Source organism: Coregonus lavaretus (genome assembly GCF_964263955.1).
Source record: "Coregonus lavaretus genome assembly, chromosome: 7".
NCBI classification, from domain to species: domain Eukaryota; kingdom Metazoa; phylum Chordata; class Actinopteri; order Salmoniformes; family Salmonidae; genus Coregonus; species Coregonus lavaretus.
This window is the reverse complement of record NC_139994.1, coordinates 49,402,631-49,505,130: the sequence shown is the minus strand read 5'-3', so window position 1 is coordinate 49,505,130 and position 102,500 is coordinate 49,402,631. Positions and strand designations below refer to the sequence as shown.

General features: G+C 45.0%; 7 protein-coding genes and 1 pseudogene across 11 annotated transcripts in view; 4 read left to right on the top strand and 4 right to left on the bottom strand.

The window, feature by feature from the left end:
* The window catches only part of mmp14a (matrix metallopeptidase 14a (membrane-inserted)), a 24,690-nt gene extending 21,825 nt beyond the window's left edge, over window positions 1–2,865 (top strand). The window contains exons 9-11 of the mRNA XM_084166028.1: window positions 145–295; window positions 428–543; window positions 1,024–2,865. Of these exons, the coding sequence (XP_084022154.1) occupies window positions 145–295; window positions 428–543; window positions 1,024–1,346 (590 nt within the window). The 3' untranslated portion in view covers window positions 1,347–2,865. The remainder of the gene's footprint in view (window positions 1–144; window positions 296–427; window positions 544–1,023) is intronic.
* Window positions 2,866–15,221: 12,356 nt separating this feature from the next.
* On the bottom strand, window positions 15,222–17,935 carry LOC311132548 (large ribosomal subunit protein mL52-like; annotated as a pseudogene). The gene is made up of 4 exons (XR_014615364.1): window positions 17,862–17,935; window positions 15,777–15,852; window positions 15,560–15,625; window positions 15,222–15,377 (listed from the first exon to the last, which is right to left on the bottom strand). The product of XR_014615364.1 is annotated as a large ribosomal subunit protein mL52-like (transcript).
* Window positions 17,936–19,055: 1,120 nt separating this feature from the next.
* Window positions 19,056–29,421, top strand: LOC311132728 (LIM domain-containing protein ajuba-like). Its single transcript, XM_084166024.1, has 8 exons — window positions 19,056–21,843; window positions 23,814–23,915; window positions 24,668–24,735; window positions 24,918–24,980; window positions 25,132–25,262; window positions 25,466–25,517; window positions 26,835–26,903; window positions 27,204–29,421. Exons 1-8 carry the CDS (start codon window positions 20,286–20,288, stop codon window positions 27,330–27,332), a joined length of 2,172 nt encoding a protein of 723 aa, XP_084022150.1. The 5' UTR covers window positions 19,056–20,285; the 3' UTR covers window positions 27,333–29,421.
* Window positions 29,422–34,087: 4,666 nt separating this feature from the next.
* LOC311132722 (uncharacterized protein) lies at window positions 34,088–60,092 on the bottom strand. Of its 3 annotated transcripts, none has more exons than XM_084166009.1 (17): window positions 59,932–60,092; window positions 58,378–58,443; window positions 57,994–58,105; window positions 57,094–57,167; window positions 54,436–56,925; window positions 53,839–53,906; window positions 49,280–49,397; window positions 44,799–44,844; window positions 43,896–44,044; window positions 43,416–43,565; window positions 37,602–37,785; window positions 37,315–37,460; window positions 36,968–37,075; window positions 36,642–36,749; window positions 36,016–36,367; window positions 35,772–35,860; window positions 34,088–35,689 (listed from the first exon to the last, which is right to left on the bottom strand). In XM_084166009.1, the coding sequence occupies exons 1-17, from the start codon at window positions 60,064–60,066 to the stop codon at window positions 35,354–35,356; spliced, it is 4,731 nt and encodes a 1,576-aa protein (XP_084022135.1). In that variant the 5' UTR covers window positions 60,067–60,092; the 3' UTR covers window positions 34,088–35,353. The 3 variants fall into 3 exon arrangements, with proteins under 3 accessions (XP_084022135.1, XP_084022137.1, XP_084022136.1); XM_084166011.1 differs by having other exon boundaries at window positions 43,896–44,041; XM_084166010.1 differs by having other exon boundaries at window positions 53,839–53,903.
* A 338-nt stretch (window positions 60,093–60,430) lies between these two features.
* efs (embryonal Fyn-associated substrate) lies at window positions 60,431–71,891 on the bottom strand. 2 transcript variants are annotated; one of them, XM_084166020.1, is made up of 8 exons: window positions 71,807–71,891; window positions 70,823–71,194; window positions 68,171–69,601; window positions 66,834–66,953; window positions 65,096–66,088; window positions 64,835–64,909; window positions 63,190–63,447; window positions 60,431–62,830 (listed from the first exon to the last, which is right to left on the bottom strand). In XM_084166020.1, exons 2-8 carry the CDS (start codon window positions 70,832–70,834, stop codon window positions 62,648–62,650), a joined length of 3,072 nt encoding a protein of 1,023 aa, XP_084022146.1. In that variant the 5' UTR covers window positions 70,835–71,194; window positions 71,807–71,891; the 3' UTR covers window positions 60,431–62,647. The 2 variants fall into 2 exon arrangements, with proteins under 2 accessions (XP_084022146.1, XP_084022147.1); XM_084166021.1 differs by lacking the exon at window positions 71,807–71,891 and adding an exon at window positions 71,313–71,615.
* Window positions 71,892–76,663: 4,772 nt separating this feature from the next.
* On the top strand, window positions 76,664–80,095 carry LOC311132738 (dehydrogenase/reductase SDR family member 4-like). Its single transcript, XM_084166036.1, has 9 exons — window positions 76,664–76,757; window positions 77,302–77,444; window positions 77,708–77,885; window positions 78,060–78,161; window positions 78,546–78,616; window positions 78,692–78,743; window positions 78,847–78,981; window positions 79,154–79,209; window positions 79,552–80,095. The coding sequence occupies exons 2-9, from the start codon at window positions 77,305–77,307 to the stop codon at window positions 79,664–79,666; spliced, it is 849 nt and encodes a 282-aa protein (XP_084022162.1). The 5' UTR covers window positions 76,664–76,757; window positions 77,302–77,304; the 3' UTR covers window positions 79,667–80,095.
* A 253-nt stretch (window positions 80,096–80,348) lies between these two features.
* On the bottom strand, window positions 80,349–85,351 carry tinf2 (TERF1 (TRF1)-interacting nuclear factor 2). The gene is made up of 9 exons (XM_084166027.1): window positions 85,079–85,351; window positions 84,298–84,500; window positions 83,945–84,043; window positions 83,675–83,770; window positions 83,233–83,467; window positions 82,250–83,111; window positions 81,873–81,940; window positions 81,629–81,714; window positions 80,349–81,314 (listed from the first exon to the last, which is right to left on the bottom strand). Exons 1-9 carry the CDS (start codon window positions 85,104–85,106, stop codon window positions 81,195–81,197), a joined length of 1,797 nt encoding a protein of 598 aa, XP_084022153.1. The 5' UTR covers window positions 85,107–85,351; the 3' UTR covers window positions 80,349–81,194.
* Window positions 85,352–86,489: 1,138 nt separating this feature from the next.
* LOC311132741 (lipid transferase CIDEB-like) lies at window positions 86,490–95,547 on the top strand. The gene is made up of 5 exons (XM_084166039.1): window positions 86,490–86,626; window positions 90,049–90,172; window positions 90,421–90,579; window positions 94,688–94,878; window positions 94,976–95,547. Exons 1-5 carry the CDS (start codon window positions 86,601–86,603, stop codon window positions 95,115–95,117), a joined length of 642 nt encoding a protein of 213 aa, XP_084022165.1. The 5' UTR covers window positions 86,490–86,600; the 3' UTR covers window positions 95,118–95,547.
* The last annotated feature ends 6,953 nt before the right edge of the window (window positions 95,548–102,500 follow it).

The window sequence follows — 102,500 nt, the reverse complement described above, 5'->3', positions numbered from 1 at the left end:
ATTTTGCATTATCATTGATAAGCTCTTTTTAGTTACTGGTAGTCGTTCATTGTTTTGTTTGTATATCCTTTTCAGATCTGTGCGCTTATAGATGTTGTCTCCCCTCCTCCTCCTCCTCCTTCCCTCCCCTCTTCCTCCCTCCAGGTGACAAGTACTGGGTGTTCACAGAGTCCAGTATGGAGCAGGGTTATCCTAAGAGTCTGAAGGAGCTGGGCACAGGGCTGCCCAAAGACAAGCTGGACGCTGCCCTCTTCTACACTCCCACCGGACAGACATACTACTTCAGAGGGACCAAGTGAGTTGTCTTTCATCCTTCATTCCGTTCTTCATTTCTTTACTTTTTCTGTGTACCTTTCTATCCTTCCCTCTCTTCTGGTTGTTTTCCCTCTGTCGTCCCTCTCCATAACTGCCTCTCTCTGTCTGTCAGGTATTACCGTTTCAATGAAGAGTCCCAGACTGTGGACAGAGACTACCCCAAACCCATCAACACATGGCAGGGTGTCCCCGACAACATTAAGGCTGCCATCATGAGCGAAGAAGGATGTAAGTGTGTCAAAACGTGCATGTTAAAGTAGATGTTCGTTAGAGTGCCATTGAGCATTATATAAATTGAAAAGGATAAATATTACAGTGCTTTTGTGATGTTAGAGGAGGCTATCATAGACCACTGCAATTTCTGAAGGTAATGTATCATAATTAAGCAATAAGGCCCGAGGGGGTGTGGTATATGGCCAATATACCACGGCTAAGTTCTTATGCACGACGCAACGCGGAGTGTCTGGACGCAGCCCGTGATATATTGGCCATATATCACAAGCCTCCGAGGTGCCTTATTGCTATTATAAACTGGTTACCAACGTAATTACAGCAGTTAAAATAAATGTTTTGTCATACCCATGGTATACGGTCTGATATACCACGGCTGTCAGCCAATCAGCATTCAGGGCTCGAACCACCCAGTTTATAATGACAGTTATATCTGATCTTTCATCCTCCCTCTCTCTTTTCTAACCTTCTCTCCAGCCTACACCTACTTCTACAAAGCCAACAAGTACTGGAAGTTCAACAACCAGCACATGAGGGTGGAGTCGGGCTACCCCAAGTCGGTGCTCAGCGAATGGATGGGCTGCGCGGGGGAGGAGCCTAAGAAGCGGGACGGCGAGGAGGAAGTGATCATCATCGAGGTGGAGGAGGCAGAAGGCGGGGCCACGGCTGCGGCCGTGGTGATCCCTCTCCTCCTATTGGTCTGCGTGGTCCTCACTCTGGGAGCCCTGCTGTTCTTCAGGAAGTACGGGACGCCACGACGTCTCCTCTACTGCCAGAGATCTCTACTGGACAAGGTCTAGAGACGAACTGAACGAATGAAGGATGGGCGCAGAGGGACAGAGAGAGAGAAAAAGAGAGACTGAATGAATTGAAAGATTGAAAGAAAAAGGGGTTTGGGAGGGTAAGGGTAAGGGTGAGGGTGAGGGTAAGGGTAAGGGTAAGGGTGAGGGTGAGGGTAAGGGTGAGTAAAGTAGGATGAAAGGAGTTGGGGTTTTAAAAGAGAAGGGGTAATGGAAGGGTTGATGGACATGGGGTTTGGTTGGTTGGTTTGTATACGCCCCAGAAGACGAGGGAGAGGGACAGGGAGGAGAGAGAGTCAATCAGGAAAGACAAATGTATGTTATCTATTTACATGTACAGCTTTGCAAGTTTAAAATTAGGAACAGGCCCCTACACAAATCACAGAGGAGGGAAATGATGAGATGACGATGATGATGATCAACATTCCATGTAGTTGCCACCCCATCTGCAATAAATCTACTATCATGTCTCCATGTGTCCCTCCCTCCATTCTATCCCTTCTCATTCTTCCTCTCCTACAATCTCCCTCCCATCTACTTGACGACTCCAGCTGAACTGCTGTCTGAATTACATTTTAAACCTTTATACAGGTACTTTGTTGTTTCATTTTTGGTTTCGCTCTAATTATGAAATCCAGGCCCGAACACCAACAAACAATCACTCTCTTCCTTTCTCCTATCACTGAGAGAAGATACTTTCCAGTCTCTCACTGTGCTCAAGCTAGCACCATGGTCTTAAAGTTGTGGTTCTATTGCGAGGAGCATGCTATGGGCACTACCCTCGCTCTAAAGAGGGGATAAAGGGGTAGTTGTGAGTCATAGTGAGAAAGGCTAAGGTCTTGTCATAGAGGGTCCAAGACAGTCTGTTTGTATCCTAAAAGGAGCATCCCCACCCAGTTCACAAATCTGAAATCGCACAGGCCCTTGGTACGGAGCCTGGTCTCAGTAAGCAGTCAAAATTGGATGGAATTAAAGTAGCCATTTTGGCTCAACAATAAAGCCAGTTTCAATATTACTCCATGGAAAAGCAGTGAAGCTTCATTTCATGTTACCCATTCCAAATACTAATGTATTATCGTATTTGTTATGTTTTTGTTACTATCATTGTTATAAATGTTGTTGTTATTATTATGACTATGGTTATTATTATTCTTGTTGTTCTCCAGGTGTAGTCGTACAGTAAATTGTGTTTGTTGTTTTTGTACATTGTCATTTCGAGTCCTGCTGGACAGAGACAATAACGTGACAATGATCATCAAAATGGCTCCCAAATTTCACATTAGAGTGGTGGACTTGGGCGAGTTTGAAAGTGTTTCCTTTTTTGAAACACTTATTCTCCCATTGCTTGGTTGGCATATAAGAACAATCAAACAAAACTATTTATAAGCAATTCTGATGATGCTTAATGTTTTTTAGTATTACACAAATTGAAAAATGAAGTAGAATTGTTTTAGTAATAACAATGATAATGGTAATGATATTTATAATGATAATGATATCAATAAAAAAGAGAATTAGATTGTTTTGCCTGTTTCACCTTTTTGCATTTCATGAGTTAAAATGAAATAACAAATATTTTCTAAAATATGTCATACCTTACTTTTTGGTAGTGATTTTCTGTTATCGTAACACACACACATACTGTACAAACACACGCACACACAAACACACACACTGGGGAAGAGAATAGCCTTCAGACTGACTAACAAATAGCAGCCTGGCCTCACCACTATTCAAACAGGACTAGGAATGCTGAGCAAACCACAGAATGAAGAGCTGCTTCTCTGGTTCTGTGCATTCCATCTTGTTGTTAACCAGCTATCGTTTACAGCTCACCAGGGGTCATAGGTGGAGTGGAGGAGAGGAGAGCCTAGTTGAAGCTAGGAGGTTGTGTTGGACATGGCCAGAGAGCCATGAGCCCAGGGAAATGAGAAATGGAAAAAGTGATGGAATGATCACATTTTTCTGAGTGCAATGTTCCAACTGAGTTATGTTAACTACATCTGGAATTCTTAAAACATCGGAGCCTCCAGCCCCAACCCAGCGGGAGAGAGAGAGAGAGAGAGAGAGAGAGAGAGAGAGAGAGAGAGAAAGAGTATGAGCTCAATTAAGAGTGATGTCCAGTAAAGCTGAAATTATTTTATAGGTTTTAGAAAAATATTCCTAAGAAACAGCCTTAACTTACTGCCATCCCTCCTCTCTCTCCCCCCTATTCCTCCCCCGCTACCTCCCTCTCTCTCACCCGCTGTTCTAACAGAAACCACTGCTCCACTCACCACAAGAATCTCTGCTCTGTTTTCCTTCTCCTCACATCTCCTCTCATCTCTTCTCCTCACATCATATCTCCTCTCCTCACATCTCCTCTCCTCGCAGCTCCTCACATCTCCTCTCCTCACATTTTCTCTCATCTCTTCCTCTCGTCACATCCTCTCCTCACATCTCCTCTCCTCACATCCCCTCTCCTCACATCCCCTCTCCTCACATCTCCTCTCATCATATCTCCTCTTCTCACATCTCCTCTTCTCACATCTCCTCTTCTCACATCTCCTCTTCTCACATCTCCTCTCCTCACATCAGTGGCAGTCAGTGCCGTTTATTGGCTGCTACTTCGTCGGGAGAGGTTGTGTTTTTCTCTAGCAGGAGGTAAGCTTGGCTTCTCATATGGTGTTGAGTATAGCTTAAACCATGTATTTAGATCGTAGGTAGGTAGTTTATTTGGGTGGTTGTTGTAGGTTTCCGTGGGCAATTATTGTAGGTAAGTATTGTTTACGTATTGTTTAAGTATTGTTACGGCGGAGCACGAGGCTAGCTAGCTAGCGGGTAGCTACTGGTAACGTTTATTGGTTATTATCTGTTTAGTGCAATGGTGGAGAGTGGTTTCCAATGTTAATGTGCTAGCTAATGTACTAGCTAGCTAGCCAACGTTAAATTTTTTTGCTGCGTTATGAAAGGAACCTGACACGGACATGAATGATCTGTTTTGTGTGTTAACACACTCTTGGTATGCTAGCTAGCTAGCGGGTAGCTACTGGTAACGGTGGAGAGTGGTTTCCAATGTTAATGTGCTAGCTAACCAACGCTTAATTTTTTTTGCTGCGTTACGAAAGAAACTAGTATTGTTACGGTGGTTTGTTGTGACCAAGTGTTGGCGCTAAACTGTGTGTTTTTGGATGCAAGTGTTGGTGCTAAACTGTGTGTTTTTGGATGCTAGCATGCTAGTTAGCTATGGTGTCATAGTTAGCTAGCTGAATAAAGTGGGTTGAGTCTATTCCTTTAAACATTGAACCGCTGTGGTTCACAACAATTCTGATTTCTAAAGGTGGAAGTTGGTAGAGTTTTTGTTCGGGTGGTTCAGTGAAACAATTATAGTTGTTAGAAGTAGAAGTTTTTGGTGAGGGAGGCCCTGCTCTCTACTGTCCCAGATGTTTAGTTCATTTCATTCCGATCTCCTCTGCATTATTGTAGCCATTTGCTACAGCCTGTCAACTATGCCTCTGCCTATCCCTGTTCTCTCCTCTCTGCACAGGCTACACAAACGCCCCACACCGTGTGGCTGCTGCCTCTCTAACCTGGTGGTCCCTGCACGCACCCCACACCTGGAGTTCCAGGTCTCAGGCAGCCTCTGGAACTGCCGTTCTGCTGCCAACAAAGCTGACTTCATCCCAGCCTATGCTAATCTCCAGTCCCTCGACTTCCTGGCGCTGACGGAAACATGGATTACCACTGAAAACACTGCTACTCCTACTGCTCTCTCCTCATCTGACCATGTGTTCTCGCATACCCCGAGAGCATCTGGTCAGAGGGGTGGTGGCACAGGAATCCTCATCTCTCCCAAGTGGACATTCTCAATTTTTCCCCTAACCCATCTGTCTATCTCCTCATTTGAATTCCATGCTGTCACAGTCACTAGCCCATTTAAGCTTAATATCCTTGTCATCTATCGCCCTCCAGGTTCCCTTGGAGAGTTCATCAATGAGCTTGACGCCTTGATAAGTTCCTTTCCTGAGGATGGCTCACCCCTCACAGTTTTGGGGGATTTCAACCTCCCTATGTCCACATTTGACTCATTTCTCTCTGCCTCCTTCTTTCCACTTCTCTCCTCTTTTGACCTCACCCTCTCACCGTCCCCCCCTACTCACAAGGCAGGCAATACGCTTGACCTCATCTTTACTAGATGCTGCTCTTCTACTAATCTCACTGCAACTCCCCTCCATGTCTCCGACCACTACTTTGTTTCCTTTTCTCTCTCGCTCTCCTCCCACACTACTCACTCTGCCCCTACACAGATGGTAATGCGCCGCCGCAACCTTCGCTCTCTCTCTCCCACTACTCTCTCCTCTTCCATCCTATCATCTCTTCCCTCTGCTCAATCCTTCTCCCTCCAATCTCCTGATTCTGCCTCCTCAACCCTCCTCTCCTCCCTTTCTGCATCCTTTGACTCTCTGTGTCCCCTATCCTCCCGGCCGGCTCGGTCCTCCCCTCCAGCTCCGTGGCTTGATGAGTCATTGCGAGCTCACAGAACAGAGCTCCGGGCAGCGGAGCGGAAATGGAAGAAAACTAAACTCCCTGCCGACCTGGCATCTTTTCACTCCCTCCTCTCTACATTTTCTTCATCTGTTTCTGCTGCTAAGGCCACTTTCTACCACTCTAAATTCCAAGCATCCGCCTCTAACCCTAGGAAGCTCTTTGCCACATTTTCCTCCCTCCTGAATCCTCCCCCCCCCGCCCCCCCCTCCTCTCTCTCTGTGGATGACTTCGTCAACCACTTTGAAAAGAAGGTTGACGACATTCGATCCTCGTTTGTTAAGTCTAATGACACTGCTGGTCCTACTCACACTGCCCTACCCTATGCTTTGACTTCTTTCTCCCCTCTCTCTCCAGATAAAATCCTGCGACTTGTGACTGCAGGCCGCCCAACAACCTGCCCGCTTGACCCCATCCCCTCCTCTCTTCTCCAGACCATCTCCGGTGACCTTCTCCCCTACCTCACCTCGCTGATCAACTCATCCTTGACCGCTGGCCATGTCCCTTCCGTCTTCAAGAGAGCGAGAGTTGCTCCCCTTCTCAAGAAACCAACACTCGATCCCACTGATGTCAACAACTACAGACCAGTATCCCTTCTTTCTTTTCTTTCCAAAACTATTGAGCGTGCCGTCTTTAGCCAACTCTCTTGCTATCTCTCTCAGAATGACCTTCTTGATCCAAACCAGTCAGGTTTCAGGACTGGTCATTCAACTGAGACTGCTCTTCTCTGTGTCACGGAGGCTCTCCGCACTGCTAAAGCTAACTCTCTCTCCTCTGCTCTTGTCCTTCTAGACCTGTCTGCTGCCTTTGATACTGTGAACCATCAGATCCTCCTCTCCACCCTCTCCGAGCTGGGCATCTCCGGCGCGGCTCACTCCTGGATTGCGTCCTACCTGACCGGTCGCTCCTACCAAGTGGCGTGGCGAGAAGCTGTCTCCGCACCACGTGCTCTCACCACTGGTGTCCCCCAGGGCTCAGTTCTAGGCCCTCTCCTTTTCTCCCTATACACCAAGTCACTTGGCTCTGTCATATCCTCACATGGCCTCTCCTATCATTGCTACGCTGACGATACACAACTAATCTTCTCCTTTCCCCCTTCTGATAACCAGGTGGCGAATCGCATCTCTGCATGTCTGGCAGACATATCAGTATGGATGACGGATCACCACCTCAAGCTGAACCCTGGCAAGACGGAGCTGCTCTTCCTCCCGGGGAAGGACTGCCCGTTCCATGATCTCGCCATCACGGTTGACAACTCCGCTGTGTCCTCCTCCCAGAGTGCGAAGAGCCTAGGCGTGACCCTGGACAACACCCTGTCGTTCTCCGCCAACATCAAGGCGGTGACCCGCTCCTGCAGGTTCATGCTCTACAACATTCGGAGAGTACGACCCTGCCTTACACAGGAAGCGGCACAGGTCCTAATCCAGGCACTTGTCATCTCCCGTCTGGACTACTGCAACTCGCTGTTGGCTGGCCTCCCTGCCTGTGCCATTAAACCCCTACAACTCATCCAGAATGCCGCAGCCCGTCTGGTGTTCAACCTTCCCAAGTTCTCTCACGTCACCCCCCTCCTCCGCACACTCCACTGGCTTCCAGTTGAAGCTCGCATCCGCTACAAGACCATGGTGCTTGCCTATGGAGCAGTGAGGGGAACGGCACCTCTGTACCTTCGGGCTCTGATCAGTCCCTACACCCAAACGAGGGCATTGCGTTCATCCACCTCTGGCCTGCTGGCTCCCCTTCCTCTGCGGAAGCATAGTTCCCGCTCAGCCCAGTCAAAACTGTTCGCTGCTCTGGCACCCCAATGGTGGAACAAGCTCCCTCACGACGCCAGGACAGCGGAGTCACTCACCACCTTCCGGAAACATTTGAAACCCCACCTCTTTAAGGAATACCTGGGATAGGATAAAGTAATCCTTCTACCCCCCCCCCCCCCCCCCAAAATTGTAAAGTGGTTATCCCACTGGCTATAGGGTGAACGCACCAATTGGTGAGTCGCTCTGGATAAGAGCGTCTGCTAAATGACGTAAATGTGCCCTTGAGCAAGGCACTTAACCCTAATTGCTCCTGTAAGTCGCTCTGGATAAGAGCGTCTGCTAAATGACTAAAATGTAATGTAAATGTAAGATGAGGGAGAATTGTTTTGTTTTTTATGAGCATTGCATTATTTGTACTACAGCATTTTGGATGACTGTCATTCATATTCTATTCACGCTACTACATGATACTCAAATTTTCCCTGTACCCATGATGAGGTTGCTACGACCTAGCCTATGAATGAAAGTTTACAACGTAGGTGCACAGATCAAGATAATTTTTAGTAATCAAGGTGACAGACAGTGACACATTCAATACCAATTTGCACACTTTTGCCTGCTCCTAGCTGATATAGAGTGTAATCATTAGTCCAACAGTTGCAAATTCGAGTTTCTATTGGACAAATGCAGGTATGTTTATCCCCGTTTCGTTCTGTTTGCTTCCGTTTAAGAAATATTTTTCTACAGAATCGGTGGAATGGATACACCCCTGATCACACGAAAACAGTTCACTTTTATAGCAGCCACATAAAAACAGCATGATCACTTTGCTCGTTGTATATATAATTCCTTCTCACCATTGTCTACACGCTCTACTCCTCTCACTGTTTCCCTTCACTTGTGGACTTCAGTGCACAACACATCAGCTGTCTGTGACCAGGTGAAAAAACCTTTCCAAGCCAAACTTTAATATCATGACCGCTAACCACTACACACAGCCTACATCGTTGTCACCTCATAGTCAACTAGAACTACTAGAACGAACGTGTGAGTAAGCCCGCTCCAATCATGCAGTACAGTGTACAGTCAGAAAGCAGTTTAGGAGTTACACCGGCGGGCCCCGGTGGCAATAAATTCATAAAACCAAAAGCCTACCTTGACTTGGATGCGTTCCAGTGTTGGATAGCCATAGAGCCCCACAGTGGAGGTGTCATAATACCCATAAAACCTAGCGGTCAAACATGGAAATGGTTCCAATTGTTTTTTTACACCATTAATTTTTCCCATAGGGGATTTTAGAAACACTTAAAATAAGGGCTGTGTTTCGTGTAGGCTTACCTTGGTTTACGTTTTATCAATATATTCGGCTCTATTTACTCTCATATTCAAAAATGCTAATTAGCATCAAAGAAGACATCATGCAAGACTACAAATCCCTGCAAGCTCCTGCACGTCATCTCTAGCTGAAACCTTTGCTAAACAGGTATTGTGTCAATTTAAAACTTGCACAATTTAAAGAAATGTTGCCAATTTATTAATTACTACATTTAGCCAACATTAGATAGTTAATCCAGAGATTCTTACCTTTGCCTCAATTCAGCAGTCTCTTCCAGATCACCATGGTATTTGTAGTTCTTTATGAAAAAAAAAGAAAACTTGAGCATGCATAACTATTCACCCTCCCAAAGTCAATACTTTGTAGAGCCACCTTTTGCAGCAATTACAGCTGCAAGTCTCTTGGGGTATGTCTCTATAAGCTTGGCACATCTAGCCACTGGGATTTTTGCCCATTCTTCAAGGCAAAACTGCTCCAGCTCCTTCAAGTTGGATGGGTTCCACTGGTGTACAGCAATCTTTAAGTCATACCACAGATTCTCAATTGGATTGAGGTCTGGGCTTTGACTAGGCCATTCCAAGACATTTAAATGTTTCCCCTTAAACCACTCGAGTGTTACTTTAGCAGTATGCTTAGGGTCATTGTCCTGCTGGAAGGTGAACCTCCGTCCCAGTCTCAAATCTCTGGAAGACTGAAACAGGTTTCCCTCAAGAATTTCCCTGTATTTAGCGCCATCCATCATTCCTTCAATTCTGACCAGTTTCCCAGTCGCTGCCGATGAAAAACATCCCCACAGCATGATGCTGCCACCACCATGCTTCACTGTGGGGATGGTGTTCCACTTCACCAATTTTGACTATTTTGTGTATGTCCATTACATGAAATCCAAATAAAAATCTATTTAAACTACAGGTTGTAATGCAACAAAATAGGAAAAATGCCAAGGGGGATGAATACTTTTGCAAGGCACTGTACATTGATAAAAGTCACCTTGTCCTAGAGAGATTTACACGGTTATGAAAACATCACGCCAGGGTAAGCCTACACGAAACACAGCTGTTATTTTAAGTGCTTCTAAAATCCCCTTTGGAAAAAATTAATGACGGAAAACGATTGGAAACATTTCCCTGTTTGACTGCTAGGTTTTATGGGTATTATGACTCATAGTGTGGTACTCTATAGCCAGCTAGCTAACATAGCATCCCTCTCTGTTTGAGCCGGGTGTTTGAGTAGGCTAAACTAGCTTGCTGCATTCACATTTACATTTTAGTCATTTAGCAGACGCTCTTATCCAGAGCGACTTACAGTTAGTGAGTGCATACATAAAAAATTTTTTTCATACTGTCATTCCCCGTGGGAATCGAACCCACAACCCTGGCATTGCAAACGCCATGCTCTACCAACTGAGCTACATCCCTGCCGGCCATTCCCTCCCCTACCCTGGACGACGCTGGGCCAATTGTGCGCCACCCCATGGGTCTCCCGGTTGCGGCCGGCTACGACAGAGCCTGGATTCGAACCAGGATCTCTAGTGGCACAGCTGCCTTAGACTACTGTGCCATTCGCTACCTAAGTGAAAGTTACAGTTAAAAAACATACAACCAAATATAGCTAGCTCTCTCTTTCTTGCTTCTCCTTCATTTTAGAAGAAATTAATTAGTTTAAAACTGTTCAACTATTGTATTTCTCTCTCTTTGAGTCAACTACTCACCACATTTTATGCACTGCAGTGCTAGCTAGCTGTAGCTTATGCTTTCAGTACTAGACTCATTCTCTGATCCTTTGATTGGGTGGACAACATGTCAATTCATGCTGCAAGAGCTCTGATAGGTTGGAGGACGTCCTCCAGAAGATGTCATAATTCCTCTGTAAGTCTATGGAAGGGGGTGAGAACCATGAGCCTCCCAGGTTTTGTATTGAAGTCAATGTACCCAAAGGAGGACAGAAGCTAGCTGTCCTCCGGCTACACCATGGTGCTACCCAACAGAGTGCTGCTGAGGCTACTGTAGACCTATTTAGTATAGTTTTATCTAAAAATGATACATTTTTAAATGTTTCACTATCCAACTGAGAGGAGATGTGAGGCAGTGGAGGCTCCTTAGAGGAGGAAGGGGAGGATGGTCCTCCCCTTCCTCCTCTAAGGAGCCTCCACTGCCTCACATCTCCTCTCACCTCCTCTCCTTACATCTCCTCTCACCTCCTCTTTCCTCCTCTCCTCTCCTCACATCTCCTCTCACCTCCTCTCCTCACATCTCCTCTTCTCACATCTCCTCTCCTCACATCCCCTCTCCTCTACTCCCATCCCCCCTTCTCCTCTCCTCCCATTCCGCTCCCCTCCTCCCATTCCCCCATCCCCTCTCCTCTCCTCTCCTCCCCTCCCCTCCCATACATCTCCTCTCCTCACCTCTCCTCTCACCTCCTCTTACCTCCTCTCCTCTCCTCACGTCTCCTCTCACCTCCTCTCCTCACATCTCCTCTTCTCACATCTCCTCGCCTCACATCCCCTCTCCTCTACTCCCATCCCCCCTTCTCCTCTCCTCCCATTCCGCTCCTCTCCTCCCATTTCCCCATCCCGCTCCTCACCTCCCATTCCCCCATCCTGCTCCTCTCCTCCCATTCCCCCATCCCCTCTCCTCTCATTCCCCATCCCCTCTCCTCTCAATCCGCCATCCCCTCTCCTCTCAATCCGCCATCCCCTCTCCTCCCATTCCCCCATCCACTCTCCTCCCATATCCCCCATCCCCTCTCCTCCCATTCCCCCATCCCCTCTCCTCCCATTCCCCCATCCCCTCTCCTCCCAGTTCCCCATCCACTCTCCTCTACTCCCATTCTCCCCATCCCCTCTCCCCTCCTCCCATTCCCCCTCCCCTCCCCCACATCCCCATTCCCCCCTCCTCCAATTCCCCATCCCCTCTCCTCTCCTCCCCATCCCCTCTCCTCCCATTCCCCCATCTCCTCTCCTCACATCCCCTCTCCTCATATCCTCTCTCTCCCCATCCCCTCTCCTCACATCCTTTAACTGTTTATGTTCCATCTGTGTGGATTGGAAGCCATTTTTATATTCTTATAACTTTACGAAATGTTATAATTTTCTCTCCATTAAACGCTTGTTCATAACTTTCTCAAGCTTTACTTTGTGGATCTTCTTTCAGTCTTTCCATTCTCTCTCTCCATCTTCCTTTCCCTCTGTGTCTCTCCCTCTCTCTCCCTCTTTCATCCCACATCTGTTCCTCTCCTCGCCCACGTTCTCTGTCCCCTCTCCACGTCGCCTGGTATTTCCATTTGTCTCATGCTCCAACTAATCTTTCCCAGCATGCAGTATTACAACCATTTATCTTTTCAGACTAATTTCCATTCCGACACTCCATCTACATCCTTGGGTTAACACCACTAACATTCAGATGATGGATGGATGAGAGAAGAGGGAGAATGTGTGATAAACAGATGGACAGTATGCACACACACGGTCACATAAACTTGTGTTACAGAGAAATAGAGCAGGCAGCCATGTTAGTGAATGTGTTTGGGCCCAGTCAGTCTAGATGGCAGTCCAGGCCCACAATGTTCAAGCCTCAGCCTCAGCTCTCCTAACCCAACCAGCCAGCCAGGAAGTGGGCTGGCCAGCAGCTTGCAATTCAACCTGAGTGTGTTTGGGTAACCTACATTGAGGCGCACTCGAAACGATCTATCTCACTCACCAACGCACACACATTCAGACACAAGTATGGACATGCACTCACACAGACACAAGTTTGGACGAACACAAGCATAAACGCACACACACACTTCCGTATAAGTTTGTGTTACAGAAAGAAAGAGCGACAAGAAAATTCCCTTGCAATCTGAGTCAAGTACCAGAGTGTATGTTAATTCCATTTGAAAAACAACAACTGGAAACCCAACCTCTCCAGTATAACAAACAGCACTATCAAGTTGGCCTACAAGTACAACACTGAAAGACTGAAATTGCTTGAGGTTTGAACTTAGGTCTGATTTCATTTAACACAGCAGTTAGACACTGGTGAGGATGTGACACCCTAAGCAGGACTTGCTGAATCAGTTCCTCCACAAAACCCCAACCCCTTCCCAAACTCTGCCCAGGCTCCCTCGCCGCAGCCCAGTCATATCCGCCAGGAAACCTCCCTGCTTTGTCTCAGGCCTGTGGGCCTAGGGCTGCATTAACCTTTTGGCTGAATCTAAAACACTAACCCACCACATCAGAGGGATGATAACCCTTCTGATCTTCTTCTCCTCCTTGCTTCTTTCTCTTTATCCATTCTTTCCTCTCTACCTCTGTGTGTGCTGCTGTTTGCTACAGCAGACTGACCTCACCCACTCTCCTCCCTCCGTGACTTCTGCACAATAAGCAACATCTGGTTCTCATTTGTAAAAACCAAACAACACGGGGGAGTGGAGAGGAGAGAAAGCGAGAGAGGAGAGCGAGATATGAGTGGAGAGAGAGAGTGATCCTGGCTCTTTCACACATAATGCTCAGTTTTTCCAAAGGAGATGTTAAGTTGGATGAAATGTGTAGAACACTGTGAAATTGGGTGTGAGAAGTAAGAGGTTCATTCCAAGCCATTGTTGAAATGCTTTAGAATTCTCACTTGGGAGAGAAAAGTGAGAGAATCAGTCTGAGAGACTTTGTATTCAGCTTCAAAATACTTGGTTCTTCTTACACATTAGATGTCCTCCGTTAAGAATGCTCATTGTTCATCGCATAGAATTTGAATTGCTAGATTGTAATTATATGGTTCACCCAGTGACACAACAAACAGCCACAACTAACAGTCAACACTCCAGTGGAGCTGAGCCGTCCTTGGTCCAGCTTGGTCTTCAGCCCCATGAAAAAGAAAGGAGGGGAAAATAAAGCTTAATCGCCATAGAAAAGAATCTGCAACTCAGCGGCTAGCACGCCTTAATTACAGTGGTACTTTGCTGAGATCGGCAAGAAGACCTGAGAGAGAGAGAGAGAGCGGGAGAGAGAGGGCAAGTGAGGGAGACCCTGAGAGAGAGCAAGAGAGAAGGCAGGAGAGAGGGAGAGAATGGGAGAGAGGAGAGAATGAGAGAGGAGAGGTAGAGAGAAAGGTTGAGAGAGAGACACTGGACACTTGAGTACCTTACTTCACTTTGTAAACACAGACTGTTGGTTAGTCAAAGTCACTCTAAATTACAGCTGATGTTACAAATACAAAGTATGCTTAAATATAACAGGGGCAGTCTAATACGTTATCCCTTTAGAACTCACACACACACCCACATGACCATAAGCTTGTGTGACAGAAAGAGCAAGAAAACATTTGAAATTAGAACTTGACCTCGCATCACTTATCCTAGTTTCTAGTCTCTTGTATAAGAGGGGCATTGGTGAGACATTAAATGGGAAACGTTTGCAGCAGAGTGACTGACACACTCAGCAGAGTAGCTGACACAGTGAGATGCCTGTAGGACCACTTCAGATGGTAAAACTGCCGTTCCTATAGGAACAGCCTCTTAGTTAATCATCTTTCCAGACAACAGGCAGTCAGCAGCGTGGGACACACTCTCTGTCCCATAACACACTTTCCCCTGTGTCTACGTGTGTGTATATTGTGTGTGTCTGGCACACACAGGAATGCAAAGTTATTTAATTGCAGCCTTACACAGCACTTCATGACTAGACTGATTCACACCCACATTCACAATGGAACTTTTATATAACAGTCAAGTTGCGAGGGGGCAGTGTAAAGGTACCAGCAGCATACCACATATACATATTTTCACATTAGCTTAAGCACATTGTAACATTTGCTTAAATCACAAAGGTGTCCCTAAAACATTGCATCTAGTTAAGATAAAAACACACATACACACAGCTACACAATTTAACTTTTCTGTTTGACAAACCCTCCCTCTCTTCACCCGCCCACACAGCACTCCCTCTAGAGCCGTACTGGAGACAAAATGGCGGCGAAGCCCGGATATTGACCTAAACTGGTGAAATACTGCATTCTAGTGGAGGAAGGATGACATTGAGGGAGAGAAATATATTACTCTACTGTAATAACCTTTACCAACCATGTTCCTAATATTTTTTCATACATAAATTCAAGAACAAATAAGACAGTAGATTAACAGTAAGTTGTGGATATACATTAAAGTTTATTTTCGAAAAACATTGAAAAGGGCAAAATAACTACTAGAAACAATAACAACAAGACAAAGCCATACACCAACTCCACCATTTTGTTAATAAGTAACGTGAGCTAGAACAGAAAATATGATTTCTTATTTATTTTTCTTCAATAAAAGGCTCCCTTTGGGTTTTAGCAGAAGAGATTGATTGCGTTCCACCATCCTTTTAGCTTCTTCCCGTTTCTACCTCCACACTTCCATCCCTTTATCCACCTCAGAGCTTAGATTCACTACACGTCTCTGGAGGAGAGAGAAAATAAAATGAAGGGAAGGGATAAATAGAAGATAGAGATGGAGGAGTAGAGTTGCATAAAAGGGGGAGGGTTCAAGAGCATACAATATATTGCTGACAATACGTGAAAGTGAACTACATACAAACTTTTTGGGAGGTAATATGAAGAAACATAAGAGAAGGTACTGACTGCTAACGTCTCTCTCTCCTGCTTTCTCCTCAGCTGTCCTTTCCTTGGGGGGTGCCGACTGGCCATCTGTGTGTAAAACACACCCACAAATCATAACCCCGAAAACCACATGAACATAACGTGTACAAACGACACACACACAGCATCTACCAGCTCCATTGACCAACCATACATTATGTTCCTGCCATACATTAAAATGAATGCTCCAATCGTGAACTTGCCTGCCTGCAAAGGATCAGTCAGGGAAATCTGTCAGGGGGCCATACTCTGTTCCACTGCGGGCAAGACCATTTCTGTGGACAAAGCCAGGTGGAATTGTAAAAAAAAGTACACTACCGTTCAAAAGTTTGGGGTCACTTCGAAATGTCCTTGTTTTCGAAAGAAAAGCCATTTTTTTGTCCATTAAAATAACTTCAAATTGATCAGAAATACAGTGTAGACATTGTTAATATTGTAAATGGCTATTGTAGCTGGAAATGGCTGATTTTTAATGGAATATCTACATAGGCGTACACAGGCCCATTATCAGCAACCATCAGTCCTGTGTTCCAATGGCACGTTGTGTTTGCTAATCCAAGTTTATCATTTTAAAAGGCAAATTGATCATTAGAAAACCCTTTTGCAATTATGTTAGCACAGCTGAAAACTGTTGTGCTGATTAAAGAAGCAACAAAACTGGGCTTCTTGAGACAGACTAGTTGAGTATCTGGAGCATCAGCAATTGTGGGTTTGATTACAGGCTCAAAATGGCCAGAAACAAATAACTTTCTTCTGAAACTCATCAGTCTATTCTTGTTCTGAGAAATTAAGGCTATTCCATGCGAGAAATTGCTATGAAACTGAAGATCTCGTACAATGCTGTGTACTACTCCCTTCACAGAACAGCGCAAACTGGCTCTAACCAGAATAGAAAGAGGAGTGGGAGGCCCCGGTGCACAACTGAGCAAGAGGACAAATACATTAGAGTGTCTAGTTTGAGAAACAGGCGCCTCACAGGTCCTCAACTGGCAGCTTCATTAAATAGTACCCCGCAAAACACTTTCTAGGCAGAGTTGCAAAGAAAAAGCCATATCTCAGACTGCCCATCTTAATCTTTTATTTTTATTGGCCAGTCTGAGATGGTTTTTTCTTTGCAACTCTGCCTAGAAGGTCAGCATCCCGGAGTCGCCTCTTCACCGTTGACGTTTAGACTGGTGTTTTGCGGGTACTATTTAATGAAGCTGCCAGTTGAGGACCTGTGAGGCGTCTGTTTCTCAAACAAGACACTAATGTATTTGTCCTCTTGCTCAGTTGGTTGCTGATAATGGGCCTCTGTACGCCTATGTAGATATTCCATTAAAAAATCAGCCGTTTCCAGCTACAATAGCCATTTACAACATTAAGAATGTGTACACTGTATTTCTGATCAATTTGATGTTATTTAAATGGAGAGAAAAAAATGCTTTTCTTTCGAAAACAAGGACATTTCTAAGTGACCCCAATTTTTTTAACTGTAGTGTATATCAACAGTCAACACAGCCGTAATAGCTACAATTGTGTGTGTTTCATTTTGTCTTGACAGTTGTTTCTGTCTTTTAGAGCTTACTCTTGTCCTCCACTTGATTCCAGCCTGTGCCCCACATGTCATAGTAAAACAACGACTGTATTGCCTCAAAGCTGAAAACAGACCAGGAATTCAGTTCATTTAGCTAGGCTGTCTAGCTTGTGTTTCTGAATCTGACATTGATTGAGCAGCTCACGTACATAGAAAAAAATAACAATTTAAGAGAACAATGGATTCGTTAGAAATATCTGACGACAGGGCTATCAAAGATTAACATATGTTACACAATACAATGACTGAGACATGTAGTTCGTCCTCATTCTGAATCAGTCACGGCCACTGACCAAGAAAGTTGGCTAGCTAGCTAGCTAGGCATTTAAAAAAAATCTAACCTAGCGTAACCATCTATCTATCTAAAGATCAAACGCAGATTATTGTAAACTGGAAGCCGGATACTATTTACATTTCAGAAGGAAATTACCATTAGGTTGAATGAAAATTACAAGTAATTGTAAATAACCTCATCTGTACTACACAATGTCCCAATGGGCGCCGCCATGTTGGATTTTCATGTGAGGATTGTTTGTTTTGACTTACAAAATCAAATGTGAAGTATGAATTGGTTGTGGTGAAGTCGTATTTTATAATCATAAAATTACACTTTTATTCGATTTTACTATTATGCCAAAACACCTAATTATAATATTGTATTTACACCTGAATTATACGTAAATATTTTTTAAGTATAATTACACACACAATTTGTCATCATATAAAATGTTTTGTCCCCCAAAGTTGATGTCATAATTTTCAATCATATTTTCCCGTGCTCCAGCTGCTCTTACTGAGTTACTGCTCTTACTGAGTAAGCCATTAAGTATTTTTCTGTTAACTTTACAGACAAGTCCTCACTCGCCGACAATGAATGTTCCAGTCAACTCAAGGGAGCGGGAACCAGGCACACACCGACGCCCGTGCGTTTCAGTGTAGGCTACTGCAAGGCCAATGAAAGAGTCTAGGGAGAAAAGAGGGGGCTTCGGGGTAGGCAAAATCAGCCTGCCCAAAGTAGGCTCTATATACACAAACTTGTTTTACAAGGATGTGATTAATATTATGAGTTAATGTCACCAAAACGACTCAGATCGCATAGAAATGTATGACACTTGTTTACTTTGTATCGTCTTTGAGAACACATACATGCCGAAAAAATCCTAGCGCCGTGTCACTAGGGAATGTCCTTCCGCACATTCCACAGAATGGGAGCACAATAAAGTAGTACCCAAATAGGTTTGGACCATATGTTTATAGGTTTGCCCGATTGCACCGATTGCACATATTCTAGTCACGTAGGCCTATACCAAAGACATATTGCAACTGTGTCAGGTCTTAACTAGCAATATATTGCTTTCTGCCTCAGGGCACAACATACTGGTGTGTTGTTGATAAGGCCTGGGGCAATTAACATACCTGAGACAGGTATTTGAGAGGTCATAATTGTGTAATAAATCATTAATCCACCCATGTGAAAAATCTGAATGCAATGACCTACCTCTTATGATTGTAATTTAGTATAAATTATGCTCTTGAAAAGTTTTATCCACAATTCCACATTCATTCCTATTTAAGCCCCCACTGAATGAAAGGCATACCCTCTTATTTGGTTTACATTTTAGTCATTTACATTTTTAGCTCTTATCCAGAGCGACTTACAGTTAGTGAGTGCATACATTTTCATACTGCTCTTTACACTAGGTAAGCCATGAAATATTTATACAGAATAGATAGGAAAAACACAAGATTGTGTCTTTTGATGTGTCTGTCACCCAAACTAGTGGACTCTGCAATGGCATTGTTTTGACCCACTGGGAAGTTTGCGTATAAACGACGAAATGTTGTGGGACGTTATCCATTCGCGATGGCTGGCAGAAAGGTGTTCCGGCCTGAGGGAAAAAAACGAGCCAGTGGCTGATAAAGGAAAAAGAGGGGGAGGGAAGTAATTTGGGGAAAGAAAGGAACAAAGTTGTTGTAGGCTGTGATACATTTGCGGAATGGATTAATGCTAGCCTACTTTTACGGTGAATTTGGTTTGGCAACGGTCAGTACAGTTAAAGGCAGCATGCGTTCCGTTCTGAAACTTATCCGCTTATTTTCGCAGTAAAATTATTTGAAAACGGAATGAGAGCAATAACGCATTCTTGAAACATCGAATGCTTTATGTTTTCGTTTGATCCGGTTTTTGATGATCTCGTTTTTATATCAATTTTCAATATCATTTTTATGTCTAAGTGAATAGAAGAGTTTGGACACGCAACATTTTATACAGAAACTGACTTATTTTCCTCCTTCCACTGGTCCCCACGAGCCCGACGAGAGTCATTCTTCCAAAAGCTTTGCCCTGATAAATCGTGCGGAAAGGAACTTCACTGGACTACATTTGGCTTTAAAAACACAATTTCAAAGGGGAATGCTTCTTTATTAAAAGGACCCAAATAAGAGCATTTAAGTTTATACTGGTGCCAGTTGCGTGGGAATCAAGAAATAGCAGAAACAACTCATCTTTACGTGACCAGTAGGCAACAAGTCTAACCTAATTTAATGGACCGTTCCTTCACACCGAAGACATGCAGGTGTGGGGCTACCTAGTCTCAAACGAGACCGACAAAAACAACTTCAGCTTCATGAAAGTGGCCTAAACAGTCATTTTTATCAGTATTGTTCTTCAACATTGCCAGAACAATAGAAGTAGTCCACTACTAACTCGATGGATTCACATGCGTTACCTTCTACCTGTCTGCCTGTAGTCTCCACAGCCAAGACACGATGACTCTCAACACTGTTGTCCAAACATGATTATATCGTCATGTGATCCTCCAAAAATGTCTTAATCGTTTTATTTAACGTCTGTTTTTTATTTATTGTATATGTACATATAGCCTACATAGGTCTGTCTGCTGGTTGTTCTCATTTGGGGGGTATTTGTTTGTTTAGCGTATAGATTGCAAGGGTCGCTGTCATTTCAACTACTGTAGTTCAACTGTACTGTAGACATACTTGAGCATTAATGTATTTCCAACTCACACACTGTATTTATTGAGTACATTAACTTATAACATAGTGGTTCGTTAACAGCATTTCATTTAATTTGATTATTCCGAGTTTTAGACGACCAGGTTAGACATTACAATGGACCGACTTGGAAGTAAGTTATTGGAGAAGTTAAAATTGACTGACTCAGGGAGTGTGAAATTCGCCAGTTCTAAAAAGAAAAACGAGTTGTTCAACAACACCAACAATAACAGCAATGGGAACACCAGTAGTGGACTACCACCAACCCTGAACACTGCAACCTCCTCACCATCAACAACTGGCCAGTTCTCTCTCACCTCTCCAACCTCAACGGAGGCATGCGGACCAGCCAGTGGCAGAGGTGGGAATGGACTGGGAGAGAGAGTCTCCACTACCCAGCACCTCACCCCCTCTACAAACTCCATTGCCCCCCAACCTGCTGACTGCGAACATCAACCCTACTCCCTCTCGACTCTTGCCACCCTCCGGCGGCGGTCGCCCCAGCAGCGTGCCTCCTGCTACCTGGGGGAGGGCGTTGACATCCAGATGAGGCGTGAGTCAGGCCTGGGGGACTGTGACCCTGCTGGGTCCAAGGTCTCTCTGAACCAGCGCCGCTACTCTCTGGAGCTCCAGCAGCTGGTCCGACGCCAGCAGCTCCTCTCCCAGCCTCCTCTGTCCCACTCCTCTGGCCCCCCTCCGGCGTACCCCACCTCCTCCACCTCCTCGGGCTACGGCTCCGCTCCCCGTGGCGGCACAATGGCCGAGCTGCACTACCTCCCCGAGCCGGAGCGCCACAAACGCCTCTCCCTCCAGGAGGCGCTGTTCTACAAGCGGCTAAGTACCGGAGGGGAACTCTGGGAGAGCACCAGGCCGGCCTCGCTCTCTCACCCCCCACACCGGCCCTCTGAGATGGGTGGAGGTTTCTTCTTCCCCCCAGGCCCGGCACTGAGCCCCTGCTCGTCCTTCAGTCTCCAGGAGTCGGTGCTGGTCAGTCCCAGGTCCAGCTTTGCCTCCAGTACGGCCAGCGGTGGAGGAGGGGGAAGCCCCATCAGCAGCCACTGTAGCAGCAACCGCACCAGCGGAATCAGCCTGGGCTACGACACCCGCTACTCCGCCTCCTCCGCCATGGCACCGCAGCTGCAGTTCTCCTCCCTGCACACAGGGGGCTCCACCAGCGGACAGGGATACACAGTCTCAGGCAGGGCCGGGGCACCCTCTGGGTCTGGAGGCTGGAAGGACTACCTGGACGGGGTGTCCTCACCTGGAGGAACAGGGGTTCAGGACAGCCGGCATTCGTACCCGCCTGCGGTGGGTAGCCCAGCAGCGGCCTGTTACCGGGCTGGGCCCGAGTGGTGGGATGAGAGGGGAGCAGGAGCAGCCCGAGCGGAGGAGACTGGAGTGGGCGCTGGCGGGGAACGGGCGCGCTACTCGGACCTCCCGGGGACCCGCTACCAAGAGGAACTGACGCGGCTGTTGCTAAGAGATGCAGCACTGGAGGGGGAGGGGCTACACCTGGGCGGGCTGATGCTCAAAGAACATGCCAATCCTCCAATCAAGGCCCTCAGCAAGCCGGCGATGCTCATCAGCACAGCTACGGCTGCCGGACCAATCAAAGCCCAGGAGGAGCCAGGAACGGGGAGGGAGGTGTCGTCTGAGAATCGCCAGGAGTTCTTTGGTGAGATCATCAAACACTTCATCATCTTCATCACTTTGTTTTGTTACTGTTGCACGCATGTCCAATGTTTAGATAGATGAATGGATAGACGGATTTGATAGATGAAAGAGAGAAAGATGAATGAATGGTGCCTCGACACCTGCAGGGACTTGCATGACCTACCTACCGACATACCTACCACACAAGCAAAGGAAAAGAAAAACATTTGGCCGTCAGTGGGCTAGCTAAGGCCTATCCAGACAAGTAGAGCTGCTAGGTTAGCCACATCAGACAGAAAGGAGAAGAGAGGGATGCAGAGATAAATTGATGAGCAATTATCATAGTTGACACGCAAAAATACACACATCAAAGACTGCCTGTGCAACAGTCACTCAGCCATAATGTAACACAGTAAATCACATTAGGAGACTCTTGGTGTACAACGTTTTTTTTTAGGTAGAGTTAAGCACAGACATTGTACCATAGAGTAAGGGTTCTCAAAGTGGGGACCGCGGTTCTGCAGGGGGTCTGAGGCCAGAGAAAAAAATATATAAATTTCATATTTTATGAATATTACTAACAACAACAGATTAAACAAAATTTGGTCAAGGGATCCGTGGAATAAGTTTAGTGTAATACAATAATACAATCTAATATTGTTAACCCTGGGCAATACATGAGCCTGGGAGGCTCACAGGGATATTGGTATCCACAGTACTCTACAAATTATCCATACTTCCAATGCACTGTAATTTACATTTTGTAATGCACATTTTTCTCTCTGCCCATGACAAAAATGTGTACAATTGCAGGAAATTAGCTTTAAAACTGCAAAATTCTCTCAGATCCCAAAAGACGGGCCTTTAAAATGCTCCTTCCCAGGGCCTGAGACTTGGTTCATCCAGCCAAACACTCCCAAAGTCATAGTAAAACTCCATCAGTGCTATTTTAATCTCACTGGAGTTGTTCTGATTATGAGGGGTTCCCTGATGAATTTGCTATCACAAAAGGGGTCCCCAAAAAAGTTTGAGAACCCCTCCCATAGAGGGCAGAGGAAGCATAGCTATACATACACACTGAACTGCAAAGCTTAGTTCTGCTGCAATGTTCAGACAAATTACATGTTAGCGATAAACACAGCACTGACCATTAGTATGAGTCATAAAGAAGATTACAGCTTTGGACTGGCAGTATGTGTGGTGTGGCAGGGTGTGCGTGTTCGGAGTGACTCCAGGCCATTTTAATATGCAGTGTGTGGGACACGAGTCATGCGTGTGCTGGTGTGTTACCCTGGCTTGGCGTGTGCAGGGGAGGTGTGCTGTAGCCAGTTTTTCTGCTCCCGTATGCGAGCCCTCGGGGGATGTGAACTGTACCGCCTCCTCTTCTCACTGTGGCAGCTCAGCTAGGCTCAGAACTGTTAACAGTACAAAGGCCCTAATTGGAGCTCAGACCAAGAGGGTGAAAAGAGGGTGTTTTAAGAAGGGACAGGAGTTGTTCCCTAGTCAGGTGATCAGGAAAAACTCCAGGCCCTAATTATGTGTTAGTGCCAGGGGGTTTTGTAGAAAAATTAACCTGACCAGGGAAAAACCTACCAGGCCTAATTTTGAGCGTTGACTTTGTGTCTGGCTTGAAGTATCTTGTTGGTTTCAAGTTTTATTAGTCGTAAGTACGGGATACACATGGTATACACCGTCCAACGAAATGCTTACTAGCAGGTTCCTTCTCGACAATTCAACAACAATAATAATAATAAAATATACAAATATGAACAAAGTAAATGGCTCAGTAGAATAGAATCAACATTTTAGCATAAGTATAGTAATGTAAAGAGTGATGTCTGACTAAGGCCAAGACATTTTCTTGATGAGGTGACTTCACCAGGAAAGAATCTTGGCCCATGTCTTGTTGGGTAATGGTTGTTCATTGTGTTATGTTGATTGTGTTGCAGGTACATTTGTGACGTGTAGTAATGGTTGTTTATTGTGTTGCAGGTACATGTGTGAAGTGTGGGAAAGGTGTTTATGGAGCGGATAATGCTTGCCAGGCTCTGGACAGCCTCTATCACACACGCTGCTTCACCTGTGTGTCCTGTGGTGAGTTGAACACACACCTCTAGTTAACTGGCTGATTGAACAACAGCTGAATGGTTAAAACTGATATTTCACCCAAATTACCAAATGACATTTTGGTTTCCTTACCATGTAAGCAGTCTATGGACAAGGTATGACAGCAATTCATGCTTTGGTTTAGTTTCCCGTGCACTGTTTCCACATGCTAACGTTTTAGCTTTTGTGGCAATAATCCCATTCAAGTCATAGGACTAACGTTAGCATTTTTCGCAAATCATGTCCAAATCATCCAAAAGTATCTCAAATTGATTGAGAAGCACAACAAAGTCACTTAAAGATGATTTGAACATGATGCGCGAAAAATGCTAACATCGTCCCATGACTTGAATGGGAATGGTGCCACAAATGCTAAAATGTTAGCATGTGGAAACTAAACCAATGCATGGATTGCTGTCATACCTTATCCATAGACTGCTTACAGGGTAAGGAAACCAATGTCATTTTGTAATTTGGGTGAACTTTCCCTTTAACTCATAGCGGATATGAAGCATTCCAAGCCAACTACATCATGATATAGTCAGTTTGAACAATCATGCCACTCCATGAATGTGTTCGCACTTAATGACACACTGATTTATTTGTATGTGATTGAGTACTGTTTTAAATACCAGTAATATCACAGAGGACACAGTACATAGTCAAAGCAAGGAAAACATCTGGGTAAGCCTGGCCTCCCTCGGTTCCTGTGCTGTCACTCACGTGTCCCTCTCTGTCAGGTCGCACCCTGAGAAACAAGGATTTCTACAACGTCAATGGCTCTGTGTACTGTAAAGAGGATTACATGGTAAGAGGTCAAGGCCAAAGATTCTCTCTCTCTTTCAGTTCCATTCCTAGATATCAGTGCATTACATTTCTAAACAATGGCCTCCTAGATATTACAGTAAATTGCATTAAAGTTTTAAATAGTACTTTTCTATGGTATGATATCAAATCATGTCTCAAATGTTCTCTCCATACTTGTCTCAGTTCTCAGGGTTCCAGGCTGCAGCAGAGAAATGCAGTGTGTGTGGCCACCTTATCCTGGAACAGGTGTGTGTGTGTCAGCGACCCCTAAAATTCAAGCCCATATATTTCTGACCATGACCATAAAAAATGAAAATGTTTCTGACCATGACCACATTTTCTAACCTTGTTTTCAAAAATCCTTTCTTCACATTTCGCCACCTGTTTTGTCCATCAGATCCTCCAGGCAATGGGGAACTCGTACCACCCCGGTTGTTTCCGCTGTGTGGTGTGTTCCAAAGCCCTGGACGGAGTTCCCTTCACTGTCGACCACCTCAGCAACATCTACTGTGTCTCAGACTACAACAGGTGAGGCCGGGTGTCTTCAGTAGGTCAAACTGAGGCGTTAATATACAGATGGGGTCAACAGTAATTACATTCTCAAGCTGTTTAAGGTCAGAGTATAATACTCAGTTTATCACAGTTTGTTAGGTTTGTACATTAGTAGTACACTATATTACTAGGTCTACATGTGGTTATAATCTGCAATTGGACCTCTTGTTGTCCCGCAGAACGTTCGCTCCTAAATGTGCTGCCTGCTTACAACCCATCTTACCTGCTGAGGTGAGTGTCTCTTGTTGTTTCATTCAATGTGTTTTTTGTTGTTCATCATGCAGTTAGACATATATGCATGCCAACTACACTATATATACAAAATTATGTGGACACCCCTTCAAATTAGTGGATTCGGCTATTTCAGCCTCACCCGCTGCTGACAGGTGTATAAAACCGAGCACACAGTCATGCAATCTCCATAGACAAACATTGGCAGTAGAATGGCCTTACTGAAGAGCTCAGTGACTTTCAACATGGCACCGTCATAGGATGCCACCTATCCAACAAGTCAAATTTCTGCCCTGCTAGAGCTTCCCAGTCAACTGTAAGTGCTGTTATTGTGAAGTGGAAACGTCTAGGAGCAACAATGGCTCAGCCGCAAAGTGGTAGGCGACACAAGCTCTCAGAACGAGACTGCCGAGTGATGAAGCGCGTAAAAATAATCTGTCCTCGGTTGCAACACTTCCAAACTGCCTCTGGAAACAACGTCAGCACAATAACTGTTCATTGGGAGCTTCATGAAATGGGTTTCCATGGCTGAGCAGCCGCACACAAGACTAAGATCACCATGCACAATGCCAAGCGATGGCTGGAGTGGTGTAAAGCTCGCCGCCATTGGACTCTGGAGCAGTGGAAATGCGTTTTCTGGAGTGATGAATCACCATCTGGCAGTCCGTCGGACGAATCTGGGTTTGGTGTATGCCAGGACAACGCTACCTGCCCCAATACATAGTGCCAACTGTAAAGTTTGGTGGAGGAGGAATAATGGTCTGGGGCTGTTTTCCATGGTTCAGGCTAGGCCCCTTAGTTCCAGTGAAGGGAAATCTTAACGCTACAGCATACAATGACATTCTAGACGATTCTGTGCATCCAACTTTGTGTCAACAGTTTGAGGAAGACCCTTTCCTGTTTCAGCATGATAATGCCCCCATGCACAAAGCGAGGTCCATAAAGAAATGGTTTGCTGAGATCGGTGTGGAAGAACTTGACTGGCCTGCACAGAGCCCTGACCTCAACCCCATCGAAAATCTTTGGGATGAATTGGAGCACTGACTGAGTCAGGCCTAATCGCCCAACATCAGTGCCCGACCTCACTAACGCTTGTGGCTGAATGGAAGCAAGTCCCCGCAGCAATGTTCCAACATCTAGTGGAAAGCCTTCTCAGAAGAGTGGAGGCTGTTATAGCAGCAAACGGGGGACCAACTCCATACTAATGCCCATGATTTTGGAATGAGATGTTCAACGAGCACGTGTCAACATACTTTTGGCCATGTAGTGTATGTGATTGTGACGCACTAATTTCACCACTGCTGTTGTGTGTTACAGGGCAGCGAGGAGATACTCAGGGTGATGTCTATGAACAACGATTATCACTTTGAGTGCTATCACTGTGAGGTTAGTATGGCCTTCATCTACGTAATGTGGTCAGTCCTACCAGTGTTAAGTGAGAGTGAGCAGGCTTTTGTTCCAGCTCAGCAGTAACACACCCGATTCAACTAATCTAGGGCTTCATAGTTTAATCAGGTGTGATAACTGTACTGGAATAAAACCCTGAACATCCTGTGAGTCGCCGGGACTAGGGTTGAAGAACACTGACCATAGTAGTGTACTTTTACTGTATGTACTTTATGAAGAATTATACCTGAACTCAGATCAGAAGTAATTTTCTCTCTCTATGTCTGTTTCATTCCTCAGGAATGTGGGAAGCAGCTCTCGGATCAGCAGGGCTCCCAGTGCTTCCCTTTGGACTCTCATCTCCTCTGCCACTCATGTCACATGACCTGGGTGTGTGCCTCAGAACATTTCCCCTCACAACACAATTGAGGAAGGAACTCTATGCATAAAACATTCCCTTTCTTTCAACATTCTCTTTTCTTTTTCACACTCATACAAACTCTTTCTTTCTCCCTATTGCACACCAAGATAATATGGGTTTGCTCTGATGTTCGAATTTCCTTCTACTCAAGAGACAAGCTCACACATGAAAATACTGGTATAAGATGTATCATATTTACGGTTTTGTTGCAGTGTTTGACAAGATGGCACCAATGTCTTAGATCCAGGGTTGGGTAGGTTACTTTCTAAATGTAATCCGTTAGTAACTAGTTACCTGTCAAATTGTAATCAGTAACAACTTTTGGATTACCCAAACTCAGTAATGTCATCAGATTAGTTTCAGTTACTTTTAGATTACTTTCCCGTTTTGGTAAAAAGCTGAGGGATGGGCCTGGAGAAATGTAACCACTAAGATTAATAGACAGAGCCATAGATGCAAGGACTGACAATTCTCCAATGTTTGTACATATAAAAAAATACCCATGTTTTGAGGCTAGTGTTTGTAAATAATGTTTACAAACATTGGAGAAAAACAAGCTTACAGTATTTTGGGTTATCATGGGGTGTGATAGTTAAACTAAGCACATGAGGCATTTATAAGTTATATTCTTAAAGAATCAATGGGTATATACAGTATCATTAATTTATAAGTCAAAAAATGGGAGGTAGCAACTACAGATTGACCCTTTAAGTGTATCAAAGTGAGCGAGTCCGTTAGGCCTATGGATTTGTTTTTAATCAGCACAAATTAGATTGAGCAATAAAAGCCCTAATCGTGTCCTTAAATTAAAACTCGTTTTCGACAGTATTGAGCACAATACCACAGAGGAGTATAGAAGGTAAGAACTCCTTCAAACTTGTATTCCATAGGCTGGAATCAAATCAAATGTTATTTGCCACATGCGCCGAATACAACAGATGTAGACCTTACAGTGAAATGCTTACTTACAAGCCCTTAACCAACAATGCAGTTAAGAAAATAAAGTGTTAAGTAAAAAATAGATCTGCAGCATGAGCTCATTTTTCACTGGCTAGCCACTGGTTGCATAAACAACCATTGATACTTTTTCAATTAAATCATTATTGGGTTAAAATACACATACATTTGAACAGCCATCGACAACAACCACAATCCGTACGACGCAAATAGCTAAATGAGAGAGCTGCAGTGTAGGCTACACCACTGCTGTCGTCCTTATCGCCAAGCATTTATTCAAGTTGGATAATCTTTGGATGCCGACAGCAGTCTCAACATTGGACTGTAGCCTACAAAAGCCAATTCCTTCGCTTTTCCCGCGAGCCATCAAACATTTGGTGCGTCAACATAGTGACCATTGACTTGTCAGACTCGCTTAGGCGGATGAAATTTAAACTTGCGCCTTCTTTCAATGCTGATTTGAATGTCATTGAGAAAACAAATGTGTCAAATATTTTTTTTACGCAAACATCCTTTCTGAATTTAAAAAGGATGCCTAGAAGTAATAATCTTGCTGGTAACGTAACGGGATTCGTTTTTGTAATCCGTTACACCCCAACCCTGTTTAGATCAGACCCCTGTATGTATATGACCTGGGGTTCATTAAGACACACACGTTTGGTGAAAGATGAAAATAAGTATTTATTTTTGGACAAGTTGAGCATTTTCTCCAGTTGTGTGCCTACTGAACACCACCCATGTGCGACAAAATGAGTCCTGCTGTTCCACAGACCATCACTGTACCAGAGTGGGAGAAGAATATAGCCGGGTCAAAGGTCAGTTTGTGCGGTGTTGTCAACTCCTATGGTCATTGTCACGCCATTGTTTGGCAGATCTGGGACCAGGCTAAGATGAATACACCATCCTATGGTTCTCTTGACCACCCGACCCACCGTGCGTCTACTGCGTGCTATAGAAGAACAAGGGATTTATTGATCGATCTGGTTAACCTGTTTTTGTATTTAACTATCACTAGCAAACAATTTGCACTTAAACTTTGACTTGTTTACCGTAAGAGATTTTGTAAGTGTTTCTTCTTGTAAAAGTTAAAACATTCCTGAATCGGTTGTAATTAATAAATATTTTCCTTTTTGTGTGTTCAACTTTTGAGAGATCTTTATTGCAGTTACAATCTGTGGCCCGAAGGTGGCAATCAAACCTAGTATTCAGGATATCATGCTTGCGTGCAGGACTATATATATATACAGTGGGGGAAAAAGTATTTAGTCAGCCACCAATTGTGCAAGTTCTCCCACTGAAAAAGATGAGAGGCCTGTAATTTTCATCATAGGTACACGTCAACTATGACAGACAAAATGAGAAAAAAAATCCAGAAAATCACATTGTAGGATTTTTAATGAATTTATTTGCAAATTATGGTGGAAAATAAGTATTTGGTCACCTACAAACAAGCAAGATTTCTGGCTCTCACAGACCTGTTACTTCTTCTTTAAGAGGCTGCTCTGTCCTCCACTCGTTACCTGTATTAATGGCACCTGTTTGAACTTGTTATCAGTATAAAAGACACCTATCCACAACCTCAAACAGTCACACTCCAAACTCCACTATGGCCAAGACCAAAGAGCTGTCAAAGGACACCAGAAACAAAATTGTAGACCTGCACCAGGCTGGGAAGACTGAATCTGCAATAGGTAAGCAGCTTTGTTTGAAGAAATCAACTGTGGGAGCAATTATTAGGAAATTGATAATCTCCCTCGATCTGGGGCTCCACGCAAGATCTCACCCCGTGGGGTCAAAATGATCAAAAGAACGGTGAGCAAAAATCCCAGAACCACACGGGGGACCTAGTGAATGACCTGCAGAGAGCTGGGACCAAATTAACAAAGCCTACCATCAATAACACACTACGACGCCAGGGACTCAAATCCTGCAGTGCCAGACGTGTCCCCCTGCTTAAGCCAGTACATGTCCAGGCCCGTCTGAAGTTTGCTAGAGTGCATTTGGATGATCCAGAAGAGGATTGGGAGAATGTCATATGGTCAGATGAAACCAAAATAGAACTTTTTGGTAAAAACTCAACTCGTCGTGTTTGGAGGACAAAGAATGCTGAGTTGCATCCAAAGAACACCATACCTACTGTGAAGCATGGGGGTGGAAACATCATGCTTTGGGGCTGTTTTTCTGCAAAGGGACCAGGACGACTGATCCGTGTAAAGGAAAGAATGAATGGGGCCATGTATCGTGAGATTTTGAGTGAAAACCTCCTTCCATCAGCAAGGGCATTGAAGATGAAACGTGGCTGGGTCTTTCAGCATGACAATGATCCCAAACACACCGCATAGGCAAAGAAGGAGTGGCTTCGTAAGAAGCATTTCAAGGTCCTGGAGTGGCCTAGCCAGTCTCCAGATCTAAACCCCATAGAAAATCTTTGGAGGGAGTTGAAAGTCCCAAAACATCACTGCTCTAGAGGAGATCTGCATGGAGGAATGGGCCAAAATACCAGCAACAGTGTGTGAAAACTTTGTGAAGACTTACAGAAAACGTTTGACCTGTGTCATTGCCAACAAAGTATTGAGAAACTTTTGTTATTGACCAAATAATTATTTTCCACCATAATTTGCAAATAAATTCATTAACAATCCTACAATGTGATTTTCTGGATATTTTTTTCTCATTTTGTCTGTCATAGTTGACGTGTACCTATGATGAAAATTACAGGCCTCTCTCATCTTTTTAAGTGGGAGAACTTGCACAATTGGTGGCTAAATACTTTTTTCCCCCACTGTATGTATGTATGTATGTATGTATGTATGTATGTATGTATGTATGTATGTATGTATGTATGTATGTATGTATGTATGTATGTATATATACATACATATACACTGCTCAAAAAAATAAAGGGAACACTTAAACAACACAATGTAACTCCAAGTCAATCACACTTCTGTGAAATCAAACTGTCCACTTAGGAAGCAACACTGATAGACAATACATTTCACATGCTGTTGTGCAAATGGAATAGACAACACGTGGAAATTATAGGCAATTAGCAAGACACCCCCAATAAAGGACTGGTTTTGCAGGTGGTGACCACAGACCACTTCTCAGTTCCTATGCTTCCTGGCTGATGTTTTGGTCACTTTTGAATGCTGGTGGTGCTTTCACTCTAGTGGTAGCATGCGACGGAGTCTACAACCCACACAAGTGGCTCAGGTAGTGCAGCTCATCCAGGATGGCACATCAATGCGAGCTGTGGCAAGAAGGTTTGCTGTGTCTGTCAGCGTAGTGTCCAGAGCATGGAGGCGCTACCAGGAGACAGGCCAGTACATCAGGAGACGTGGAGGAGGCCGTAGGAGGGCAACAACCCAGCAGCAGGACTACTACCTCCGCCTTTGTGCAAGGAGGAGCAGGAGGAGCACTGCCAGAGCCCTGCAAAATGACCTCCAGCAGGCCACAAATGTGCATGTGTCTGCTCAAACGGTCAGAAACAGACTCCATTAGGGTGGTATGAGGGCCTGACGTCCACAGGTGGGGGTTGTGCTTACAGCCCAACACCGTGCAGGACGTTTGGCATTTGCCAGAGAACACCAAGCTTGGCAAATTCCCAACTGGCGCCCTGTGCTCTTCACAGATGAAAGCAGGTTCACACTGAGCACGTGACAGAAGTCACAGAGTCTGGAGAAGACGTGGAGAAAGTTCTGCTGCCTGCAACATCCTCCAGCATGACCGGTTTGGCGGTGGGTCAGTCATGGTGTGGGGTGGCATTTCTTTGGGGGGCCATGTGCTCGCCAGAGGTAGCCTGACTGCCATTAGGTACCGAGATGAGATCCTCAGACCCCTTGTGAGACCATATGCTGGTGCGGTTGGCCCTGGGTTCCTCCTAATGCAAGACATTGCTAGACCTCATGTGGCTGGAGTGTGTCAGCAGTTCCTGCAAGAGGAAGGCATTGATGCTATGGACTGGCCCGCCCGTTCCCCAGACCTGAATCCAATTGAGCACATCTGGGACATCATGTCTCGCTCCATCCACCAACGCCACGTTGCACCACAGACTATCCAGGGGTTGGCGGATGCTTTAGTCCAGGTCTGGGAGGAGATCCCTCAGGAGACCATCCGCCACCTCATCAGGAGCATGCCCAGGCGTTGTAGGGAGGTCATACAGGCACGTGGAGGCCACACACACTACTGAGCCTCATTTTGACTTGTTTTAAGGACATTACATCAAAGTTGGATCAGCCTGTAGTGTGGTTTTCCACTTTAATTTTGAGTGTGACTCCAAATCTAGACCTCCATGGGTTGATACATTTGATTTCCATTGATAATTTTTGTGTGATTTTGTTGTCAGTACATTCAACTATGTAAAGAAAAAAGTATTTAATAAAATTATTTCATTCATTCAGATCTAGGATGTGTTATTTTAGTGTTCCCTTTATTTTTTTGAGCAGTATATATATATATATATATATATATATATATATATATATATATATATATATATATATATATATATATATATATATATATATATATATATATATATACATACACACACACATACATACATACACATACAAAAGTAGGTGGACACCACTTCAAAATTAGTAGAGTCGGCTATTTCAGCCACACTCGTTGCTGACAGGTGTATAAAATCGAGCACACAGCCATGCAATCTTCAGACAAACATTGTCAGTAGAATGGCCTTACTGAAGAGCTCAGTGACTTTCAACGTGGCACTGTCATAGGATGCCACCTTTCCAACAAGTCAGTTAGTCAAATTTCTGCCCTGCTAGAGCTGCCCCGGTCAACTTTAAGTGCTGTTATTGTGAAGTGGAAACGTCTAGGAGCAAAGTGGTAGGCCACACAAGCTCACAGAACAGGACCATGTAAAAATCGTCTGTCCTCGGTTGCAAGACTCACTACAGAGTTCCAAACTGCCTCTGGAAGCAACATCAGCACAAGAACTGTTAGTCGGGAGCTTCATGAAATGGGATCCCATGGACGAGCAGCCGCAGACAAGCCTAAGATCACCATCCGCAATGCCAAGCTTTGGCTGGAGTGGTGTAAAGCTCGCCACCATTGGACTCTGGAGCAGTGGAAACACGTTCTCTGGTGTGATGAATCACGCTTCACCATCTGGCAGTTCCACGGACAAATCTGGGTTGGGCGGATCCAGGAGAACGCTACCTGCCCCAATGCATAGTGCCAACTGTAAAGTTTGGTGGAGGTGAAATAATGGTCTGGGGCTGTTTTTCATGGTTCGGGCTAGGCCCCTTAGTTCCAGTGAAGGGAAATCTTAACACTACAGCATACAATGACATTGTAGACAATTCTGTGCTTCCAACTTTGTGGCAACAGTTCAGGGAAGGCCCTTTCCTGTTTCAGCATGACAAGGAAATAACTTGACTGGCCTGCACAGAGCCCTGACCTCAACTCCATCGAACACCTTTGGGATGAATTGGAACGGTGACTGCGAGCCAGGCCTAATCGCCCAACATCAGTGGCCGACCCAACTAATGCTCATGGCTGAATGGAAGCAAGTCCCCGCAGCAATGTTCCAACATCTAGTGGAAAGCCTTCCCAGAAGAGTGGAGCAGCAAAGAGAGGACCAACTCCATATTAATGCCCATGAGTTTGAAATGAGATGTTCGACACGCAGGTGTCCACATACTTTTGGTCATGTAGTGTATATCATATATTTACTCATCTCCTGAATAAGTACTTGTTGAATCAACAGTCTACTGGGAACGTGATCAACATTACAAAATGTGACTTGAGATACTATACTAAAGAATGTGCTAACACAACATTTAAACTTTTACATTTATTTTTAATTCTTTGTACATTCAGCACTTACAGGAGGAAAAAAAAGAGAGCCAAATAAGAATCTGTTTCAAACAAATTTAAAACAATATTAAAACAGTAATAATCTAAGTTTTAAACCCAACCCATGTCTGATTTAATGTAAAAAAAAGAACTGGGAGGGTCTGAGCAAATAAGAGGGAAGAGAGCAAAAATGGGACAGTTTCACGTCGTGCCCCACAGATTCTCAGTGCGTTGGGTTCCCCCTCCCCACCCAAACAACCTATAAAAGAACAGTATACATGCCAAGTGTGCGTCAATGAAATCAGTCCCCCTCCCCTCCCCACCCCACACAAACATTTCCCTACCCCTCTGACAAGGCAAAAAGACAGTTTCCTAATTTTCTTAAACATATGGTGCTTTCAGTGTAATGACACATTACCAACTTTAACCTTAGTGTGTGGCGAGAGGGAGAGCAGAGCACCACCACACCACACACACTATAACACACAAAAACCATCCAAGGCTGAGATTTACATGATTCATCATAATAAAACGTCAAAGCAGAAAAAAATAACCTTCACATGACCTTACTAAGGGCCTTGGTACTGGTCCTAGAAAAAATAACTTCACTGGATTTTGGAATACTAAAATTGACTCTAGAACACATTTGGGGGTTGGTAAGCTGGGCTGCTATTTTTAAATGGATTATTACAGAGAACAGTCTTATTACTGTGTGGCTGAAGAGATTGGTGGAACAAGACTCCGTTCCAAGCCTTGAGGCAAACCTCCACCCTTTCTTTCCATTTCTGGTTAAAATGCATGAGAATTTACAGAGCTCAGAATAGGCCTCTGGACTGCTTCGTATGAGGAGCTTCAGACAGTTGAGACCGCTATATGAGGAAGAGGGAGAGCGATTGCATCTGAAATGTCACTGTATCTATTCCCTATAGAGGAAATAGGGTGCCATTTTGGAGGCAGCCATTTTTCGCTTCACTATCAACATGTGACTAAAGTCTATACATGTAGATGTTTATGAACATGTGAGAGAGATGGCATTACTGCGTGAGGATCTGGGGTTTTCTAAATAGGAGTCTCCCTGGCCCAAAGGACAGGATAGCCAGTGAGGAGGAACAGACTGTTACCCTGAAGACTATGGAAGTGGTTTAAAGGTAAAAGAGGGGGACTAGAGCTCTCTCTCAGTGCCTAATTCAATTGTGTGTTGAATTAGGGACTGCATCCACCCCTAACACTCTGTCAAACTGAACACTCAACGGCGTTTGTCTCGGGGGTTGCTACGGCTACGGGAGCGTCGGAACCCTGAAGAGGGTTTAGTATCAGGACCTCTGGGTCTGAAACCACCACTGTCCCTCCTCTTATCCCCCTCTCTGTCCCTCCCTCGCTCCCTCTCTCTGTCCCGGTCTCCCTCAGATCCCCGGACACTCACACTTCCAGTGCTTACCGCAGCTCCTCCCTCCTTCTCTCTGCTTTTAATTCTCTCCTTTCTCTCCTCCTCTCGCTTCTTGTCCTCCTCCTCCAGCTGTTCTTTCCGCCTCCTCTCTCGTTCTTTCTGTCGCTCTTCCCGTTCTTTTCCCCTCTGGTTTGCCTGGGGATACCAACAACAGTAATCAATGACAAAACACACTCCTATCAAGTTGTTGCATTAGGATGAAGTGTTTGTGTCTTACCTGTTCTTCAGTGAGGGGGAGCCAGTATATACAGGGAGCTGCTTTGGTCTTATTGAAGAGGTCGTCTAGTAATTTGGCAGGAGGCTCGTCTGTTGGAATGGATGAAAATAGAGGAGAGAGAGAGAAAGACAGTGAGTTAACATCGTAATAGCTATAGGTTACAAACAGCTTAGATATTAAAACATGTATATGGAGGACAAAAGCAGCTTCTGCGAGGCTTAGGAAAGACTCCATCTCCTCTCACCCTTTTTGTCGGTCTTCTTCTCCTTCCCGTCCCTCTCCTTCCGCCTCCTCTCTCTATCCAGGGAGCGAGATCTCCTCCCTCTCTCCCTCTCCTCTCCTGGTTTGCCTCCGAAGTCTCGAACCTTGTCCCGGTCCCACTCACGTTCCGCCCTGGTTCTCTCCCGGCGTTCCATCTCCCTCTCTCTCTCCGCCCACTGGTCCCGCACCCCTCCGACCACGGCGCGGTCCCCGCGCCCGTCCATCAGAGGGGGCAGCGCGCCCGGTCGGACTTTGGGACCTCCAGGACCCACACCAGGCTGGGGGCGGTGCTCCTCTCTGGGGTCCACTGTCAGCAGGCCTCTGTGGAAGTCCAGCTAGAGAAGGGAGAGAACGAGGGGAAGAAAGGATGAATGAGAGGGAAAAAAACATTTCCCTTGGATTGATAAGAGAGGAAGGGCGTGGTTCAATTTGTGTTAAATAATATAATTTACACGTTGTCTGCACATCAAGCGCCAGCTATTTCTTCCCCCAAGTTAGTTTATGTAGATACCCATTAGTACATCAGGGCTAATATTCCTATGTTCCTAGTGTTTACTAGTACTAGTCCAGTTGTTCCCTGTTGGGTGTGAGAGGGTAGAACAGAATCACCTCGTTCTGCTCACAGAAGTCCACACTGAGGACCTTAGGGTTGCTTTGGGGCCACTTCACCCCGTGGAGAGCAGCTCGCGTGGCCACAGCCTCCTCTGTGCTGGAGTACTGGGAGAAGAGAGAGAGAGAGACAGGTCAACAAAGAACAATGACCAGTTCTTCGAAAAACAACAGTGTGATGTGCGTGGACTTTCAAAGCCATCAGTTTCTCTAGTCCCTAGGCTCAATTAAGTAAATACGGAATTAATTATCTGACAGACTTGAGACTGACAGACGATGATAGTGAAAGATAAACTGGTATGAGAGAGACAATGACAGTTACTCACAGTGACGTAGCAGTGAGACTTGATCTTATCGATCCAGAAGCCATCCTCTGCCACTGAGCCTGTCCTGTTCAGTAGCTCCTTCAGCTGGCCCAGGGTGAAAGGTCGCACCTAATGGACAGGAGAGAGGTCATAGGTCAATCAGGGCCAAATGTCACTCAGTTCATGATGTTGATTCAAGGTAGAAGTTGCCCTTTTGCAGATCTAGGATCTGTTTATCATAACCTTAACCATTAGGGAAGAACATTTTAAAAACTGATCCGTGATTAAGAGCAACCATTTCCCAAGATCTACTTTTATGTATGTTATACACTCAAATGAGTGGGTTAAAGACACTGCTCTGAACTCACCAGGTTACATACGTGGACGATGTTGGAGACTTTGCCTCTGGGCGGAGAGGGCTGTTTGGCGGTGCGGACCGGGTCGTCGATGGTAACAGACACACCTGACTTCTGCTGACTGATGGAGCGACGCACCAGAGTATCACTGGGAATGACTGAGAGAGAGATAGATTTAAAGAGAAGGGGAAAAATAAGGGGCAAGGAGCAGGAAGAAAAAGTGGTTAGAAAGAATTGTCATATTAGCCTGAGGCTTGGGAGATGGTGTTACACTTCAGAACTGTTGTGCGGCTAGTTACCTTTCTTAGCGTCGGCGTCGTGAGTAGTGGAGGACTGAGACTCCATGGTGTCTTCTGAGTTGCTGTTCTTCCTCTTCTCTTTCTGTGTCCTCCCTCTGTCACGCTCCGGTTTCTCCTCCTCCTCCTCCTCCTCCTCCTCCTCTCGTTCTCCCTGGCCATTCTCCGGGTTTTCACCTGGGACCACCTATGAATGGAGAAGAGACAACTTAATCACTATTTAGCGCAAGTGAATAAGAATAAATGTTTGGTCGTCGATAAAAAGAAAACTGCCTCCGTCCTCACACGCAACTCTTTCACGTTGCTCGTTCCGTGGGTAAGCGAATGCTCCTACCACTGTCTCTCCCAAGCATCTTCGACCAGTGTTTAGGCTTACTGCCCCGCATACTGCTTGTATCAACTGCACTAACTTGCGAGTTCGTGATCTCCCGCTCGTTTAGTAAAGTGCAGCCAGGATCCATACAGTGAGTAAGTCCTCCGCCTTCTCTCTGTTGATCGTACTGGTGCATGTGTGATCAAGTCTCTGTTGCCTGTGTTCATTTGCCATTTCACTGGCAGTGCTTGTTTTTGGGAGGCTGGGTGTGGGTTGTGTTTGCGAACTCATTTTATGTCACAACAAGCTTGGGGCATGGCTTATGCTAGACAGAAAAATGCTGCAAAGGTCAATGCGGAAGAGGAATATGTATCAAGCACTACACTTCATGAACTACTCGATCAACAAAAATAGTTCTATAAAGATCTAATAGATCTGTAAGGATTTCGCAATTTTTCAAACACTTGACAAGCACTCTTCCAAAGGAGACTACCTCGAAAACCAATCGAGGCGCAATAACATTTTAAATCGATGTAATTGAGGACGTAAAGACTGAAACTTGGTATGACACAGAAGTCGAGGCCATGAAACTCCAGGCAGATCAACTCAAACTGGACCCTAAACTCATGGAGATAGAGAGGGCATAGGAATGGCCCTTTCTTTCCCGTTGGACTGCCCAGATCTATAGTGAAGAAACTGCTCAGGTTCAAAGACAAGGAGATTCTCAGGAGTGCCAAGTGCCTGAAGGGAACCAAAATATTCATCAATGAAGACTTCTCCAAAAAGGTACGCCTCAAAAGAAAGGAACTGCTGCCACGACTAACAGAAGAACAAAAAGAAGGCAACATCGCATACTTGGAAGTATGATCAGCTGGTCATTCACCCCCACTCTCGTAGGATAATGGCAAGTGACTCCACTATAGTCCACTGATTTGACACACACGCACATATTTACTCTACTTTGTTCATGTGTTTCACCTAACCTCATGACCAAAAACACACATTGCTCAATGTCATAACCCTCAAGTCTTCTGTGATGCTATGTGGACTGTGTCGATGTGCATTCCATATGAAGTGCACCCCATTGATAAAACTAACAAATGGTTGTATTGGACATGTGAGGCACGTACTTCCATGTTTCTGTTCCACCCTCTGGATGATTCCCACTGTCTCGCTCTCTTAGTTGGGCAGGATATCAACCCTGATAACGTGGTCTTCAACATATTACATATTAATGAAGCAAATTATAAATATAATGATTGTGTTGATCCAGATTCACATTTCCAGAAATGTATCAGAAATAAGTATCACTTGTGATCACTATAATGTGAAGCAATTTAACAACCTGTATAGCAGTTTATCTAATTCCAAGACTAGCTTATTTTCTACCTTTCCTTTGAACGTTTGCAAAAACCTTGTTCATTATCTGTCTTCTCTCAGTCATGAATTTTCCATTGTTGCCCTTTCAGATACATTGTTATTTAGAACATCAAGAGTGGGAGGAGGAGTGTCCATCTTTGTTCATAAATGTTTTCAATTCTTTGTAAGAGAGGACCTCGCACTTACATCTGATAACACTGATGTTGAATCTCTTCCTTGAAATTCCCTCCTGTTCATTTTTTGGTGGTAAAAAAAAAATCGGCCACCCGATTCTGATATTGGTAGTTTTATTGATATGCTTGGGTTTGGTTAATAATTAAGAAAAAAATTGGCTGATTACAACATACATTTATTTAAAGAAGTGAGAACCACTCACTGACATCTGATTTTTTAAAATACTTTATACTCCAGCTATCTGTATCCCCTCATCTATAAGCCCACAAGAGTGACCAGTTAGTTCACCTGCCAAGCTTATTGTGGTCCTCTGTAGCTCAGCTGGTAGAGCACGGCGCTTGTAACGCCAAGGTAGTGGGTTCGATCCCCGGGACCACCTATACACAAAAATTTATGCACGCATGACTGTAAGTCGCTTTGGATAAAAGCGTCTGCTAAATGGCATATTATTATTATTATTGATAATATTTTTACTAATTATTTGAATAATGTGGCTAATAAGGTATACTTTATACTGACATTTCTGACCACTTTCCAATTTTCCACTTCTATTTGGCAGCTGGGAATGAACAGATGGGAATGATTAATAGCATTAAAATGTAGAATATTTAACAAAAGTAATTGTGAGCGCTTTAAGATGTTGATTGATGATATTTCATGGGGAAATGTTTATAATCAAGACCATGTGGAGTCTGCTTACCAGACTTCTCACATCTTTCAATTCTGTATTTCACCAGTGCTTTCCCTTAGTTAAACCACATAAGAGAGCAGCAGAAGGGTTCTGGAAACCTTGGTTTACAACCGGTCTCAAAAAATCCTGATGGAAATCCCTTGGATTACATTAAGGGACATTTCCCTTCTCTGCTTCAGTTTGATCCCCCTGATGTAATGGAGGTAATTGGAAACTTAAAAGATATCAGCAGCAGCCTCTAACGTATATCTTCACCAAATCTACGCAAACTGGTATTGTTCCTAAAGATGAGAAAATTGCCAAAGTTATCCCCCTCTATAAATCTGGGGATCCAAGATCTTTTACAAATTATCGCCCAATATCAGTACTATGTTTTTCTAAAATCCTAGAGAAATTGGTATATAAGAGAAAGTTGAAACATTTAAAATCAACAATGTATTCTATATGAGCACCAATATGGTTATCGTTAAAACTACTCCACAGATATAGCTCTTTTGCAACTTGAGGACAAAATCTTTACAGCCCTTAACAATTAATACGCATTTGGCATCTTTTTAGATTTATCCAAAGCGTTTGATATGGTTGATCATTAAATATTACTTTCTAAATTGCATTATTACGGATTTCATGATTATACACTACCGTTTAAAAGTTTGGGGTCACTTAGAAATGTCCTTGTTTTTGAAAGAAAAGCAATTTTTTTGTCCATTAAAATAACTTCAAATTGATCAGAAATACAGTGTAGACATTGTTAATATTGTAAATGGCTATTGTAGCTGGAAATGGCAGATTTTTATTGGAATATCAACATAGGCGTACAGAGGCCCATTATCAGCAACCATCAGTCCTGTGTTCCAATGGCACGTTGTGTTTGCTAATCCAAGTTTATCGTTTTAAAAGGCTAATTGATCATTAGAAAACCCTTTTGTAATTATGTTAGCACAGCTGAAAACTGTTGTGCTGATTAAAGCAGCAATAAAACTGACCTTCTTGAGACTAGTTGAGTATCTGGAGCATCAGAAATTGTGGGTTCGATCACAGGCTCAAAATGAACAGAAACAAATAACTTTCTTCTGAAACTCGTCAGTCTATTCTTGTTCTGAGAAATGAAGGCTATTCCATGCGAGAAATTGCCAAGAAACTGAAGATCTCGTACAACGCTGTGTACTACTCCCTTCACAGAACAGCGCAAACTGGCTCTAACCAGAATGGAAAGAGGAGTGGGAGGCCCCGGTGCACAACTGAGCAAGAGGACAAATAGATTTGAGTGTCTAGTTTGAGAAAAAGACGCCTCACAGGTCCTCAACTGGCACCTTCATTAAATAGTACGCGCAAAAACACCAGTCTCAACGTCACAGTGAAGAGGCGACTCCGGGATGCTGACCTTCTAGGCAGAGTTGCAAAGAAAAAGCCATATCTCAGACGGGCCAATACAAATTAAAGATTAAGATGGGCAAAAGAACACACACACGGGACAGAGGAAGATTGGAAAAAAGTGTTATGGACAGACGAATCGAAGTTTGAGGTGTTCGGATCACAAAGAAGAACATTTGTGAGACGCAGACCAAATGAAAAGATGCTGGAGGAGTGCTTGATGCCATCTGTCAAGCATGGTGGAGGCAATGTGATGGTCTGGGGGTGCTTTGGTGGTGGTAAAGTGGGAGATTTGTACAGGGTAAAAGGGATCTTGAAGAGGGAAGGCTATCACTCCATTTTGCAACGCCATGCCATACCCTGTGGACGGCGCTTGATTGGAGCCAATTTCCTCCTACAACAGGACAATGACCCAAAGCACAGCTCCAAACTATGCATGAACTATTTAGGGAAGAAGCAGTCAGCTGGTATTCCATCTATAATGGAGTGGCCAGCACAGTCACCGGATCTCAACCCTATTGAGCTGTTGTGGGAGCAGCTTGACCGTATGGTACGTAAGAAGTGCCCATCAAGCCAATCCAACTTGTGGGAGGTGCTTCAGGAAGCATGGGGTGAAATCTCTTCAGATTACCTCAACAAATATACAACTAGAATGCTTAAGGTCTGCAAGGCTGTAATTGCTGCAAATTGAGGATTCTTTGACGAAAGCAAAGGTTGAAGGACAATTATTATTTAAATTAAAAATCATTATTTCTAACCTTGTCAATGACTACATTTCCTTTTCATTTTGCTATATTCCCTATTCAAACTAATTTCATGTATGTTTTCATGGAAAACAAGGACATTTCTGAGTGACCCCAAACTTTTGAACGGTAGTGTACATATAATTGGTTATATAGTTATGTTTATGATAGAGAACAATTTGTTTATGCAAACTGCTGTGCATCTACCAGGGCCAAAATACCCTGTGGTGTGCGACAGGGTTCGATAATTGGACCTTTGTTATTCCTAATCTATATCAATGACCTTGCTGCTGTGTCTTCTACCATACTTCCCATTCTCTTTGCTGATGATACCAATTGGATTTTATCACACAACTATTTTGATTAACTAATTAATGAAGCCAACTCAGATACGGCCACATTTTCTGAATGGTTTCAGACTTTATTGTATTCTCCAGAATCTCAATTGGTGGGAATTAAATGGAACAGTTCTAATTGATGAAAGGTTATCTAATTGATGAAAGGTTATCCTGGAAAGATCATATTCAATTTGTCTGTAGCAAAGTGATATCTGTTGGTATCATCAGAAAGATTAATGGTTTGGTTCATCAGGCTTGCTTCCTAACTCTTTACTATAGCTTAATTTACCCATATCTTATTTACTGTAATATTGTCTGGCCCAGTACATATGCCTCCTACCTACACAAATTACTCATCATACAAAATACATTTACAAGACTAGCCACCTCCTCTAATTACCTGGCTCCATCTGTACCTTTGTTTAAGAAACTACAAACCTTGTCTATTTATGATATTAATGTACATTGCTTAACTGATTGAACAAACTTTTTTTTCATACTTATATTTGGGGTGTGTTTTTGGGCTTCTAACCTCACCTGCACTCTGCTTTTACCAGTTTATCTGAACCGTTCTGTCATTCTTTGGTGCGAATAAATAAAACCTAAATCTAGTTTTAAATGTAGTCTATATACCAATATCACTCCAGCTATCATCAACTTATGGTGGTGCAATTACATTGAATGGCCCGCACAGTAATGTTGTATACACATCTTTGGTACACACATAAGATACACACCTATGCGTGATTTATACAGTAACCTATTACAGTTAATCTGATCCACTCCCCAGGCCCCTCTCCCCACCTGTGTGACGGTGCGTCTGATCTTGAGGCCCTTGTCCAGGCCCTGGTCCTCCCTGGTGGTGGTGGTGTCCTCGTCCCCAGACAACTGTATGTCATCAGGGTGGAGATCCACCACAGCCTCCTGACTGGGCTTGATGTCTGGGATCAGAGACTGGTAGGAGAGGGGGAGAAAGGAGGACAATAAGTTTGAATGTAACAACTTTGAACGTATGGGCGGCAGGTAGCTTAGTGGGTAAGAGCGTTGTGCCAGTAACCGAAAGGTCGCTGGTTCCAATCCCCGAGCCAACTAGGTGAAAAATGTGTCGATGTGCCCTTAAGCAAGGCACTTAACCCTAATTGCTCCTGTAAGTCGCTCTGGATAAGAGCGTCTGCTAAATGACTAAAATGTAAATGTCTGAATTTAAAGTGATTTTCAGGGTGTTTTTTCTTCTTCAGAATATGTGTGTGTGTGTGTGTGTGTCTGTGCTACCCAGTCCAGTACCTTGAGTGAGTCTGTGGTAATGCTGATGGATGGTTTCTTGGCGTTGACGGCCGTGCTGGATCCCCACCTCCTCTTCCTCCCAGCGGCGGTCCCGGACTCTGCCTCCCCCCCTGCTGCTGCTCCTCCCTCTGGAGAAGTCTTACTGCCTGCTGAGAGGATAAATAACATGGTTAGTATAGTAATCCAATCTTATTTTTCACATGCGTCGAATACAACAGGTGTAGACTGGATAAGAGCGTCTGCTAAATGACACAAAAAAAAAGAAACAAAAAAAGGCATACGATTCCTGATTGTCTGAGGTGAGAATCTAGTTCCTAATGAATCAGGAAAACTAATATTTTATATGACAGACTCCGTTATGAACACACACCTGTGTCACCAACATATCTTGGCAGAGGAACCATGATTTACTCAAAACGGACTAATCTATGGCTTCTCTTTCGACTGAGCCTGGAATTAGAGGTCTGCGCGGGACTGATTTATTCATCCCGCTGTGCCTGCAGCCTTTCATAACTCACCCGCCCACACCCGCTGGCTTTCTGTCCGACTCTCACCCGCTACCAAAAGAACTAACTGGTCCCGAACCCAACCGCAGTCCCGCAATGTTAATTTTAGGCGTTTGACGCAACTCACCATGGTTCAAGGAATTTGGTTCCCTATAGGCAATATCAAAACGTCAAACATAACTTAATGGGTTAAATTACCAGTTTCTCACGTGACCCATTATGGCTAGCTGTATTACAGATAATCAGTGGGACCCGCAGCATGAAAAATGCTGACGCGCTGCAATGATCTCTGTAGGGACCCACAGCCCTCTACATGGAATGCATCTATAGACTGATGTGATTCTTTTTCTACAGTCTAGATTAGAGGGGATCCAGGACAGGTAACAGTAATACTCACTGGTCAAGGAGATCTTGCGTGCAGCGAACGCTTTAGGAGTGGTGCTCTGGAAAGAGAGAGAGAGGATGTAACAGATACCCCAGGGGCGTGGGGTGAGAAGAGACCCAGATACTGTGTCAACATACTAAACAGAGAGAGAGAGAGGTGGAGGATAGAGAGGGAGAGAACTATCTGACAGGCTCCTATTAAACCACATAAGGAGAAGATGGGGGGGGGCTCTTGGTCGATACAGAGAGGAACTCCAGACACGTTCACCTCCACCTTTGTTCAAAGACGCTGAGAGATTAAGACAAATGAATATGTTCCTGCTGTGTGTAAGTGTGGGTTTAGCACTGCAACTAATCAGTAGACATCTAAAGTACACTCCTACTGGGTTTGTCAGTGTGTTGGTGTAGGCACGGTGGTAATTAACTGAAAATACTCCTACTGCGGTGTTGCTGTGGTGTGGGTGTAGTGCCAACAGAGGACAAACCAAGTGCATAGAATAGGCTATATAAAGGGTATAATTTAAGGCATCAGCAAGCTTTCCTCTAATAGACTGTAGAGACCTGGTTGAGTGTAAGACGGACTGACATTAACTTACTCCTTTTAGCTCCTAGTTGAGTGACAGGGCGTTGTATTAATGTATCTTTATGGGCTCTGGGTCGGGGATGTTAATGTTCAGACCAGGAGGATACCCTTGAGCTAATGGTTAATGATGTCTGGCTCTTCCTGTGTGTGGTAAGCAGAGAGACCGACTATACTGTAACTGTATATCTTTTATAATCAAATAGTGAATAAAAATAAAACGCAACATGCAACAATTTCTACGATTTTGCTGAGTTACAGTTCATGAAAGGAAATCAGTCAATTGAAATAAATTAATTAGGCCCTAATCTATGGATTTCACATGACTAGGCAGGGGTGCAGTCATGGGTGGGCCTGGGAGGGCATAGGCCCACCCAATTTGGAGCCAGGTCCACCCACTGGGTTGCCATGCCCAGCCAATCAGAATGACTTTTAACCCACAAAAGGGCTTTATTACAGACAGAAATACTCCTCAGCATATAGTCTTCATTTTGTTGCCCATAAAATGTATATGTACAAAGGCCTGTGTTTGTGCCTAAACATCTACATACAATGCTGTGAGTCAGTGTTTGGGTTGTGACGAAGTGTTCAATGTCACAGAGGTGGAGGGGTGGGCGCTGGAGACCTCGTCTGTCAGACCAGAGACACCTGAGCAGGTCTGGGCTGATACTGCAGTTCCAATTCAGTGGAGGATTCAAATAAAGAATGGTGTTCTGACAGGAAATGCATGCAGACACTTAGGATAGGCTACATATAAAATTAGGATGTTCTATCAACTTGAAACTGCAGTAATCATGACAGTTTAAAAGGGTTTATATTGAGTTAAACATAGCAAAATGAAGTCAATCCTCCAGTCGAAGTAAACGACCAAACAGATCTGAGAAGAAACTATCTGACATTACTTAACAGTTATTTAAAAAAGTAAAATATCTCAAATAGAGAGAAAAATGACAAGTCATTTCCTGGTACCATTGACACCTGATTCCTCACTGGCTTGGCTATGGCCCAACCGCACGGCAGTGTGTACTGTATCTAGGCAACAAGGGTCCAATCAGAGAAGGCAGAGGAGTGAGGGCGGGACTCGATTTGAGTGTGCTGAATGGTGATTAGCCGGCAGGCAGGAAGTGATCTTAGCTTTGGACTTTTTTTCTCGAACGGGAGGGGGAAGAGGGCTTTTCTCAACTGACTGGTGCTTTGCTTGATAAAGAGTCATTTTGCCTTTGGCTTGTGAGGCAAGGGATTCCTGAATGGATGGTTTATCGACAAATAGGGGTCAAAACTTTTGAGGTCCCAATATAAACAAATCGGATCCCTTGATGTACATGACAGAATTTGCGTGACGTATAGACTTGCAAAGTTGCAGCTGAAAAGTCTCTGATGGTGTAATAATCAATAGTCCAATGAGACCACAGATTGAAGTTGAAGTCCATTATGGCTTGAGTAGTTTTATAAAGGTTCAGTGAGGGGGAGATGTTCTATAAATAGCTTTGAAAGTCTCTTACAGATGTCTGGGCAAACACCCCGTTGTCAATTCAGAATGTAGGCTATTAGCACACACACTGATGACGTATTCTGTGTGCACTGTAACCAGATTTGCCAAAAAAATGTCCTTTCGTATTTGCTTTGAGTGTCTTTGATGCAGGTGAAAAGTTCAAATCAGATCCAGAAGTCTGATGAGGGCTGACCAGCCAATCAAGACCCAGGTTGGCTGCTGGCCTGGCAGGTCAAGCCAATAGGAGCATTCGGAACAGGGGAATGAGCCAATGAAAAGGGCCCGTAGCAACAAAACAGTTCCATAAGTTCTTGCACTCAGAGGTTAATGTCTTTATGAGAAAAGATGTAGTCCAAAATCATGTTTTAAGTCCATTTCAATAATCCACTTGAGTGTCTACATTGAAGACACATAGCTAGGAGACGTATCAGAGAAAGTCAACTTGGTGTCGTTTCCGATTATCGGTTTGGTCCTTAGCAGTGTGTAGGTGGAACCAGTTCATTCAAGTCAATGAGGCAGAAATCATCTGCCGGTTTACAGTCCTCTCAACCAGTAGGGGGCAGACTGGCAGGAAGACACAGGGAGATAAACAGCAGGAAGTAGCAGTGCCTCTGGCCTCATCTTGTCTGCAACGAGTCCGTAGTCCACGTTCTCTCTCTGTGCGGGTGTGGAGAGTAGCTGTAGCTTCTCCACAAAATGGCAGAAGGAAGGGAAGGCGACAACAGGAGAAAACGTCCCCCTCCCTCTCTCTCCACCAGGCAGTCCAGTGAGTGGGCTTCCCTCCCCAGGGTTCTGGTGCTGATTGTGGTTGCGTGGCTTGTTGTGTTTCTGCAGGTTTTGGCTGGCTCAGCTCTGGGCGTTGGTGGGTCAGGCTCAGGCCCTGTGGTTGGCTCAGGGCTGGGCTTGCAGGCTCAGCCTCTATTTCGGTGGTTGGCTCAGCGCTGGCCTGGGCTGGAGGTTAGGGAAGGCCTTGGTGGTTCAGCTTCTCTCTGTATGGCTTCAGCGCTGGTCTTGGCTGGAGGATTAGAGGGGAGGCCTTGCAGGCTCTGGCTCCCTGGTTCTCTCTCGGAGGCTAACTCAGTGCGGTCAGGTGTGGTGTAGTAGTAGCTCTCACTCTGGGGCCTAGATCAGGTACAGCCGAGGCGCTTGGGCATAGCGGGGCAGGAGTTGGAGGAGGAGTAGTAGTACGCAGGTACCATTAGGGACAATGGAAGAGGCATGGGCACCTTCGTAACAAAGCAATCAATGGGGTTTTAAAACAGCAGTCACACCAAGAGAGATAAAGAGATCATGGGAATGACAGAGATAAAGATGGACAGTCAGGCTAGAGAGAGCGCGAGAGGGAAAGAGATAGAGATCATCAGTAGAGAGAAAAATAGAGAGCAAGAGTCAGTTGTGGAGAGAGAGAAAGAAAGCAGAGGCAGAGATGGAAAGAGAAGGGGGAGAGAGAGACAAAGAGGTGGAGAGAAGAGGAGGGAAAGAGAGAGGAGGGAGAAAGCCTTGATGTATCTCTCCCCACACACTCTGTCAGGGGCTATTACTCATGCAAACCCTGAGGTCACGGTCCCAAACACACACGGTGAGGGTGAGCCATTTCAAAAGGGTTTATTTAGCTGAATATCAATAGCATTAGCTTATAATCTGCAATATGTAAAAGAGAAGAATATTCTCTGAAGTTATCTCATGATAGATCAATCAAAATGAGGGTCCTATTAGCCATGGAACATTGCTGGTTTACAGCATTGGATCTGACTCAAGTAGGGAAGGACAACCAAATAAATGTAACTCTGCTTCCCTTTGATGGCTCTGTAATGATTATTACTACAAAACTGTATGGCCATTATAGGATTAGTGAAAATGTGTGTATATTTATCTGAAAGTGAGTGTTACTTTAGCTTGTGATAATAAGGAGGAATGTGACTGTAGATTAACTTAACTCACCCTCTCTCACAACCACACACTGACACCCACACTGACCAAACAACATCGTGATGTGGAGCATGCATGCAGTCTGTGTGGAGTTCACATCTTATTTCACACCCCATTAGGGATGAACCGCCTGCAGTCGAGTCGCTTAGGCAACTGCTCTATGAAAATAATGACTACATAATAATGTGTGTGTATGGCACCTCTGTGTGTGAGGCACCTCTGTGTGTGAGTGTATGTTGCAAAGAATGGCTGTATCAAACTCAGTCAAAGGACGAGGAGAGGTTAGATCGTTCAGACCCATACCTATGGGTATTTTAACTCTATCGAAGCCATAGTTACAAGGGGGTTAGTATGCTCGTTCACTGTTATCCCGACACATACAGAAGTATCCCTCTATGGACATTTAACAGTGTCCCAAATGCCCCCCCCCACCGTTAGCCCCTTGCTCCCAGTACCCTCCCAGTACCCAACCCCTCCCTCTCAGCGGCCTTACCTCCTCCATACGGCCCTCACTGTTCTGTGGGTCCCCGACGGGGATGGGCTGGGTCTGGCCTGGGTCTGGCCTCTCCAGAGGGCAAGACGGCTCTGACAGGGAAGATTGCTTTACCTCCCTGGGGGAGAAAGAGGGAGGGAGAGAGGGTAGGGTAGAGAGAGCAGATTATCATACAAAGATCTGAATTAGGAAAATGTCATAAAATCTAAGACATAGATTACATCTGTGGTCTTTTGTCCTACCATCTCTCATTAGCCATGAAAACGGAAAAGAATCTCGTACGAAGTAACTAAAATGTGTCCCTCATTAAAAAGCAGAGAAGAGAAGATGGATGGGAGGCTACCTCTACCTCGGAGAAGAGAGCCGGAGACATACAGAGGACAGATGGAGGACGAGGGAGAGCGAAGGGGAAGTTGGTTGAGGCCAGTGATCTGGGACAGTGTACTATAAATAACTTACTCAAACCATCAGGCAGCCAACTGACACCCAGCGCTGGGGTCACAAATACACCTCAAAACAAACTACTCATAAGGTCAGTCACACAAACAGACTGACCAACAAAGACATCCTACTGACTAACCAAAGGCTGCATACGTACACAAATTGAGGTGATCATTTACAGGGTCATAACGTCACTGACTGCCAACTAATTGGAAATATTCATTATTGCATCCTCAAGCCTTCCACCTCCTCCACACCGAAACAAAGTAATTGTTGTGTGTGTGTAGCTCTTACCCCCTCCAAACACCTGCAATGTGAGGCCTGTGATGGGGCTAGGGGCCAGATGTCTACTAGAACTCGACCCCAATGGGGCAGCAGTGTAGGAGCAGCCTGTCCCATAAGTGATCATTAAGAGAGTGTGTGTGTGTTGGGGTGAGAAACTACCCCTATGTTTCATGAGAGGCCGCTATTTTTTCCATTTCCTCCTTTATCGTTTAATCCTTGCGCCACACATTCAGCATTGATTGTACATGTGGTACCCGCAAGAGACAGTCTCATCAACAGTGAGCCTTGGGAGAAGGAAAATGATGTCACACCATAAGGGTACACAGACACGACTTGCTGGCTAACAGATGTCTTGTGTATTAATGAACTCCCATGGTGACACTCATTTAACATCACCACAACTCATCTCGCTGAACAACCAGAGCCATATATTTATACAAGGAGCATAGAAAACGACATGTGAAGAAGTGGACACTTAAAATCAGGTATACCCAAGGATTCATGCAGTGGGACATGCGTTATATAATCTATAGATTCATACCAATGATACGTGTGTATGAATCCAGGGGTATTCCTGATTTCATTGTCCACTTCTTCACATATCGTTTTCTATATTATATATATATATATATATATATATATATATATATATATCACACACCGATTCATACGGTGAGACAGGCAGCTTTCTTTATCATTTAAATATATAAAATGGTCTCTAAACATCCATTGGATTCACAGTGAGTGTGGGTGAGCTTTAGTACACACCAGAAAAACATGTTATGACAGTCAAGAGTAACGAGGAAGTCATTCGTTGTTTAATAAAACGAAACGCTGCTGCTGCATGATTCTCACAATGATGCCTTTAAGCCAACCACTACCAGCTATATTAGTTATTTATCTGCGTAATGGATCCTTTGGTACTCGAGACTTAAAACATGAGTGACCACGGAGTTACCCCGGTATCGCCCATCCCCTCCCCCCCAACACGAGGCCATTGGATCCACACCCCCCGTGAACGTGGAGAGAGCGAGACTCGCGTACACGTTGTATGTAATACACTTCGTATCTAATAATCAAACGCCCACGTCTATAGTTGACCGTGACAACGCACGAGTCGAAAGTTTAGCCATAATCTGAATATAAAGGCACCAGAACCGCAGGTTGAACGAGGGTTTGAGACATGACACAAGTGACAAGCTATCAGCACTAGCTGCGCGGTAGCGACTAGCGATGAAACCAAGGGTAGCAGCTAGCAACGTAATGCCTAACCCCTCTCCCTCTAGTTCGCCATCTTACCCGTTTTTGTTGCCTTCTGACAGCATATTGCCGGGCTGGAACCCCCGACAGCCAACGCTCTATCGTAATCGATTACTCCGGTCAAACGTGGTTTAAAATCGAGAAATCCTTATGCAGCTGCGGGGTTTGTGCACTGCGACGGTATCAGAGTAGCAATACACGCACGACGGCCATATTGGATAGCGAGCCGGGAGGGGAATTTAGTGTGAGAGAGCGAGGACAGGTCTATCTTCTCAGCTAAGGCAGAGAGGAAGAAGCGAGAGGGTTTACTCCACCCAAAACCAGACCACGAAAATAATACCACGAAATTAGGAATATTTGTAAAGAAGTCAATGAGTGTCAACTTTTTTTTAAAAGTACTTTATATCGGAGTTGTGCCTCGTGTTCACACGCGTATCTGCCCTCATTGGCTAATATGATCCCACCTGATCTCGCCTCCCCCCGCCTGCCATCCATCTTTGAGGACATGCATTTCCATTGTTAGAGCGGTCACTCGACCATCTTGTCAATAATAGATAATGGCCAAGGCCACACCGGCTGTGGCCCTGCCGCATTGAGCGCATGACAAAAAATATGACTACCGTTTTTTTGGTCCATACTATCTGGGATCTTTGGACGTCCCAACGCTGACGTTACCAATGATGTATATAAACCCTGTATTGCGATTGCTATGTATTGGTCAAGGAGAGGCTTTGAAGCCGCCGGTCGGCCAAATTAACATATCGGCACTCCCCAGAAAGAGCAGTCCTCCATAGGAATGAATGGAATTGTACAGTATTTCAATTAAAATGTTAAGGACAAAATTACATAATTGTTGTTGTTGTAGTGGGACAGTATCATTAGAACAAAAAAACAGATGCATGAAGGTGTCTGTAATAGATTAAGTGGCAAAAACAAAATGTAGACATTAATAAATTATTAATATAGCTTCCAAAATATTATTTACAACGGTTGGGGAGTGCCAAGATGGAGGCGCGGTGGCTTCAAAACAGCGCCCCGTTAGCCAATAAAAATAATTGGACGTTAACCAATTGAAGTTTACATTTAAAATGGTAGGGTTACGGTTAGAGTAGGGACGTCCCAAGTATTCCGCATATAACCGTTGCCTTTTCCATAATATGTAGTCGTGTGAGTAAGCATCAGTTAAGTTTCCTCTCACGACCTCTACAAGCCAGAATGTTGAATAAAAACTATAAACTTTTTAAAGTGCTGTAGTGCGTTCAGATTTCTATCGCCTGATGCATGCACACAAGATTTTTAAAAAATAAAAGAGACGCATGCATACTTGCCGTGCACGTGTTTACATGGTTCTGCGCATGCTTCAGGTGATAGAAATCTGAACGCATTAAGCACTTTAAAAAATTGATGTAATTATTCTTTCCTGTGCATAGATTCTCACAATCCTACAGCCAAAATGACCAACCGGTAAAGTACATTAAAATATAATTGTATTCAACTTTCTGGCATGTAGAAGTCTTGAAAGGAAACTTTCCTGATTCAAAACGCTCATTTCTTCCAGACTTAGAATTCAATGCAATTCAACGTCGGGTTTCCAGGCAAGGAGGAGTAGAGTAGCTACAATGTATAAAGCTAAAACATTGTTGCAAACTCTGGTTGGTGTTCTGGCCAATTTACAGTATCAGGTCTATATGGAAGACACCATTCACATTTTCTTCCCAATTTATCCTTGTCAAATGTCCAAACCAAAAGTCAAGCCAAAACATCTGTCATTCATCAAAACACAATAAAACCAATGAAACATATACTTCACTCATGGTCATTGATAGACATTCAAACGTCATGATGATGAGTCAAGACACATACAGTATACATCTGCACACACACATCCACACACGTTTTCTGATGGTGCTTCCTGCTTTTATTATAATCTTTAAACTCTCAATTGCTACCTTGCGACGTCCATCCACCCCTGGAGTCCAATCCTCCACGGATCAATGACCAGAATGAAGTGTTCAGCATGTGTTCAAGTAATAATATAATAATAATATGCCATTTAGCAGACGCTTTTATCCAAAGTGACTTACAGTCATGCGTGCATACATTTTTTGTTGTTGTGTATGGGTGGTCCCGGGGATCGAACCCACTACCCTAGCGTTACAAGTGCCGTGCTCTACCAGCTGAGCTACAGAGGACCACATCCAAAGACACATTCACATTGCAGACAAAAAAAAATGCAAGCAGAGCCAAGAGACATTGGTAGAGGAATAGATTATATGATATGGACTGTTGTAAACCTACAAACTGGCATTTAGGATTGTATTCTGTTCTTGTGGGAAGAAATGAATTAAGTGAGAGACAGGTGTGAGATGGAGTATGATTTTGTGAATCTGTGTAGGCCTATATCAGCAACACCGTGAGCACATAATGTCACTTGTTTTTGAAAGGTTTGCAGGAGCTTCCCCTCAAATGTGAGCACCTCACCAAGGATTGTTTATGTGAAGTGTGTGTTCGTGCGTGCAAAGAACAGCAAGGAGTGTGTGTGTGAGAGCAACTCAAATGGTACTATGGCTGACCTGGCAGGTTGGTTCTTCTCTCCTCTGTCCAGTCTTCTCTTTTTATCCCCTTTTCCTGTGCCAGTCTTCTGATAAACAAATAAAGAGTGAGCAAATCACAGACAATTGGCAATATATAGCAAAATATCAACGTGTTCTGTTAAGAGACCAAAAGTGTTCGAGACACTTCTATAACAGTAAAGAATCAACTTTTATATCAGTAAATGTAGTCAAATAAAGAAAAAAGTTAGACAAGAAAGATGGGGATTTGTTAAGGAGCAAGGCGTAGGATTGTATGAGGGAAGAGAGGTTATGTTAATTGTAAATGGGGAAAAAATTTAAAGAAATAAGCATGGCATGTGCAGGTGGTGAAGCATCTTTCACTAGTTCTCCTCAGCCCACACTGAACCAGTCAGTATGAGAAGGTGAGGCTAACTCACTTGCACCCAGAGAGACACACTGTCAGTCTGGCGCATCAGTATTAGCATGGCGGGATCATCATCGGAGTGAAGCATAAGCAAGAACTAATGTGTAGACTGCTCTAGCACTGGATTGTGATGATAGCTTGTCATTGCAGAGAGAAAGATTGATTGACATCCAGATTAGCCAATCACTAACCTTTTTTTTTTTGTCCCGGGAGGAGGTGGAGCCAGAGGTACGTGACGAAGAGGATCCAGAGTCCGAGGATGAAGAGTCGCCACCACTGGAGGGGGATGACCTCCTGTTCCTCGCCCTCTCCCCCCGTCTGCCTCGCTCTTCTTCCTTCAACCTCTCATATTCCTTCCTCCTCCCCTCATCTTCCTTCCTCCTCCTCTCTTCTTCTCCCTTACCTGGGTAAGAAGGGGGCAGAACAGGTCCCATGGGCTCAACCTCAACAGTCTTTTCAGGTCCCCTTCTCCTGGTCTCCCCGGCTTTAGAAGTCTCCTTCTCCGCCTGGCTGTCACGCTCCTTCTCCTTCTGGCTGTCACGCTCCTTCTCCGCCTGGCTGTCACGCTCCTTCTCCTTCTCCGCCTGGCTGTCACGCTCCTGCTCCTTCTCCTTCTGGCTGTCACGCTCCTTCTCCGCCTGGCTGTCACGCTCCTTCTCCGCCTGGCTGTCACGCTCCTTCTCCGCCTGGCTGTCACGCTCCTTCTCCGCCTCCGCCTGGCTGTCACGCTCCTTCTCCGCCTGGCTGTCACGCTCCTTCTCTGCCTCCGCCTGGCTGTCACGCTCCTTCTCTGCCTCCGCCTGGCTGTCACGCTCCTTCTCTGCCTCCGCCTGGCTGTCACGCTCCTTCTCCGCCTGGCTGTCACGCTCCTTCTCCATCTTCCCATCGTCTCCAGTTTTCCATCCAGGCTTCTCCACGGACGCCTTGTTCAGTGCAGTGACCTCCATGGTGTCGTCTGTGTGCTGCTGGGCCCCTGAGACAAGGACCACCTGGGGTCTCACAGATATACCATGGGGTTCAGGGGGTTCCCCTGGGGTGGTCACCACCACTGACCCCTGCTGCACAGGTTTGGGACGGGAGATCATGGAGCCGGAGGAGGTGTCGGAGAACATGCGGAGCTTCTTGGGGGCGATGGCAGGCGGGGGGGTGGTGGTGGTCGTCATGGCTGAGCCGGGAGCGGAGGATAGGGGTTCGTCCCTGCCGAAGGGTGACATTTTAGGGGTGTCTCCCTGGTCCTTTGCAGGCTCCTCTGACCCCCCAGACCCAAACTGTGAAGACGCAGATGGAAGCGTCAAGTCACGTCCACGCTGCCATGGCGGCAGATGACTCTCCCTCTCCTTCTCTTCCTGTTTCTCCCTCTCCTTCTCCGCCTGCTTCATCTTCCTCTCCCTCTCCTCCACCTGCTTTGTCTCTTTCTCCGTCCTCTTCTGTGCCGTCTCTCCAGATGGACCCTGGGGCTCGGTGGTGAGGGTTATGCTGGGGACAGCTGCCACCGACAGCAGAGGGACAGGATGGGACTGGGGCTGGGCTCCTGATCCAAACATAACCACGGGTGCAGGGACCTCAGGTACAGTGACGAATCCCGTGTGCCCTGCGCTGCTGCTACCTCCTGTGTGGGTGATAGCAGCCCCAGGGAACCTGACCACCCCAACCCCCGGTCCTGCTCCAGCTCCTGGGCTGCTGCCAACTCCATCTCCTGGTCCGGAAGCCTCCCCTCCAGGACCTGTCTGGCCGTCCGCCAGCGCACCCTCGCCTCTCTTACCGAAAGCTCCCTCGGACGCCATCTTGCGGGCCAGCAAAGAGAGGGGTCCGGGCCGGCGCTGGGCTAGGGGCTCTGGGCTGCTAGATCGGGAGCTGGAGTCAGAGTCCTGCCTCTGGAGGCCACCTGGAGGGGGGCGGACAGCCACCCCAGCTCCTTCTGACTCCTCATCCATGTCGGGCGGACTTTGTTTGGGGGTGTCGGGGAGGGGGAAGGAGAGCTCTGGGGGTGGAGAGGGGGGCGGGGTGGGCTGGCGGAGCTGCATGGGGGGCTGGTGTACTACCTGCTGAGGGGGGATGTGTTGCGGAGGCTGGAGCTTGCGTCTGGATCGCTCTCGGGCCGCTGGGACGCTGGGGGAAGGCTGCTGGGGCTGTGGGGGAGGGGCACATCCTCTTCCGCCACCTCTCCTCGCCCCCGCCGCAGGTCCCCACTCATCTTCATCCTCCTCACTGCTGTCATCATCGTCACCGTCTTCCTGGACGCGGTTACCGCCGGCTGCTGCACGGGCGGAGCGGCTGAGGTGGAGTACGGAGTGGGCAGGTCGGTCGTCATCCGCCGGGGCGGTGCCTTCCTTCTCCTGGGTCTGGGCGCGGGAGGGCATGGACGGGGGCAGGCCCTGGCGCTCTGGGTCCCCTAGGACGCGCACCGACAGGGAGGCCACAGCTCGGGGCGGGGAAGGGGTGGTGGGCTCCTCGTGGTGGAGGCCATGTTGGAGGGAGGGACGGTGCTGCATCCAGGATCCAGGACCTCCAGGGGCGTTAGGGGACTCTTGGGGCACAGAGCTTGGGCCAAAGTCTGGTCTGCGAGACATCATCCCTTGGCCCATCATCATCCCTTGGCCCTGGTGCCCCATCATCATTGGCCCTCCTCCTCCCTCTTCCTCAGCCCGGGTCAGTGGGGGCTGGGAGGGCATGGGGCGATGCTGGGGTGGGAGAGGAGAGGTTGGGGGAAGAAGACAGAGAAATTGAGACTGTTTGCTCGGTTGATATGAACAATATAACATATAGGATAATAAATATATCTGGAGGACCGTTCGAATGTGGTTGGCTTTTTAGCGTCTTCTGCTTCTGTCTGTGTGTAGGTTACTGACCTTGTCAGGGTGGTAGGAATCACTGTCGTTACCCTCCTCTGTTTGCTCCTCCTCCTCTGGGCCCGCTGGGCTTTCTGTTTCACAGAAAGAGGAAACAGAGGTTAGATGTCAGGGGTCAGAGTTGACCTAATAAAAGGCCATGCAGCACACTCCATTTGTTTGACAACAAAATAAGCTTTTTGCCCATTTAGAAAGAATGGAACTGGGATGTCTGCAGACTACAACTCAATTGGGAATGGAATAAACAAAGACTGCTCACTCACTTACCAAAATAAACTGGTATACAATAATACATTAAACTGACAGACACAGAAGTAGTATTAGTAGCCTTTTGGGTAAAATATATTACAGCGGGAATCGTGGTTAATTCCTAGTAGTTCTCCTCAGCTCACACTGACCCAGTCAGTATGAGACGGTGAGTTTAACTCACTTGCACCCAGATAGACACACTGTCAGTCTGATGCATCAGTATTAGCATGGCGAGATCATCATTGGAGACAATAAGGACATAACATGGTGTGAGAAATGAAATGGGCACACTATCCATATATGCTGATGAGGAGTTCACTCTGGCACATCCATATGCAGATGTGAATGGCACTAATCTAACTGCCCTCCATTCAGGTATATACCGTTGTTAACAACACTATTGTGCCACTATTTATACATACATACATACATACATGTGCCAACTACACTAATCTATGGGGCCATCGTCCATTGTTCAGCAGATGGCCACACTAGCACCACTTAGAATGCATGCTCAAAACATTGCTTCACACTAAGTAGTATGCTAGTGTGGATATTGGAACAATGTTCCAATGCCCACTCCACACTAGCATTCCATGCTAAGTAGTGTATGCTAGTGTGGATATTAGAGCCTGATTGTGGATGTCTTGCCGTCGGCCTCGGCTGCCTCCCGGGCCTCCCTCTCCAGTCTCTGGCGGAGGAGCTCCTGCTGCTGGGCCAGGTACTGCTTTATAAAGCTGTTCTGGCTCATCTCCTCCCCAATCTAAACTCACAGGGGATATAGGCACAACATTAGAAAACAGGAAGGGAAAGGCTATCTTTGTATTTGAATGATACAGGACTCATCTTCACCCCAATCTAAGAATATATAAGATAGACAACCTTAGAAATGTAATGCTACAGGTAGAAATACAGTATGTTCTAATTAATTTGAGGGTAAAAAAATATATACATCTCTGGTCAAACACACAGATGACTGACAATTAAATCAGGTAACTCCACCTAGTGTTGACTCTGTTTTGCTTGGGCTCTTACCTGGGAGTTGGGCTGGAGCCCAATATGGGGAGTGGAGGTCCTCTGAAGATTCTCCAACATTAGAGCCTAAAACAGAGAGCAAAAGACTGGTTGAAACACATACATCACCATGCTGTTGTATTTTCGCAAAGATGTAGGTGAGTAAGAGCTATTTGTGCATTCTCCTCAGCACACACTGATCCAGTCAGTATGAGAAGGTGAGGCTAACTCACTTGCACCCAGAGAGACACACCGTCAGTCTGGTGCATCAGTATTAGCATGGCGGGATCATCATCGGAGAAGCAATAAAAGCAATACAGTACTAAACATTCAACATTTACATTGTAGCAAAACTAAACACATTCTTCCATGCACATACATGAAATCAGTCAACAAATAAGGGAGATAAATGTAGCATCATAGACAGGACAAAAACCTGTTGTTCCCAAGCCAACTCCAGCTGGAGTTGTTTCTGTGCTGTTGCAGCTGCAAGTGATGCCCAAATTAACGTCATCATCGTGGTCGGGAGCAGGGTCTCAAACACTATTTCTCTCTGTCCTGTCCTCTGCATGGATATTCTCTTCTAATGAACAAACCCATTTTTATTCCGTATAAATAGGGAACGTAGAAGCGACAGGGATCGTTCGTTGGTCAGTTACATAGGAGGGGGGGCCCAGCCAAAGCTTCATGGCGATACGTAAATCCAAATCGACTCGGGTCATTGAGTTTATAGAGTGCCAGCCAGTTTCGATTGCTCTTCCAATACATTTGCAAACCTTTAGCTTGCATTCAATTGGAAATGCGGAAGAAGAATACCCCATTTTCACACACAGGAAATTGTAATAAAACATGCAAAAGAAACTGCATGGCTGATTAAAGAACGTGTCGTTATAATTGTGTGATTGCGGAATATTGTGTGCAGTTGTTATTACGCCACTTATGGGGCAATTATAATGCAATTGGGTATTGGCTCAGACGGTGTGCACATTATATTCAGCATTAGTTTGCAGGAAAGCGATATGTTTTTCAGTTGTGGTAGTGTTTAGGAACATTTATTTTAGTAAAATAGATAATTGAAGATGAAAATAAAAGCAATTTCACGTTAATTAACTCCAAAACATGCTTGCCTTGCTAAGCTAACTATGTAACTAGCGAGCTAATGTAAACGGCGCATATGGGCAGGCGCGTACCCAATCACCCTGCCCCTCCTCCTCTCACAGAACGCTGGCCCGAGCACAGCAGCTCAAAAATACAGTAGAGGGACTACCGCTAGTTAGCTCGCTAGCATAAACACACACACACTCCGGTTGGGCCTTCAGTTCGGTCCGTGCAACACATCTCAACTTTGAAGAGTGTTGTACCACACTAGACATAGTTCTACATTTGTTTCGACATCTTGAAACACACTGATGCATAATTCGCTAGACCTGAAATCCTCCGCACGCGTATGCGTGCCAAATATTATGCATTCCCACTCCCGAACCACCGACACACGGCCTATAACCCCACTCTCTATAGCCTCCTGCTGAACTTGACCAGCTTGTTGATAGAAGCAAAAACCTGAGCCAAGCTTACCCCTTTCAGTCGCTTAATGAGTGTATTTTTCGCCCCGCTTTTAGGGAGGCATCGTTGCTCCAAAGCGGCTTTCAAGTCTGCCACACGGAGCGATTGTAGAGGTTTACCATTCAGCGTAACATCTTCATCCGCCATTTTGCTTTCCTGTCACTCGCTCTGTCGACTCGCTCGAGCTCCAACAGGCGTCGCTACGTCCTCCGAATCCCCGCCAACGTCACGGTTCGGCAATCTCCGGAGGGGGTGGAGAGAGATCGCTTTCCTACTGTGGTTACCAGCCAATATTGCGCTAGCCTTGTTAACATCTCAACAAATATTATAAATAACTTTCCATGATTTAAACGTAACTTATCCATGTGAGTGCAATTGACGCCCTTTCCAGAACCAGACAGTGCACAATATGTCAGAAAAAAGTGGACTAAAAAACATGAAAACGGAAACACCTTTTTAAAAATACATAGACATATTTTCATCAGAAATAATCCACAGCAAGACAGAACAATAAATGTAATTGTACAAATGTATTTGTGCATTTTTGAGGGGAACATAGTCAGGCATCATTGTAGTGTTCAACTTTCATGAAGTGTATACTGGATAGATCTATATGCCTTTTTCTAGCCATGGAGTCAATACCAACAAATTCACTTTATTGTAAAAACTAATTACACAACGAAAAGCTTTCAAAAATATATTCTGGTACAAAAAAAAGAAGGCAAAAAAACATTATAGCTCAATCAAACTAACTGCTCTTCTCAGCTTGTTCTTTTTAACCATTATTGTAGTAAAATGTAATTCACTGTGTGAAGTGAAAATGTCCCTGTTAAATATGTGCATATAACAAATAAAGCAACTTAAAGCCATGCAGATCATAAAGCAAATACAAAATGATCAATAAATACAATTATTATTATGATGATGCTGCTTTTCTATTATCAGGCCATGGATGTGGTGTGCGCTGTGCAGGCAGGCATTCTGTAGAAATACTGCTACCTTCCACTAGGTAGCGCTCAAAGGCATAACACTAGAGCTTGGTGAAAGTTCTTCGTACTTTTTTTGGCACTGATGCATCTTTGTTCATTTTATCCTCTATCACCAACATACCACTGCTGCATAGACTTCGAGACAGCTATACTAGTGAGGGTGTTGGTGGTAGCATTGAGTTTGCAGGGCAATTAGTGTCTTTCAACAACACGAAAGCCTAGAAGCCTGCGCCCCAATCCCAAATGAACCACTATCCCTTACCCCCCTATGCACTTATTAGGATCTGAGAGGATTGGATAGGAGTAACCCAAGAACGAATATGGCCAAACTAGTACCTAGCCTATCAGAGGCAGCACTAAACAGGTGCAAAACAGGAGATTAGACTTAAGCAGAGAGATGGAAACAAAGATATGAACTTTATGGAGATACACACGCACTACAGTAATATCCTATTTGGCATGTCTGCAACCCACATGTTTACTATAGCTCACAAGGGCTCACTGACAATAGAGTTGGAGAGAAAACACAGACAGGCACAGGCAAGAGTAGGCCAGCATGTCTGTCTGGGAGCCACCATCATAGATTAGACAAAAGACAACCCTTTCTTTCTCATCCTTTGGACAACATGCAGGGGACTGTGCAGCTGTGTGGGAAAGCCAGGGTGTGACGAAAGTTGAAACGCGTGTGGGAAATCGAAAGAAAAGGAGAGAGGGGGACAAGTGAGTGAATGGAAAGCGAAACAGGTGTAGACAAGTAAAAGTTTGCAGACAGGTTTTTCACTTGGTGGCCTTACTGTGGGAAAGAACGTGACCGACTAAGCGCTCTATTGCTCCACCATCATTCCTTTCACAACAGAGTAGTACACCCCTCAGGTTCTCTATCAAATCGCTCCATCTATCATCTCATCTCCCTCCATCTCAATCCCGTTTAACACTCATATTCTCTTCTTTTCCATCCCGCTCTTCCAGACTGCAAGGTAGGAAACTGAAGCGGTAAGAGTAGTCTGGTCCCAGATCTGATTTAGCCATCTTTCAAACTCCTATGGTTTACATCCTAAAGTTTTTTTTTTAAGTGTTGTTTTATGACATTTGATTCTCCAATGCAACACGGAAGCCCAGGCAGAAACACACAGCAAAGCTGTCATGGCATTTACATACAGACCCACCACCTGCACCGTCATCAAGTTATCCCCGCTCTCCTCCATAGCTCCAACAAACAACACCAGGATGTGAGACTCAATTGCTATTTTTGGAGAGGGGGATGGAGGGTTACTTACAATAAATAAAGATGCAAAGATCAAATAAAATAAACGGTTATGTCAATGTAAGAAGAAATAATGGCAACCGAACAGAAATAAGCTGACTCCCATAATACAGTGGCCCACAAGGGACACTGAATGTCACAAACAGGGTTCAAACAAAACAGTCATCATCAATCATCAGGACACACAAGATGAAAAGTGTGCTTGGCACCAAAAACCCAGAAGTGAGTAGGTATAAAAACATACAAAAGGCCAACCAAGAACACACACGCACACAAAATCTAACTGGGTGACGATTTGAGGCACAGATCTGAGTTCTTCTGGACTGAAATTCTATGATTCAACCTCACTTACTTCAAACGTCGAACCGTTCAATTCGAAAGATAATAACACAATGTAACAACAACTAAGGCATTTCAAAGTAGAGAGAAAATGTATTGTAAACAAGTTTTAAGAAGAAAAGTTGAAGAAATATTGTCAAGATATTTCCGCCAGGCGCTGCAGCAGGCCGGAGAAGCCTGCGGCATGCTGTGACAGCTCGGCCACGCGGTCCACCATTTCCTGGGTGGCAGCGACTGATGGGTAGTTCTGGGCTGCCCCCTTCGTTGCCACAACGACAGCCTTCAGGGCCTGACATAGATGCCCACCTGAGGTTGTGACCTACGGAGAGAGACAAAGACAAATAGAGATTGATTATGGCTTCATCATAGGACAATATGCATTTTAATCTTACCTAAATGTCCCTAATCTTGTCCCTAATGCCTGTCACCTTGACCTAAATCTCATATGAATTCTGTTGCAAGCTGTTCTTTATCTTGCTATGTCATATCAAACCCTACATTTGGAATGAAATGCAGGGTCGTGCTAATTAGGCACCAAACGGAAGAAAAACAGAATGAAACAGAGAGGGACTACCTTGACTCGTTCAATATGAATGGCTCGTTTTCATTTTCCATTGCAAAATGCTTTGCTACAGTGTGCCCTAATGAACACAACCCTGTCATGAAATGTGTGCTGACCTTTGCCCTGAGGTCAGGAGAGGTTAGGAGGCGGGAGAGCGTGTCCCCAATGAACACCAGCTTGTGTGCCGTCACGATCAAACTCTTCCCCCGGGAAACAAAGACGCGGGGAGGTTGGTTCCCCTGCACGGTGCTGAAGAGCACGTCAATGGAGTCGGCCAGGCAGGAGAGGTGGGATAGAGACTGGGAGGAGTAGAAGGAGAGCAACTCTGAGTCCTCCAGAGAAAGGGAGACGGGCAAAGGAGGGGAGGGGCTCAACTGGGTGGAGAGAAAGACAGACAAGAGACAGAGTGAGATAGAGCCATCATTGTTTGGGTAAAGAATGAACATGGTCACTCATGGAACTGACATTTATTGTGTCATGGGCCCCAATAGTCTATTATGTCAAATTCTTAGAATCACAGATGGCCTCTTGTTGTGTGCCTATGATGCAAGTGGATGCAACCTAAGCCTACAGATTGAGCGAGCGAAAAAAGGCAGACAGAGGAAAATCAGAGAAAAGATGGAGAGAAACGAAAGAGACGTTGAGATTTAGTGAGAGATACTGTTAAGGTAAACAAGTTGAGTTAATCCAGGCAGGTTGAAACTGGATAAAGGGACACAGAGAGAGCAGGTTTACTGTCAACAGTTAGGTAGATCAATGTTGAGTCACTGGACTGAAGGACTGAAGGACAGTCCGAGCCAATGTTCCCTCTAAGCTGAGTGCGTGCGTGGCTGCGCACCTCCTCCAGGACTGCCGCGCAGAAGAAATGCCAGGCCGAGCAGAGACGCAAGAGATTGAACTTCACTGAGTTCGCCCCATTAGTTTGGACTATATAGACCAACGTTTTTTCTGTGATCGAATCAACATTATTTCAGCACGTTTTAAATGCAACAAACCAAAACAAATCTAACTTTGCAACATTTTGTCTGTGATTTTCGTTGTAGGCAGAGCTAGAGCACAACAGAGTAGAATTCTATTGCCGGGGGTAGCCCACGAGCAGTCTTTGAATCACCCGCGTGTGAATGCGCTTTTCAGATCAGTTCAGATCGGAGCGCAGTGCAGCGCGCGTGTGTACATTTGTTGATATTCTTTGCTAGTTAGCAAGTTATTAGCCCAGTTATTGATAAGTATATGTCAGCTAAGGGGAGTTACTGCTTCCTACAAGAGCACAAAACGTATAGGCTACATTTCAAGCTATCTTTGAAAAGCCAGGCTGGTAAAAAGCTTATGTCTTTAAAAAAAGGGACAGTGTTGTATTTTGAGACAGGCTTGAATATGCAAATAAGCCAATAGGCAGAGGGGTAGCCTACATTGTCTAATTCTCTGTATGACAATAATAATTTATTTTAATTTGTAAAGTGGTTTCTTGCATCATACAACACAATGCAATTCTTACAACGTTCAAGTTTCCGCTCACAAGACCTAAAATTTGCTCAGTGCCCCAAAAAATGTGAGGGAACATTGGTTAGAGCTCATCAGTAAATACACAGAGAGAATCAATGATTCTTCTGAGTGTGTAGTGAGTGTACGTGGTGTGAAAGTGAGAATGTTGTGTGGTGATTGGTGTGAAAATGGAGTGTGTGTGAGAGAATGAGATTGTGTGAGCGTTTGTGTGACAATTGGACAGTACGTGTGGTGTGAGAATGATTATGTGTGTTTTACCCTAGGCTCTGTGGTGTGGAGGGTCTGGTTTGACCTATTCTCTGTCTGGGCATCTGAGCGAGGCTCTGGCTTTCCCTGAGGATGAAAAGATAAGAGATAGATACATCACTTTTACACACACAGCTATGGGCCCAGACGGCAGATATTGTCTATTAAAACTACTGGATAAAACAATCCAGCAAGCGCACAATAAAGGTGTCTGCTTAATGAGTAAAACGCAATGGAAAATGCAGACAAGTGCCAGCAAGACTGAACACTGACCTGCAGTTTCACGTATCCCACACTGTCTCCAAGAGGAAGTGGTGCCGGAGCGGGGGTCAGACCTATTCCTGCGTACTCGTTCCCCATCCCCTCCTCTCCGTCGCTCTGCCCCACAGTGATGGACATGGTCACAGAGGAGGGTTGTGCGGGGGGCAGGGGGAATGCCGGCTGGGGGGTGGGGGGTAAGGGTCTCTCCTGGATCCAGCTACCCTTACGTGGTCCCATACCACTCCCTACGGGTTTCACCTCGGCCACGGGCAGGGCGGGTAGGGGTCTTCGGGAGAGGGAGTCCTGGGAAGGGAGGCGGGGCCGCCCCTGGGTCTGAAATAGGATGGTGGAGTCCTCCAGCGCTCGTTGGACCATAGAGAGAAGAGTGTCCGACGGAGGGGCGTGGCCACCGGCGGACAAAGCAGGAAGTAGGTCTGAAAGGCGGGCCCAAGCCTGTTGGAGAGGGGGAGGGACCTCACTGGGTTGACTTGACTTCCAGACGGACAGGATCTCAGCCAATGAGGTTGCCAGGTCCCTCGAGGAGGCAGGTGCACCCGAGGCAGAGCTAAGCACCGATTGGACAAGGCCCGTAAGCGAGGTCCTCCATTGGACGTCACCAGACCCATTACTGGATACAGATAACCGACGTGTGGAAGACGAAGACGACGTCGACATCGTCGAAGAGGGCAACACGTCAAGGGTGAGAGCGGGCATGTCGTAGATGCCACAGTCCGGCTCGGAGGTAGACCCCGGGTCACTGCCCTCGCCTAGCCCAAGCGGAGCCCTCTTCCCTGAGCCAGGGACAGAGTAGACCTGGCCGTGCTCCGTCTCCTCCAAGGGGGCGATGGTGGACATGTCCCCCAGGCCCAGGGGTAGGCCAGGAAGGGTTGGGAGGCTGTAAACGTCCTCCTCCGATTCATCAGTAATAACAGAAGTTGGGGCGTTGTAGGTCTGCTGCTGGGGGTCTGACGATGTGTTAAGTATTATGGTGGGAACATCATAGACCTGAGAGACAGAAGGAGAGAAAGATAGAAAGAGATCTCCCATTACCGTTATTGAAGTCATTCTAAATCAGTCATTCTAAGGTCATTAGTACTGTCTGTTATGCATGTATATTCTAGGGAGGAGAAAAGAGGAGGAGACTGTTTAGCCTGGCTTATACATTCCCACTGCAATATAAACAGCTGGGTGTGACAGGGAGAAAATCGCAGCAGCAGTATTCAGACCAGACAGACTGGATTGCAGCAGACAGCGAAACAGGTGTGACAGAGTGGCAGAGAGAGAGAGGGGCTGTGGGAGGAAGGAAAAGGTGGAGGAAAGTTGAGAGCTGAGAGAGAAAGCGGGGGTCAGGGAGAGAGAGGGATGGGGGGAGTGAGGGGGAAAGGGAGAGGCTGAGAGAGGGAAGAACAGGTGAGGGAAAGTTGAGAGCTGAGGGGGGGGGGGGGGGGGAGAAGAGAGAGAGAGGGACAAATAAAGAGAGGGGGAGAGAAATATGGAGTGAGAGAGAGGAGTGAGAAAAAGAGGGAGTGAGAGAGGAGAGACAGATAATAATAAAAATAATAATATGCCATTTAGCAGACGCTTTTATCCAAAGCGACTTACAGTCATGCGTGCATACATTTTTTTTTGTGTATGGGTGGTCCCGGGAATCGAACCCACTACCTTGGCGTTACAAGCGCCGTGCTCTACCAGCTGAGCTACAGAGGACCACAGATGGTATCTGTACTGTAGAGGATGGATTCTGACTGACCTCAGACTCTAGGTCAGTGTGTGGGGGAAGGGAGCGGGGGGTGTTGTAGATGCTCTCATCGTCACACAGTGCTGCTGGGGCCGGCCGCTGCCACCTACTGCTGGGAGGAGTATCATACACCTAGGAGACCAGGCAGAACACAAGACAGCATGTTATAAGACCGTTATACACTTGTTATAAGCACAAGGTCACAATGTCAGATATATCGTTCACGGCAGGTAGCTTAGTGGTTAAGAGCATTGTGCCAGTAACCGAAAGGTCGCTGGTTCTAATCCCCAAGCCGACTAGGTGAAAAATCTGCCGATGTGCCCTTGAGCAAGGCACTTAACCCTAATTGCTCCTGTAAGTCGCTCTGGATAAGAGCGTCTGCTAAATGACGTAAATGTCAAATGTAAATGACATAAGCTAAGTTTCCATCCAATTGGCGCCAGATTTTCCCACCAGTGGTGTGTTTCAACCATGCTGACTTGTGGATAAAAACCAGTGTGTGAAGATGTAGTGCACACAAAATGGATTTTTCGCTTAAGGTAGTACCGAATAAAAATCGAATCTTCAATGTGTTTCCATCGCATTTTCAACTCTACCGTTCATTTTGTCACAAAAACTGTTAAGTAGCAAATGTGCCTACTCTGGTCTTGCCGCGTGGGCTCTAGCCAACAGCTGGCTGATACAGTGCAGGTAGGCTGTGAGAGTAGGCTAGTCTACATGATGAGATTATTATGGATAAAAGTGAGAATATTTGTATTTGTCAAACGGCAGTCAAGCATCGATCAGAATAAGACCCTTTATATTTATTGGAAAGAAGCATCACTGTGCACTTTCACCACCCTGTGAAGTTCATCATAACTTATTTCATCTGTAGCGTAATAAACTGCATGCTTTCCTGAGTCCTAGTGGAAGGCCCACACACCATGTCATCGCAACTCCAAGTTTACTTCCATATGATGGTTATTACATCAATATTTGCACATTAAGGAGTTTCCACCGCCATTTCTCACATAATTAATTTTACTGACACAAAAAGATCCCACCATGTCGAACGAACAAATTATCTGTGCATTTATCAAGTTGTACCGAAACGTCCTGTTTCCATCACAGCTGTCGTGATTTTTTTTAAATAATACGGTATGACTTTACTCGCATTAAAACTGTGGATAGAAACGTGGTTAGTGGTTAACTAGGATTGGCGTTTTTCCTGAATACATGACTTGACAGGGAAAAACTCTGGGGCCTAATCATGACAAGAGATTGTGGAGAGAAAGAGAGGGAATAAGAGGGGAAGGATAGAAGGAGAGCAGCGACATTGAACTTGTTAATTTCTTCCCTTTCTCTCGCACCTGTTCATCCAGGCTCTCATCATCACACTCTCTGTCCTCTCCTTTCTTATTCTGCCCATTCTGCATCTTTTCATCCGACGTCATCCTTCCATCTTTGCTCTCCCGGTGCTGGGGTACAGGAGTCGACTGGGGGGTGGAGAGGACAGGCTGAGAGGTGGATACAGGGGTTCCGGATTGGGGCAAGTCTTTTCTGGTTACCCCCCTCACTGGAGGGGCTGGAGGAGGGGGCTTACGGGCAAAGTTTGGGGATCCAGGCACCCTGCCTTGTCCCCGTCCTGCTCTGGCCAGCAAAGGGGAACCCCTGAGGGGGGTAGCAGGAGCTAGCTTCCCCCTGGTGATGGGAGGGGTGGAGGGCACACCACCCTGACCACCGGGGGTCCCTGGGGTTTTGGGGGTCGCCCCTTTCAACTGAGGTTTGGGGGATCCCTGTGCGGGGACAGGTGGAGTCCTGAGAATCCCTGCTCCTACAGGGGTGGGGGTCTGGTACATCATCCCAGGGGTGTCCTGTGCCAGTTTGGATTGAGGGGTGAGGGGCTTAAGGGGGGCTCCCCCGCCCCCGTTGATCTGTGAAGGGGTGAGGCTCTGAGCCTCCAGGACCCTAGTAGTGATGGGGGTAACCTGGGTCGACACAGCCCCCCCGGCTGCCCCTCCTGTGGGGGTCTGGTAGACCTCCTCGCTGGGCAGGACAGTCCCTCTGGGGACCAGGTAACAGCCATCAGAGTGGCCTACCGCCGCTACAGTCTCCCTGGGGACCAGGTAGGTGTTGTCCTCTGGCCCCTCTGGAGCTAGACCCACCGCCCGAGGCATCCCACTGGGGGCCAGGTAGACATTCTCTGGTCCATGGTCTCCAGCCAGACCCCTGTGGTGCTGGGGCCCGAGAGGTGTGGGGGTGGAGGGGGTCTGGTAGAGGCTCCCAGCTGAGTCTGTGCCTCTGGACCGGAGGGAGGGCGAGCGGGGGCGGCCCGTCACCCCAACGTCCCAATCGGGACAGGGGCGTGTGCCGGAGCTGGAGCGGGAGCGTGGGCGACCCCCTACCTCGGCCTGCCGGAGCACCCCTGGTCTAGAGGCGACAGGCACCGCCCCTGGGCTCTGGTACAGGGCCTCCCCCAGGCTAGGTGGGGTGCGGTAGACCCCGTCCACATCTTCTGTGGAGACTGCCGTGCGGGCCAGGGGGCCTGGGGAGAGGTACACAGAGTCCTCGCTGGGGGCGCGGCTGGGGGGTCGGGAGTCGGCCCCCGGGGCGGGGGCAGTGTGGAGGAGGCGGAGGCGGTTGGCGGGGGCGATGCCCTGGCGCCCGTGGAGGGAGCAGAGCCACCAGCCAGGACCCCCTCCCTGCTCCTGTTCTAGAACCATCAGGATGTCTCCCTTCCGGAAGGCCAGCTCCTCAGGGCTCTCTGCTGCATTGTCAAACAGGGCCTTCGCCAGCACCGTCTGAAAAATATATAACAAAGAAATAACTTATTACACAGTAATTACTCAGAAATAAGAGAGATTCACAAACAATCATCACTATCCCAGAGTTTTTCCTAGTTAAGTCACGTGGTTTGGAAAAACTCTGGGCCCTACTCATAGGGGCACATACACACTGATGATAGAAATGCATGCAGAGACAGAAATGACCTGACTTCACACTGGGAAGCACACATCTACATACTGACTGGCCTGGACATAGACAAATGCATTGACTTGATGCCAAGAAAGAGAATGAGAATAGCTAATTGTATAACAGTCTTAGTGAATAGAAGAGAAAGATGGGGTGGGAGGAGCAAAACAGAACAGTGTGGTGTGTGTGTGAGAGAGAGAGAGAGAGAGAGAGAGAGACAGAGAGAGAGAGAGAGTCATTCAGAGCACAGTCACATAATGAATAAATACATACTGATATAAGTGCTGAATCACTGCATATTCAGTTACTGCACACAGTGCTTACTTATAGGGTGAATAGAAAAGAGACAGTGAGAGGACGGAGGTCAATTATTTAAAAGACAAGAGGAGTAAATGGTAATGAGAAAAGGAAGGGAGGGAGGGAGGTAGGCAACATCTGTCCCTAGTTTGGGGTTTAATTGCCGTCCCTTGGGCCTCCTCTCATCTTCTCCTTTTCAAACCCCTAACCCCCTGGGGATTGGCTATAGAAAGACAAGCTGAGCCCGGGCCATGTTCAGTCAAGGAAACGTTTTCAAACAAAGTGAAAATAGTGTCAGATCTTGTCCAATTAGAACACAGATTTTTGTTTTCTTATTGCAAAACACATTGCTACGGTTTGCACACCGCCCAGAGATGAGAGCTCTACTCAAACACCAGCTCAAGTGGATGGAAGACAGGGCAATGTTCAATTACTTAAAAACGCATCCTTCATTCATTCCCTCCCTTCCCTGAATGACGTAATCACTGATTTGACAGTATTTGATGAGAAAAACGAAGGGATCACTTCAGCCAAATGTCCTTACACCCACCCGATCCAGTTACGTCATTGTGATTCTCCCAAAGAAGAAAGGATCATTCATTTTTTAAGTATTCAAACAGTTCCCTGGATTGAAACAGCAGTATAGTGCCATGTCACCAGTTGGGTGCCTTTCCATCTGTGCCCGCTTTACTCACCATCTCTCATACAAAAGCGTGCACACACACAGGCACACATACACCATTTATACTCACTGAGAGGGACATGTTTGCTCTTCCTCAGGCAGTGCTCCTGTCAGGATGTTGGGTCAGACAAGCTCACAAGCAGACAGGGTCCTCCTCCATCTATATCCAAGAGGTGAACTGGTGACTGCTGAAGAGTCCAAACACACGATCCAAGTTGTGTTCAAGGGAAACACCACCAGCCTCATTCAAGGCTGCAAAGGTTGAGAGATGTCCAGCTTTCTTCGTTCGCCAAAGCCCAATGGGTTCTTCTGTGTTGAGGGCATGATTGAACTGCTCCTTCTTGGCTCAGTGTTGTTGACAGTAACTGTCAAGAAAAGCCAGTTGGGCTGGATTGTGATGTCATCTTTAGATCACACTCCTGATAACCACTGAAGGAGAATCCTAGTCAGAGGAATATGATGATCAGTTATTTATGTCCTGTTACTTTGTAAACAATATTTGATGTCAATGTCTACCACTTTTATCTATAACCAATTAATAACTTCAGTACTATTCTTACCATATCCAATGTTGTGGTCACACATCTAGGTCTCATTTTGATCCCTGTAATATCGTGGAGCTGAGTAAACTTAATTTACGACATAAAGTCAGCTACTCAGAGGTTGTATCAGTGCCAGGCATTGGGATCATCCAGTAAAAATCATAGACCATGACATAGATATGACTGATTACATCAATATTTGCTAACTAACGTTAACTAGCCCCCTAATGTTAGCAAGCATCTTACCCTCTCGCTGATCAAATTAAAATATACCACGAAAAGAATGCATATCCAAGATTTTGCTAGCTAACAATTTGGCCAACATTATCCACGTATCTCAAATCGATGGAGGCTAGCTAGCTTGCTACTGTAACGTTATAACGTTAGCTAGCTGCTAGCTACAGCAGTAGCTGGCACAACAAAAAGGGGCATAAAATGCATTCGCTAGCGAGCAAACTTCAGTCAGCCTTCAAATTACACTCACTTATTGTTTTGTTAGCTAGCGTACCTACCCTTAATGCTCCAGAAAATAAAGATAACGAGCATTCCCTTATTTCAGCCGAGGGACTTTGTGGCCAACGAGGTTTTTCTTTTCTCTCTCCCTCCTGAGAAGGACTACGTAATTGGATACGATCAATAATGTACATAAACCCTGGATTGCAGATTGCCATTGAGAGGCTTTGAAGCCACCAGTCGGACATATTGGCACTTCCCAGTCGGAGCAGTCCTCCATAGGAATGAATGGAATTCTACAGTATTTCAGTGAAATTTTTCAAGAACAAAATTACATGTATTTAAGTATTTTTGTTGTTGTAGTGGGGACAGTAACATTAGTACTCTCAAAAAAATATTTTAAATATATTTTCCATTGTTTTATTTGCATGTTTCGCTAACATAATATACTTTAAAAGTATGCATTCAGGTGTCTGTAATAGAATAAACGTGTCGAAAACGAATGTAGACATAAATAAGTGAAATTATATAGCTTCCCCAAAAAATGTTTTACAATGGAGTACCAAGATGACTGCGATTTGGCTTCAATACAGCGCCCCCTGTCAGACATCCAGTGTTTATACACACTATTGAATGCAACCCTCTTGCGGTAAACGGGCAAGATTTTGAGGATGGAGCCCCAGAAGCGAGACATCACTGGCTAATTTTTTCTGGTTGGGGCGGGTGGGGAGAGTAGACCAGAGCCATTGGTCTCACGCGGGAAAGCATGCGCACGCGAGACAGGGAACGCCCACTTACACAGACCGGAACCTTGACAATTTTTTTCAAACATAGTGGCTGCGATTCCGGATTTTCTTGAACCAGACTTACTGTGGCAAAAATACTGAGATTTCTGCGCATGCAGGATCCACTAGTCTACCTCCTTCAGCTGCTGCTCCGTCACTCTGTGACTCTACTGCCACTTGTACACAAAACAGTTCAAACAAACTTTGTTATTTGTCTGTTGTAACAATAGGCTATTGCAAACATAAGCACACAAGACACAAAAAGGTTGTCTAGCAATCATGTTCTTTTTTCAGGAGGGGAGTTACATGCAGCTATTTAAGCAAGCTATATGTAGCTTACACAGCAATAAATAGCAAGACACAGACAAGCCGTCAATAGCAGCGGCATCATGCCAATATGGGGCACAGGTGCACATGCCCCCTCAGATTTGCCCTGTTTAGCCCAGATAGTTTCTCAATCTCCCAACCTCATAACTAGCTACCACAACGTCATTTCAGGCTATCAATCAAGTTAGAGTAGCTATCTTGCCTAGCTATCTTAGCTGACATGCCTGCTGGCAAGGTTGGTAGACTTTAGAAAAGCAACCAATAACTAAATGTACTGAATAAGACTCACATTCCTTTCAATCTTTACCCAGATTTTAGCAGAGATGCAGAGAAGCATATTTAGGAGGATACAGTCAGGAGGACAGCTCAAGAGGTATGCTTAGATATACAGAAAAAATGGGGGAGATGGCGCCGGAGGAGATGGCTGCCGTTTTATGGCCCTCTAACCAATTGTGCTATTATGTGTGTTTTTTCGCGTTATTTGTCATTTATTCTGTACATAATGTTTCTGTCACTGTCTCTTATCACCAAAACGAGCTTCTGGATATCAGGACAGCGATTACTCACCTCGTATTAGACGAAGATTTTTTCTTCAACGAGTCGGACGCGAAGGATATTCTACAGACACCCGACAAGGCCCAAATCCCTGTCATTCGCATGAGAAAGAGACAGAGATATCGTGGATGTAGGTCGGGGTGCCTTGTAAGGATCCGACGGCGACCGAGTAATCTGCCTCTTCCATCAATCCTATTAGCCAACGTACAATCATTGGAAAACAAAATGGACGACCTAAGATCAAGGATATCCTACCAACGGGACATTCAAAACTGTAATATCTTATGTTTCACCGAGTCGTGGCTGAATGACGACATGGATAACATACAGCTGGCGGGATATACGCTACATCGGCAGGATAGAACGGCTGACTCCAGTAAGACAAGGGGTGGCGGTCTGTGTATATTTGTAAACAACAGCTGGTGCATACAATCTAATACTAAGGAAGTCTCAAGGTTTTGCTCGGCTGAGGTAGAGTATCTCATGATAAGCTGTAGAACACACTATTTACCAAGAGATTTTTCTTCTATATTTTTCATAGCTGTCTATTTACCACCACAAACCGATGCTGGCACTAAGATTGCACTCAAGGAGCTGTATAAGGCCATAAGCAAACAGGAAAACGCTCATCCAAAGGCAGCGCTCCTGGTGGCCGGGGACTTAAATGCAGGGAAACTTAAATCCGTTCTACCTAATTTCTACCAGCATGTTAAATGTGCAACCAGAGGAAAAAAACTCTAGACCACCTTTACTCCACACACAGAGACGCATACAAAGCTCTCCCTCGCCCTCCATTTGGCAAATCTGACCATAATTATATCTTCCAGATTCCTGCTTATAAGCAAAAACTAAAGCAGGAAGCACCAGTGACTCGGTTAATAAGGAAGTGGTCAGATGAGGAAATGCTAAGCTACAGGACTGTTTTGCTAGCACAGACAGGAATATGTTCCGGAATTCTTCCGCTGGCATTGAGGAGTACACCAGATCAGTCACTGGCTTCATCAATAAGTGCATTGATGACGTCGTCCCCACAGTGACCGTACGTACATACCCCAACCAGAAGCCATGGATTACAGGCAACATCCGCACTGGGTAGAGCTTCCGCTTTCAAGGAGTGGGACTCTAACCCGGACGCTTATAACAAATCGCTATGCCCTCCGACGAACCATCAGGCAAAGAGTCAATACAGGACTAAGATTGAATCGTACTACACCGGCTCTGATGCTCGTCGGTTGTGGCAGGGCTTGCAAACTATTACAGACTACAAAGGGAAGCACAGCCGCGAGCTGCTTAGTGATACGAGTCTACCAGACGAGCTAAATCACTTCTATGCTCGCTTTGAGGCAAGCAACACTGAATCATGCATGAGAGCATCAGCTGTTCCGGATGACTATGTGATCACGCTCTCCGTAGCCGATGTGAGTAAGACTTTTAAGCAGGTCAACATTCACAAGGCCGCAGGGCCTGACAGATTACCAGGATGTGTATTCCGAGCATGCGCTGACCAACTGGCAAGTGTCTTCACTGACATTTTCAACATGTCCCTGACTGAGTCTATAAAACCAATATATTTCAAGCAGACCACCATAGTCCCTGTGCCCAAGAACACTAAGATAACCTGCCTAAATGACTACCGACCCGTAGCACTCAGGTTTGTAGCCATGAAGTGCTTTGAAAGGCTGATCATGGCTCACATCAACACCATTATCCAAGAAGACCTAGACCCACTTCAATTTGCATACTGCCCCAACAGATCCACAGATGATGCAATCTCTACTTTTGCACACCACACTGCCCTTTCCCACCTGGACAAGAGGTACACTTACGTGAGAATGCTATTCATTGACTACAGCTCAAAGTTCAACACCATAGTGCCCACAAAGCTCAGCACTAAGCTAAAGTCCCTGGGACTAAACACTTCCCTCTGCAACTGGATCCTGGACTTCCTGACGGGCCGCCTCCAGGTGGTAAGGGTAGGTAACAATACATCTGCCATGCTGATCCTCAACACGGGGGCCCCTCAGGGGTGCGTGCTCAGTCCCCTCCTGTACTCCCTGTTCACCCATGACTGCATGGCCAGGCACGACTCCAACACCATCATTAAGTTTGCCGACGACACAACAGTGGTAGGCCGGATCACCGACAACGATGAGACAGCCTATAGGGAGGGGGTCAGAGACCTGGCCGTGTGGTGCCAGGATAACAACCTCTCCCTCAACGTGATCAAGACAAAGGAGATGATTGTGGACTACAGGAAAAAAAAGAGGACTGAGCACACCCCCATTCTCATCGACGGGGCTGCAGTTAAACAGGTTGAGAGCTTCAAGTTCCTTGGTGTCCACATCACCAACAAACTATCATGGTCCAAACACACCAAGGCAGTCGTGAAGAGGGCACGACAAAGCCTATTCCCCCTCAAAAGACTGGAAATATTTGGCATGGGTCCTCAGATCCTCAAAAAGTTCTACAGCTGCACCATCGAGAGCATCCTGACTGGTTGCATCACCGCCTGGTATGGCAACTGCTCAGCCTCCGACCGCAAGGCACTCCTGAGGGTAGTGCGTACAGCCCAGTACATCACTGGGGCCAAGCTTCCTGCCATCCAGGACCTCTATACCAGGCGGTGTCAGAGGAGGGCCCTAAAAATTGTCAAAGACTCCAGCCACCCTAGTCATAGATTGTTCTCTCTGCTACCGCACGGCAAGCGGTACCAGAGCGCCAAGTCTAGGTCCAAAAGGCTTCTTAACAGCTTCTACCCCCAAGCCATAAGACTCCTGAACAGCTAATCATACCCAGACTATTTGCATTGTTTATTATCTATGCATAGTCACTTTAACTCTACCCACATGTACATATTACCTCAATTACCCCGACTAACCGGTGCCTCCGCACATTGACTCTGTACCGGTACCCCCCTGTATATAGCCTCCCTACTGTTATTTTATTTTACTGCTGCTCTTTAATTATTTGTTATTTTTATTCTTTACTTATCTATTTTTTACTTAATACTTTTTTTTCTTCTTAAAACTGCATTGTTGGTGAAGGGCTTGTAAGTAAGCATTTCACTGTAAGATCTACACCTCTTGTATTTGGCGCATGTGGCAAATAACATTTGATTTGATTTGATTTGAAATATATACATTGAATTAAGCATAATGATTATGGCTTTATATTGCAGGAAAAAGCTGTTTCGGGTGTTTGAAAATGGCAAAATTCTCCACCTTCTGGACTGGTGGCCTAACCCAGGGTAGGACTTTTATTTTGGAAAAATGCCGGAAACGCTGTGTCTCTCGTCTTTAAACTCGTGTTTTTGTCACTGGACTGAACGGACTCAAAAACAGAGGTAGACTACTTTTTAAATGTTATATATATAAACCAACGTTACGCCCAAACCTTGATTATTGGCTTTTCATGTAGCTGTTGTTGAAGGGAAGGCCATCTCTTTGCATTTTGAATTCAGCACAAACTAAAGGCTGTTGTAGTCGCATGCTTGCACAATTCAACTTTCACCTAATTTAATCTCTTCAAACTCGTCGACCACTTGACAACTACAATAAATACAGTTTATGTCTTAGTTACTAGCTCCATTAGTTATAGCAGACTAAACGTAACTCCACGATTTACGATGGAGTTGAGCGGTGATTAGTGTAATTGCGGGCTATTATTTGAGTGCTGAAATCAGTAGTTTTTGACAAAAACACTAGTGACCGCACAACTCCATCGTAAATCCTGGAGTTGAGTTTAATCGGCTACCTTAGTTATTGCATTGCTTTATCCGTGATATAAAAAAAGATGTCCGTTTTATGTTTTGAAAGGTTCAGTTGTGTTTTGCATCCTGAATTTGTGAGCTGTATGTGTGTGCATTGAGAAATGTTCTCTCTTTACAGGTAATGCTGAGGTGTCTTGTTAGCAGGTGCCTTTTGACCAATCCTGTCGCAGGTCAAACAAGAAAGATGTCAGGAGTCAGTCTCGCTGGGTCTCAAAGCAGTCTTGCAGGGAAGGTTGCCATAGTCACTGCCTCCACAGATGGGTAAGGAATAGCTGTACCAACCGTTTTGCTGGGGATGTATTTAATTTGTTTATACTGAATTGCTCTCCACTTTGCCTGACCTGGAAAAAATCTGGTCACCTAGTTAGCCTTTATTGTTTAACTAAGGTATATCTACAGTATAGGGGCCAGAGTTTTCCATGATTAGGTCATGCTGGCAGGAAAACGCTCGGCCCTACAGTATATCATGCAAAATATACATGCCTCTTTCTTCTACTGACTGAGACTTGTGGCATCTCTTCCAGAATCGGTTTGGCTGCAGCCCAGGCTCTAGGGCAGAGAGGGGCTCACGTTGTGGTGAGTAGCAGACGCCAGTCAAATGTCGACAAGGCCGTGGCACTACTGCAGAGTGAAAAGATACAAGTGACCGGGACGACTTGCAACGTTGGGAATAGTGAAGACAGAGCTAGACTGGTTAACATGGTAAAGTCCATACATTTTGATCCCATTCTAACAGTTGCATCCAGAGTAGACATCAATTGATAATTCTGGCTTGGCCTTATACAGGGAGACTGTTAATACATAATCACAGGCACAGCCATCAGTCATAAGCCTAAACTGAATTTCAGTGTTATTATTTTCTGTTTTGATGTTCAGACAGTGGAACAGTGTGGTGGTGTGGACATCTTTGTTTCGAACGCAGCAGTCAACCCTTTCTTTGGAAACATTATGGACTCTACAGAAGCAGTCTGGGATAAGGTGTGTGGCTGGCACCCCTATTATCTAGGTCAGTGTTTCTTAATCTTGGTCCTGGTTACCCAAAGGGTTCACATTTTAGTTTTTGCCCCAGCACTACACACCTGATTCAAATGATCAACTCTTCCTCAAGCGTTGATGATTTTAATCAGGTTTGTAGTGCCAAGGCAAACACAAAAATGTGAACCCCTTTGTGTCCCCAGGACCAGGATTAAGAAACACTAATTTAAATAATCAAACACAAAATGTATAAAATAACCATACATTTAAGAAGATGTAGTTTCATTGAGCCTGAGAAGGATGATAGCATATGAGAAAAGTGGTATTTGAGCTATATCCAAAAGAGTGTTGCGATATCAGCTGATTTATATTGTGCACTTCACACAGATCCTGGATGTGAATGTAAAGTCGGCCTTTCTTATGACCCAATTGGTGGTGCCTCACTTGGAGAAGAGGGGGTAAGAGAGAGAAATATTTAGGAAAGTGTTTTGTGAGCTATAACAATGCATGTCCATGGCATGTCTGTTTTCCAGGGGTGGGAGTGTTGTGTTCGTGTCCTCTGTCGCTGGGTACCAGCCAATGCAGGTAAGCTCTTCTGATTTGCCCTCTAAATGCTTCTTGGTTTGATCATTAGACCATTTGCATTGTTATGGAGAATTCTTACTTTCTTTGACCTCCCCACCACCAGGCCCTGGGCCCTTATAGCGTGAGTAAGACGGCCCTGTTGGGACTAACTAGAGCCCTGGCCCCTGAACTGGCCCAGTGCCACATCCGGGTCAACTGTGTGGCCCCCGGCGTCATCAAGACCACCTTCAGCCAAGCAGTGAGGACCCCCTCCCTTTCTATTCTGTCATCTTTACCTGTGTACTCTTTTCTCTTCACATTTACTTACCCTCACTCCTCTTCCTGTCACACATTTATCCTTTGTTTCCCTGTCTTCTTCTATAATACATACAGCGAGAAGGGAGTTTTGACGATTCTGTGTTCTCTCTCAGTTGTGGCAGGACGAAGACATTGTGGACGAGTTCAAGAAGCAGCTTAGCATTAAAAGGTTGCCTTCAACTTCATTCTTGGGTGTATCGCTTAGTTTAGGTTACATTCTTACCCTCAAGTGTTGTTGTTTTAGTGACGTGTGGCCACGTCTCATTGTGACTGAATTGGTCGAATTTGTGACACGGTCTGTGTGTTGTATTGTGGTCAATGTAGTGTTTGATGATCGATTTGATTTATTTTAGTGCCATACACCATTAAGTACTCCGACACTATTCATCAAGTACTCCAAACAAAATAATATTACAAATTAAATGCATAATCGTAGCATGTACAACTACCACCTTGTCACATAAGGTTATTTCATACAAAAAAGACATCCATTCTTGTATTATTCTCCCAGGTTTGGCAAGCCAGAGGAGATAGGTGGAGTAATCGCTTTCCTGTGCTCGAAGGACGCGTCTTACATCACTGGAGAGACAATCACTGTGACTGGAGGGATGAGCTGCAGACTGTGAGGCTGATCGGCTGGAAAGTGTTAATAGAATCTGGCAACACTGACTGTGACACTCAAAGGAAACAATGCTTTTGTAATATAATAATGGGCTGTAAGACAGGAAGATTCACTATACATTTCAGAGTAATTTCTTCCTCTCAAAGTCTAATGACCTGAGAACTCGAAGCCAGGAAGTGATGGGGAAGTGGACAGTCTTGACACCACTGCTGATATTCTTTCTGGGTATGTTTTTCAGTGGGCACTATACCATGCAGTGAGTTAACGAATAAACGGCATCTTTTTTACTATGTTTTAAAGATCCGTCACAGCACATTGTAAGCATTTCTGAGCTCACATTTAGGGTCCAAACTCAGGCCAGTTTTAACTCCCACAATCTCATCCCATTTGGAACTATACCTACATTGCCTTAATAAAAAGGACTACACTGCTATTCATGTTTTTGATTATTGTACTTCATTAATACAGAACTACATTGACATTTTAGTCATTTAGCAGACGCTCTTATCCAGAGCGACTTAAAGTTAGTGAGTACATACATTTTCATACTGGCCCCCAATGGGAAACGAACCCACAACCCTGGCATTGCAATCGCCATGCTCTACCAACTAAGCTACAGGGGACCTACATGGGAATTAGTGAAACCAAGAGAATTGTGTATGTAAATTATAAAAAGACAGCCAAAATAGTTTAATACATTTTATTGTAGTTCTTTACACAGTAATAAAGACATTGGATATGTGACAAAGGTACTACTAAATTATTTGGCAGATGCTTCATTTACATTTGATTCGTGATCAGAAAATCTGTCATGTCATTACAGCTATTAGAATACGGTTGTATGAAAGGTTAGATGACAAGATACAAAAAGTACACATTAAAACACCACTCATTTACAGTGCAATAGAGTAAATGAATGGACATATTTGACAAATACTTAATTGAAAAACTACATTAGCAAAACTATTTTCTACAAGTTGTCTCAGTTATCACAACCAGGCATCAGTATCTGAATATATTGAGCTGAAATAATCTGTTGAACAATTTAACTGACAATTATTACTTAATTGTCAGAGTTATAATTGATAATAATTGGAAATGGAAAAATACATTAGCAAAACTTCTCAACCAATATGTGAAAGCTCTTGCCTCAGTTATCAACGTCTCGATATTACCATGACCCCTAAAATAAAATGTGCTGGCACAGCTGAACTCTTGACTATTATTACAACACACAGGTTGTAAAGTATTGGTGACATAGGTCAATCCACTTGATTTCAAAATAAAAGTCCCACAGGTTTTAAAATAATGCTTATTGCAAAGTGATTCAGATACAAAGAATCCTAAAACTGCCAGTCATTCACTTTTACAACCATGGTTGTGTTCAGTTGGCCAAACCGTAGCAAAATGTTTTTGCAGCAGGAAACAAATCTGTGTTCATATTGGAAAAGTTCAGATGGTACCCTTCCTGTTTCAAAACGTTTTCCACCTACTGAATACAATTCATATTTTGCTCCCCATGGATGCGTGTGTCATCTGTGTCCGTTGCCAGGAGACAGCAGGTTGCGTCGGGCCAGGCCGGGCTTCCAGAACTCCCTGAGGGTGGGTACATAGGTGTCGTGCTTGGTCCTGTAGTAACGCTTCATAAACAGCTAGGGGAGACAGAGCACATTAGAAAGACAAGGTAGTGGTAGTAGTTGCAGTAGTAGTCCACTTTTTATCCCACAATGGGAAATTGGTTTGTGGCCATTTTAAAAATATATGCCAAACATGATATTGGATCATAACAATAACAGCAGTAGGGTCATGATCAGTAGAGGCAACATTTTGAAACAATAAAATAGTACTTTAACTTTTTTGTTGTCCTCAGTTGAAAATGTTTTGTTACGATGTAACCTACTGAACATGAGAGAACTAAACGTGCATCTCGATATTCTAAAGCAGCTTCAACAGGATCACTTCTTACCCTGCCTTTGAAATTCTTTGTCGCTTCATCCTCTGAATCTCCAATGATGTCATCAGTGTCACTGGTTACTGGCGAGGTCAGCATTTCTAGATGGAGACAAGATGGAAAAACACAAGGCTTAAAATAACAATCTAAGAGTGTTACTAGGTTACCAGTGCACTGACAAAACTAATTAATAAAACAGTACAACTATGAGTTCATGCTCACAGAAATGTTTCATATTTTGGGGGTGGGGAGATATTACCTGTGCTTCTTCTCGTTTGAGGCAGAGGGACAATGGAGGGAGAGCTAACTGAAGGAAAGACACAGTTCCTGAAAAATGGGAGGTGTAACAATGATGAGTAAAAGTCCTACATTTCAGTTATTGGACATCCTTTTACACAATCAATCATTATGGCTCTAGTTTTTGTATTAGTACTAATGGTATTTTACTAGTTTAGTTGCCAAATCTGTTTGTGCTTTAATCAATTCCACAATTGTATGTCGTCATACCATGTATGAGATGACAATGAACAACAGGAGTTGGCAAAAAAAAAAAAACACAGCCAGATCTGACAACCAGGCTAGTATAAGAAGTTATTATTGGTTGTTTAACTAAATCAGCACCTGTCTTTCTCTTACTCTTTGTCAGCTGATGCTGGAAGCTCCACATCTAGGGTCAATGAGCTGTCATTCAACTTCCGTTGCCGGGTCGAAGGAATCCGACGCGCCGTTATCCTCGGCCTGTTGTTCTGTCCCCATGGAGACCTCCCTGCCCCTGCTGTTGGTGTCCCGTTGCTGCGGGAAGGAGTAGGAGGTTGCGACCTCACAGGTGCGGTGATGTCTGTGGAAGTCAGTCGGGGGATGAGCACTCTGGGTTGGTTGCGCAGACAGGATGTGATGTAAGAGCAGAGGCGCTGGTCTTCCGGAAACTTGAGGCCTGCGATCCCCAACTGGACCAAACAGTCCCTTAGAAGGTCTCCCTCAGTCTCTTCATCTATACCACTCGTCGTATCCTTCTCTTCACTCTCTCCATCTGTAACTAACTCTTCCCCACGCCCTCTCCTGAGCATTCTTTTACTCTCTCTATCTCTCGCACTCCTCCTCCTCTTCCTCCCTCTTCTCATGACTTTCACCTCCTCGTCAGATTCCTCTTCCCTACTTTCCACCTCAGTATATTTTGACCTCGCCGTTGACTCAGCTTCCTCCTCCACTTCTCTTGAATCTGATTGGATAGTAACTTCTTCCTTGCAAGTTCTTGCCCTCTTATTGGCAGAAGCCATGACTGGCAGGTCTTCATTGCAAATCCCACCAATCACAGGCGTGATGGGCAATGACCTGTTTTGTGTCTGTCTGTGATTGGTCAATGGGGTTAAAGTCCGAGGGCTTGGGGTGGCAACAAAGGCAGGCTTATATCCTGATTGTTCGCTTTGCTGAGATCTTCCAGAGGGAGGGAGAGACAGGGATGAGAGGATGGAGTCACCCATACACGGAGGAAGAGAAGCTGAAAGGAGATAACAGACTGATGAAGTTAGCTGATACGTTAAAACACCTAACCAGGTGTCGTGAGATATGGCTGGCGACTCCAATGTAGTCGGCCTGGAACACACCCTGCGTAGACCCACCCGCAGAATCCAGGTGTCCCAGGCAGATCTGGTGCTGGAGCAGGGTCCTCAGGAGCTGGGGTTGGGAGGCAGCCTGCGCACACTCCTCCAAGACAGGAGGGGCAGTAGTGAGCCAGGACACTGTCTGAGCCAGGTTAGGCACTGGGAGAAGTTGGTTCATTCTGAGCAGGAACTCCCACAGCAGTTTCTCCAGTTCCTGGTCAAACTGAGGGCCATACTCTGAAGGAAACTCCACCTGAAGGGAAGAAGAGAGAAGAGAGAGGGAGAAAGGGACAAACAGAGAGAGTGAGTGTGTGAGAGAAAGGGGGAGAGAAAGAGGGAGACAAACAGAGAGAGAAGGGTGGGGGGGGGGCAGATAGAGTTTGTGGACAGTTCCTCATTCGTTGGTCTCTCAATAAAAGCTGTTAATTGAAACATTGCATCTGGGAGGACACAGTCTCACCTTGTAGAACAGTGCTCTCTCTGCGGGGTCTCTCAGGAGAGCTTCCACCAGGCCATGTAAGTTGGTGACTGCTGTCTCAATCTTCACATCCTTCTTCTGCAACATAGGTATGCAAAGACATAACTTACAGCAAACATACTGTATTTCTCACAAAATCATTCTTGGGAAAAACATGAAGTGTTAAAAAGGTGATAAAGGCCCATTCAAATACCACACTCGTGGTACAGAGAATTGCTGATTTATAGAGGTCAGTATTTGACTGTCACTCACCAGTGCAGAGGAAGGGGTGGGGGCACGGATCCTGTCCAACTGGGGAAGGATAACCGCTGGATCTGGTGGGTCCGGGCCATGGCACAGTTCTAAGATCAGCTAGAAATGACCAGAGACGGTAAAATTAGGGACTGAACAGAGGTAGACAACAGCTCATACAGTGGAAGCACATACTGTACATACAAGGTCGTATTCATTAGGATACACCATAGCAACAGAAAACGAAATTGAGCCTTTCTTATTGGACAAGTTGATGTAGTCCCACCATGTTTCAGTTTGTTTTCTTCCGTTAGGTGCCAAATGAATACAACCCCTTTTCACTACAACATAACTGTCCCACAAGTCTCACCCACCCGTGCTCTCAGCCCCAGAGCCAGCTTGGCCTGGTGTCTAGATGTGAGCAAGCCAGGTATTGTCTCACAGGTTGAGGTCACAAACTCCTCCAGCGTCCCATAATGCATCACATCGCGTTCCTTTATCACCTTCCACATGGCAGCTGAGACCAGCCGGAGAGGAGGGGCCAGGAGGCGTAAGGAAGATAAGGGGAGGGAGACATCTGAGGGGGAAAGAGAGGGAAGAGTGACTGGTTGTTCTTTAAGTAATTCCTCGATTACTGAGCAGAACTTCCTATTTTAGTTAAAATGTGTTTGATATGATATCAATGGCACATTGTTATGATTGTTTATTGGAATAAAAATTATACTCAAAAACAACATATTACTGACAACTTCCTACCACAGTAACGACACACATCAATACAAACAATATTGGGCAAAATGATACAAATTCAAGTAGTTGTTGTTAGTAACCATTTACTACAAGCCCTTAGCCTAGTTAATGGTTGATGACAACATCATTTATTGACTGGGTTGTAAAACTGTCTGGCAACTGTCAATGTCACTGATTTTTCTAACACTGACTAGCGTTCTTGCTTTAAGAGACTAATTGCTACTGATAAAAGAGATGGTTTAACAAGCTAGTTTGGCAACTATCGGGTTTGGATTGTTCTGAACTGCTTACAGTAGCCCGCCACAGTTACTGTGTCTTTACTGTCAATGGTTGGTAGCTACTAGTTCACTAGTGTCGATGCAAAGAAAAAACGGTTGGAAACCAAATATATTCAAAGGTAATTACCCATTTCAGTTGACTTCTTAGTTGCCATATCGTCCCGTCCGAATTTAGGTAGCTAGATTTCTATACTTAGCTAGCTAGGATAGTTAACGTTGTATGCTAACAACGTATTTATTCTGATATTGTTAACGACGGGGTTACAACAACAGTGATTAACAATCTATACAAACTGAAAATATGCAACTCTTAAAGTTCTGTATCTATTACACTGACTTTGAAAGTTTGTTTTTATTCCTGAAATGTACAATCGTCAATGTGTTCTCCCGCCTTCTCCACAAAGACTTTCTTGCAGGATGTGACGTTTAGTGATGGGAAGATGGACACCGTCGGAGTATTGCCGCGTTCAAAACAACTGGGAACTGGGAAATCTCCGACTTCCTAATTCAGTGCGTTCAAAAACAACAGGGAACTCGGAAAAAGTTCCGTATGGGAAAATCGATTTAAACGGTCATCCAACTCGGGAACTCGGGTCTCGTTCTAGAGCTCCTACTTTCCGACCTGACGATCACTGACGTCATGATTTGACCTCATTTTTTCCGAGTTTCCAGTTGTTTTGAACGCGACATAAGGAACACCGTTTGGGTCTTTTGCCATGTTCAAAACAACTGGGATCATGACGTCAGAGAACTTAATGTCGGAAAAGAGCCCTAGAAAGAGGCCGAGTTCCCGAGTTGGACGACTGACCGTTCAAATCCCTTTTTCCCTGTCGGAGCTCGTTTTTTCCCCCCGAGTTCCCACTTGTTTTGAACGCACAGTTGTCGAAAGCCAGAGATTTCCGAGTTCCAAGTTGTTTTGAACGCGGCAAACGTAACATTATCACGCAATCAATGACGTCAGCAGCTTCGTTTGATCAAGTTGTTTTTCAAACCGTGTGCTACAAAATGCGAGATCGCACTGATTTCGCCATGGTTCCGGTGTTTTCTTCGATTCCAAGTTACTTTCAAACACCGACCTCTTACTTACGATGTAGTTAGGATTTTTTTCATGGAACGTAATCTGAACGGTACCTAGAAACACTGCGCCACTAAGATTTGATTAATATTATGGAGAGAAAAAACCCCGCTTATATTAACGTCAAACGCTGCTTTTCATTGCTGACCAGCAGGTGTCACTAATGTGCATTGTGTTATTAACCGTTTCTCGGCACAATTTAGTGGAAACACCAAAGGCTTCAGAAAACCACGGTTTCACATCACTAGTGACGTGTGCATGTATGATCTTCATTATTATTACCGTAACTTCACTGAAAGGTTATAAAAGTGTTGAAAGGTACACGTTTTTCAAATGTGGATTGAATGCCATGCCACAGTAAATGATACATGGTCAATGTTATTATCTCTCTCACGCACACAGAGAGAGAACTTTGCCCTATGCGTCTATCTGATTCATCGTCATAGGTCACTCAACATAAAGTCCGTCCGAGTGAAATAGCTGAGTCAGACACGCAGAATTCGAGAGGCCACAGCACTGACACAACAACAGGAGGAAGAACAAGAAGAAAGCGAAGGAAAAAAATAAGTGGGATATGGAGACAACATCATCACTAATAAAGTAAGTACAGTAACTTCCTCCTTTCCCACATTTTGGGTTGCAACATCTCATTCTCAGAGTATTTACGATATAAAATATCTAATTGGATTTTCAATTCGATCGATTGTTATATTTGAGATTCTGATTTTGTTATATTTGAGATTCTGATTTTGTAAGCACGCTACTTTATAATACTGTATCACTCACTGTTGGCTACAGGTTTAGGTGTGGGTTGTTGAAGGGAAGGGCGCATCAACTATACTGAACACAAAACATGCAACAATTTAAAATATTTTACTGAGTTACAGTTAATAAGGAAATCAGTCAATTGAAATAAATAAATGAGGCCCAAATCTATGGATTTCACATGACTGGGAATACATATGTATCTGTTGGTCAAAGATACTTTACAAAAAAATGGGCCTCACAATGCGACTCAGGATCTCTTCACGGTATTTCTGTTCATTCAAATTGACATTGATAAAATGCAATTGTGTTCGTTGACCATAGCTTATACCTGCCCATACCATAACCCCACCGCCACCACGTTGACATAAGCAAACCGCTCACCCACACGACGCCATACACGTAGTCTGTGGTTGTGAGGCTGGTTGGAAGTACTGCCAAATTCTTTAAAACGACGTTGGAGGCAGCTTATGGTAGAGAAATGAACATTCAATTATTTGGCAACAGCTCTGGTGGACATTTCTGCAGTCAGCATGCCAATTGCTCGCTCCCCCAAAACTGGAGACATCTGTAGCATTGTGTGACAAAACTGCACATTTTAGAGTAGCCTTTGATTGTCCCCAGCACAAGGTACACCTGTGTAATGATCATGCTGTTTAATCAGCTTCTTGATATGCCACACCTGTCAGGTGGATGGATTATCTTGGCAACAGAGAAATGCTCACTAACAGGAATGTAAACACATTTGTGCACAACTTTTGAGAGAAATAAGTTTGTTGTGTGTATGGAACATTTATGGGATATTTTATTTCAGCTCATGAAACATGGGACCAACACTTTTACATGTTGCGTTTATATTTTTGTTCAGTGTAGATTCAGCCGCGGGCCAATATGTTCTTGAGTGGATGGTCGGGGGGCCGGAACATAATAATACAAATAACTAAACTAGACTGCAAATTGACCGCAAGAAGCCTAAACAGATATATTTGACTAAAACATAATCATTTCAAACCTTGATTACATTTGGGTACATTGTCCTGTGTAGGGTGCCGTCTTTTGGATGGGACATTAAAACGGGTGTCCCATGGCGCTTATTGTAGGTGTTCACCCTTGTGTCATGGCTAAATTCCCAACCTGGCCACACTCCATCATGGCCACCGAATCACCCCCCCCCCCATTCCTAATTGGCATATATCAGTCCTCACCTCTCCATCTGATAGCTGATGTGTGGTGAGAGTTCTGGCACAAAAATGGTTGCCATGCATCATTGAGGTGAGTGCTACACATTGATGGTGGATGAGGTGAGTTTCCCCCTACTATATAAAGCATTTTAAATACCTCTGTAATTAATTATGAATTATTATTATTTGTATACGATCACATACAGACTTCTCTCTATTATGCGTGGGAATACTTGGGAACAGATTCCAAAACTAAAATAACTTGAAGCTGATTTCCTGGTGCTTTTACAGTTCTGAGCAATCTCATTCCAAAATCATGGCCAATAATATGGAGTTGGTCCCCCCTTTGCTGTTTTAACAGCCTCTACTCTTCTAGGAAGGCTTTCCACTAGATGTTGGAACATTGCTGCAGGGACTTGCTTCCATTCAGCCACAAGCTTTAGTGAGGTTGGGCGATTAGGCCTGGCTCGCAGTCGGCAATCCAATTCATCCCAAAGGTGTTCAATGGGGCTGAGGTCAAGGGTGTGCAGGCCAGTCAAGTTCTTCCACAACGATCTCGACAAACCATTTCTGTATGGACCTCACTTTGTGCACGAGGTCATTGTCATGCTGAAACAGGAAAGGGCCTTCCACAAACTGTTGCCACAAAGTTGGAAGCACAGAATCGTCTAGAATGTCATTGTACGCTGTAGCGTTAAGATTTCCCTTAACTGGAACTAAGAGGCCTGAACCATGAAAAACAGCCCCAGACCATTATTCCTCCTCCACCAAACTTTACAGTTGGCCCTATGCATTGGGGCAGGTAGCGTTCTCCTGGCATCCGCCAAACCCAGATTTGTCCGTTGGACTGCCAGACAGCGAAGCGTGATTCATTACTGGAAGAGAACGCGTTTCCACTGCTCCAGAGTCCAATGGCAGCAAGCTTTACACCACTCCAGCCGACGCTTAGGCTTGTGTGCGGCTGCTCGGCCATGGAAACCCATTTCATGAAGCTCCCGACTAACAGTTCTTGTGCTGACGTTGCTTCCAGAGGCAGTTTGGAACTCGGTAGAGAGTGTTGCAGCCGAAGACAGACAATTTTTACGCGCAATGCGCTTCAGCACTTGGCGGTCCCATTCTATAAGCTTGTGTGGCCTACCACTTTGCGGCTGAGCCGTTGATGCTCCTAGACGTTTCCACTTCACAATAACAGCACTTACAGTTGACCGGGGCAGCCCTAGCAGGGCATACATTTGACAAACTGACTTGTTGGGAAGGTGGCATCCTATGACGGTGCCATGTTGAAAGTCACTGAGCTCTTCAGTAAGGCCATTCAACTGCCAATGTTTGTCTATAGAGATTACATGGCTGTGTGCTCGATTTCATTCACCTGTCAGCAACGGGTGTGGCTGAAATAGCCAAATCCACTAATTTGAAGGGGTGTCCACATACTTTTGTATATACTGTGTAGTGTATGTCTCTACCTGATGAAGTCTCAATCTCTTCCTGGATACAGCTCAGCCCACACCGCCCTTACACGTTGTACCTCAGCAGTTCATATTACACAACATCTTAGAAAAACATATCATCTTATCTAGATAACAAGTAAGCACAGATATACAGTTGTATCAGTGTGTCTGTTATGCACTATTATAGTGAGTCATAAAGCAAGGTATGTATACATCCAGTCAGCCAGCAAACATCATTCATCTTTCTATCTTTCTTACTATCTCTGTGAATTATTTGTAGACCAAATCAATCTTCCATAGTGCAGTGCAAATGTATACATTTGTATCTATGGACTAGGCAGTAGGTAGAAGTTGTCCCTAACCACTGATACAGGGTCAGGTTGTACATCCCCTTCATGGTTCAGGTTAGGATTGGTGTGTGTGTGTGTGTGTGTGTGTGTGTGTGTGTGTGGTAATCTGAGCCAAGAACAGGGCAACTTCAAGCCTACCCCCAGATCTGTTTGCGTGACAACGACCGTAGGCGTTGATAAAACCGCATAAACAGATCTGGGACCAGGCTAGGCAAATTCTACATCAAGCTGGCTGTATCTGGCTTTGTGAACATCTTCTTACTCCTCTTTCTCCACAGGTCTGTGACCAGGCGGGTGTGGTCGTCGGCCCCTGCCCATCAGAGACCGTTCAGGGTGTGTTCCCATGACAGGGGCACCAGGAAGGGCATCACAGCAGGAACCCTGGAGGAGCTGAGAGAAAGGGTGAGAGAGGTGGACATGATGAAAATACACAAAGAGAAAAAATATATAAAAAAGGGGGTTCTTTTTATTATAAGGCCATGTGTTTTCCTGACAATGTGACCTGACCAGGAAAAGCTCTGGGCCGTAGTTATATAAGGACAGGTCTGGGATCTGGAGCACTTGCCAGAGGAGAATGTATTTGTGCCTTCAAAATACATACACTGTGTCTGTATGTCCTCTGAATATGTTTACCTTTGCTGCTACCCCAGGTGTGCCAGGCCTTGATGCTGTGCTTGTCCAGTCTGGCTGTGGTGCTTGTGTGTGAGGAGGATGGGACAGTGGTGGACTCTGAAGACTTCCTGATGTCTCTGCCAGACAACACTGTCCTCATGGCCCTAGAACCTGGACAGACATGGAAAACCCCTCCGGTAGGTTCAACACTATGTCCTGATCTAGGTATCTCAATATTAATGTATTTTGTTAGTACAGTATGTGCATGTGTGCACAGCCTTGTCAGATGATAAGAGATTAGTAGGGTTCTGAGTTTTTTTCTCCCACATGACCCAATCAGGAAAATCTTAAAGGCCCAGAGTTTTTCCTGGTTAATAATAGATAATATATGCCATTTAGCAGACGCTTTTATCCAAACTGATTTAGTCATGCGTGCATACATTTTACGTATGGGTGGCCCCAGCGGGAAACAAACAGTAGCGGTGCATGGGTAAAATCACTGGGGAAGCCAAGACAGAAAAAAAGCCATATTACAACATACGTGTTGTGATAATTGCGTTGTTTGCTCTATAACCTAATAGTTCATATGCCTTGTGATCGTGATATATAGGCCTAAGGCCGAGACAATAAGAAGACACAGTGACAGAATAAATTCAACCACACCTTTGTTTCATCACAAAACTGGAGAGCAACCTCTGTCCGGTGAAGTCCACAAAGCATATTGCATGTAACAAACAGCTAGAAGACCTACAACATGGTCAAGCAAGTTAATGTTTCTGACATTTTCGGACTACTAAATAACTATTGATTTAGAACCACGGAGAGTTACTGCAAGTCGCAAAGAAAACAGGAGCTGCCTCCACTATTCCAGCACCATTTCAACTTCAACATTTCAACATCATCAAATCATGCTTAGTCTAATACAGTGACAACTAAAAGATACCAAAAACAATTTAGTCCAATCAACGTAAGCTAAATATGATGTGGCTGTCCATGGTTCTGATTTCTCTCTCTCTGTGTGTGTGTGTGTGTGTGTGTGTGTGTGTGTGTGTGTGTGTGTGTGTGTGTGTGTGTGTGTGTGTGTGTGTGTGTGTGTGTGTGTGTGTGTGTGTGTGTGTGTGTGTGTGTGTGTGTGTGTGTGTGTGTGTGTGTGTGTGTGTGTGTGTGTGTGTGTGTGTGTGTGTGTGTGTGTGTGTGTGTGTGTGTGTGTGTGTGTGTGTGTGTGTGTTCGTTCAAGTAGAAAAAACATGTTGACTCACCCTACTTGTTGAGAAACGCCAATGCCATCCTCCTCTCTTTCATGTTGACAAAACGGTCTATGACTCTGTCATACAGTACACACTTTTCAATTTTTTTCTAGGCTACCTGGCTAAAATGCTTGCTGGCTAACCTAACTTCCTTTCATGGGCAACGTTAACTAGTTAACATTAGCCTTCTACATCTAGCTACATATTGAACTTCCATCCTCTCAGGCCAGGGGCACAATGTATGAATTTATGGTTGGATCAGAATCGCCGTTATAATCATTGGCCAGTACGGAGAATTAAGTAAAGTCCAAATCCCAATCGCTATCCATGGCTAATTTAGGAAAGGGACAATTTTAGCTAGCTAGCTAGCCACTGGAGGACAACAACACAATGAGATGCAACAATTCAAGTTGTTTTTGTCAGTGACGTATTTCTCTCGATGTGATTGGAGTGAAGCCAAATCCAAACTGGCTTCCCTTGACACTTTTTTTTTTTTTTGGTGTGCCAGGACCATTCACAGTTGAGTTCACTCAGTTTAGCTCAACGCTGATTGGCTATTATTTTATACTTTTTTATTAAGGGAGGCCAAATGCTCGCTGCCATCCCTTGCATTCAGTGCTATGGGCGGCAACAATGTCATACTCTTCTTGACCTGACAGCATCAGATCGATGGCCTATACATACAGCGACAGGGGGGGGGTGCTGTGAGCTCTAAACCAGGGGTGTCAAACGTCCGGCCCGCAAACGGGTTTAATCCGGCCCGCGAGATGATTTTGACTACAATTTTTTTTTTTTAAGTATAAAAATGCACTGCAATTTTTCAATAAAATAAACTGCTGTTCCAATTGCGTCCACTGGATGGCGCAATAGCAATTGTGTTAAGCAAGCAAACTGTTTATACCGGGGCAGAGCAAGTAGGTCAAGCACGTGCAGCCAATGAGCTACTTTGTTTTGCCCGCGATATTTATTACGGCTTCTACTTTTAACAGCTTTGGCACCCTCATTGCCCCAATATGTCTCTGTCAAAAAAGAGAAAAGTGGACGCAGAGTGTTCCAAGAAAAATGGTCATCCTATTTATTCACGGAATTGAATGGGAAAGCTGTATGTTTGGTGTGTTCAGAGCATGTTGCAGTGCTGAAAGAATATAACCTTCGTCGCCACTATGTGAGTCTTCATGCCGACAAATATGACAACTTTCAAGGACAGCGGAGATGAGAGAAGGTGAATGAACTGTTGGCGGGTCTGAAGAAACAGCAGTCTGTGTTTACTTACAGCCGAGACATCAGTGACGCTGCAGTGAAAGCTAGTTACCTCATTGCTAATGAAATCGCAGTGGCTTCAAAACCATTTAGTGAGGGTGAATTTGTAAAAACATGCATGATGAAGGCAGCGAAGATTGTGTGCCCTGAAAAGCGGCAGGCTTTTGCAAATATCAGCCTGACAAGAAACACAGTTGCAGACAGGATTTCCGATCTTTCAGTGGATTTGGACAGCCAGTTGAAGCAAAAAGTAAAGTCATTTATTGCATTTTCGGTTGCAATTGATGAAAGCACGGACATTACAGATGTTGCACAACTGGCCATTTTCATCCGCGGAGTTGATGACACATTGACCGTCACCGAGGAGTTCGTGGAGTTGGTGCCGATGACAGATACAACGACAGCAGCTGATATTTTCACTGCACTCGTCGGCGCGCTGGACAGGGTCGGAGTGGACTGGTCCCGCGCTGTCAGCCTGGCTACAGATGGTGCGCCCTCAATGATCGGGAAAAAAGCAGGCGTTGTGACAAAGTTCAGAGAGAAAGTGCAATCTGCAAATGGAGGACGTGATTTTTTGACTTTTCACTGTATTTTGCACCAGGAGGCTTTGTGTTGCAAGTCATTAAAGATGGATAACGTCATGAAGGTGGTCATCCAAACTGTTAATTTCATCCGATCCAGAAGCCTGAATCACCGTCAGTTTGACAGCCTTCTCAGAGAGAAAGACCACATCTATGGCCTGCCATACCACACTGAGGTAAGATGGTTAAGCCGAGGTGCTGTGCTGAGGCGTTTCTTTGATTTAGGAGAAGAAATTGAACAGTTCATGGAAGAAAAGGGCAAACCAGTGTTAGAATTTCATTCCGCAGAATGGATGCAGGACCTTGCATTTATGGTGGATGTTACAGAGCACCTGAATAACTTGAACAAACAGCTGCAAGGGCGCAACAAAGTTGTCACGCAGTATTATGACAGCATACGTTCTTTCAAGTTGAAGCTGTCATTGTGGGAGACGCAACTTGCCGGTGGTGATGCAGCTCACTTCCCCTGTCTGAAAAATGTGTGCGCGACCCAACATGTGGCAGACATGAAGCGGTTCAAAGATAAAATAACGGGACTGTTACGGGAGTTTGAGCAACGCTTTCAGATTTATGTTTATATGTTTTTATGTTGATGTGCTATTGTTTTTAATTGATTTTATTTGTATATTTAACCTATTCTTGACTCTGTGGTTCTTGCACTTGTTTGGGGAACAGGATTTCATTATTTTTATCTACATTTCTGCCTGAGAAATGACACCCTGATATAGTTCTGTGATCTGTGAAACAGTTCTGTTAATCACTGAGGCTTTGTGTTCTTTTTCTTTAGAATTTTCAAATAAACTTGACGTGTTTTATGATTAATAGTGATGTTGTGCTTGTACTATTTTGGACACACTGTCCTCAGGCTCCAGCTTTATGTTGTATGTTGATCGTATTAAAACAAAGAAAACAATCTGAAGTTGTTGTTTTTAAGTTATATATATATATATATATATATATATATATATATATATATACACCATGATTTTTCCGGTCCGGCCCACTTGGGAATAGATTTTCCTCCATGTGGCCCCTGAGCTAAAATGAGTTTGACACCCCTGCTCTAAACCAACCATGTCACTCTCTCCTGGAGTAGGGTGCTGATCCTGGGTCAGCTTTGCATTTCCCCCACTAACTTGATCCTAGATTTGTACCTAGGGGAAACTTCACCCTGGAGCGTCTCTCCTCTCACACCATATCCTACACTAAACCTACAGGGTGCAACGCTGTCTAAAGGCCAGGACCCCAACCAGCCGCGGACAGGAAGGGACATAGCCTGCGTGACCTTTGACCTGTACAGGCAGAACCCCAAGGACGTGTTTGGCTCCCTGAACGTGAAGGGCACCTTCTCAGGCCGGTACTCCGTCAGCGCTGACTTCAAATGTCTGGGGCCCAAGAAAGTCCTCAGGTGAGTAGAGTGGAACCGGATGGGAGGAGGTCTTGTCCCTGGTGGTATGTGTCTGTAACAATGGTAATTTATCATTCTCTCTCTCTCGCTCTCTCAGAGAGGCCCTCCGCGTGGCCTCCACCCTCCTCCAGGCGGCAGGTCACATGTTGATCACCTCAGCCAATCTGATCAAGCGGATCATTGAGGGAGCAGAGTTCTGGCAGCCCAAGAGGGCGGAGGTTGCAGAGTACTGGAACTGAGACAGTTGAGGCTAGTATTGAGTCTATGTACAGGTCCAATCCTAACACGAGAGCTGAAGTTAGGACATGGCCCTATAAACTCTTGCTCTAGGGTCAATGAAGAAGAGATCCAATGTTTATTAAAGCTGAACACAACCACACTTGTAGTAATGGCAATCGCTACAGCGCAACATTCCAATTTTTTTTATATCTATTGAATTTTAAATACTGTACTATGTGTATGATTTGCGTTATGCAAGGTTGTGATGAAGCTACAGTGAGGGGAAAAAAGTATTTGATCCCCTGCTTATTTTGTACGTTTGCCCACTGACAAAGACATGATCAGTCTATAATTTTAATGATGGGTTTATTTGAACAGTGAGAGACAGAATAACAACAAAAAAATCCAGAAAAACGCATGTCAAAAATGTTATAAATTGATTTGCATTTTAATGAGGGAAATAAGTATTTGACCCCTCTGCAAAACATGACTTAGTACTTGGTGGCAAAACCCTTGTTGGCAATCACAGAGGTCAGATGTTTCTTGTAGTTGGCCACCAGGTTTGCACACATCTTAGGAGGGATTTTGTTCCACTCCTCTTTGCAGATCTTCTCCAAGTCATTAAGGTTTCGAGGCTGACGTTTGGCAACTCTAACCTTCAGCTCCCTCCACAGATTTTCTATGGCATTATGGTCTGGAGACTGGCTAGGCCACTCCAGGACCTTAATGTGCTTCTTCTTGAGCCACTCCTTTGTTGCCTTGGCTGTGTGTTTTGGGTCATTGTCATGCTGGAATACCCATCCACGACCCATTTTCAATGCCCTGGCTGAGGGAAGGAGGTTCTCACCCAAGATTTGACGGTACATGGCCCCATCCATCGTCCCTTTGATGCGGTGAAGTTGTCCTGTTCCCTTAGCATAATGTTTCCACCTCCATGTTTGACAGTGGGGATGGTGTTCTTGGGGTAATAGGCAGCTTTCCTCCTCCTCAAAACACGGCGAGTTGAGTTGTTGCCAAAGACCTCGATTTTGGTCTCATCTGACCACAATACTTTCACCCATTTCTCCTCTGAATCATTCAGATGTTCATTGGCAATCTTCAGACGGCCCTATATATGTGCTTTCTTGAGCAGGGGGACCTTGCGGCCGCTGCAGGATTTCAGTCCTTCACGGCGTAGTGTGTTACCAATTGTTTTCTTGGTGACTATGGTCCCAGCTGCCTTGGGCTGATTCCTCACTGTTCTCATGATCATTGTAACTCCATGAGGTGAGATCTAGCATGGAGCCCCAGGCTGAGGGAGATGGACAGTTATTTTGTGTTTCTTCCATTTGCGAATAATCGCACCAACTGTTGTCACCTTCTCACCAAGCTGCTTGGCGATGGTCTTGTAGCCCATTCCAGCCTTGTGTAGGTCTACAATCTTGTCCCTGACATCCTTGGAGAGCTCTTTGGTCTTGGCCATGGTGGAGAGTTTGGAATCTGATTGATTGATTGCTTCTGTGGACAGGTCTCTTTTATACAGGTAACAAGCTGAGATTAGGAGCACTCCCTTTAAGAGTGTGCTCCTAATCTCAGCTCGTTACCTGTATAAAAGACACCTGGGAGCCAGAAATCTTTCTGATTGAGAGGGGGTCAAATACTTATTTCCCTCATTTAAAATGCAAATCAATTTATAACATTTTTGACATGCGTTTTTCTGGCTTTTGTTATTCTGTCTCACTATTCAAATAAACCTACCATTAAAATTATAGACTGATCATTTCTTTGTCAGTGGGCAAACGGACAAAATCAGCAGGGGATCAAATACTTTTTTCCCTCACTGTATGTGCAGAAAGACAATTACTAAAATTGGTGTGATGTAAAAAGGATGTATCTATTTCTATCAATTCTGCGAATGTACCACGAAAGAGCACAAAAGCAAGGAATGGAATAAAAAAAGTTATAATTTTTTACTTTCTTTGTAGTTTCTAATCACCGTCTCATCTTGTGTTTTAATAAATGCTTTCAGTTGTTACATTCAGACTGTCACCTGTCAACAAGTGTAAGGTTCACAACTCAAAATATAAAAGAAAGAAACCCAATTGCAGAACAAGGAGAAACAGTTTTGTTTATTCACAAAGAACCAGATACAACTCAACATACTAACTCTGAGATTTTGATACTGTAGGCTATAGCTGAGTTAGTGAAATCAAAATAAATGATCTATTTTCTTACTACCGATAAGACCACACAAGATCAGCCAAAAGACAACGAAACAGACTGTATAAGCACAATATGAGGTCAGATAGTGAATAAATATATTAAACTGTTAGCATCTGTTTTCTCTAAACATGGGCTATATCCCAATAATCTCTCTGTTCTCCCAAAGTGTGCACTTGTTCACTTCCATTAATGGACCCCTAGGCCATGCCTACATCAATCCAATGATAGTAACTTTGTGGGGAGAAATGAACGCGCGACTGCACACTTCAGGAGGAAGGAGAGATTATTGGGACGCACCCAAGGTCATAGGTTGTCGCAGGTCTGGTAGTTTCCCCAATTCTTTACACTCTGAACATATCAAACAAGGAACATCAATGCAATGTCATAGAAACCTCCCAGCACAAACCTGTGATGGAGCTTGAAACATGAATTGACATCTGAATAACTGAACAGGAAGTGCCAGTTTTAATAGTGCTAGAACTAAAGTAGACAGTAGAACTTCATCATAAACATAATCAACTGCTTGTAACATACAACAGAATGCTGGCTCATTCGTGACAACTCCTAATAGTCCCCTTTCAGCACCCTCAGCATTACAGCAGGGGTGTGGCTCAATACTCATAGCTTCCTTTTCCATCATCACTGCAAACAGGTGAAAGTTTAAGATAGGTTTCAAGTTTCAACAAATTACATTTCACCTGTTAGGCCATGCTGGATCAGTGCTCCTGGAGGAGAGGACACAAGGAGAAGAAGCCTCTTCATACTATTGAGTACCCCAAGTCTGTCCCAGCAGTCACTTCAGCTTCACCCCATTCATAGGTCTCAAAGCCCCAGCTCCATCCTCCCTACCAGCCTCCATCCTCAGTCACCCTAATCTGCGCCAGGACCTCTCGGTGCTCCTCCTTACTCATCCAGCATGCCATGCCCTGCTTGACGCGGTAGCGGGAGTCTCCGAACCACTGGGTGAGGGCCTTCCGCGAGAGGCCTGTCTGCTGCTGCAGTCGCGTGTAGCCCCCCTTGGTGGGCCACTGGCAGGTGAGGAAGAAGTGTCTCAGGAGCTCCAGTTGGGCCATGGTCTTGTTCTTTGGCCGCGGGCCCATTTTGATAGCTTGTTCTTCCCCGTCGTCAGTTATGAATTTGGTGATCCCCACCACTTTCCGTTCCTCCTTTGGAGAATTCTTGCCGTTCTTTTTGCATCTCTGAACTCCAGCTCTGGATGTTGTCTCTTTGTCTTCTGCTCCTGTCTTCTTCTTCTTCTTCTTCTTCTGTACTTCCGCTGGTTCTTTCTCCTTCTCCTTCCCCTCCAAGTTTGACCTAATCAGGTGGGTGGTGTTAGCGGGGTTGCTATGGCCATGGTTACCATTGCGGCTCCTGCTTAGGAAGTCGACATCATCTACTTGACAGACCCTTTTCTTCTTTGGTGGTGGTCTGACCCTGCTGTCAGTTGGCGGTGGTGGTTGGGTCAGATGCTGAATAAGCTGGGTCTGTGACGACAGGAGGTTATTGGGCTGTGACTGGCCTTTCTCTTCAGACTCTGGGTCGGCCTTGACGCGGTGGTTGAGCAAGAAGCGTAGGTTGCAGAACCACTTGCGGGTGTACTTCATGTGGAGCCTGGTAAGGGCCTGCAAACGCTGGAGCACCTCCTTCGAAGGATTTGTGTTATAGCGGAAGCTCCGCCGCAGCTCTGAGTGGAAGTCCTGACAGTGCCTCTGGGGTTTGACGTTGTTTTCATGGGCTTTGTCAGGGGCTTCTAGGGTTTGCCCTGTGGTTGTGGGGGGCGCCACTAAGCGTGGAGGGCTTTGGGGCCCTGGAGGAGAAGAGTGTTGCAGATTGGAGTTACTGGGTGCAACAACAGGGTGGCGTTTACGGCGTTTCCGAGGAACGGGTGAGGAGGACTCGAAGGACAGGCTGCTAAGCTGAGTGGAGGTGGAGACGGGTGAATGTTGGCTCCTGTTACTCCCATCATCCTCCTTACTGAGGGGAGGAACCTCTGACGACACCTCCTCTTTCTCTTTGTTGTCCTTCTCCTTCGTCTGGTTTGGTCCGCACATCTTGGTCCGTGCCATACAGATCCCCTCTGCATCCCAGCTGATCCCATAGCGGAGCCGCTGGACCATGAACCACACTCTGACCTAAGATAAGGACAAGATAAGATTGGTTGTTTTCACAGAAATGTGCTTTGCGTTGTTAAAGGTGGTCCTCTGTAGCTCAATTGGTAGAGCATGGCGCTTGTAACGCCAGGGTAGTGGGTTCGATCCCCGGGACCACCCATACGTAAAAATGCATGCACACATGACTGTAAGTCGCTTTGGATAAAAGCGTCTGCTAAATGGCATTTAAATAAAAAAATGTAAGCTGGTCAATTAAACTAATTACAAGGCATCAAATACAACATATGGAATATATAGAGGACTGGTTACCCTGATAGATGGCTGTTGACCCACAATTGCTAGAGGAAGGGTCTGCAAATGTAAAGAAGCTAAGCAAGGACCATGCGTTGGTAGTTTGCCCATGCTATGTCGAAGTCAACTAGAAGTGGACAGCCATGTATCAGGGCAAGAGGACTGGGAACTGTACAGGAGACTATACCTGGTCCAGATGCAGAGAGCAGCTCTGGGCGAGCGCCATCTTCTCCCCTAGGGTCGGGTAGGGGAACACGTTGAAGGCCTCTGTGAGATAAGCCACGCTGTCCAGTTCCTGGGTCTGGTCTGAGTGCGTCCACAGGAGCTTCAGGTGCTCGGAGACCAGAGGCAGACACACCATGTGGTTCTGGTTGAGGCCGAAGGGAGCCGGAGCTAGATTGTAGGGGGACGCCGTCCCTGCCCTCCCCTGACTTTTGGGGGACATTATCCCTGTGCCCTCCTTGCTGCCGTCAGCGGGGCCTAAGGGAGGGAAGAGAGTTGGGTCAGGGGTGGAGGCCGGGTACCGTGGTTGTGGTATTGGGGTAGCTGATGTCAGGGCTGGAGCTAACTCAGTCTTCTCTGTGAGCTTAGCAGCAGCAGCTGGATGGGAATGCTTGTCCAGCTCTGCTGTCCGCTTTGTTCTGGTCATCACAGCACTCCTATGGTGATGGATATAGAATTTAAAAACTCCTACGTTTTTAAAGATATTCTTTACATGATGTAAACAACAAAGTTTGCTAGCTAGTTTGCTACTGTAGTTAGAACTGCTTTGGACAAATTATCTAGCTACAATTCCATTGTTGTTGTCATTGTTGTGTGTATGCATTCAGTGCATGTGTGCATGTCATGTGTCTGCGCGCTACCCACTGGGTGTGTGCAATGCAATGTAAACTACTTGTTACTGTTAACCAATGATGCTAGCTTGCTAGCTAGCTAACTGGGATTTCATAGATAGTTACCTAGCGCTAGTTATCACTGTTATCATCCCAACAACAAGTATTTAGCTACTTACCATTAGATACCATTAAAATAACTCGCAGTATGGCTAGCTAACATTAGTTTGCTGTGGTTCACTGTTATTTCCCATCTCGTGGTGATCGTATCCACGATCACTTAACAGCTAGCTAGCTATAAATAGTGTCAAACCTAGCTACATGCCACCGATTATTAATTGATTAGAGGATGGATGGAGTCAGGTTTACATTTTAACCAGCACTTTGTCTCCCCCTGTTGGCTGTGTAGTACATCTAACATGCGTGCCATTCATTTACGCCCTGGATCCTTTCTCCCGGTTTCAACTAGATACAGTGCTGGAAAAAGTGCCGAAGTGTAAAGATGCTGTACCTTAATAGTAAAAGTGAAAGTCACACAGTAAAATACTACTTGAGTAAAAGTTTAAAAGTACTAGGTTTTAAATGTACTTAAGTATCAAAAGTAAATATAATTTATAAAATATACTTAAGTATCAAAAGTAAAAGTATAAATCATTTCACATTCCTTATATTAGGCAAACCAGACGGCACGCTTTCCTTCTTATTTTAATTTATGGCTAGCCAGGGGCACACTCCAACACTCAGACATAATTTACAAATGAAGCATTTGTGTTTAGTGAGTCCGCCAGATCAGAGGCAGTAGGGATGACCAGGGATGTTCTCTTGACAAGTGCTTGAATTGGACCATTTTCCTGACCTGCTAAGCATTCGAAATGTAATGAGTACTTTTGGGTGTCAGGGAACATTTCTGGAGTAAAAAGTATATTATTTTATTTAGGAATGTAGTGTAGTAAAAGTAAAAGCTGTCAAAAATATAAATAGTAAAGTACAGATACCCCCAAATGTTTACTTAAGTACTTTGCACCACTGACTAGATAACACCCTAACCCCTAACCTTAAGCCCTACCCTAACCCTATCCTTAACAATAACCTTTACCTTACTCTTACTTTAACCATTTAAAATGTCAACTTCAATGGGGTAGGGACTTCCCAAGGATCCAGCATTGGCACTGACCGATAACACAGCCACAAAGTCAGATTCCACAGCCACAAAGTCAAAATGTGCACCAATTGTTTTTAAATTTAGGGTTAGACATAAGGTTAGCAATGTGGTTAGGGTTTGGTTTAAATCGAATTTTAAGAAGATAAATTATAGAAATGGGCGGGGTTTAGACATAATATTGGCCATATTTGAGAGCATCAAAATGACTGCAGGCGACTGCTGACTGACTGATCTACAAAGCAGCTTTCATCATAACCACTCATTATTACTTGTAGATCAGTCAGTCAGTCACAATTTACCCATGATGCAGGCTAGGGCTGGCTTTGACTCCATGTGTGGGTATGGATGTGGGTACTCAGACCCGCAAGCCGCTGAGGCCCCTCATGATGATTTAAGATTTTATGTGGCCCCCACCCCTATCCAAGTTGCCATCCTTGATTTAGCTCTTCTTGAGGCGCTGTTGAGTTTTGGCCACATGAGAGAAGAATGTGACCATGTGCACAATCATCCTAAAATCTCATAAGAAATTTGGTGGTGTTTTTTTTACTTCCAGTAGCGTTATACTATGCTATTATATTTGGTTCTGTTATGTAGAATACTAGCATTATGTGATCTTGCAGCCATTGATTCAGCTTTGACCTAACTTTATTAAAAAAGCACAATTCGCCAGAGTAGCACGTTCTCTGAGCAGCCAAACAAGTATAGCAGAGACTGTGCATAAAGTAGAGAATCCCGCACAAATGCCAAAAGCTTCAAAACTTTAGCTGTGCGTCCAGAGATGTCAGATCCGCAGCCACTCCGTTC

Bases quoted from the DNA above. Each gene is read 5' to 3' on its own strand.
- tinf2 (XM_084166027.1), bottom strand. From the start codon at position 85,106: ATGGCAACTAAGAAGTCAACTGAAATGG. The intron at 84,501-85,078 runs GTAATTACCTTT...TTTCCCCCTCAG, and splicing joins TAAGAAGTCAACTGAAATGG to ATGTCTCCCTCCCCTTATCT. The intron at 81,715-81,872 runs GTAATATCTCCC...GTCTCCATCTAG, and splicing joins TCAAACGAGAAGAAGCACAG to AAATGCTGACCTCGCCAGTA.
- LOC311132741 (XM_084166039.1), top strand. From the start codon at position 86,601: ATGGAGACAACATCATCACTAATAAA. The intron at 86,627-90,048 runs GTAAGTACAGTA...CTTTCTCCACAG, and splicing joins ACAACATCATCACTAATAAA to GTCTGTGACCAGGCGGGTGT. The intron at 94,879-94,975 runs GTGAGTAGAGTG...TCGCTCTCTCAG, and splicing joins GGGCCCAAGAAAGTCCTCAG to AGAGGCCCTCCGCGTGGCCT.
- LOC311132722 (XM_084166009.1), bottom strand. From the start codon at position 60,066: ATGGCGGATGAAGATGTTACGCTGAATGGTAAACCTCTACAATCGCTC. The intron at 57,168-57,993 runs GCAAGACATCCA...TCTGTGAAACAG, and splicing joins GGAGGCAGCCGAGGCCGACG to AAAGCCCAGCGGGCCCAGAG. The intron at 43,566-43,895 runs GTACTGGACTGG...CTCTCCTACCAG, and splicing joins TTACCACAGACTCACTCAAG to TCTCTGATCCCAGACATCAA.
- LOC311132738 (XM_084166036.1), top strand. From the start codon at position 77,305: ATGCTGAGGTGTCTTGTTAGCAGGTGCCTTTTGACCAATCCTGTCGCA. The intron at 77,445-77,707 runs GTAAGGAATAGC...CATCTCTTCCAG, and splicing joins GTCACTGCCTCCACAGATGG to AATCGGTTTGGCTGCAGCCC. The intron at 78,982-79,153 runs GTGAGGACCCCC...GTTCTCTCTCAG, and splicing joins AGACCACCTTCAGCCAAGCA to TTGTGGCAGGACGAAGACAT.
- LOC311132728 (XM_084166024.1), top strand. From the start codon at position 20,286: ATGGACCGACTTGGAAGTAAGTTATTGGAGAAGTTAAAATTGACTGAC. The intron at 24,981-25,131 runs GTGTGTGTGTGT...TTTGTCCATCAG, and splicing joins GCCACCTTATCCTGGAACAG to ATCCTCCAGGCAATGGGGAA. The intron at 26,904-27,203 runs GTTAGTATGGCC...TTCATTCCTCAG, and splicing joins TTGAGTGCTATCACTGTGAG to GAATGTGGGAAGCAGCTCTC.
- efs (XM_084166020.1), bottom strand. The intron at 64,910-65,095 runs GTCAGTGTTCAG...TTTCATCCTCAG, and splicing joins TGGGATACGTGAAACTGCAG to GGAAAGCCAGAGCCTCGCTC. The intron at 63,448-64,834 runs GTAAAACACACA...CTCTCCACCCAG, and splicing joins TCCACACCACAGAGCCTAGG to TTGAGCCCCTCCCCTCCTTT.